The sequence below is a fragment of the Sphaerodactylus townsendi genome, linkage group LG06, assembly GCF_021028975.2.
Source record: "Sphaerodactylus townsendi isolate TG3544 linkage group LG06, MPM_Stown_v2.3, whole genome shotgun sequence".
In the NCBI taxonomy this organism is placed as follows: Eukaryota; Metazoa; Chordata; class Lepidosauria; order Squamata; family Sphaerodactylidae; genus Sphaerodactylus; species Sphaerodactylus townsendi.
The window spans coordinates 83546536-83690714 of NC_059430.1; the positions used below are offsets into that span (position 1 = coordinate 83546536).

Genomic DNA, 144179 nt, shown 5'->3' on the forward strand with positions numbered 1-144179 from the left:
TATGCATTAATGTTTTTGAAAGTACTGATGCATTAGTGTTTGGAAATACTTGTATGTTTTTGGAAGTTCTGGGCCTTATTTTTGAGACCCCTCTTCCAACCACCATCCTCTATTAGCTACCCTGGCACATAGAACACCAGAGACATGGGGAAAGTAATATACATGCCATTAGGGGCACAGTTTTACATCACAATGATCTCTCTACATCTTTGTATCCACAGACTATTCCATATAAGCATTTTGGACCCTTGCAAGATGGATGGGAGGGCAGGTGAAATGAAAAGCCCAGATGAACAAAGATGGCTGATGATCTTCATGTTTGTACATTAACAATATATTTCTGTGTAAGGTGGTTTTTTTCCCCACTGCTAACCTTCTGTGAAAAGACAGTGGAAACACTTTCCAGGGCAGCTGATAACCACAACTGTACTAAAGAATGTGATACTTCTTTATATTTTCCAAATGTGATACTGAAAATAATGCCACATCAAGATCAGCTTAGTTTCTAAATCTTAAAAATTAAATGTCAAGCTTCCTTGAAAGAGCTTGACAATTACTTCAGGGTATTTTGAGAGGAATATGGTGTCCTTATAATACTGACAGACTATCACCAGAGAATCTGTGCTTTCCTGGAAAGGAGCAGCAGGGCTACCAGAATACCTCAGAAACTAGAATAATTCTTCCCTGAAAAGAAGCTCATGAGATTAATCTCTGTAAGTGAGACACTGAAGTACTGTAGTAATACTTTTGGCATGTTATCATCATTAAAATGAGATCTCACCAGTAGGCAGAGGAGAGAAATGTCATTCATCATTATCTTTGAGAAATTTCTCTAAACTACAATCACAAAGAAAAATTGTTTGAAATACAAATATTTCAACAACAACAAAGGGACTGCTGGCTGCTGGCTGGGAACCCAGCTGGTGGGGGCAGCAAGGGGAGGGGTGGAGCCCCATCTCCAGGTGGGAGTCCAGCAAGGGGGCAGGGGCAGAAGAGACTGTCATCCCCAGTAGGAGGTGGGGCTTGGGGAGGCGTGGTCCCACCCCCCAGGAGCAGGTGGGGGTGACCCCCCCAACCCACCCCATAAAAAATCTATACCTATGTCATTGCTCACAAGGGGAGTGGCTCATGCTTGTCAATGCCACCTGGATTCCTATTGCTACCAGCAAGCTCAGAGATTACTCCCTGAGGCATTAGCATCAATGCTAGAGTTCAGTGTGAGTGTCACTACAGCATCACTCTTTGTGCCTTGCCAAATAACTTGAGCAACCCATGTGATCAGAGGTTGTAGACAAGCTCTTGGGGAGAAGAAGATCCATGCCCCTGGTGAGCCCCACACACTGCCAAATGTATCTGTCCAACATAGCTACCTCCTCCAGAGAGGCAAGAGCACATATGAAAATGTGCAATTTAAAAAATATAAGTAGACACTTGCTATTCAATCTTTCCTGCATTTTGAAGAACATTGCGGGCTCCGATCTAATGCTCTGGCAATGTCACCTGAGGAGAAAGACAGGGTGCAGATACCAGTGAACTCCATTTGCGGTGGCCAGAGCTTCAGACTCTTGATTAGGTCTCAAGACTCCCAGTTGATTCTCAGGGCAAAATAATCCAGTCAAAATCTTTATGCATTGACTTTTTAACTGGGTATTTTTGACTGTAAGGGAGCAGTTCAATGGACTGTTTGCCATGATTAAAGAAGTGCCATTGCTGCCATCCCTATCCTGACCTTCTTCCAAGGAACTCAGGGTGTAGTGCCTCATTCTCCCCTCCTCCATTTTCTCCTTACAATAAATATGAGGTAGACTAGACTGAGGTCATAAAAGCAGGCTAGGTCAACTTTTCCAGGTCAGCTGGCATCCTGGATCTATGACCATAAATATTGCCATCCCTTCACCTTTCAGAAGCAAATCTAATTGACTGTTGTTCATTATGCATGCTGCTCGCAGCATCCATACATATCTACCTAATGGCCTAAGAAAACCAAAAAGAAAACTATCTTGCACTGGCAAACATGTGGGCGAAGATGTCAAAAAACCTTGTGCAGAAATGCCTTGGCTTTGCAGATTTTATGCAAAGTTAGGGAGCTCATTTGCATTCTTATATCCGAGACTCAGACAACTTCATACCAGCTGTCATTTTCTTTACTTCCAATATTCAGTTGAACAGCAATCAAAGTGAAGATTATTCAGTTCAAACACTGCGCCTTTTAATTCACATTATATCTGATTGTTCTCCAGCACAGAATGCAAAATTAGTATGGGCTAGATAACTTTGTTCCCTCTTTTCAAGCTCTGTTTTAGATTTACATGGTACTTCAACAAACAATTTACTGGCAATAGATGCAGTCATTCACATTATCAATTAACATATAAATGAGATGGCTTAATTTGGCTTCAAAGAAAGGTTTCAACAAAGTTTTAGAAGATAAAATGCAAGCTTCTCATATGAAAATTTAAAGTGTAAATAAGAATTTACAACAGAATATTTTGTCCTAGTTACTTGGGGCTCCCAAAGGCGTGCTGATGTGAGAATATACATGGCTTTTCTTTTTGAAATTAATGTTTAGCAGTTTAATAGCCTAAAGAGTACAACACCCATTGACGAATCCATCAAAGGAAGGGCAGGAAACAGGTAGGCCTTCTGCCACCATGCTTAAGTCCAGCTCATCTAAGAACCTTTCCCTCAAGGTTTCAATCATCATTAAGAGACTGGGTTGTCAGCAGGTTGGGAGGAAAATGTCCTGTTCCTTTTAGTCGAAACTCAATATGTGGAAATGGGCAATTGAAGCTTTTCATGGCATGTTTCAAAGACATTTGCCTTCAGGCCAGTTGGCAACCATATCAGTTGAATCATCTGAGGGAGAGCATGAAACAGCTAGACACTCTTCAATCGTGTCTGGCTAGAAGCACTACTATGGCTGCCAACTGGCCAGGAGAAAAATGACCTATCCCTTTAATAGTGGTATTTACCTCCATGGCACAAAAGCTCTAGCTGTCCATTTCTATACATTAAGCCTCTATTCAAGGGACCCAGCATTTATCACTGGCCTGCTTTCTGTGCTACCTGAGTAATCAGAAACCCATCACTTGTTTGAGAGTGGCTTACTATATTACTGTCATTCACTCAAGCATCAAGCTAGTGTCCCATAGAAGAGAGAGGACTGACAAACCAAAGGGGAACTGAAAAAATTGTCTTCTGTTGGCTTTTGTGATCTGCAGGGTTGCTTGAAACACATCAGCTTATGGCAGTTTGTGGTTAGTACAGTGGGGTGTTTGTAGTATCCCTCTCCTGTTTGTGTTGGAATGTTTTGGGAGGATCTCCTTCTCCTTCTCCTTCTCCTTCTCCTTCTTTTCGTCGTCGTCGTCGTCATCGTCGTCGTCGTCCTCCTCCTCTCCTTCTCCTTCTCCTTCTCCTTCTCCTTCTCCTTCTCCTTCTCCTTCTCCTTCTCCTTCTCCTTCTCCTTCTCCTCCTCTTCTTCTTCTTCTTCTTCTTCTTCTTCTTCTTCTTCTTCTTCTTCTCCTCCTCCTCCTCCTCCTCCTCCTCTTCTTCTTCTTCTTCTTCTTCTCCTTCTCCTTCTCCTTCTCCTTCTCTTCTTCTTCTCCTTCTCCTTCTCCTTCTCCTTCTCCTTCTCCTTCTCCTTCTCCTTCTTTTCGTCGTCGTCGTCATCGTCGTCCTCCTCCTCCTCCTCTCCTCCTCCTCCTCCTCTCCTTCTCCTCCTCCTCCTCCTCTTCTTCTTCTTCTTCTTCTTCTTCTTCTTCTTCTTCTTCTTCTTCTTCTTCTTCTTCTTCTTCTTCTTCTATGCTAGTTTTATATTTCCCCCCACTTTTTATGTATAGGCACTTTTTATGTATAGCCTCCCACCCCCATTGTTTTCAAATGGTCTTCTACCTTTACAGACCCATGACTCACTAAGGATGGGAAAATCAAAAACATGACAGGAAGCAACATGACAGAAAAAAAAACAGCATTAGGATCTCACCAATATAAAGGACAGGATCATGGACAGTACACTAGACAATGTGGGGACAGGAAATACAAGCCAATCACCAGGAGATATCATGCACTGATATCATCCACAACTGTGTGACCTCTCCATCACCTTGCTGCCCTACTGCTCCTTTTAGCATACATGGCAAGATACAAGAGGTGTGATAACCTTGCTGTCTACAAAGCAGGCCTTTCCATAAGACAGGAAAAACAATGACTGCTGATTAGGAACTTCCAGCAATTCCTACAGCTACCCAACATCGCTTACAGGTTTTCCCCAGAAATGACATCATGGTGCAGATGATGACGGTCCTCTCTACTGCTACGCTGTGTTTTAATGGGGTTTAGTTTTAATATGAACAGAGTCATAATTTAATTATTCCTGGTTGTTTGTATACTCTGCTTGTATACTCTGTGTTCACCACCCTGAGCCCTTCGGGGGAGGGCGATATACAAACGTAAATGATGATGATGATGACGACGACGACGACGACTGTGCTGCCAGCAGGTAGGGTGTGGAATGCGGTGAGGGCATGGTCAGGTCCAACCCTGTAGGACAACACAGGCGGCAAACAAAAGCATAGTTAGAAGACATACCAAGGCGTCAAGGCAGGCTTCTGGCAAAGGTGTAGTCCAGAGTCAGCCCACAGGCATGGCACAGGAGATCCAGTAAGAAGGCTGGGAGTGGGCGGTCGACCAGGCACACGGAAGCAACAGGAAACATACTCAGTGCACCCAGGCAGAACCAAGCTCAAGGCAAGGCTTATATACAGAGTCTTGCTCATGGAGCTGGGATTCTGCAAGGAATCTCCAACAATACTCTGGCTTCACCATGTTGTCAGGTTCTGCATCAGAATCCTTTGTGTCCTGGTAAGTGCCCAGGGGCTGGCTCATGACACTAGCTGAAACCAGTTGAACTGAGGAACTAGGCTAAAGGGCAAGGCTTGCATCAGATTTTTCATACTGACCATGCTTAATGAGCTAATGCATATTAATTTATATAACCCATCTTGAATAAGGGGTGTCGATAATGAACATACAGGAAGAATATGGGAGGGGGTAACATATAAAGTAGTGAAATGTAAATTGGAGGACTGGAAAGTTTTGACTCTAAGTACCCTTAGCCAATGGGGTGTAGTAATGCACTGCTGACCCAGCAGCACCGTGGTAGAACGTTGGAACGCCAACGGACCTACGGCCTTCTGGTCGCACCGCACCCCCACTCCTCATCCCCCTATGAGTCACGGGTCATGAACTGTCTGGCTCAGTCACCGGGCGCAGGGACAATGGTCTTGCCCCCAGGTGAGGATTAGGCTCAGACGCTTATGCTCCTCTCCGCACGTAGCCAGGTGAGATCATGCATCACATGATGATCTCCCGACCTCCCGCCTCCCGCTCTCCCGGAACTCCCCCCGGTCCTCCCTCCTACACGCCCCCGATAGAATAACAATAAAAGGTGCCAGGAACCGGCACGCGGGAGACTCGCTAGGAACACGGACCTCCGGGCTCCCGCTGCTGGCGATCTCCACCAGATGTTATCTCCGCGTCTCGTCTCGTTCTTACGCTGACCACGTGGGTCGACTACAATGGGGAACAGAGAGGGTGTGACAAATTTGGAAGAAAAGAATACATATGCTGTGGATATACTGTTTTGGTGGAGTCTATCCAAGCAGAGTGTCTCCCCTTTCTTTGCAGATAAAGCTACTTAAAACTTTTCTGTTGCCTTGATATTTGGTAAAGAAATATTGGGTACTACAATCTCTTATAACATCTCCATAAACAAGAACCAGGAGGCTATTCTGGGAAGGCAAGGAGAAGGGAAACAGCTTCCAGATTCTGGATAGGCTAAACAAATTCTCAATTAAGCAGGATAGGCTAAATGGATTATATTGTCTGTTATTATAGAAGATAATACAATTAGCATTTTCTCTCCATTTGCTAGCCCCTTCTCGTACTGCATATATTTTGCACCAAATATCTGCTTGTGTCAATTGATTAGCACTCTAATGCTACAATGAGTGTTGGCTAATTAGCTCGACTGGTTTCAATTTAAGCACATTCATTCAAAAAGGTTTTGATTCCATTTTAGCTGTAATTCAGTTCTGATTATAACTGCTCTTCTTTTTATGGAAAGCCAAACAGCCTCTTTCTTCATTTACATCAAGATAAGGAAATGTTAGTCTATGCCACAATCTACCATGTCCCATGCATTACCCAGTTAAAACAATCCTGCATTTGTTCTTTAATTCATTAGAAAGGGGAAAAAGTAGTCTTTTCTATATTATCAATCCTTACAACCTTAAAATAAAGTAAAAACTAACTTTGTACCATCACAGAAAATTTTTTGCCCAGCAGTGGTTGCCTCAGTCTAATTACAAATGAGTTCTTCTGAGCTTTCAGATATCCACAAGGCAAGTTCTCTGTTACCATCAAATGCAATTAATAGTTCCTTCATAAAAGTTTCAACACTTTTGTGACAGAACAGAAACCACATGATCGCCATTTTGCAAAAGGCTTGGTTCTATCTATGATGTTTAACATCAAACAAGATTCTGATGTTCTTTTGAATAGACTGACAGTGATGATGTCTTTGAAGGATACATCTGAGTCAATTTTTATGGCGAAATGTTTTCAATATCTTTCATCTATCCAAATTGGTTTACTTCATTAGTCTGGAGAAGCAGAAAATGTGCCATGACAGCTCAGGTGACATAAGCCTATTCTAGAAGTATGGCAGTTTACACTGCTACAGCTATCTACATGTGCATACAAACACATAGGAGAGCCAGAGCCAAATTCTCACTGTGCCATTGAAGCTCCCTGGGTGTCCTTAGGCCAGTAACACCTGCCCTAACCTGCCTCACAAAAGAAGAGGAAACTATTGTAAGTACTTTGGGTTCTCATTGGGAAGAGGCGAGATAAAAACAAAGCAAATAAATATAACAAATACATCCCAATGCACAGAGTTTCCAACCAGGCCCACTCACAGACAAGATAAGAGAAGCTGTGGGCCAGGGGAACTTCCTGCATGTTCAGAACAAACTGAAAAGAATCTGGAACCCTTTAAACAGAAAGCTTCCTGCTGATGAATGAGAACACCTAGGCTGTTTTTGCACGATTATAATGGCCCAGGGATCTTACATGCCGTGGTGCTTTCTCCCCAGTTTTTGACCTCCCATGGCTCCCTGGTTCTTCCTGGGAGTCGAGGCAGGAGCGGTACGTCATGCCCCTGCTGTTTCCACACAACCCCAGGGCGTGAGGGAGGCCAGCTGCTGCTGCCGCCAGGGGGATGACACACAGGACAGACCCCGCTGCTGCTCCAAGTGCCGCAAGGCCACAACGTCTGCCTGGTTGGCAGCTACTTCTGGTTTAGCACTCCAGTCCAGTGCCCCGAATGGGAGGGGAGAGATTCTCTCAAACACTCATGGATTTTAAATGGGGGGGGGGGGTGTTGAAAGTGCCCCTAATGGGATGGGAGCAATTTTCACAAACACACATGGATTTTAGACAGGGGGCGTGGAGGATGCCAATTCTGTCAAACACCCATCACCTGTTGATTGGTGGGGCGGACCAGAGAGGTGGGGTGGGAAAAATGACCCCAGTTCTGCTGCTGTGGTGTTTTCACGGCAGCAGAAGCACACAGAGGCAAGCGGAGTCACACAGGGGCATTTCAGAAGAACCTGCAATTTGGTGGTTTTTGAAAGCCGCAGGGGAAAAGGGGAAATGGCGGTGCAATGCAGGGGCAGATGCAGTGCAGTTTCGAGGACCGTGAAGAATTCCAGTCTGCACTGGGATATTCCCTGTGCTAACATCGGTACAATTTTGCCGTTAAAAAAATGGCCTTAGAGTCCTGTAGAGGCTATGGAAGGTTGGGGGCATTTGAACATTGGTTAAAGAGGTCAAAAACAAAGGGAAAGGAAAACTTGTCTGCTCAGCTCCATAATAGCTTGTAAATTGCCTAGAGGGGAGATTTAGGTCAGGAAAAAGGATCTCCATTTTTTGTCCTCTCTCATCAATTCTTTTCAGGCTCCACTGCACCATCCAAAGCTTTAACATGTGCTGAGCTGTCTTTACAGCTGGCAGCTGCAGATAATAGGAGTTTGAGCCAACATTATTACAATGAGATCAGGTTTGTTAATAACTAGTGGCACCCTGTGGAGAGAAAAAACCTGTGGGCTGCCATACTAATAAAATTTTACAAAAGTTAGTTGATCTTTTTTTTAAAAAAATCCACAAATAAAAAATCCACAACATTGGTTTGGCTCAGACACCCTGTCAGTCTAGGGTTGCCAGCCTCCAGATGCGGTCTGAAGTTCTCCTGGGATTCCAACTGATCTCCAGACTAGAGACATCAGCTGCCTTGAAGGCAGCTTCTGAAGGCTTACCCAGTGACATCACATATCCCCTCAGCTCATTTCCCTTGCCAAAACCTGTCCTCCCCGGGCCAAATCTCCAGGAATTTCCCAAATTGGAGTTGCCAAATTTATACCACTCTATATCACATGAGGGGCAGCAGAAATGAACATGGTGCCCTGCCCTGTTCATGACTGCCCATATGCCTGCCTGTTCCTATGCATGTTCTCCAGAATGTAAATACAGTGTGTAGATCCATACATGTTGTATGAACGGAAAGTCTGTCAGAAGTTATGGGGTGGAGCATATGCACATAAAGGTTATATGCACCTTGATTATTGCAATTACTTCCTGCAGCTGTTTGACACACATAATCATATATCTATGTGTGGATTGATATACTTTTGAATTGCCTCACCATAGGGTTTTCAAGGTATTAGATGATCAGTAGTGGTTTATGATTGCCTTCTTCTGCACAGTGCTAACTGGGTTAGGTGAAGTATTGTTATGGTCTTTGACAGATCATCCACCAATGCCACTTTCCAATACTACTTCTACCCTTCCAATATTCCTCTGTCACCATCACCATTAGAATTCTTCTTTCTGTTCTGCTGATGTGGCAGAAGACAGCAGGAAAAGAGAAATATTCAACATAAGATGGATTGATAATAGAATCATAGAGTTGGAAGAGACCACAAGAGCCATCAAGTCCAATCCTCTGTCGTGCAGGAACATGCAATCAAAGCACTCCTGACATATGATAATGCAATCTCTGTTTAAAACCTCCAAAGAAGGAGAATCCACCACTCTCCAAGGCAGTGAATTTCTCTGTCAAATAGCCCTGACAGTCAGAAAGTTCTTCCTAATGTTTAGGTGGAATCTCTTTTCCTTCACTTTGAACCCATTACGCTGTATTCTCGTCTCTGAGGCAGCAGAAAACAAGCTTGCTCCCTAACCAACATGACATCCCTTCAAATATTTTAAAATAGCTATCATGTCCCCCCTAACCTTTGCTTCTTCAGACTAAACATTCCCAGCTCCCTAAGTCTCCCCTCATAGGGCATGGATTCCAGACATTTTACCATTTTGGTTGCCCTCCTCTGGACCCATTCCAGTTTGTCATTGAATTGTGGTGCCCAAACTGTACACAATTTTCCAGGTGAGGTCTAATCAATGTAGAATAGAGAGGTACAATTACATCCTTCAATCTGGACACTATACCCCAGGGACATAGGTATAGATTTTTAATGGGGGGGTTCGGGGTGGGGCCACACCCCCTCCCACCCCTAGAGCATGGTCACGCCTCCCCAAGCCCCGCCCCTGGCCTAGTGCTTATAAAAGCAGCTCTCCAAGGTCAGGGATGGCAGACTCCCCTGCCCTGCCCTCCCCTGCCCCTCCCCTCTGGGCAGAGGCATAGAAGGAAAATGGAGCCTGGTGCAAAATCTGAGTTTTGCGCCCACCCCCCCGGGGCAGCCACTGTGATGCTGCAATCCACCCCCAAACAGCATCACTTTCAATGGTGTTTAAACTAGAGAGCCCAAATTCTCCTTTTAAATCCACCTTAAAGGGAGAATCTGGGGTACCTAGTTAAACAACATTGAAAGTGATGCTGTTTTGGGGTGGATTATCCCCCACCCTGAAACAGCATCACTTTCAATGTGACGTAGTGGTTAAGAGCAGGTGCATTCTAATCTGGAGGAACCGGGTTTGATTCCCTGCTCTGCCACTTGAGCTGTGGAGGCTTATCTGGGGAATTCAGATTAGCCTGTGCACTCCCACACATGCCAACTGGGTGACCTTGGGCTAGTCTCAGCTATTTGGAGCTCTCTCAGCCCCACCCACCTCACTCACAGGGGTGTTGTTTGACATGAGGGAAACAAAGGGCAAGGAGATTATGAAAGCCCCTTTGAGTCTCACCACAGGAGAGAAAGGGGGGGACCATAAATCTAAGCTTCCTTTAAGCCTTGAGGACCTCAGATTCTCCCTTTAAATCCTACATGCCGAAGGGGGTGGATTTAAAGGGAGAATCTGAGGAAATTTGGGGGGTGCCTGCTGTCAGAGGTGCAATTGTTAAGCTAGAAGCACCTTAGGTAGGAGTCTCTCCTAATGATGCCTACCCACCACCGTTTTAGTGAAAGTTTGGTTCAGGAATCCCATGGTGTGGACCCTCAAACATGTAGCAACCTTCTAATAACATGGCCATTGAAAACAATGTGGAGAGAGATGGGGCACCTACCTGCCTTTGGAGTCTACTTAACTTTGGACCCCTATGGACCAAACTTCACTAAACCTTAATGGCATCAATAAGAGACTCTCCTGATGTCCCATCCCAGAGTTTGGTGAGAAGTTTTTGTTTTGGACCCCACCTCAAAGGGTGTAGCCCCATGCTTCCTGTATGTGTGTGTGTAGCTCCCATTGGAAACAATGGAGGATGGGGACACCCCCTTTGGGAGTCCATAACTTTGGACCCCCTGAACCAAACTTTACCAAACCCAGGTAGTATCATCAGGAGAGTTCCCCAAACAATCCCTGAAAGTTTGGCACTGCTATCCCAAACAATGCACCCCCTGCACGCCAAAAACTGAAAAAGCACTAAAATGTTTTAAAACCCACAAATGGAGGGGCGGAGCTTTGGACATGAATGAGGGGGGTGTTCAAACTTGAGAACCCCCCCCCCCTTACCTACGTCCATGCTATATCCCTATTAATACAGCCCAGAATCGCATTGGCTTTCATGGCCACTGCATCACACTGCTGACTCATGTTCAGTTTGTGGTCTACTAAGACTCCCAGATCCCTTTCTCATGTAGTGTTGTCACCCATCCTATATCTGTGCACTTCATTTTTTCTACCTAAGTGTAGTATCTTACATTTGCGCAGCCTTCAGTTTGCAAGATCTGACCAAGGCTGTTAACAATAGGATGTTCGGGAGATCGCCAGTTCATAGGGTTGTTACAAGTCAGAAGCTTCTTGATGGCACTTCACACTCACACACACTCACACACACACACACACCAAGAGGGTGCACCTTATTAGAGGGAGATGGAAGAAAATTGGGAGGTTTTCAGGAGGGTACATACAGCCTTAAATCAGAGGTCTCAAGATATCCAGGGGTTGATGCAGAGGAGCTCCGAGGAGCAGAGCAAGGAGCAGGCAAAGCAGGGAGGAAACGCCTGCAGAGTGCAGCAGGGGTTCTCAGAAGAAAGCCAGAGTTCTGTCCAGCAGAGGTCTAGACTGGAGATCTAAGGAACAGTTTCCTAGGGCTTTTATGGATAGAAGGTCCTGGGTCTTGGATTGGATCAAGATGGGAGGTTTTAATATTACTGGGAGGTTTAAAGTTAACTTTGGAGGGCCAAGGATGAGCAACCACCACCCAGCCTGTTGCACCCTTTGACACTCACAATGTCTCATTCCAGACTCTTACCACCAGCTAGCTAACACAGCCCAAAGGAGTCAGGAGAAAGGTAGTGATCACAATAATCTGACCTCCCATGGAATCACACACAGTCTAATTTATTCACAGGCTTGAATCCCCAGAGTGTTTCCAGAGATGGAAGAATTACCATTCACATAATGCAGCTTTGTTTCCTACCCTCTAGAACTGATTGTTGCCCAAATGCCCCTGAAATGCTGTTCCTATGGGTCCCCTATTTCCTAGGAGGAGAATTCAGGGGTGGGAAGTAATTGAAGCTGCAGGGGGATGGAGAGGCAAGAAAATCGCCCTCCATGGGCAGAATTTTTTCTTTCCACAAAAACTCTCAAGTGCATCCAAGCTACGATATCTCCCATCAACACAGCAAAAATCATGATTAATTCTTGGAAGAGAAAAAGTATTCTGATATTTTTTTATTTTACAAACAGAACAGACAGAAACTAACATGTCCCAACTCAAACAAAAGTAAATAAAAAGATCTTAGTATCTATGTTTACTTGGATTCACTAATCCATTCATATTGATTTAGTTAAATCCCTTTCTTTAACCCTCAAAGTGATCATATGACCCAGATTAAAATGTGCTTAACTAGGGGTAAAACAATATAGTTCTTCCTGTTTAATCCTAAAAGTCCAAATGTCTTCCTTTCTCCTCAGACTGCAGATTTCCTTTATGCTACTGAAATCATTAGATGTCAGAAATGAGTGAAATTTTATGAAGACTAAATGAAGCCTATAGACCATTATTTCATACGATTTGACATTACTTAGCAAACAAAGTAATCTGATTTTCTTTTCCTCTCATAAGATCAATCCCCGTAGGTTTTTTCCCTTTCTGGTTTCAGATGTGTTTGCTTTAGCTGCAGATACTTTAAGTGATAGAAGAGACACACAGAAACATAGCTGTGCCTGAGAACACGGCAGAAGAACTGGCTGAAGCACTGATTAAACCTGTCTTTTGATCAGTATCCAAGATGTGCTGTCACCACATTCAGGAGATGAAGCTGTCATTCTAGACCACATAACAATGAGGGTGGATTCCATTCCCCTCCACATGCGGCGACCCTATACACAAATATGTCTTCTGTACAAGAGGGCTTGCAAACTACAGTCCTCTTTAAATGTTATGCTCATATGTACCAGGAGCTTACCATGTGGACATAATCGAAGCCAGTGCTTCCTATGATCCTCCTGATATTTGACGAGGGGAGTTCTGACTCTCAAAAGCTTGTGTTCTGAAAATCTTGTTGGTCTTTAAAACGCTACTGTCCTCTTGATAGTCATCCTATTGTATGAACAATAGCAATGCCTGCATTTTCTATGCACATACAACCTCAGTATGTATGAACACGAATCCTGAAACATCACATGCAGGGAAGGGCTGGGGGTACAAAATTCTCAGGGTTCAAGTCAGCTAGATCACTATTTCAGGTTTTCTCCACCCCTACTTTTAGCGGAGTTCTGCACTGCAACCACTGGGGATACAAGAAAGGCACTGCAGAGCAAATAGAGGCTATGCCTAGTTGGTGCTGTTTGCCACCCTTTTTAGCAGCAATTTTAAAAGAAAGCTCTCCATGACTGCAAACCTCTTTAACTGTGAGGCTGAAGAAAACATTTTCCTATTCCTTAAGCTCATCATCATCAACCAGCCTGGTGTGCCTTCGTTTCTCTCTCCCCCTACCATCTAATTCTTCTGTATTTGTCCCTCCAACACCACTCTCCAGCCTCATTCCTTCTCATCTGGACCCTGGCTGGGGAGTTAAGCATACTTAATAGAAAATCTGTAAACCGCTGTGTCACGTTACTATTTCCCAAGCATCTATTGAAACAGTGGAACGGTCGTCTTTACCTTTTTACGCTTTACAAGCATTGCGATCTATATTAATCTGGGGGAGGGGGTTGGATTTATATCCTGCCCTATCCCTGAAGGCCTCTGGGAGGGTTAGAAATTTGAAATAATTGATGCCTTAGGTGTGTTAGCTTTGGTCTATATCACATGTTGAATTAATATATAATTAATTCATTGAATAAGTCACTAGGAGGTAACATCCACTGGTTTAGAAAGCTTTCAAAGGGGATTAAACAGATACATGAAGTTGGAAAGGACCATTAGTGGCCATTCAATGAGGCTTATTCCCAGGTAATAATTATTTTTTGTTTTGTTATGAAATGTTTTGTTTTGTTATGAAATGTCCTTTGCATCAGGATTACAGAAACCTAGATGAATTTTTGTTCAGGGGACCATGATGCCTTTCAGAAACCTTGTTCATGTGTACCAAAGTTGTACATATATGATAAAGACATGTGTTACCCCGTTCATGCAACATTGTGATTGCATATATTGGAAAGATCATAGGGAGTGTATGTGCTTCAGTTGCAAGCATTTGGAAGGGTCCCAGTATGAGTGACAGTACTTTCTGAAAGGTCTTAGAATCTGAGGAGCGATATCAGAGCTATTTGTTAAGCAGAATGCGGTTGAGGTGTAGCCGAAGGTTCACAGATTGAACCCCTCAGAATACATGAACAGATAAGCTGATATTTATGCAGGTTTGTAACTTTTTGCAAACTTCATTGCAAAGTTGAAGCAGTGGGAGGGGGGGATATTCTACAGAGAAAACCGAGGTACAAATGATGTTGAATCCAAAGCTGGAATTCCTTTAAATCCTCAACCAGTGATAGCCATATAGACTCTCTTTAGCATCTCATTCTGCCTCTTAGAGGCACTTAGAGCTTTGGAAAGGAAAAGGCTGTTGCCTAAATCTCTGGGGATCATGCTGGAGTGTGGTATTTGCATCCATGGGAAAGCAAATTATCTTCTGGACTGCTTCCCAGACCCTCCATGTCAATAATTTTCCCTCAATTGCCTTTCACTTAAAATAAGAATGGCATGACTAAGAGGCCTAGAAGCAAAGAATTGCTCCTGACAAGCCGTCCGGATTTGTTGGGGCTCTCACCCCTCCGTAGACTAGACGGTTTCCCATAATCGCTGTGTTATTTTAAAAGAAGCATAAAAAATGGCTCCAAAGAGCATTCAGTGAGCAATGTCATTCATCACTCAAAGGATGTCTCATGAGCGCCTCTGTTCAGTCTGCTGCACACTTCTCAATGGCAAGCAAATCTGAATGGCTTTCAGCATGCAAAGTCAAAAGGAATTCATCTCTCCATGTCTCCAGTAAGTTTGACCTGGATCAACTGTATCCCTTACATCTTTTTTCATCCTAGACTCATACAGCTGTTAGGCTAGAAAAATCTCACCAGTTATTGAACCCAGTAATTCTAAAACTATGTCCCAGGGCAAACTAGCATGCCATGAAAAAGTAATTTCCAAAAAGGCTTCTACGAATCCAAGACATTCATCCACAAAGGTGGCTGCCTACTGCTTGTGTGGAATGATTCACTGCCAACCCAAAAAATGAATTCCCAGGACAAGTCCTATCTTGCAGTGTTCTGTCCTTATTCTTCAAAACCTGCATCAGCTGGGAGTAGTTCATTCTGCTGCATCTTTGTGTGAAATGTGATTGGTGCATTGAAAAATACAACTATTTTTAGAGGAGGCTACCAGTGCAGTCATAACCAGAATTACTACTTTCTTTGTCTTCAGTGCATTTGGAAGGGTATGACTGTGCTTAGGAGTGCACTCTCCATCTCTGAATGGTTTACTCCTCTTTCCAATGAGGAAATGTGATGACTCACTCAAAAATCAACTTAACTGTCTTACCAGTACTGCCTTATTTGACAGACTTGAAGAAGAAAATGGAAGACACAACTTAAGCCAGCTTCTTATGAGTTTTCCATGCCTGCTTTCAACTTCCAGCCTTTCTAAACAGGCTCCTCTGAATGTAAGAGTGAAGGCTGCTTCAAATTCTGATTCAAAACCCACTATGAAACAGCCTATCTCATTTGGAATTCATTTGAATGTTTCTCTTTCTTTTTTCCCTTTGATAATGTGCTAGACAACTTTTGTTCCCATTTCAGGGCCCAAGAAAGGCCTGTAGTAAGCAAAGGGACTAACAACCTCCCAAAGTAAGGAATTCCACAGCTTTACAACAATCTAACCTCAGACACTGGCTCCTCTATACAGTTCTCAATTATTGGTCTCAGAGCCTGAACACATTGATATGGGAGACAGCAGTGCTTCATGGAAAAGGCTGTTGAGAACTTTAAAGGTTAAAAACTAGGACCTTGAATGGAGCTAGGATTGCCAACATCCAGCTGGGGTTGGGAAATCTCCCAGAATTACAACTGGACTCCAATTTCCATGAACAAAATAACTGTTTTGGAGAGTATACTCTATGGCATTATACTTAGCTGAGGTCCCTCCCCTTCCCCCATCCCCCATCCCCCATCCCCCATCCCCACGTCCCCAGACGATGAAGAAGAAGAGTTGGATTTATATCCCCCTTTCTCTCCTGTGAAGTAGGTGGGGCTGAGAGAGCTCAAAAGAACTGTGACTAGCCCAAGGTCACCCAGCTGGTGTGTGTTGGGGTGCACAGGCTAATCTGAATTCCCCAGAGAAGCCTCCACAGCTCAAGTGGCAGAGCAGAGAATCAAACACGGTTCCTCCAGATTAGAGTACACCTGCTCTTAACTACGCCACTGTTGCTCCACCCCAACTTGTTACCCACATTGCAGGCTTGCCGGAGGTAACAATAAACAAGTGATGATTCAATCAACAGCAACTTAATGAGAAGCAGGAAGCGGAAGAGTCTTCTGCAAAGCAAAAGGATTTTATTGCAGATGGTAGTCACTGGCGATCAAGGAGAGAATCGCAGCCCACTTACACAGCGCCAGTGCAAGAACTTTTATTCCCCAAACTTCTTCACGAAGGGGGCAAAGAGGAGGTGAAGTCCCTCACCCAAAACACCAATCATGAAACAAAACAGTTTACAAACCAGATACAGTTACACTTTTCTGAATGGGAAACCCAAATCTCACTGTCAGGCGTCTTCCCACGGGATCTTGCAATGGTCCTGAATGGAAAGCAGATAGCGTCTATTGTCCGTGAAATCCAAATGGGCTTACCGCCGCACCCAGCTATCTCCTATCAGGTGGCTGCACCTTTCAGTGATGCCCTAAGGCTCCCCACCTTGCTTTGCTGTAACAAAAGGAAAGTTCAAACTGTCCAATGGTGGTTCCTGCACGTCTTTCAACGGCTGGGTGACCCTTGGGTGCTGGCAGCAGATTCGATTTGTAAATCCAAAGAGGGTCGTTGTCCTTATCAAAGGCCGTTTCCGCACGGGCAGAAAATGGCAACAGAGACGGTAAAGTACCTCACCTCTCCAGGCCGCCATGTCGAGGCGCAGCGCTACCTGCAGCGCAGCCGCGCCGCCCTCACGCCGCCTGCCCGGCCTGGAGCCGGCGTTTCCCCAGAGCGCTTCCTAGCGCTCTTTTAGAAACGCCACGAAGTGAAAACACGCTGCCGAGCGAAGCGGCAGCGGCTTCACTCCACGACTCCCACACCTGGCACCGCCCGTATCCCTGGAGCCTCCGCCGCATCGCCATGACCTGGAGAGACACCCCCCTACCCTTCGAGCAGAAGCAGCGGCGCGCAGGACCAGGGGGAAATGTCCCCGGAAGCCTCAGCTGGTGACGGAGGCCCATGACGAAGCCGGGTCAGGCGGGCATGGCGCTCCGTGGCGCGAGCTGCCCGCCTCTTCCCGGGACCGTCCATTACCGCAGGCGGTCCCAGCGTCAGGTCGGCGCGAAAAGCGCTGACCCAGCCGTTTCCGCTGCCGTGATGAAGCGGCCAAATAATTAACTGAAGGCGTTGAATGCAGGCTTGCATTCCAAGAGCCAACTTCCTTGGCTCCTTAATATCAGATCTTAACCCAGCTGGCTGCGCAAAGCTTTTACTATCAGACACAAATTTCAAAAGAAATAACGTTTCTAACTGGCAAACGTTAGGGAAGCCTTAAAGGGGATAGCTCATGTACTTATATATTTATAGGCAAGAGACTTCTGGAAATGCTTATTGGCATGGCTTTCTTAAATCTAACAAGAACACAACCTTAAGCTAACTGAAGAACCTAACTAAACTAACATCCTAGGCTGCAGGCACATCCTAGATTCAGCTTAAAGGGGGCATTTATTACATCCTAAAATGACACAAACACAAGGGAAACCATATAGCATTGGCACAATCATACATATACATTCTTTGTGAACCTTATGAAGGCTTCTGAACCACATCCGGGCATGGAGCCAGTGTAGCCAGGCAACCTGACTTCAGGAAAATATTTTGTTTATTTTCCTGGCAGTGACAAACTCTCTAGAAGTTTTCCAACTTGTACTTGATAGGCCTAGAATGAATCTAAAGTAGTTATTCTCAAATGGTGTGTCAGGACACAAAAGTGGGTCATGAATTTTTCTACAGATGTGTCAGAAGGCTAGAACATGGACGTAGTTAAGGGGGGGGGTTCTCAGGTTTGAACCCCCCCCCCATTCATGTCCAAAGCTCCGCCCCTCCATTTGTGGGTTTTAAAAACATTTTAGTGCTTTTTCGGTTTTTGGCCTGCAGGGGGCGCATTGTTTGGGATAGCAGTACCAAACTTTCAGGAATTGTTTGGGGGACTCTCCTGATGATACTACCCGGGTTTGGTGAAGTTTGGTCCAGGGGGTCCAAAGCTATAGACTCCCAAAGGGAATGCCCCATCCTCCATTGTTTTCAATGGGAGCTAATAGAAGATGAAGGCTACATATTTGAGGGTCCATAACTTGGGACATCCTGAACCAAACTGCACCAAACCTGGAATGTACTATCAGAAGAGTCTCTTATTGATACCACCCAGGTTTTGTGAAGTTTGGTCTAGGGGGTCCAAAGCTATGGACTCCCAAAAAGGGTGCTCCCATCCCCCATTGTTTTCAATGGGAGCTAATAGGAGATGAGGGCTACCCCTTTGAGGGTCCATACCTTTGGAGGGGAAGGGCAGGTCAGGTCAGGTCAGGTCAGGTCAGGTCAGGTCAGGGCAGGGCAGGGCAGGGCAGGGCAGGGCAGGGCAGGGCAGGGCAGGGCAGGGCAGGACAGGGCAGGGGAGTCTGCCATCCCCGACCTCGGAGTGCTGCTTTAATAAGCGCTAGGCCAGGGGCGGGGCTTGGGGAGGCGTGACCATGCCCTAGGGATGGGAGGGGGGGTGGCCCCACTCCCGACCCCCCCCCCTAAAAAATCTATACCTACGTCCCTGGGTTAGAAAGTAGGAGATGAAACAGACTAGTCTAGTCAGGAAGAAACTGGATAGTAGCATAGCAAATTTGAGGTTGCCTCTGAGTAATGGATAGAAAACAGAGCATGTTACTCAGTAATGCTATGAAATACAAAAATAAAATGGAACAAAATAACATAAACTTGTTCAGTTGTGATAAATGTGAAATTCTTGCTTTTTATGTTTGTGGGGAGGGGGCAAGTAGTTGAGAATTACTTTGTAAATGGGGCCGCAACATTAAGTATGTTTAGCAGTGACCTCTACTTCGACAGGCCTAACAATGAAGTGGAAGCCAGTACAGCTGTAGAACAACTGCAATTATGTGTTTAGTTTGATGGGTTCTAGCAACACTACCTGCTGACTTTTGATGGTGGTTAGGTTAGTTTTCTGCAAGAAGCGCCTCAATTGCAGAGTAGGCTGCAACTGGCAAAAAAAATCACCCACCAACTACCTTATTTCATGGCCACAATAATTCCATAGGGGAGGAAAGAAGGGTTGTCCATGGTCACATGATGAACTTCATAGTTAACGAGGATTTGAATGGGGTGTTGTGTGGTTTCCGGGCTGTATGGCCGTGTTCTAGCAGCATTCTCTTGTGATGTTTCACCTGCATCTGTGGCTGGCATCTTCAGAGGATCTTCAGAGGATGCCAGCCACAGATTCAGGTGAAACTTCAGGAGAGAATGCTGCTAGAACACGGCCATACAGCCCGGAAACCACACAGCAACCCAGTGATTCCAGCCTTGAAAGCCTTTGACAATACAAGGATTTGAATGTCTTTCTTGTTCACAGTTTAAAAGAAACCCAGCATCCTCTGCATAATGTCCACTGGAAACTATTTGCCAAGTGTTTAAATTATACATGTTAAAAGCTCCATACAGGTATCCAAAGCAAGAATTGCAATATTGTTTCAAGCATTGTACAACCCAAACCACTCACCTACCTTTGCTTTTCAGAGCAAATTCATGATTTTTAGCTAGACCTCAGCTTGAACCATTGTTTAATTTGACAAAAGGTCACAAAAAGGCAGTCTTTTGACACAAACCACCTCTGTTCATTTCCTACCTTGAAAACCACATTGGCCTAGTGTAGTCATAAGTTACTTGCAACATGATAGCACATTATATTGTTACAACTATGATGATGATTCACTGTAATCAATGTGTGAGGCCGTAACAATATATTTGATAGATAATTTAACCTTTAAAGGCAGCATTTCTTGAACTTACACTTCTGAGCCCATACCAACAGCCATCCCTTTGTAAAGTGAATATGAAAGACTCTTGCACACAACTCCAAGTACTTCCCACACTGGCATTAAAGGAGGATATCTCATGATTCCTTCCTAAACCCAATGGGCCAGCCAGAAAAGGCAGCAAGGGATGAAGGAACTGTCAAGACCAGAAGGTCACATATACTTCCTTGCTCTCTGCAGCTTCCATAGTGAGCCCAGGCACACTAATAGTGCCATCTTGTTCAGAGTTAGTCCAGATGTATTGTTGAAGGCTTTCACGGCTAGAATCAATGGACTGTTGTGGGTTTTCTGGACTGTGTGGTGATATTCTTGTGGTTTTAACTTCTAATGTTTTGTCTGCATCTGTGGCTGGCACTTCAGAGATCTGACATGCCTCTGAAGAGGCCAGCTCTGACTCACAAAACCTGCAGAACTGAAGCAAGTCCCACAGGACATAGATCTCGCTTGAGAAAGCTTTCCAACAGGATGGGGCCAGAGCTGAAAAGTCTGTGACTTTAATTGAGGACAGTTGGACAGTTTCCAGGCCAGAAATCACCAGTAAGATGTTACTTGCCAAATACAATACTCTTTGGGGGTATATTGGGAGAAGTGGTCCCGCAGATAGGAAGGTTTCAGATCATTTGGGGCATTAAACGTCAATATTAGGACCTGTCCAGTATTCCATTTGGAAGCAATGCAGCTAATGGAGCAGTGGTTGAATATGTGCTTTCTACAGTGTCCCCATAAGGACCCACACAGCTACTGTTAGGACAAGCTGGATCTTCGAGAGCAGTTTCAAGGGTAGCCCTGTGCAGAGTGAGTGGCAATCATCTAGTCAGATGATGATTGTTGCATGGATCACTCTGGCTAGGTCGAGATGGGACAGGTAGGGAGGTCCCCATCGCCTGACCTGGCATAGATGGGAAAATGTTAGTTGGGCTACATTTGTGATCTGTGCCTCCATAGAGAGGAAGGCATTCAGGATCGCATGCAGACTCTTAATGGCCAACGTAGTTGTCAATCACACACCAATAAGAGCTGGAAGCTGGCATCCTATTCCAAACTCTCCCTAGCCCAGCCACAGGACCTCCATCTTTGATGGATTTAATTTCAGTCAACTCTGTTTCAGCAATTTCACCACAACTCCCAAGCAACTGGCCAATATATCCAGGGCAGCTTTTATTTACCAGACTGATTTGCTATGTGTTCCATTTCTTCTGTCATTTCCATTGTTTCTGCCTCTGCCCTGTGATTTTGGGGGAACACCTACATTATATATCCTACCAAACTGACATCACAAACTGAAATTATGACATTTTTTCACCTTAACTGGAACTATGTTCCTGTCTAACAGGAAATCTATGGAAACTATGAGAAAGCATATTAACTGGCGAACAGTACCTTAAGACTGGGAAAATCTGGCTATTGCAATATGTATGCTAAATAGCTGGCATAAAACACAGACACAAACTACACTAGCTATCCTGTGATTTAGCAAGGTCAGGCATTTTGGGAAATATATTTTTAGCATAAACTAAGGAGGAGTTCAGTGACACCTTAAAGACAACCACATTTTTAAATTCAGGCAGGAACTTTAGAGAGCCTATTGAACAGTGGCATGGCTTTGTCAGATTTTGGCAACAAGTTTGGTTTTCTACTCTTGTCTTCCCTGGCCCTCTGTTAGGTAGAGTGGCTGGTTTTATCCCCTGGAACAGAAAGATCTGCGAAGCTGAACCGCAGCCTGCTTAATGACGGCGAAAAAAGTTGGAAAAGCCCTAGCTTGCGAAGGATTCCACAAGACCAAAGCAAGAGGCGGGACAAACGTCTGGAATATAACAGGCTGCTCTGTTAAGGTAGAAAGTTGGATCAATGGCCAAAGCAGGCCAGAGGGCACTTTCACACATGCAGAATAATGCCCCTTCAATGCACTTTGCAACTGGATTTTACTGTGCGAAATAGCAAAATCCACTTTCAAACAATTGTGAAAGTGGATTGAAAGTGCATTATTCTGCATGGGTGAAAGTGCCCAGAGTCTTGTGGTACCTAGAAGACTAGACATTTTTATTCTAACAGAAACCTTTGTGGATTACACAGACCACTTAGAAACCATGAAAGGTTATGCCAATATAGAAGTTTGTCAGAGTTTACAAGATCATAAGACTCCTGTTTAATTTTTTAGGCTAACACAGCTACTTTTCTGGAATTTATTACCAATGACATGACAAATCATTGGCATATTTTCCTGGAAATCATTCCCACAGAATTCACTGAAGATGTGACTTGGGTACAAAAAGGGTAGCCAAGTTTGCTTGCTGTCGGTGCATCTGAAGAAGTGAGTTCTGATTCAAGAAATGCTATGATAAATCAGGCTCTTAAAGTGCCACACGAGACTTTTCTATTGTTTTAGTCGCAAACTGGTGTACACAAGACTTGCTGCTTTAATTATGGTTTATTAGGAGAAAAGAATGACCAGAGTTCTGCTGAGGATCTGCTTCAGACTAAAAACTCTGCAAGGTTTCCTGCAGCAGCTCAATGCATCGTTTCAGAACTGTCTTAGGAAGCAATTACAGACTTGACTCAAATGTAAACCACATTTTAATCTGGTTGGGATTGCCCAAGGGAAAGGGTTTTTTAAAAAAGATTTCAGTCTTAATGTTGCAGGCTCTCTAGTATGTTCTGTCCCTTTAAAGAAACAAAGGAAACCGCTTACATAGAAAAAGGGAGCTATCCAGCAGGAGAGAGAGGAACAGAAATATTTTTCTCTCCTCGGCAGCTATCTCTGGGAAGAAATGTGGCCCTGCCTGGCTCATTGTTGGCTTTTAAAAAGTCATTAATAGGATAACGCTCCAGCAAGACTGAGGATCTGTGTCCACTCCAGGAATATTATTACTATTAAAGTTATTGCAAGCTCTTCTGGGGAGATCCTCGTAAGACTAGGCCTGAATTTTTTTAAAAAAAGCCTTCTGCTTCTTTCTGCCCTGAGGTGATTTTATTTCCTTCCCTCCTGAAATACATTTCAGATCCTCCCTTCCCCGCGCAGATCTTGTACTTGCTGCGCTCCGTCCCTCCCTCCGTACCCCCGTCTGTCAGTCCCCGCCTGCGCTCCGTCCCTCCCTCCGCACCCGGCGACTTTTCCTTCCTTTCTTCTCCGCCAGCACAAGCGAGAGAAGAAGCAGTGAGGGCAACTAAGGGAAGGGCACCGGTGGCTTCGGCCAGGGCGTGCGTGCGTGCGCAAATCTGAGATGCGCATGCGCCTCAGAGTAGCAGATTCTGAAGGATAACCGATTCGCTGCCATCCCACGTAGAGGCGCGCTCGGCGGGCTCGATCCTCTGCTGCGGCTGGCCGCGGCCCCACCCCTTCCATCATCATGGCACCTTAGACAAGGAACCCGGGCACTGAAGGGCGATGGGGGAGCGGATCCGGCTCAGCTCCTCGCTGGTGCTGGATCAATGTGCCTGGCAGGTCACCTTAGACGGGGATGTCTTGGAATGGCACAAGCCCCAGCCACCCTCGTCCCGGGGGGAAGGTGAGTGGCTGCGGGGGTCGGGGGGCGGGGTGTGTGCGCAAGGAAGCAGAGCATGCCGCTTTTTATAGCCCGTAGGGGCTGAAGAAGAGGTGCGGAGAAGTTAAACTCTGAGCATGTCAAGAGCGCCTCTCGTTTCCTCTTTCCCGCTGCAGATAACCACCCATACGACTGGAGTTTTCACACAAGCAGACATAACTCTTAGCTATGCAATGGGCCCCTGTTGTCCATTCATGTCAAGGCCACAAGAATGCAAAGTCCTTGTGCGTTGTGTGGGAGGGGTTTCTGTAAGGGGATAATTGGGGATGGTTGGAAGCCGGGCAGCCAGGTTGCACCTTCTTTCTCCTACATAAAACTACGAGTCAGTGAGGATCTGCTCCATGCATCTACAGAAGAGTGCTCTGGTCCACAAAGACTAACCTTGGGATCAAATTGTGTCAGTCTTTGAAGGCTCCAGGAGGTTCTTGTTTGGTTTTGTGAAGACTAGTGTAGCTGCCCTCCTGAACTGAAAGACAAAAACAGTTGTATTCCATTATCAACTTTGAAATACTACTACGCTGCATCTGAAGAAGTGGGTCCCCCTCAGTGAATGTTTATGATGGGAATAAAATCATGTTAGGCTTTAAAGTGCCTCTCTAGAGAACCCTTTTGGTTGCTGTAGATCAGCATTGCTATCCCTCTGGAAGTATAGCGTGGGGGGAGGGGGGAGACTAAGGAGATGTCAGGCAGCTTTGGCCCAAATTACTTCTGAACTGCCTGATTCTTAAAATTGGTTGAATATTATTTTTTTCAAGAGTGCTTGAAAGGCAGGATGTAAATATTTCAAAATAAAAAAATGTGTTTGCTTTAAATCCAGAATGCAGGACATTGGAAACTTCCTCTGACTTTAGGAAGGGCCATCTGTTAAAACACTTTGCTTGCTGGTAGCGCTAAGATGGTGTTGGTGCTTTTGAGAACTTGTTGAGAAGTTCCTTAGCATAATGAAATTGTACCTTCCCAAAGGCAGAGTGTGCAGAACCTCCCTTTACATGGTGGTCTAGAGAGATCCCTCCGGATCTCTCCTGGGCTATGGTTTCCTTTCTCCCAGCATTTCCTTGTCAGGGGCAACAGTATTATAGCAACATTTTTCTTTTCGGAAAGTTTTTGTTCTTGTCAGTGTTCTGTTGTGATTTAAAAGACTATTGTGAAAAGTGGCCTAGAAGATTGTTTCTTTATAAGTTGATGAATGGGGACTTTGAACCCATTAGTTGGGTTTCAGTGGCTGACAGCAGCCCCAGAGCCTATCAGGAAAGCCACATTTATAATGTTTGTATGTTGAATATGTCTGTTCATTAACTATCTGAAGATCATTAATAGTATGAACATGTAATTACAGGTTTGGCTTGGATGTCCACTATTTAATATATTCACAGCCCATATTTTCAGTTCAGAGAGCTTTCAGGCTGCCACACTTGGAACAACCACCATAAAAGTTTGGTGACGCTTCTGCCTGGCTTCAGTTATGAATCATTCCCATTTAACAATCCACCTTGAGTCCCTGTGAGAAAGATGGACTATAAATAATGTAAATAGACTATGAACAATGTAAATAAATAAAACATACAGACAGTCAACAAATAAAGACCTTGCAGAAGGGGCACTTAAAGGGTGACAAAGCTTTAGGTTTTTTCCCACCTGCATGATATTGAGGACCTGGCCATTCACTGGATACATGCTCACATCATCCGGTTCACACAAAAAGTTTGCTAGTCATTTATTCCTTCAGCGGCTCCTGAGATCACTGGCACCATGACCACAGAAATTACTTGTGGGTGATTATGTCATAGGCCAGGTGGACATACTTACTTGTGCAGCACAGTCAATTGTGGACAACAGATAACCTTTGATCTGACAACCAAGGCACAAATATGCTCCCTTCTGACTTCAGACTGTGCTGTGGCACTATTCATGTGCTTGGAGATCAGACAGAGAATCATTGCTATAGATAACCAGGAATGCTTGTGTGACAAAGCTCATTTGATGTAGACCACTCATTTACATCCTCATAGAGGTAATCATATATCAGTTGTGACCAGAGAAATATATAAGAGGTATTAAGCCATTCTTATAATTTAGCACTCACAGTCACCTCTGGCAACAGTGACCAGATGTGTTGACCAAATATGACTTTGCTGTAGAAACAGTGCTACACACAGGTTGCCCTTGATGCCACCTTCCATTTTGATGAAATTGTAGTGAATATACCCTAAGTCTTTCTGTAACCACAGAAGTGTCTCAGGTCTTTCAGGAAAAGGAAGCTCAACAATATACAAAGCCCTCCTTCTTCATTCCCTTCTGTGCAACAGCCCCTACTCCACTTTCCACCCATGGGCCTCATTTGGTTTTATCTCCACTTCAGATTTCATAAGCCTCCACGTGGGTGGTCTCTCTCCTTATCCAACTTATGATGGCCCAGAAGTTACACATTTGTTTCATCTGTGGACCTGCAGCATTTTTTGTTTTGCCACAGGGAACTGTTGTCAATGAGCGTGTTGTTCTGCTGCTTGCGAGATCTGGGTCATTGTCCTGATTCTGCCTGATATCTTCAGATTTCATTGACCTCTCCTAGAATGTATAATTTTAATTGGCTAGCAAGTAACAGATTTCTGTATGGCACATCTTTCAGGAAAAGGAAGCTCAATAATATGTAAAGCCCTCCTTCATTCCCTCTGCCATGTGGTTCCCCATAATTCTGCTAGCCCCATCTGTTGTTTCTAATACCAAAGAGGATATAAGTAAGTCTAGGCTTCTTTAATAATAGTTGAAGAAGTTCTGCCAGGCAAGGAAAGGTATTAGAATGTCAAGTCATTTTCCAAAGGTCTCTGAAGCTAGGATCAGTGCAAAATCAGGTATTACCTATCTGCAGAACACCCTCTGCAATGGCCGTTCTTCCAAGTCTTATTTCTTTTAGTTTGAGAAATTTTCTGTTCTTCTACTATCTCTGTGCCACAAACACATGTGCACACCCTCACCCTTCCCCCAGCAAGACTTTGATCCCAGCCTTTTCTAAGCCTTGAGTTTAATATCAGAAGAAGAAGAGTTTGGATTCATACCTCCTTTTCTCTCCTGTAAGGAGACTTAAAGGGACTTACAACTTCTTTCCTTTCCTCTCCCCACAACTGTCGCCTTGTGAAGTAGGTAGGGCTGAGAGAGTTCCAAAGAACTGTTATCAACCCAGCAGGAATGTGTAGGAGTGGGGAAACAAATCTAGTTCACCAGATAAGACTCCTCTGCTCATGTGGAGGAGTGGGGAATCAAGCCCAGTTCTCCAGATTAGAGTCAACCTGCACTACACAGTGCAGGATCCTAAGTCTTAATTAGGATACTATGTCAAAGTTTAAAGACTGCAATTAATTCTTTACCCTGAAGTTCTTTACCCAGAGGCTGCACCTATCAAAACATCTCTTGAAAGAGTTTCTTATGTTGATAATGAGGTTTTAATAACAAGGAAGACTCACCTGGTTTCGTCTGCATTTTTTAAAAAAATTCCCATAATATTCTGTGCTACTTGTGCAAATTCTATCTGCTTCCATTGTACATTTTATGATGCTAATACTTTTTGATCTGGCCTATGCTTTGTATGTCAATAGGCTAGTTTTCAAATGTAGTGGTTAAGAGCGGTGGATTCTAATATGGAGAACTGGGTTTGGTTCCACACTCCTCTATATGAAGCCTGCTGGGTGACCTTGGGCCTGTCTTTGTTCTCTCAGCTCTCAACCCCTCCTTCCTCAAAAAGGTGTCTGTTACGGAGAGGGAAAGAGAAGGTGTTGGATAAAAACCAAATCTTCTACAGCCAGTATCAACTCAAGCTGAGGCTCTCAGCGATTGCCTGGGTTGTTGCACACTTTGAAAATATTAATATTCCTCCCATTTCTTAATCTGAATTTGCCATTACACGCAACAGTAGTTCCTTACAGCATAATCCCGGAAGACATATCAAAAGTAAAACGTTCAAAACGCTGTCCCATAAATATATGTAATCAAATATCTGGCTGCTATATGAGGACAAAGGCCTCGAGGGAAATGAAACGCACCGCAAGATTCGGAGTTGAAGACTAAACATTCTTTAACTAGGAAAAGTTGGTAGTCAAATGAAGTCATTAGCAAGGGGATGGGGCAGGTCTCCCTTGCAGGAAGTGATGTAAGAATGTAAAGTGTTTTAACCCTTTAAATACTTTAAGAACCATGCTTTTAACTCGTATCAAGCAGAAATGAATACTTATAACTTCTAGCAAGCTGTACATGAATTAGAAACTGTGCTCACTTTGTAATTAAAGAACATTGACTACAGTCCTGTTCTATGCATGTTGTTCTCCTGATTTTGCTGATTCGTATCCCAGCACAACTCCCTAACAGTTCTCTAGTAGTTTTCCATCATTCTGTCCAACCCCACCCCCCACCCCCGCTAAATTTCTGCCAGCCAGAGTTGTTAAAGGCATAAGAGGTTCTGTCAGAAAAACAGAAAAGAACATCTTGTTCCTTTAATGTCACTTTGAAGTCAACTCAAATAGAATTGCCCTGCACACAATGTCTAAATGTATTTTCCTGGAGAGCAAGCCTTACTGGTTTCTGCATCACTGACTTTTGAGCATTTGAGTATGGGTGTTAAGATCTAGGTAGGTATGTACAGGCAGGATAAAACATTCTGAGGCTCAAGTCTATGTAAAGTTTAAGAGACCCCATAACATTACATTTTCCAAAAATCATGTAGTCATTTTTTAGTATTTAGAGGCTGTTTTTAATCTGAGGCCCTAAGATATAGTTTTCTCAGTTTGTGTCTGGCTGTCCATGAGAGGTTCCACTTCAGAGGCCTGTGCATTCAGACCAGCTGTTTTTTTTCTGCGACAGAGGAAGACAGCAGTTCACCCCAAACTGAAACTGGAGTTGGTGAAGCAGGCTCTTCAAGGTTCTGCCCTAGAGACAATGGGTTGGATCCAGCCAGATTTTCCGTTTCAGCTCACCTGACATCCCTCCTTACTCTAGCCTAGGGCTTGACAAATCTCAGGCATTAGGCCATCATGGCACCTAGAAATTTCGCTGTGATGCCAAGCAGTAATTAGAAAGTATGATCACTCATCATGAAAGTTGAAATATGAGTCTAGGACTAATAAAAAGTCTTCAAAGTCTGCTACACCCCTCCCCCCTCCCCCATCTCACAAGGCTTTTTCCTATGCAGATTCTGTAATCTAGAGCTTAGCTTGGTAGTGGTCAAAAGGGATCAATCCTCTCTGTTTTGCCAGATAGGATCCAAAACGTCCGACAGCGATCCAAAGGAACATTGTCTCATTGCTTAGCATGCAAAATTACCACCAGAGTTTCCACATATGGATTCACTTTAGTGTATTTTTTTTAAAGGTAGTAATGTCTTGGCCACACAATATTAAATTTGCTTTGGGAATTTCAAGAAGATTAAGAATGTAATTACTAGAATTATGGACCCAGCAGGGGTGGAGCAGTAAAAGACAAAATAAAGTAGGAAAGGAAGGACAGACTTAGCACTTGGTGATTGTGGTTTCCCTTGTCTGTCCATTGTTCCCTGACCCTTGCCTTCATTGGTTCTATCAAGAGTCATCTTACAGAAGGCAAGATTTATTTATCGTTTTTACTATCTTGCTACATCTTAATAATATGTTTTTATTTTGCAGTATTGTAAGCTGCCTCATGAATGTTCAAAATCAAGATAGTAAGAGTCCCTGTCCCTGTTACAGTGGGCACTTTGGGGATACAGTAGTGGTAGGCTTGCCAGCTTTGGGCTACAAAATACCTGGAGATTTTGCAGGTGGAGCCTGAGTGGGGAGGGGGGGGGCAGAAGACTTCAATAGGACATAATGCCATAGTTCCACCTTCCAAGCGAGCCATTTTTTCCAGCTGAACCAATCTCTGTTCCCTGGAGATCAGTTATAATAGCAGGAGATCTCCAGCTGCCACTGGGATATTGGCAACCCTAAGTACTGGATGTCACCTCAAAATGGTTTTCATGAGGAATGGAGTCAGTCAGGAAATGTAAGGAGCTTCCAACTCAAGTATCCTCTGTGATGTAAGCAGGTGTTTTCTAATAGGGTCTTCTTATGGATACACAAAGCTCTTCTAAAATACCAACTCAAATAAATTGAAGGAATGCCTGTACTGGATCTTGGAGTATGGGGAAGAAGTAATTGTATCCCAGAAACCACCATGGTACCCACAGGGTTGCCAAATAGCCAGAGGGGAAAAAATCAAATTCTTTTAATAGAGGCTGAATAGGAAATTATTTGCCAGATGATTGTGTTGCCCAGTCATACTGGACCTGATCATAATTCCCCTCCTGACAGGAGGTGAGTATGGTAGTTTGTAATTCCCCACCCCCACCCCATGCCTGGAATGTAGTCCTGGGAATCCACAGCCTGTTGTTTTTAGTTAGACACCTGGGGTTATTTCCTAGGTTGGCTTGATTGGAGTAGAACGTGATAAGAGAGGCCAGCCGCATTCCTTTCCAACTGAGAAGGAAGAGTCGGGTTTCTCTTGGATAGGAAGTATAGCTTGGAGTGGGGCAGCGAATTCTCTTCCCTATATGAAAGGGGTTTTTGGCGGGGTTTTAATCCCAGTTCTGTCAATAAACATCTAATGCCATATATTTCCCTAAACTGCTGTTACTAAATAAAGACTTTTGCTCCCACGGAAGTGCTTTTCTTGAACAGACCAGGGGTGCTGACAATGATGTTATTTATTTCCAAGCCATGAAACACTTTAGCTGCTAATTTCTTCACATGGAGCTTCTGTTAAAGGGGCAGGACATTTTGCTTCAGGACAGATGGCAAACCCATTGACCACGGGCAGCACATTGAAGATTACTGGAGTAGATTATTTGTTTAGTTAGTGGTAGTAAGCATTGCTAACTCTGGGTTGAGAATTTTGGGGGGATTTGGAGGTTAGAGCTTAGGCCAGGAGAACAGTGTTTGGGGAAGGAGGAGACCTCAGCAGAGTATAATGCCATAGAGTTTACCCTGCAAAACAGCAATTTTATCCAGGGGAACTGACCTTTGTAGTCTGAAGATCAGTTGTAATTCTGGTATCTCCAGGCCCCACCTGGGGGTTGACAGCCTTAGTAAATTTTATCTCTTCTATCCAGAAAACTGGTAAAGACAGTGGTATAAAAATAGAGGGGTGTAAACAGGCAATATTCTGTCCCTTTAATAGAGACTTAATAGGGAGTTCTTTACCTGGTGACTATTTATCTCCATGCCAAAGATAGGTTCAGCCACCCGTTTCTCAAATATTAAGCCTCTGTTAAAGGGACAAGGGATTCTTTTTCATGCCAGTTGGCAATCCTACATAAAAATAATGTTTGTACAATGAAAATTAAAGTTAAAATAACACACCCCAATAAAGCTAACCCAGTCAAACTCGTAAGACCATTTTGTCTGTTAGCCAAAGTACCCACTATGCTGTGTCATACAAACAACATAAGAGCGACCCACAGCCATCGTAAAAGAAGAAAGAATGCCATCCACAACACTTCACCCTCTCCAGCACTGCCCACAAATCTCCTAGAATTTGTGCCAAAATCAGAGTTGGCAGCCCTATGATTATGGCAAGGTGGCTTCCCTTTGGCGAACTTTGTTGAGTGGCAGACAAGCCTGATAATTGGGAAACACCCTCCCCAACCAAGTTCCTACTAAATGATCTCTGCTTGACTCATTACTTTCAGCTTTGTGTCCTCTTTTCCTGGCTTTGTTTTACGCCCTTGTTGCCCTTTGGAGAACTTTAAGAACTCTTCCCTCCTTTCTTCATCTATTATGAGTCACCAACTTCTTTTTGTCATTGGTTAACCAAGCTTGCTATATTTTTAACTCTGTGCAACTTCCTCTTGCTCTTATGGTTTTTTTTTTAACATTTTATTTCTTCAGTTCTGTATAATTGATCTCTTTGTGACTTTGGGTGGGAAAATAAGCTGCTCTGTAAGGTAACTATTCTGGATCGTGTACTTAAGCAGAACTCATTGCCATGAATCAGGGTGCACGTCTCTTACTATGCTACAGCATTTGAAGCTCTAAAGAGCACTGTGGCTGAGAAATCCCAGCATTCGGAAAAGAACCATCAGATTGTTGCATTCCATTGGGTCGTTTATGTGCTCCCTTTGATGTTTGGGCTGCTCATGCATGGTTTGCATCATGATGCCGTACAGTCAACATAATCCAATGGGCTGTCATAATCTTTTATGGTCCACACTTCTTGCTTCCTAGCTGATGAACATGCAGGCCATACTTGACTGTTCACAGGCCTTCGAGTATCTGGACTATTCCCAAGAATCCAACCAGTCATCATGTTTATTTATTTACACCCCCACCTTTCTTCTCAGTGGGATCCCAAAAAAGTTTACATCCTTCTCCTCGCATCCATTTTATAATCTGTGCAGTAGGTTAGGCTGAGAGTGTGTGAGTAGCCCAAGGTCATCCAGCAGAGTGGGGATTTGAAACTGAGTGTCACCAATGCTAGTCCAGTGCTCTAACCACTACACCACACTAGCCAGTTTTTGTAAATATTGTGTCACTGTACAGTGTGATTTCTTTATTGTCATTGTTTTGTGAGACCTACTTTAATGCTAATTGATATGTCTGTTATCCTAGATCAGTCTTAGGAACATAATGCTGGCTAAGTCAGGTTCATTAAATATTTCTATTCTCTGAATTCCTGACAGACCAGGCTATAAATTGCTGCTTATGCTACAGAAAATAAATTGGTTCATACTGGAATATGGCACATTTTCTAAAGTGCAGATTGTATCTTAATACCCTTTTGCTTGTTGGCAGATATATTTGATCAACCTGTTCAGTTTGTTTGTTATAGCCTACTGTTTCTCATTTTTTTCTTTCCATCCTGCAAAGGGCACTGGGGTTTGGCAGGCTTCTAAGAGGAGTATTGAAAAACCTTGTGCTGCCGTTGTTGCAGTAGCAACATACACTGAACTGCTGATGTCATAAAATGCCCTTCACCCAATTGCTTCTGGTTGAACTTGCAAGTGATACTTTTAACAAGAGAACAGTGAAACCATCGGGTGTACACCAGAATCTGAATGCTGGGTTCAGCTGTCCAGTTCTTCCTACTTAGCAGAGGCACAGCAGAAAATCCCTGGATGATGGCATCAAGAAAATTAGGAAATATATCTCACAATAAAATGTAACAAGGAGGATGTTGTCAAAGAAATGTATTTAGTCAGTGGCAGGGGTGTACCGCCCAGGGGGACATGTGGGATCAAATATCCCCGGGCTGCAGCCATTTAGTCACGTGGAGGGCAGAAAATCGCACATTTTCAGTGGACCATTGCTGTGTTCAGATTTGTGAGTTGGTGCATGTTTTATAATGTGATAGTGACTTTGAGATGTCCTTGTACAAAAAAGCATTGTTTGGTCATGGTGAGGGAGGGGGTGACTCAGATTTTGCACCTGGCTACATTTTCCCTAGATACGCCTCTGGTCAGTAGTATGTGATATGCTTGAATAGAACCAAGTATCATGAAGAGAGGAGCCAGCCATACCTTCTGTGCTTATTGCATGCATCATTTTTGAAACTAGTTGTTTAAAATTCAAGTTTAAGGGACTTAAAAAAAATCTGTGTGCAGTCTCCAGCCCAGCCTGGCATGAAGCAGGGCAGGGCAGTGCAGCAGAATGGGTGGAAGAAGCGGTGGGATCCTAGGGATCCTAGAAGCGGTGGGATCCTACATTGCCCAAAAGCAATGTAGTGCTTCTTCCTGCCAAGCCCTGCTTGGACCTGGGAGGGGGGACTGACCCAATGTGCCCCCCAGAGTGGCACCTGCGTCATCTGCTCAATCTTGACCCTTTACGTTATGCCACTGGAAAATAGGTTTATGTCACCTGGAATGCCCCCCCTCCCGAAAATATATAGATCATCCCTACTTAAGAAGTCTTCTATTGAATAATTAGACTTTGCTAAAGCTAAAGCAAGATGCAGCTTGCTGAATACTGCCTTTCCTTGCACTTAATGTGAGGGTGGCATTGAATTTGATGGGACTTTTGTCTCAATAAATTATGCATATGATCAGGCTGCACTGTACCAGGTGTCCATTGTCAGCTCAGCTGTGTGGGAGGCAGGGAAATGTCTGGAAAAATCAGTAACACCAATGGCACAGAAATAATGTCATCACATAATATCATAGAAGTTTGGGAGAATCCTTGAGCATCACACCAACACAGTGACATCAGTCTGGTTATTTGCTAAAAGTGGCATCATGTCTACAGCTCACACACACAAATGCATCTCCAGCCTTTCCGTCTCTCACTGGTTGCCGTTGGTTGCACATTAACTTATTAATTCCTGGATGAAGATTTTATTTGTGTCCCAAGTCACATTCAGCAAGAATACAAGATATATGTGGAGTGGACTGGTTAAATCTTTCTAAGCTACATTTGTGCTGCATATGAACTATACGCTCCTGGACAGTTGCTTTTTTATCAGGCGGCATTTACTTGAGGCCTGGCAGTCCAATCCAGAGGACTCTGGTGGCCAATAACAGTGCTGCTGCCATGCCACAACACCTCCCCCAGAGGACGTCCAGGTGGCACAGGGAGCTAGCACAAGAAAAAACCCAGCTGCCTGAAAAGCCCTTCATAGAGCTGAACAGAGTTACGCCACCCTTTTGGGTGGTGTAAATCTGAGGCTGCAGTGTTTCTAACTCTAAAGCCCAGGTGGAAGGCTCACTAAAGTTGGCTCCAACCCGGAATGCCTTGGCCTGGCCGCCCCTCCTGTGCCGACGTCCACTTGGATGCCAATGTAGCTCTGTGGTAGTGCCCATTCCTGGGTTTGGCAGCTGCAGAACTGTGGGGTGCTCAGATGCTTGTGTCTTTGCCTTCTCTGCCGGTGTGACCTTGAGCCAGTCATTAACTCACAGCATAACCTTTCTTACTGAGTTAAAATGGAGGAGAGGAGAATGATGTAAGCCATTTTTAGTCTCCATTTGGAAGAAAGGCAGGGTATAAATGAAGTAACTAAATAAAAGCATTTTTTTTGCCTTCATTGATTGCCATGCCACGTATGTTCATACTGCATTCTACTGATAGGAGGAAGTAAATTCATATTCCAGGATTTACTTGCCAAGGCAGGAAAAGCAGGCCTTCAACAAATGTGTCAGCTGTTTGCAGCTAATTATGAGAAGCCAACTTTTGTTTTTTAAAATACGCAGACACAGCATTGTTTCCCGTTTCACTTCAATGGATTCTTCCCATTGGCACTGTTTCTAATTCATTAGGTCAGCCCTATCCAGTGTGAGTAAATATTTTATGTTGTTCCTCTCATCTTAGGCTCTGACACTCTTAGTGAGCTCAGCTTCTAATGAAGGACCAGGCTGTACTTCTCAAATAATAATAATTGTATGCAAAAGTTGTTTTGGTTGTTATTACCTTTATTATTTATGTAATTTATTCATGAAAATCAGAGAGAACACAGTGTTCCAAGGGACTCTGCCTTTAAGATATCAGTCCCATCAATTAGATAGCTGATGGTCCTTAGACATGTCGACATCATATTTTTTTATTGCTCTTCTGTTTTTTAAACAGGGCTGGGTGAGCCCAGCTCTGCACCGGGCTTTATCTGCATGCGGCAGCAGCAAGGAGGCTCCCTGGGATGCCGTTTCCCCCCTCACCTCCGTTGCGGTACCAACATCTTCCATGAGCTGCGGCTCCATCCTGGCCCCTTTCTGGGTGGTCGGCTGGCTGGGCAGGAGCCTTGAAACTGCTATATCATCCCAGCTGGTCCGACTCCAGGTGGGTGGTGCCCTCTGAGCAAGGACAGGGGTAGGGTGGTCAGCCCCAGCCCCGGACTTTAGGTGACCCAGCATTTTGCTTTTGTGACCCGGTGCCAGGTCACAACGCACCATTTGGGAAACGCTGCTGTACTGGATTAGATGGACCAATGTTCTGATTCAGACTGATGCAGGATCATATATCTACAATGAAACTAATGAGTGTTCAAGGATCTTCTTTTTTTTGCCTCAGTCCTATCGTGAGAGAATTCTGAATCTTTTTTTAATTTAAAAATATGTAAGGCAAGGCAGTTAATCAGTACCACAATAAAGCCACGCAAGTTCCAGTTACAATATTCGGGCAAATCTAGCTTTTCTCAGATATTGACTAACCATTGTCTAACTGATTTGCCTTTTATCAAGTATACCTTTCTGACATAGGCAATATATTTTTGCAGAGAGATTTTCAGTGCCCATCTCTGAGATTATTGCTGTGGAGGAAACGGAAACTGATAAGAAACAATCTAATAGTCGAAAATGGAGAAAAATGGCAAAGCAGCATGCATTCACAGGTAATGTGCCTTCTAGGGTTTAAAAAAAAAAGATCACTGAGATGATGCATGTGTTTTGTACGCTGAAGCACTATAGAAATGCCATGGATTTTTTAAACAGATTTAATTCTGTATGTTTTAATATCAGGCTGGGTGAGTAGTAATAAACTGAGAATCAATCCAGACAAGACCAAAGTACTGTTGGTTGGTAGTTTTGGTTAGTGGTTTACTGTCTATGAAAATGGTTTTCAGCCTTTTCTAGATGAGACTGTACTTTCCTTTAAGCATCTGTTTCACACCTTGGGAGACATTTTTAGCTCCAGTTTTGCTAACGTACATGCAAGGTATCCATAACTGTTAATACTTTCTACAAACTCCATGCCAGCTGTGCCCTTATCAGAAAGAGATGGTTGACCCATTCTTATTTAGCCTTTGTAGCATCTATCTTGGATTACCACAGCAAATTGTACATGGAGATGCCTTTGAAGGGTTACCAGTTCCTTCAGCTGGTGTTCTGGAGAGTCACTTGGAAGTCAGAGCAGTCACTATTGAGATAGTAGACATTGTATAAGGGAAATTTCATGTACACATTGAGCTGACTCAAAAACATAATTTGGAAAGCCAGATCTGTCTGAGATGAGACAGCAGTGTTATTTTCAGTACCTTGTGAATGAATGCAAGTTTTACCTTTTATTTTATATAAATACAAATATTATATACATATATAATTCATAACTTCTGAAGCCCTGCCTCAGTCCTTCATATTGAAAGTTTTCTCTGGTTGAGAAAGTCTAACGTATCTGTCTAAATTGAGAAAGACTGTCAGCCAGTTTTATAGAATGAATGTTTGTTGGAATATCCCCATAAATGTGATTTGTGCTTTACAGAGGTATTACAGCTTCATGGCTTCAATTTCAGTTGGTTTACATTGGATTGCACAGTCAGAGAGTGAATTTTGAAGTGCTTAGTTCACAACTTATATTACCATGGTGGTCTTAGATTCAGGTTGCCAGGTTGCCCTGGCCGTTGGCGGGGTAGGGGGAAGATCTTACCAGGCTTAAAATGAGACTTAGGCCTCAACAGCCCCTGCATGATGATTGCACGTGCAGAAATGATGCTATCATATCTATGACGATGAGGGCAACACTCTGGTATTTGGTCAAAAACTCTATGATAAAAGTTGTTTTTACCATAGAGTTTTAACCAAAAACCAGAGCGTCTTCCCTGTTGTAGCCTGTGTGACTTCTGGAAGTGGTATCATCATGCCATCAATGTCAAGGCTTAGATTTAAGATAAGTGATTATCTCAGCCTTGGTCCTTCATTTGCAAAATGGGGATAATTATACTGACCTACCTATTACTAAGATATAGGTCTGCCAAGAGCCTGGAGAAAACTGCCCTGTCCCTAAAGTTTGGAAATAGACAATGGAAGCAGGGTTGACTTCTGGATGGGAAAATTCCTAGAGATTTGGGGTTAGAACCTGAGGATAGTGAGATTTGGAAGCGGAAATACATCAGTGGGGTAGTCCACCCTCAAAAGTGGCCATTTTCTTCATGGCAGCTGACATCTGTAGTCTGGTGATCAGTTGTAATTCTGAGAGTTCTGAGAGTTCTCCATGCCCCACCTGGAGATTGGCAATCCTAAGCAAAAGCTTTTTATGGTGTAGAGATAAATAATTACACCCAGTAAATGACATCCCATTAAGCCTTTATTAAAGAGACCAGAAATTTTCTTCAGGCCTGGTAGTAAACTTACTGAAATAATAATGGAAGTTAGGCACTTTGAACACTGATTATGTGTATAAGTTTATATAGCTTTTATATTGCTTATATCCACTGGCTTGTGTATTTGAATGGCTTGTGTCTTATACTATGGGGGTTTTTAAATTCTAGGCCTCCTTGTGTGGGCCTCTGAAGCAGTAGCATAGAAATATTCCAAAATAATAAATATACATGCTAGCAGATATGATTATTGTATGCGGGCGTGTTCCCAACAAATTTGTGGGGAAATCCTTTATACCTATCTTTCTTCTTGGCAGTGTATTATGTGAAAAGGAAACGACCTCACCGCTGGCGGTGCAAGGAAGCCACCTTTTGGTGCACGGAGGAGCAGCTTTGTAATCAGTGGATACAAACATTAAAAGAACTACTTGACTTTCAGAGTAAGTTTTGGATGAGGGAAGTCATCCATGCTGTCTTGACGAGAATTAAATTTGACACTACTGTTGCCACCTGCATAAAAGTAGTGGCTGCTTAATGTTTGGAGGCACCTATGTTTCTTTTGCTTCCATTATATGTAACATTCAAGAATACTCATTGCCTCTTTCTGAATGTTACTCTTTGGCCTGTATTCTCCACTGAGCAAAGTTGGATTCTTTCCTCCAGACGAAGGAGTCTTCCTGCTGCTCAACGGTTCTTCGTCTGGAAGAAGAACCATTTAAGTTGGAGGAAGACTCTCTGGTATTGTTGCCAACTCCAAGTTGGGAAATTTTTTGGTGTGGAGCCTGAGGATGAGATGGAGCTCAGCTGGGGTGTAATACCAAAGAGTCTTCCCTTCAAAGCTGTCATTTTTTCCAATACAACTGATCTCTGAAATCAGCTGATCAGTTATAATTCTGGGCGTACACCACGTCCCACCTGGAATTTGACAGCCCAACTCCCTGGACTGGAGGAAAGCATCCCACTTTGCCAAGGGTATAACTAAGGTGAGGCAAGCCAGGGATCATGCCCTGGGTGCTGTTTGAAGGGGGGGTTGCTAGGCAGTCCAGAGCTCCATTACAAGTCCTGTCTGCCACTATTGAAACGTGCCAAAATCCATGTGGAGTTCAGAGGCAGGTGCACAGTCTAAGGCTTCACCTGAGTCAAGGTGCACCCCTTCCTGTGAACTCCCCATGGAGTTTGGGGGCAGGTGTGCTGTTCAAGGCTTGGCCCATATCCTTCTGTGCCCTAACTCCATGTGCAGTTCAAGGCTGCAGAGAAGTTGAGGACTTTTTCTTCTCTGTTCTAATAATGGCAGCATCTTATCCATTTTAACAGAAGCTTAAATGCTCTCCGTGTGTTTGCACTATCATTGCAGTGTTACAGCTCTGACATGTGTGAGAAGAATTGAAGATCAAATAATCCTATAACTTTAAACTCATCGGTGTCCTTTTCTTCCCCCCCCCCCCCCCCCCCCCAGCAGCCTCAAGACCAAAGCACTTGCTTGTTTATATCAATCCATTTAGTGGGAAAAAACAAGGGGAAAGGATATACAAACAAAAAGTCGCTCCACTATTTAGTCTGGCTTCCATCACTGCAGAAGTTGTCGGTGAGTCATGTGATGTGATGTGCTTCTGATTTTTTTCAAATATTAGATAGTGAGTTCCTTCAAGGCAGCATTATATTGTGCGCCATGCAGAAGTAACCTCCTTGTATAGAATTGGCATAGAGAAATATAACAGCAAATGATTTCTTGATATTGTAATTCTGTCTGAGTCAAAAGCATTGGTTTTCATGAGAATTTAGCTTGTGATTCCAGCCTTATAAGACCCAGTCCAATGCTGCCATAGTGTTTGAGATTTAAAGCTTAGAAGGGGATAGCCGCCAATCAGTTCTCTTGACAAATAAGCAATTTTTGACCAGTTTCCTGTTGTCTAGAAGGAAACTTGCTTCTAGCTCACTGCTGTTCAAACCATCCATCAAAAGACAAACTTCCTGGGCAGCTGAGTTATCCCATCCTGTTTCTACTCAGTAATGCTTAAAATTCTGCTTCCCATTTCCAAGCACACTTATATTTTGAAGTAGCTCTATAAAGTAACAAGTGAATGTTCCACCTATTTTTATTGATTTTATTGGTAGCTAACGCACAGAGCTTGAATAGCTCTGACTAAGCCTAAAATCATCAGAGCTTGGAAGCTAAGCAGAGTCAGCCATAATTAGTACTTGGGTAGGTGATCGCCAAAGAAGGCCAGATGAGAGTTGCTATGTAGAGGCAGGCAATGGCAAACCATCTCTGCCCATCTCTTGCCTTTAAATTCCATGAGGATTTATTTAATAGATTAAACCCTGGTTTGTAATTGGATGGGAGACCTCTGAGGAATGCCAGGGTTGTTGTGCAGAGGAAGGCAATGGCAGACCACCTCTGTTAGTCTCTTGCTTTGAAATCCCTATGATTGTTGTAAGTCGGTTGTGACTTGATAGCACTTTATATACACAGCTCAGAGATACACATCAAAGCTCTTCGATGCAGAGTTCTGTGCCATTATCACAGCCAGCACTAGCACTCCTGATGCCAATGGAAATGCTGCTAGTACACTGGGGTAACAAGATGCAATCTGAAGACACATGATCCAACCACCTTGCTAAAACTAAACAAATTGGGGGTCAAGTCAGTGCCTGAGTGGGAAATGCCCCAGGAATTCCAGGCATGGCACTTTAAATTCCAGGAAATGTAAAAAATAACTGTCCTGATTGTTGTATCCATGTACATTGTTGATTGCACATCTCCTCAGTATGCATCCATTTCATTGAACATACCCTTCAGATCCATTTGCCCACTAGCACATGCACATCTACAATGAAAGGAGTGAGTTTATTGTAGTGAAAATGGCACTTTGGTGAGAGATGGAGTTTGTTGCACAAAGTTTCCTCTTTTCTGGAGCAGGTCTTCCCCCATCTGATGCAATGTACCACAGACTGAATGTCATACCTGCTAGGTCTAAAAACAACTTGTGCCTCTATTAACTTTCAACAAAAAAGGGAACTGAATGGTCACATCAAGTTTCAAACTGAGCTGAATTAAGCACCACTTCAGTCTCAGTCTCTGTTGTGTACATGCACATGGACACACACACAGCCCGTGCTGATTGTCATCACTGTGCTGAGAAATTAGACAGCCTTCAGCCTAAGTTGCTAAAGGGCTTCTGACAGGTTATTTTTATATAAGAATACCTTATTTTTAGAAGACATCTGTGAAGGATTTTTCCTAGATGCATGGCATTTGGGCCTGTAAACATTTGCAAAATCAAAAGTGCCTTTTAGAGTCTCCTCTCCCCCACCCCTTTAAGTAGATTGGCTGTTATTTGGTAGCTGCCACCTTGGCTCACACAACTATTTAATATTAACTTTTCTAATCTGGAATCTTAATTTTCATTTTTGTCATGGAAAACTATGTGATAGTCCCTTGGAAAAAGCAGCTGCCAGTTAAAGCTTGGGGAAAAAATCTGTTTAGCCTGTAATAACAGCAGTGGGAGGAAATTTAGACAAAATGTGATAACACCGCTGCCAAGCAATAAAAGAAAAATCTAGCCTGTGCCAGAGATGGATATTTCATTCCAATATGCAAACCCCAAATGCACTGGAAGCAATTTGCTCTTCATTTGGAACCATAAAATAACTAATTTCACTTGTCCAAAAAGAGTTGCTGCCAACTACTCAGTGACCATTACACTGGATCGATTTTAGTTTTTTTTCTCTTTTTGTTCCTGTTACAACTCTTGTGGTATGTAATGTCACAAAAGCATGATATACACGTGGCTGCAATGCATTGTGGGTGTCGTTTCCACCAGAAGTGGGTATGTCTCCACATTCCACTGCAACCATCCATGCCTGTTTTTATGAATGAGCAATTGCATTATATGACAACACCATGCATCATGGTGCACCATATATTTAATAGCTATTATTGGCTCCTCCATTCAGTTCAAAAATACACAGCCAGGACTAAGATATAGATTTGTGCAGATTTATTTATTTATTTATTTATTTATTTATTTATTTATTTATTTATTTATTTATTTATTTATTTATTTATACCGCCTTATCCCCGAGGGGCTCCGGGGATAGGGATTTGGGATAATCCCCTGGTTTGTAGAAAAATATGAACAATTAGAATTAAATAAAATCAGCAAACTGGTTGTGGTGGGTTTTCCGGGCTGTGTGGCCATGGTCTGGTGAATCTTGTTCCTAACGTTTCGTCTGCATCTGTGGCTAGCATCTTCAGAGGTGTATCACAGAGTTGCCAGCCACAGATGCAGGCGAAACGTTAGGAACAAGATCCACCAGACCACGGCCACACAGCCCGGAAAACCCACCACAACCAGTTGAATCCAGCCGTGAAAGCCTTCGACAATACAAAATCAGCAAAGTCTCAAAATGCTGAGATTTTTCAAGATTACCTTGTGAGATCTTAATTGCCATTTTGGGCTAGCTAAGGCAACCTCAAATAACACTGCTGAGGAAGAGTGGGGAATTGGATTTCTCCTTCCTCTTACACATACACTGAGTAATGCACTTTCAATCCACATTCAATGCACTTTGCAACTGGACTTTACTGTGGTATCTTCCAGAAGGTAATTATTGCCTTTTTGCCTCATGGAACATTCCTTAGAGCACACTTGAGCACCATGCTGGGGCACCATTTTCAACTTTAGTGTGCAGTGCAGGTGGGCAGCCCAACATAGCAACAACAGAGCCGGTAGCCATATGAGCCCACTGTGAGACAGGCAAGCCAAGGTGCGAGAAGTGAGGGAGCTGGCAGCTTGATAAGCCTCAGGTGGATGGGATAGAAAGCCAAGACTGCAGCTCCAATCTCCTCTGACCAAAAGGGGTACCTGTGAGGTGTAAGGTGTTCCCTCTCCAACAAAGATCCTTTCTGTGAACAAAGTTGGTACACAGTAGTAATGAACAGAGCATAGACACAGCAAAGGAGTGGCCGCGACTTACCCGTGGTCGCCATTGCTGCTGGGGAAGGGACGGCCACGGCAGGCTTCTCCCTTTCCCCTGGGTCTCATGAGGCCTCGACGGCCTTGCGGAGCTTGCTGGGCCCGCCGTGCGGGTACGTTTGGCGAGCAGCGCAGCCCAGTGATGTCAGGAAAGTCACCCTGAAGTCACGAGGAAGGTGGGCTGGCAGCCTATTTAGGGCTCAGCCTGGCCTTGCTCGCTCCACTCCCTTCGAGGCCACCATGTTCCCACCCCCCTCTCCCTTAATTTTAGTGTTTGTTAATGCATGCGGCATGTATTTGTTTTGTTTTGTGAGTTACGCATGGGGGACTGATCTATAGGGGGGACGGCGGGTGATATATCCACTTTGATGGAACCTCCTTAAGAGGTTTGGGGTGTGGCAAGCCAAGGGGTTTGTGTGCCCAGACATGGGCTTGTATGGCTTGTGCCCCTGGCCGCAAAATGAGTCTTCGGGAAGTGGCTACCACCAATCTGGAATCTCTCATGGCTGCTCCAATGTGTGGCATTTTTCCTCAGTAGACGGGCTGGAGGAAAATTTAGGTTACTGGGGGACAGCAGTAGGGCTGCCCAGCAGAAAAGATCAGACCCCCATGCTGCACCTTACGCTTCTGTTTAACCTGGAATCAATATGTTAATAAAAGGCTATGGCCAATCTTTTTTACCATAACAAACTTGTTGTTGTATGTTATCAAAGGTTTGCGAGGAGGAAGGGGCCATTTGGGTACTTCCCTCAGACAGCAAAATTCTTTACTGATGAATATAAAAGGACCAGTGTGAGGGTTGTTTGATATAATATAATAATCAGCTATAATCATAACTATTCTGAATTCTTTAGCTACTGTCCATAGTTCAAAAGGGAAGAAAGGCAGCACAGCCAATCAAAACAACCAGTCTAACATAGGAGCGCAGCTAACCAATCAAAAGGACATGCAGGTAGGACATAGAATGATTTACCACTGGACTTTGGGGGCTGTAACTGCATAACCCAAATGAGGGTGTCAAATTGCCCCATCAGTACAAGTGCAAAACAACAGTACAAGTGCAAAACAAAAGTCTATACATGAAAGTACAACACATACACAGGGAGGTTCTACACAAAAACAGGCAGTGTGGAACACTCACCCCATTCACGCTGTGATCAAAGGCATCCTGGAGACAGGGACAAACCAAATATGGACTTCAGTCTGGAACATTCCTTTGTGAAATGGCAAAATCCACTTGTAAAAGATAACTAAAAGATAACTTGTAAAAGATCACTAAATGACACTGAAAGTGGAATGAAAGTGCATTATTCAGCACCTATGAAAGCATTCTTTTTTAGTCTATTATCTGTTGATCCTGTTGTCTTCTGTGGAGCTCAGGGCAGCCCACTTGGTTGTTCTTCCTCCTTCAAGTTTGATATAATTTATCTTTGATAGCCTCATTGTGCTCTGTTAAGGTTGCTAATTGCATATCTGGTGGGCAATCCCCCAACCCCCCAACACTCACTGTCCCACTACTGATTAATTCAACAGCTGGAGAAACAAATTTCAGAGGTCCTTTCCAAGCAAAAGCCTGAAAGTCATGTTACAGCTCTTCCACCCCCAATTCAATGTTCTAAAAATTCCATAGATCTCTCTGTGTGTTTTTTTTCCATAGAAATTTGTGGAATCTCGACAGCATCATATTCGGCTGCAACATTTCTGAGTTTTCTCTCAGAAATACATAATGACATTGGTATTTCCCCAAGGCTCTGCTCAAAAGAGCCTTCTGGGTTGGCAGCACTGACCTAGCAACTCTATGTTCTGGTCTGCCTCACACTTCTTGCAAGTGTTTTGTGCTGTTTACTGCATTGGGCAGTAAATGCAGGCTTGGGATCCTATACTTTCTTTTTCCACTTCTGTAGCACTGTCCTCCATTGGGAAGTGTGTTCCTTTGGATGGTGCTGCCCAAGCAGAAGTGGAAGGGCTGAGCCAAATTCTGCAACTGCTGGAGAAAAGCAATAAGAACCAAAACTTTTGTGAACATGAGAGCTCTTTTGGATCAGATCTGTGGTCCATCTAGTCCAGCTTCCTGTTTCACAGAGTGGTCATATTGTTGCCTTGGAGAGTCAGCAAACAGGCGACAAAGGCCAAGGCCCCCTGATGCTACCTCCTTCACTGACATTCAGAACTGTGCAGCATCTAAATAGGGGGGCTTCCTTTAGTCAACATGGCGAGTAGCCGTTGATGAGCCTCTCCTTGAAGGTATCTCATTCCCTTTTAAGGCCCCCTATGGTTAGGGCCTTCACTATATCCCACCAACAAAGCAAACAGTTCCATCTCTTGGACAAACACTGAACCTCGTGAATTTCTTGTTGAGTATTATGATTTAAACAGTTTATTCATTTCCCCCCATATAGTCACTGAACATGCTAATCATGCTAAGGATAATTTGTCTGAAGTTAATCTGGCAAAGTATGATGGGTAAGTTTTCTCTCCTATTCATTTCTCTTTGTATATTTGTAGTCTCCTCCTGCTATTCCCTCAGTAAGTCTGGTTGTTTCAGACTACTCTTTCAGAATCCCAAATAAACAGAAGACATTCACATGCAGGCATCCAGACAAAACAATTTCCATTCTGTCTTCCATGCCTGCATGTGTTGGGATGTTTCCAAACGTCAGCAGCCCACACAAAAAGGCTCTTTGCTGCCACCCACCCCCTTTTCTCCCCAGGCCTGGCATTCCCTGAAAAGTCAGAGGAGGCAACATAGAGGTCTGAGGTCAGAAAGGAAATTAGTGGAAATCACATATTACACACACACATACTCCTGGGTGAACTTTACTATAAAGAAAGAAAAAGACCAGATTGTTCCCCCACGTTTTTTCCAAGACTCCAGTTTCTAGGAACCCAAAGTACTACTAGGAAATACCATGCTCACTTGGCATGACCACCATACCAAATTATGCCTTGTGCATAATCATTTAATTAAACTGCCAGATACACTGCTAATCTAGGGACTCCTTACAAAATTACAATACTTTGTGCATCAATCTCTCCTTAATTACTACAACAGTGAGTCAAATAGTATTGAAATTCCAATTACACTGGGTATGGAGATGGTTGTAGCAGGAGACAGGCATCTTGAATCATTTGGGAAGCACCAAATATATGGATGTGGTAGTTGTTATAGACAGTTCAGTTGGCAGTTACAGGCCAATACATTACCAGTGTTCAATAGCAATCTAGTATCATTGCTAGGTGTGGTCCTCGTCCTTTGGGTTTCTCCATCTTAACAGAGAGCTCTGATAAAAGCTCATGGAGAAGTTACATCTGTACAGTGCATATTTGAGATGAAAGATGAGGAATCCTCTCCCTGGGTTGTAAAGGAGATGGGGATGGGGTAAGGGTAAGCTCAATTTATTGTTTCAAAGGCAACAAACATTTTGCAGCCCATGATGTGGCAGTGGGTATAAAGCCTAATGTAATGCATAGACCACTCCCTGAGTCTCATTACAACCTACCATGGCCACTTACTGAACTGCTAGGAAATTCAGCCCTCTTCAGTGAAAAAAAGCCAGCTTCTGTTTTATTTCTTTGTTGGGGAAAATACACACACACTCACACACATGCTGCTTTTGCAGCATGCATTTAAAGCAGCTTGATTTGAATACAAATCAAGATTTAGAAAGTAAAACAATCATGATATTATAGAGTAGAGTGGCTGTCTGTCCCCATTCATGAAAGCAGCAAAAGCAGTCCCCTACCCTGGCAAGGTCAGAGTCTACATATGCCAGGATGCCCTAGGATATGCAGAAATACAGGTATTACTTTGCCAGTGAAATAGAAGAAAAAGGAAAAAGGTATAATGCAAGCTGAGTATGCTCCAGGAGGCAGGGAATATTGAAGGCAGGTGAGAGATAGTTAAACAAAAAGAGGGGGAAGTAACATGCTCAGTACCCCAAGAGATTCTAGCAACCTGGTGGGGAGATTACGGTCAGCCCTCTAGCTGCACCCCAGAACCAGAGACCCAGTTAAATGCATTGTTTTCAAGTGCAGTCTAGAGGGAAAGTGGTAACCATTGTTTGTCAGTTTGGATGTCATGCCAATCTGAGTTAGTGTTAACTTCTGTATTGAAAAAAGGTCATGTGGGAAAAGGAAGGAGTGTTTTGTGAAAGCACAAAACCATAATTTGTAGGGAAGTTCAAGCAAAACCCAAGCACCTTAAATTTATGAACAGGATTTTCTTGTGGGAAAAACAAACACACAGTGAAATATTCATGAACTTATGCTTAAGGAGTAGTTCAGTTTCCCTCAACCTGCAAGAAAAATTTCCTGCATAAGCCATATTGAAACGAGGGGGCTAGCACAACTTGCTCTGCTCCTATCCATTTCAGTGCAACTCATAAAGGAGAATGTCCTAGTGCCTGGGATCCCATATACCATCTTTGTTATAGCTGCAGGCTTTCTTCACAGTGCTGAAAACTCCAGAGGAAGAAAATGTTATTTCAGTGTATGGCCTGGATCCACTTCCCATTTAAGTCCGTGGCAAAACAAAATGCCTTCCCTTATCCATATCAAAAGGAAATGGAGATACCATGTTGTAGTCACAAACAAATTGCTTTCTGCTGTTGAGATTAATTTTATTTTAAGCTACTGTAAGAGCCACTTTTCTGTGTTATCCAGGACATACGGGTGCACCTGAAAAACCTGAGCCTAAGCTCAAGAGAGTAGCCATCACCACCTTGACCAATCCTACCATGTGGAGAACTTTTTTTCACATTCCTTGTAACATTAACAGCAGTTCAGAGAATTTCATATAACAGGGCAAATCCATGTAGGCTTTTTCAGAAGTTTCAGCCCCCTTGTAGTGCTACACTGCATACAGCTCATACACTATATACTCAGCTGACACAGCATGTGAAACACTCCTGTGTAAGGATGAGTTCACACATTACATTAGTTAGGTGGTAACTGTTATTCTGATTGCATAATCTGAAATCACCACTATTAGGGAACTCTTAAATGCTTAACCAGAGACACATATTAGCTGCTTTTCCATTAACAGCTCTTCTGTGGATGGGAGAACATTTAAGTGAGCCAACCAATGTGGATGAGGGCCAGTGACATATGTCTTAACTCCAGATTCATCATTCAGCTGAGAAAGTATGTACATGTGTGGTCAGCCGCTATCCATGTAGTTGGGTCATTCAAATGTTTTCTCAGCCACATGGGAGTCAGTCAAATATCACATGTGGCTGGGAGACCAATAACAATCTCTGCCCATCACAGATACCTGTTCTCTGCTATGTCCAGAAAATCATCCACATTGACAGCTAAGTTTGAAGGTCATGATTTGTAGTGGCTTTGAATGGTAGCCACCCAATTGCGTGAAATCCCTTTCTCCCTGTGCTCCCTGCGTCAATGTCTGTCTCATGCTCATGATTTTGTTTCAGCTTATATTTGTACTGCTACTCACATAAGAACAAGAGAAACTGGGGATTTTGTTAAAAAATCAAACAAAAAGAAGCCAACACTTTCAATATCAGAAATTATATTTTGTATTCATCACTTCTAGTTACCTGTATCTGCAGAGTTTGATAGGAGGAGTGAATAATAATAATAATAAACATGTCTCTTATGTTGGGGCACTTGACACATTCATGTATTGACTTGTCTGCATGCATTTTCATTTGTGTGTTTTCTGGCAGTATTGTTTGTGTTGGTGGGGACGGAATGTTCAGTGAAGTGATGCATGGTTTGATTGGAAGAACACAGAAGGATTCTGGCATAGATCAAAATGATCCCACAGCACCATTAGTCCCATGCAAAACAAGGATTGGCATAATCCCCGCTGGTAAGAACTGCAGTGAGGTTAAATGTTCACCATGCATTCTCATTACATAACATATTGCCTTTCTCTTAGGCCCAAATGCACATTTAGGGAGGGAGAAGTACCATTTTGATACATTTATACGGCCATCCTAATATACTCATCTAAGCCTGTTGACTTCCATTGACGTGAAGATTGCAATTCCGCTGCTTAAAATAATTCTGTTAGGGGTGATGCTTAACAGTGCCATCCTATGCATGTTTACACAGAAGTCCATTGCTCTATATTCAATGAGGCTTACTCACAGGTAAGTGCATAGTGCTGTATCTCTCCTAAAAGCACAGGGCTGGAATCTATGAGCTTAAGTTCCTGTTGTGTCTCTACAAATGCTTTTCCTTCATATTCTTCGTAGTTCAATCAAGTTGCAAAAGGGTCTTATTCTGGATAGGAAGAATACCATATGCTGCATATTATGTGTAGTGAAATCAATGCACATAGAGGGGGAGCAATCATGAGCGCTCTCCAATTTGGCAACCACAGTAGAACAAAGCCTCCAAGTAGCCCATGTTTATCTCCTGACTTACAAATGAAGGAGAGCCCGTAGGGGCTGACTCTGGTAAGTGCATAGTGCTGTATCTCTCCTAAAAGCACAGGGCTGGAATCTATGAGCTTAAGTTCCTGTTGTGTCTCTACAAATGCTTTTCCTTCATATTCTTCGTAGTTCAATCAAGTTGCAAAAGGGTCTTATTCTGGATAGGAAGAATACCATATGCTGCATATTATGTGTAGTGAAATCAATGCACATAGAGGGGGAGCAATCATGAGCGCTCTCCAATTTGGCAACCACAGTAGAACAAAGCCTCCAAGTAGCCCATGTTTATCTCCTGACTTACAAATGAAGGAGAGCCCGTAGGGGCTGACATGCTTGCACAGCTCTGACTTGTAGCATGTTTATTTAATTCTTGTCCTTTTTCAAAAGAAAAAACTCCATGTGCCTATAATTGGTCTCAAAAGTACACAGCTGGTCTGTGTCGGCCCATTGGAAAGGCTTCACTGTCTCCCCTCCTGAGGGCAAGGAGGGGGGCTGCCAGTTAACACACAGTGGGCTGGCAGCTGTCCTGGCAGGCTAATGGACTCTACCTTGCTGCCTCTTCCTTTCAAAAGAAAGGGGGAATTGACCACCACAGACTGTGCAGAAAGGTCCCACTAGGATGATGGAATGAGGTTTGCTTGTCACTTTTGCTCCTTGAGACTTGCAGTTCCTGTGCTTGTGTTGCTTGGCTGGGACTCCCTCACTCCAAGGCATGTGCTTTCATAATATCCAGAGAGAAGCAGGAGGTTCCCCCAGCAGCTCTTCTTTACAGGCCTTGCCTCAGGAGCCTCACCCCCCATGAATAGTGATTTACCCATATGATCAAAAGTGCATGGTGATGAACGCACAAACATACACACTCACCAGAAAGTTCACAAGCTCTTGCAACAGATCTTCACTTTTAGCTTCAACAGGAATATGTCTTCCATCCTGAAATGTACCAGGAAAGTCTTTTTCTAAAATTGTTGGGGAAAGTGCCTCAGTGCATAAGTAGACTACTTTTGCCTCACATGTGAGTAACCCTTTTCTAGTCCTCAGACGTGACAGATAAAGAACCTAAGTAAAATTCTAACTTTTTTGAAAGATAGTGATAAAACTCCACACCATCAACTCAATCCCGGGCTCTCTGTTGGACTGCCAGGCTTTGCCCTGGTGTATCTCATTTGAGCCAGAAACATCCACTTGACTTTATCTTGATGTTAATTAACTTCCCGAAGATTCATCAGCACACAGTGCAACCTGCTATGTACAAAACAGCCTAAACTGCTAGAGCTCTAGTTTTCATTCAGCTTCATCCAGCCAGCCAGCCTGCTTGAACAAATCAAACCATTTGCTTAAACACACACTAAGCTTGATTCTTTTATCCCACTCTTGACAAACAGTCCCCAGCTTGACAAAAGAATCTCCACTGCCAGCTTTGTAACAATGCATCAATCTCCCTCTACACCCTTCTAGAAAATTGCATTGACCCCTCTGCCTCTGCAGGCTAAGGGAAAGCAAACACCAGCACTTTGCCTTGTCACACTGCATAAACTGGGGGGGGCGGGCGGCACGGGGAATCTATTTCCTGCTTTTTGGAGTGAAGAGAGGGGAAGTTTTCAATCTGGGTTGTCAAGGACTGTGTCTTGAATACCACATGCCCTGCCCAGAATTAATTTAGGGAACCACACCATTCCTAGTCCTCTGGTAACTCCTTGACTCCTTGAGCCCAGGCACATGTGGACACAACCAATCTGGAGAAGTCACTGTACCACTGACCTGGCAGATTTCATATATCCAGGTGTCTCAAGAATATGAGCCAATCCATGTGTAGGAAAGCGAACAGAAAGCATCATTAGTCAATGCAACTGAAGATTTTCATAAGCTCAGATATTTGTTTGTTACATTTATTCCCCTCCAAATCTCCCAGAGGACTCAAGGACTCAGTTGTTAAGGAAAGAAGAGAGCCCTGAAGTGGGTTGTCACACATCTGTAAAGAAATTACCCTTCTCTGTGTATTGCTACAACGCTGTCCAAGTATGCTAGTAAAATACTTCCTCTCCTAGGTTCAACAGACTGCATATGCTATGCAACAGTTGGCATCAATGATCCAGTAACATCAGCATTACATATAATTGTGGGTAAGTATCTGACACTGCAAATGGGTGACCAGTGGGTGCAGAACATATTCTAATGGTGATATTCTGATGCCACAACATCACTTCTGGCTGCATAACCAGTAGTGAAGTTACCACATTGCTGGACTCTGCAATTCACTCAGAACTCAGTGTTGTCCAAACTGTTTACATGGTGAGGTCACCTCCAGCTACTTAGCTGGAATTGGCATTGCAGTGATGCAAGACTTGTTTCACTCACCTGTTCCCCCATTAAGTGCAGGTGGGCTATGGAGGAGTGACTGTGGGGATTCCCCTGATGACAATGGGCAAATGACAACCTTACACTGCAATCATCAGCAAAGGTTCTCCAGTCTTAAGTATATTGATTTCATAGGAATGCAGTGAAAATTTAAAATTTCTTATGTTGCTAGGTCTTTGTTTGCCAAATCCTCAGTATGTTTCACTCAATCGTAGTCATCATTGATTTCATCTAGTTCACTGTTATAGTTACCTGGGATTTACTACAGCTCACACTGCAGTGGCAGAGACTTAATCAGCCACAAATAAACAAATAGACAAGACAGAGTGGTATACTTGGGGTGGGGGGGGGGGCGGGCAAGGACTTGCAGGGGACATCTTATTTTCCCCTCCATCATTTCATCCTTGTTTTCTTTCCTGTAAGCCCCCATAGCATCTCCCCATTTTCCTGCTCCCTTCTCTCATTTCCATACAGCAATCAACTTATTTTTATCTCTCCCTCACCCCACCCCCACACATCTTCAGCTTTCCTTCTTTCTCTTTTCCTGGCAGCCTGTCCCTAGGAAAAATATGGCCCAGTTATGTGATGCCAGCTGAGCTGGGCCCATTTCCACTGAGGCGAACCTGCATCTCTACTCCACACTATTTCATCTTTCCCTCAACCTAGCAACTCCCATATTCTCAATTTTCCCTGCTTCCTTCTCTCCTTTACATCCACCTACCAATCATCCTTTCATCTGCTCTACCTCATGTTATTTATTTACTTATTTTATGTCCTGCATTTCTCCTCAATGGACACCTAATACAGCTTATATCATTCTACACTCTTCCATTTTATCCTCAACCCTGTGAGGTAGGTGAGGCTAAGAATATGTAACTGGTCCAGTATTGAGCTAGAAGGACAAAGGACCTTCATTTGGTATAAAACAGCTTCATGATACCAAAACGCACCCGTAAAATTGCACAATTGTGAATGTAACTCACTGCTTTCAGCATCTGTACTGGATCCCCCCTTCCTTTAATTATTGTACTGGTTAGTCCTGAATCTATTCTCACCATTCTTAAGGATTAAAACAGCACAGTCTCTCTGTATTCTGAAATGTGTCTCATCCACAGGGGACAGTCAGCCTCTGGATGTCTCTTCAGTACATTGCAATAAGACATTTCTGAAGTACTTTGTATCACTTTTGGGTTATGGATTTTATGGAGATGTATTAAAAGACAGTGAAGACAAGCGCTGGATGGGATCTGTCAGATATGACTTTGCAGGTAAAAATTAAAGTGTTCATCCTACAGAAAACCACTCACTGATAAACACTTTTTAAAGCATTGTCGAAGGCTTTCACGGCTAGACTCAATTGGTTGTTGTGGGCTTTCCGGGCTGTGTGGCCGTGGTCTGGTAGATCTTGTTCCTAATGTTTCGCCTGCATCTGTGACTGACATCTTCAGAGGTGTATCACAGAGAGAAGTGTGTTGTTGTAACTTTTTAAAGCTTTTTTTTTTTTTGAGAGGGAGATATTTCAAGCATAATTAACCACAAATTAATTCAGGAGCTTTTATCAGTGTTTAAATAATGTTGATGATCCTGAAGTTGACTTTGGTATTCTGCACAGGCACTTGAAAAAATGAATTGATTTGACCTTCACATCTCTTTCCTAGAAAGCTACATCTTGGTAGGATCAGCACTGCAGGGAAAAAAACAGCTTAGGCCGCGGTGGCGAACCTTTGGCACTCCAGATGTTCTGGACTACAATTCCCATCAGCCCTTGCCAGCATGGCCAATTGGCCATGCTGGAAGGGGCTGATGGGAATTGTAGTCCATAACATCTGGAGTGCCAAAGGTTCACCACCACAGGCTTAGAGGAAGATTCTGTTTCCTCTGGTTAGGGCCTATTCCTATTTGCTTCTTCATGCCAGGTGTCAGATTGCTCATGGCAATCTCACATCTCTTCACTTTAACATCTGAAGTCACATTTCATGTACCTCTCCCTTTTACAAAGAGATTCTACTCATTAGACAGCTGTGCTGTAGAACACAGGGATGGCTTGCTTCCATTTTGTTTTCCTGACTTGCTGCTGTATCTTTAAAAGCTGCGTGGTCAAAGAAGCAGGGCATTCAGCCCACCCCTGCATACCAGAATTCAAGGGTGTCAAAGCATGGGAGATTCAGGAGAGACGAATGAAAAAACCTCTTTGCTTAACGTTAGTTAACTTGTGGAACTCATTACTACAGGATAGCCACTGACTTAGATGACTTTAAAAGACAATCAGATAAATTCATGGAAGATAGGTCTATTAGTGACTATTATTAAAGCAACGTTGATGTCTGTGGTAGCATGACTGTGAATGCTAGTTGCCAAGGGGCAATACCATTAGCCTCTGTGTTGTTTCTTGCACATCTACCAGGGCCTTTCTGGTAATTGGGATGCTGAACTGGTCTGATCAGCAAAGATCTTCTTATATTCTTAATCTTTCATATAACTCTGGGTGTAGTAAGGAAACTGTGTAACAGGAAGGAATCATGAGAATGGCCTGGATGTTGAGTCAGTGTCGTAGCGTCCATGGAGCAGCGTGGGGACAAATGCCCCAGGTGGGCCCTCGGAAAGTTGCCCCACACACCCCTCTCCCTTCCCCCTCCCTCGGCCGGCCCTGCCAGGCCGCTCTTTCGGAGTGGCCTAGCAGGGCCACTGCAGGGTGCCCCTTGGCCCCACCTCACCCCGCCAGACCTGGTGGAGGCCGCAGCCGGGCACCCCTCACCCCGTCTGGCCCTGCCAGGCTTCCTGGGACTGCTGCTGGCTCAGTTAGTGGGGTGCAGGGGGTGCTACTATGCCATGGGCACCATTTTTCTCCACTACGCCTCTGTGCTGAGTTAGGGTTGTCAGTTTCATGTTGGGAAATTTCTGGAGATTTGGGGGTAGAGCCAGAGGAAGGTGGAGTTTGGAGAAGGGATGAGGATCAACCTGAATGTCATGCCATAGAATCCACCCTCCAAAGCTGCCATTTTCTCCAGGGGAACTGATCTCTGTAATCTGCAGATCAGATACAACTGTGGGAAAACTCCAGGCCTCCCCTGAAATTTGGCAACTCCTACTCCCTGGGCTGGAGGAAGGCATGACACTTTACTGGACAGGGAGGTAGGATATTTGCCACTGGCTTTACAGCAGTTAAATATATCTTCTTCAAAGCTGCCCTTGCCTCCTGATCTCTGTAGTCTGGAGATATTTTGCAATTTTAGGACAATTCTGGGCCCCACCTAACTGGGGAGGTACAAAGTAATCTGAGAAAAATGCCACCTGTAGTAAATGACATAGCTAACGGAGCTGAAGCTTCTTCAGGCTTATTGAAAGAAAACATGTCTAGCTGTGCAATCCTAAAGTGAGTTACTATAGTCCAGTGGTGGCGAACCTTTGGCACTCCAGATGTTATAGACTACAATTCCCATCAGCCCCTGCCAGCATGGCCAATTGGCCATGCTGGCAGGGGCTGATGGGAATTGTAGTCCATAACATCTGGAGTGCCAAAGGTTCGCCACCACGGCTATAGTCTATGCCCAATCATTTCAATGTGCTTAGACTGGAGTAACTCTTCTTAGGGTTATGCTGTAAAGCATGTTATGTAGCAGTGCAGGCTCAGGCTCTTTCAGTGGCTGCTCCATGCTTGTGGAATAGCCTCCTGGAAGAGACTGGGGGGATTTCTGGTCTCTTGTCTTTCCAAAACAGTCATTCCAGACAGATCTTGTAGCAGCCACTGCCTGGGCAAAGCGGGAATATCCTGCTAATGCAACATAAGGTACTTATAGACTGGTGTTGTAATGTATTTTATATTTACTGTTTTGATGTTTCTTGTTTTATCCAGTAGCTTTTATATTGATATTACCTGACTTGGGTCCTGAGTTGCTTAGGAGAAAGGTGGACATATACATATTAAAAATAAGTAATATATCTGTGGGGAGGGTTTGCCATTCGGCAAGAAAACTGGCAGAAAAAAGCATTTCTGTGTTGCTTTATAACACTTCATTATTCTTAGTTCTTCTCTCTCCAAGGTTTCAAGAATTTCCTTTCTCATCACTACTACGAGGGCACAGTATCCTTTCTTCCAGCAACACATACAGTAGGATGTCCAAAAGATGGAAGAACCTGTAAAACCAAGTAGGCTAAATATATTAATTTTTCTTCCTACCCATGTCAGAAAATATTGGTTCCTGGTAGACAGCCCAAGACAAAGCTCTTGATTTCTAAACTTAAAGCCAAGGTTCCTTCTGTAGGCAAATTAAATACTACAATGAATTATGCTGTAAATATGGGAGGAGTAGAACTACCAAAGGTTTCCACCTTCTATTTCAGTGGTAGACATTGTCAGCTTCCCCACACTACACAGTGTACTACACATCACCACAAGAGCTACACAGTCTAGATTTCCACAGACTACCCACCCAGGGATGCCCCAAGTGGTGATGAAGGTGTCTTGCTCCTCTTGATGTGCCTCCACCATGCCTCAACCACAACAACCCAAGTAGCATCGCTGCAATTAACTCCAGTTGACTCCTTAACACCCCTATCTTCTTTGGCCTGGCAGGCAGCACCCTGCCCACTGACAGGTGAATCTTCAGCAGCCCTAAACCCTGTGTGATTGTCTTTATCTGCAGCAATGGCGAGGGGTGGAAAGGCTGAGGCACTTCTTCCAAGGCTGACAAAAAAGAAGTGGCAGGAGACTGCACCAAAATAGAGCAAAATGGCAGGACCACTCCTGATGAGCCCCACCTGGCATCAGGGGAACATTTTCCCCAGCTATAGGAAAGAAAGGCAGGAATACTATAGGAGAACCACCCCTGGGCATTGGGGGAATATGTTCCTCAGAGGAAGGTGGAAGCCAGCAACCCTAGGAGTGAGGGCAGACAACCAGGTACAACATAGCAAAAGATTGGATGAGGGGAATGGAAGGTCCTCCTTTGAGGAGAGGATTGTGGAAGAGGTAGGTCCATTGGTGAAGGAATAAAAGAGGTAGAGCAACCGCCCTTTAAATAAGGACAAGAGCCAAGGTGAAGGAGGAGATGGACTGGGCAGGCACCATGAGAACAGAGAACCTGCCAGCCAAGGGTTGAGAGTTGAGTGACTTTGCTACTCCCACCCATTCTGAGGTTGCTGTGCCCCATGACTGTTGCCCTGTGGGATGCCGCACTGTTCCATCTTATCCCTCGTGCTATTTAATATTTATATGAAACCACTGGGAGAAGTCATCAGGAGGTATGGGCTGTGGTATCACCAATATGTGGAAGATACCCAGCACTACCTTTCTTTACCATCTGATTCTGAGGATGCTGTTGATGTTAGTAATGGGTGTCAGTAATGGGCTGTATGAGTGTGAACAAACTGAAACAATCCAACAAGACAGAGGTGCTTTGGGTTAGCAGAGAGGCAGACCTGGGATTTGAGGTGTCTCCTGCCATGGATGGGGTTAGGCTCCCCTTGAAAAGCCTGTTGCAGTGTGGGAGTGCTGCTTCACACAGTGGTTGCTTTAAAAAACCAGATGGCTGCTGTAGCTTGGAATACATTTGCCAAGCTCTGGCTGGTGTCCATTCGTGGATCGGTTAGATCAAGCCACAGTGATCCATGCCTTAATTACAACCAGCTGAACTATTGCTAGGTGCTTTGCTTGGGACTACCCTTAAAGAATGTTCAGAAGTAGCAACTGGTTGCACATTGCTGAGGCTAGAGTGCTGGTTGGGACCAGCATATGTCCCTGATACTACAGCAATTCCACTAACTATCCATTCTCTCCTGAGTCCAATTCAGAGAGTTGACTTTGTCCTTTAAAATCCTGTATGGCTTGGGACTGGGGGATTAAATCCTGAATAGAAGTATTTTTTTTCTTTTACTGATCTTGATAGAAGCAGGATCCTAAGGCTTAGAGGGCCAAGCTTGGTGAAACTGGGTTTCTATTGGCTGAGGGGCAGACCTGAAGGAAGAGTGACCAACTAGAGACCAGGTCTCCTTCTCCTGGAATGGCCTGTCTGTATTTCACTACCATTTCTCCCTTCATCAGGTTAAGGGGAATGGCAGTTCCCCCCCCCACCCCCCCACCCCAATTCAAAATGACTTTAAGGACCAAAAACCTGCGGAGGCTGTGGGACTTGGCAGACTACCTCCAGTTCTATCATATTATCCAGCCTATCAGTTAAGATCCTTTCCCCAGGCCCTGTTGTATGCACTCCTACCTGCAGAGTTGAAGCAGGTGATGACCAGAGACCATGGTAGTGCCTCATCTTTGTAGTGCCATCCCAGTAACGGTCACTTCACATCTATTTTGCTGTTCTTTAGGCATCAGGTCAAAACTTTCATCTCTACCTAGGTTTGCTTGCTTTTATGACTCACTTCTACTGTGAGGCCTGTTTATAGTCATAATTGTAAATGATGTAATGTTTTGTGATTTGTTTTAATACTGATAATATTGCAGTGATTGTTGTTAAGATTTGTTGTTTTTTACCTTGGAATCTGCCTGAAGCGTTTCTTGTGAGAAGTGGCATATGCATTTTTTAAATACAGAGCATAATATAGGGAAAAAATCCCAATTCCAAATGTGGCAGCCAGTTACCTCCTGAGCACTGGCAAAGCCTCTTCATCAAGTGTTCCCAACAGAAATCAAAAGAGTTGGCATAATTAGTTGTGGCAGACCCTGATATCCCAAGCACATGATGGTGCAAGACATACAGAACCCTGTCCATAAATAATCCAGAATTATTAAAACGATCAAGTTTCTTTTGTGTCCAGTTCTCTTGAATCCATTGCCATTTTTGTTTACTCAAATATAATGTATTTTTGCAACTAACATTTGAAAAACAACCCATCATTTTTCATTTTTAAAAAGGGGGCCACATTCCTGTTAAATACAGTTGCAACTGCCTGAGACCCTGGAGCAGTGATTCCCAATGAGGCACTCATGTGTGCTTATGGTGCCTGCTGATATATTTGCTGCCACCCAATTGCTTCTTTCCCAAATCAAAGAGCCAGCCATTGACTCAGGACACCCCATTAGGCATCACCTGTGGGTGTTATTTCCATTCGGAAATAACAGTTCCCATGACAGGAGGCTGACTGGCTTGAAACCTTCAAACATTATTTGATTACCTCTTCCAGTGACAGCCATTTTGTGATTAGTTCCACCTCCCATGACTGCCATTGTGTGGTGGCACCAACTTCCTTTTCTGAAAACTCAAAAAGTGCCCACAGGATCAGCAAAGTTGGAGACCCTAGCCCTAGAAAGCTATAAACAGTGTGAATCTTAATGAGACAGAGGGCATATGTTTATTGATTGTAACAATGTATATGCTGTGCCCCACCAGTCAGGACCCTGAAACGGAAAGCAAAAAATGTAAAACCTAGAATATAATCATTTATAAAAATTTAGTAGCATGTCAGAACCAAAATAAAAAACAGAATTTGAACTTATAAATGCCTGGCAAATTGATACATTAAGCAAAGTCAACAGCTAAGTGACCAAGTTTAAAGAGATCTAAAATGTACTGGCTTGGCTGGAAATACCCTCTCCCCTAAAATCAGCCTTTAAAAACTTAAATTAATACTCTGTGTGTGTGTGGTGTATGTGTGTTTGTGGGTGTGGTTTCTTCCCTGTAATCAAAATTGAACTGACTTTTGTTTTCCAGGTGCCACATTTGCAAACAAAGCAAGCGACAGCTGGAACAGCAGCAGAAGTTTGAAAAAAACAGACATGGTAATTGTTTACAGCATGGAAGTTAGCCCTGGATTTTTATGCAGTTATCCTTGTGACTCTAGAAGTTTATTATAAGAATTAATATAAAGCTAAACCCAAATGTAGGTGAATAACAGCAGGAGTCAAGAATTCCAAAAGAGATTCAAATAGGAATCTGACCAAATAGGCTTTCTTAAAAGTTACATTTTTCTGTTGGTCAGTATTAATGTTCGTTTAGTGTTGATGGGTGTTGGTGCATGACAGAGTTACAGCACACATTGAAAAGTATCTGAATTGCATTTGCCAATGATTTTGTACATAAATGTACATTTATAAATGTACAAATCTATCCGTTATATGATGCAATGTATTCAGTATACAATATCCACTGCCAAAACTATGGCCGTAGATACACTGACAAGGACAAAATAAAACCCCAAGCATCCCAGTAAAACCCCAAGCGTCCCAGTCTCTGTTACTCTATGGCAAGGGTCTTCAAACTATGGCCCTCCAGATGTTCATGGACTACAATTCCCATCAGCCCCTGCCAGCATGGCTAAGTGGCAGGGCTGATGGGAATTGTAGTTCATGAACATCTGGGGGGGCATAGTTTGAAGACCCCTGCTCTATGGCAATGATGCCCAGTTTGGTACCCACGGGTGAATATGGTGTCCATCTGCATCCTACAATGGCAGTGGAATATCTTTTATCTAGATACTGTTTCCAAGCTCACCTCACCACTGGAATTCAAAGTAGGTATTGGAGCACTGAAAGCATAGCTCGGGTTTTGAATGTTCTGCTGTCCCTTAAGACATGCTAAAATATTTGATTTAAATATAAATAACAATATTAATCCTGACTGAGAAGAAACAGAACAAACCCAGACAGCAGCAGCAGTTCAGCATCTAAGTGAAAACAGCACTTCCACCAATGGATTGTGTTCAGATAAACAGCTGTTAAAGAACAGGTGGTGGAGCAGGACTGTGGTCCCATTTTGTTGCAGAACTAAGATGGTGTTTGCAGTCTCTACATTCACTTTGCTGGCTGTACTTATTAAACATAACTCTTTTTCATTTTATTTTGACCTGTATTCATTGTCAAGGTGCAATTCAGCACTTCTCAGTGTTCTAAAGGGCATTTTTAAAAATTTAACTACTTCAATAATCACATCATGATAAAGTGCTTCTATTTCTTCTAGATAGTGGGAAACATATACCAGTTGATGTACTATTGTTCGCTGTTAATACATTCAAGGGACAAAGACAGCTGTTTTCTATCAAGCTGTTCATCACACGCACACATACTCCTGGCACTTTGGAAGTATGGGAAAATATAATGGGCACCACTACTACAAAATGGTTTCCATGATAACATAGACAATCACTAAATAACTACCATTGGGAGGGAGGGGCCTCATCACTTTAATTTATCTATTTCCAAGCAAAGTGGGCAGCTTGTTGCCTGTACAGCCACTTGGAGAGATCCTAATCAATGCCTTTAAGATGCATTGTATCAAGGTATACTATATCAAGGTATACTTGAGAGAGGTTCTTCAACTGGGAGAAAATGACTTGGGGAAGGAGTTGGCAGAAGGGAAATTGCCACCCCCTCATCAGCTCCCTGGTTGGCCGACCAACCCAAATCCTTGCCTCTCCATTAAGGGGCAAGGTGTTCCAGCTCCTCTCCTCCCCCCCTCCCACCCCACAGCAACCCAAGCACAGGCTGGATAGTGGCAGAGGGCTTGTCCTTCAGCTTTGCCACTTGCCTTTTGGCTGTCCATCGCCACTTTCTGCTGACTTTCCCCACTCGGACTCCTGGCAGGGATTGAGCTGGCTGTGGTAGCATGCTCCAGTCCAGCATTGCTCTCCTCAGCCACCTTGCCACTGCCAGTAAATGGGATGAGGTCAGTGGCACAGCAGGCAGCTGGACTCTCTCAGGGTAGCTTAATGGGAGATGGGGAGAAGTCCAGGGCAGCAACAGACTAAGCCCAGAAAGTCAGTCACTGTGGCCAAGCTACGGGCACATCATTGTGACATGCCTGCCTGGCATGAATTCAGTATGTTGCTTGTCAGTCAGTTGGCATGATATATCCTGAGGTTTTCTGTCTATTTTCTACTCCAAGCAGGCATGGGTGGGAGATACAAAAAGCAGTCAAGAAATGGGCTGGGGGGGGGGGGGGAGCATGAATGAGGTGAGAGAGGAACCTAACTATATTCAGGCAGACCTCCTGAGTGAGAAGTTAGAAGAGGAAGGAGAGTGAGGAAGGGCAAGGCAGGACTTCCTCGCCACTGGCAGCCGTGGGGCACTGCTTGAATGGACTCCCACTAGTGGGGCAGATTGCCTGCCAGGGACCAGCTCACCCAGCCAGGATCCAACCCTGGGTCACGTAAGCTTTCCAGCTATGCCAGCCACTCCCCAACCAACAGGGATGAAGACAGACCGAAGACCGTCCGGGAAGGGGAAGGAGGGAAGGCATATCTGGCCAACCACAGCCAGGAGGATGGGGAGCTCCATAGATGTTTTCCCCAAGATTTAAGGCAGGATGGTATAGTCAGATCTCAACAGATCTTGGAAACTAAGCAGGGTCAGTAGTTGGAAAGAGGACCACCAGGAAGGCTCTGCAGAGGAAGGCAATGGCAAGCCCTCTGCTTCTCACTTCCTTGAAAGCCCCTTGCTGGGGTCAGTTGGAATTTGACAGCAGTTTACACACACACACACACAAACACATGATGGGGATCATGGCTATTGATCTAATAAGGAAAAGCACATCACACTGTCCTTGTAGACAAAAGTCTTATCTAAAAACCATAAAATCTTTTCAATTTTGATGTTTTAGTAATAACCCCCAAATTGTAACATATACCATTTCCATTGCACAAATAATGGTGTCAACAGTGCTTTAAAATCTGTTCAAAACCCAAAGTGTAGGAAGTAGAAGTCTTTTCTATTCCCTCTTATGAGTATACCTGTTTCTCCTTTAAGGGTATGACAGAAGAGATCAATGGAAGGTGATCAGAGGAAAGTTTTTAGCCATCAATGCAGTCAATATGAGCTGTGCCTGCCCACGGAGCCCAAAAGGCCTTTCACCGTCTTGTCATTTGGCAGACGGCTGTGCAGACCTCATTCTTGTTCACAAATGTTCCCGATTCAGTTTTCTGAGATATCTCATAAGGCATACTAACGAGGATGATCAGGTATGTATTCTTTCTGTAGGATTGTGATATTTTCAGACGCTCAGTTACGGCTGTCCATGTTCTTTTTTCTTCTTTTTTTAAGACAGGGTTTTTTTGTAACCTACTAGACATTCAATTATGTCACCAGCTTCTAAAAGCATCCAAAGTCAACTCCTTCATCCTTCCTAACAATGTCTTGCAAAAAGCAGGTCCTGCCCCGAAAAAGCTTATACAGATGTGTAGCCTCTTCTGGTAGGGATAGGGGGAGCAGGTGGCTAATACTACTCTGTAGAGTGCCAATTACCTTGACGGTGTTATACAAATGACAGTGATATACAAGCTAAAAGCTTGTGATGAATTTTGGAGAAATCACCCCACTCAAAAAACAAACTCCCCCACCAGGATTCTTTAATCTTCCATGGTTTAAGAAAACTAATTTTCGTTAACCTCCTTTTCCTTTAACCCTCTGATGCACTTAGCATTCTCTGCTTGTGGAGTTTATTTAGATCTCATCCATGGGTTGGTGTTGGGTTTCCCCCTCTTGTTTAATTTACAATATCATACTTTTCAGCATACCTAGGGGGGGCTTCTTGGTATGTGGAACCCTGCATTTTGTTTATAGGTAGCCTGTTGTGCTGGTTTCATGATCATAACAGTGATTAAGTCACCTCGTGTCATGTCTCTGCAGTTTAACTTCACCTTCATAGAGGTTTATCGAATCAGGAAGTTTCATTTTACATCACAGCATTTGGAGGACAGCGAAGACATCAAAGAAATGCAAAAGAAGCACTTTAGGCGGTTCTGCAGAGACCATCCTGCTTGCTGCTGCACCTTTTCTAGCAGCATCTGGAACTGTGACGGGGAGACTTTGGAAAGTCCAGTAATCAAAGTCGAGTGAGCAACTTCCTTTCTCAAATGGATCGATGCGTGGAGCAAAAGTGCTGTTGGGGTGGGGGGATACCTCAAATGGTCATTTGTTCTGTTGTTGCCAGGGATATCAAACTTATTACAGGATTACCAGAACAAATGAAATACTGGATTTTGGTTCATACATGTAGCTGAAAACAAAAGATGGGCAGTAGCATTTTTGTAAGATCAACCAAAACGTGAAAGCAATGTGCAAGCTTTCAAGGCTTCCAGAGCCCTTTATCAAGATTGGCGAAAAGAAGGGAAGGGAAGATACAGAAAAAAGATGTCTGAAGCCATGTTCATGAGGCATTTTGTTCACATCACTGTAACAGCAACTTACAAATGATAATGTGAAAAAAGTAGTGGTTAACCAAATGCATTACTAACACATGAGTCCTTATGCTTGTTGAACCAGTGGGAACTTTTGGAATGTTGAGGGTGGTATGTGGGGGGCACTGCTGGGGGGACCAATCTCAGAATAGCTGCTATGAGACGCTGGGGTCAGTAACAAAATCTTAGGAGACTGCAAGATGGAGGGTAAGTTTCTGGTACAACAGTCAATATTTCAGACTCTAGAGAAGTTTAGTAGTCTTTATTGTGCTGTCTTAGTGACCATTACTGCAGAAAGCCAGGTCTGGGGACTGTGGTTTCTGCAGAAACATTTGCTGTCTGAGGAAAGTAGCTAAGAACCCTCCTAAACTTACAATAAATTGAGTGCAACATGTTTTCTTGTGTGGTAAAAAGTTGGCCATAGCCATTTTATTTAACAAAATTGGATCAAGGCAAACAAAGCATATGGCACAGCATGGGGGTCTGATCTGTGTGCTGTGCAGCCCGAGTGCTGTCCCCCAGACACCTAAATTTTTCTACAGCACGCCTGCTGATGAAAAATTAACGCACGCGCTCCAGCAAATGGGAGGAGGCGAAGCCGGGCCTAGCCTTAAATAGGCTGCCCGGCCCTCCTCCCAGATGACGTCAGGGCGCCCAGCGTCACTGCCGGGCGCCCTAGAAGACCCAAAGCCTCGCGAGCAGAGGGAACTCGCGAGGCAGCCGGGAAGGGGGCCGCCCATGGGAGGCTGTCCCTTCCCCAGCAGCAATGGCGACCATGGTAAGTCACGGCCGCTTTTTTATTCCACACATTTCCTCCTCAATCTCTCCACCCCACTCCATTCTTCCCACAGATTAATAGAACAACAGAATAACGAGGTGATAAAAGCTTTGTTATTTGTTCTAAGTATCTCAAGGACATGCAACAGTCTTTGTTTCAGGACCCGGAAGGGGGGTTGGAGTGAGGAGGCCTGCTTCACTATGTTGCAAAGCACAGCGATTAAGACAGAAAGGCCCATTAACATAAGGCAGATAACCACAGGCCCAGGTGTGACCTTGGCTCTGCCCACCTGATGCCAGGCAAGGCAAGAGCCGTGCCTGACATGGAGGCAGCTATTTCTGAATAGGTACTCCCTGAAGACCCCAAGGTGATGCCTTGTATTGTCTTCTGAAGCATCTCCAACTTCAAGGAGGTGCATGGAAACCATGCTGGTGCTTGGGAAGAAGGAAGTGGGTGCTAGGAAACACATCAGTGGCCACCATGATGACCATGGACATCACACTGGAGCACACTGAGTACAGATCTCTTAAAAGCACACAGGTCCCTAAAAGGCTATGAAGCAGAAGATAAACAAGGTAGTTCTTCTATTAATGTGACATTGTTGTTGATAAAGTTGATTAAATGTCAATGGTTTGGGTAATATCTAGGTTTTTGTTGCAAGGGGTGGCAATTTCCCTTTCCCGTCCCCAAGTCATTTTCTCCCAGCTGAAGAACCTCTCTTCCAATATACCTTGATACAGAAAACGACTCTTGCATAATAGGTGAAACATCTTGGCCCCAACAATTTTCAGGCCACTTCGTATTATCTCAGAGGCAATGCTTAATGATAGGATCAATTCACACATTCAGCTATGAATGACTGAATGCTGTGTCATTTTAGAAAATAAAAGCACAGGCTGATGCACAGAACCAAATGTGACATTGCCTGGATTGGGCACTTGTCAAAATAGAATCTAAATATACAATGGAGTGACCCTGATTTTCTGGCAGTAGCCCCCACCCGCGCAAAGTTTGATTGCTACTGTTGCGGAGTAGCAGTTGATCATTATTAATGTGGCTATAATCTTGTCAAGACTCTTCGTTGTCTTTCTCTTGCAGGGTTCACTGTCAGTTGATCAACCTCTTTGCAAGAGGAATAGAGGCCCCTTCAAAGTATGAAGACCCACCCTCCACGTTACAAGCTCCATCTTTTGTGGGACATCTGACCTCTCTGTAAAAGATAAGCAACAGGAAGACAACTGCCTGGAGAAATAAGCATTTTGGGCAGGAAAATAAACACTTAAAAACTGGATACTTTTTTGTGGTTAAATTTTAATCTTGGTAAATACTCATTTTAAATGGGTACCTTTGAAAGAATTTTGTGTGTGAATTATGCTATTTTAGAATAATTTAACATGAGTGATACGGTTGGAAGAGGAATTGGCGTATTTTTCAGAACTGACAGTGCATTTTTGAAGAGCTAATTCCATAGCTGGATTGCAGTAACCAGGGTACAAACCGAGTGGCAATACGTTCCGTCGGAATTTTGCCACTGAATTTGAGTTTATACCCTAGATGTCATATTTATTTATACCCTCGATGTCATTGTGTGAATTGTTTTCTTTGCCCTATCATCTTAGGAGGTGGTTACAGTCAGATTTTTAAAGGCTGTGTTATATTAGCCATTTGTGATTACAGTACCGAAAAGTAGCAAGTTCCTATATCCTCTTTGGCTCCAATGTCTCCTTAAACTACAGCAAAACTATTCAGTGTGACAGTATTTTGCAACTTATCAATGCAGTTTAGACACACATTCCTGGCTTTAAATAATAACCCAGAGTTTATATATATTCATATATATTTTAGTAAATTCAAGAGGCACGACTTCATATGAAAGCCACATTATTGCTCTGAAACTCCTCTGTTCTTTGTAATTCTTTAAAAACAACTATAAAAGATTACCTGAATTTGTTTGTATGACTAAGCAAGCACAAATCTATGCAGACTGTTCAAGATGGCTGTTATGTAATATTTAAGAAGGGAAAATGAAAGACATTCTAAGAAGAAGAAGAAGTGGGAGTGCACAGGCTAATCTGAATTCCCCACCGGCAGATCTTTGAGATGTTATTTTCAATTCACCTGAAATGTTTCTTATAGCCAGTTTATACAATCAGCAGGACTGGCTAAATTTTTCCTGGCCTTTTCCAGTTTAGTTTGTAAAGAAGCAGTCAAATATTGGAATGCTTTCCCCCACAAAACACTTTATAGGTTAGAGTTCTCCCTGATATGCTAGGTTTCAATGAGCGGGAAGTTGTTTTCAAGAGGGTTCATTTAGTTGCTCAGCCTGCAGCCTGAATTGAGGCAGTTCTAAGAATGTTGATATTATCAGTTGACCTCATCCTTCTAAGAGATTCCTCAGCCTCAGAAATAATCTCTTGATAGGAACATAATTGTAGAATCTGGAGACTGTCAGCAATGTGGCCGGCAGACATTGTTTTGCATTTAACTACTGAAATCAAGTTGAAAAGTGGGTATTTATTTTGATGTGTGGACATTGTAGGACAAAACTGACATTGGATAAATCACAACTTTGCTTTGCATGTTATTTGCTGATTCAGCAAAAGAAAAAAAGGCTTGCAATGATATTGGAAATGTGTGTGTATGTTTTTGTATATAATTTGTGCTGAGGGAGGGTGAGATTTTGTAGAAACTGGACCAAGCTCTGCTGTGCCATTATGGTTTTTAACTTGCCTAGAAGAAAAGCCGACTTTGTACAATTTGTCCATTTCTCCCCTTTTATGTTTTTCTTAAGAATATTCCATTTTCCAGACACTTGAAGTGGCAACCTTATGTTCATTACTAGGAACTATATTATATTGAACTCAACAAGATGTAAAATTTGGGAATAAATGCCTAAGACTGCATACTTCGATCATCCTGGGCTTGCTTGGACTTCGTGCATGTTATTTTCAGTTTCTACATGCTGAAAATCATGAGAATGGTTTTTCTTTTGGAGATCTTTGGAGATAACAAACTGAGTTCCAGAGAAGATCTTTCTCTAAAGTTCAGCAGAATCCCTCCTACTCAAACAGTTACAGTACATTTAGATAAAAGCAGTGAATTGGCATAGCAATTTCAGTGCACATTTTTTTTAATGGACAGTGCCCACTGGCTGTTTCTCACCAACCCAATGCATGGCAATTGGCTGTGTAGGGATCAGAAGAATTTAAACTTTGATCAAGTGAATGGAGAATTAATTATAGGCATCTGTGAATCTGTGCAATGAATACAAGTATGCCTAGTTGGCCAGCAACTAAGAAGCACATGATGTCTCTGATAGAGTGGCCACTTCGGTTCCCTTGCAGTTCAGACAAGGAAGCAATTCTGCTTTGTGTGCTTGGGACTCTGAAGTGAATGCTTGGTTGCTCAGACACTGTTCTCAGAGTCTTCCTCCTGCAGTAATCCTGCATACTTGAGTTCCAGCCCGCACTTCTCTTTTGAGCATCTCACCTTTTCCCCCCATTATTCATCTTGTCCTGCCTCCTGAGGCCCAGTCCCATTGCTAATTCCCCTGAACTATGGCAACTGAAAATCAGTCCCCAGCAGCCAGTCTCTCCTGACAGCTGCTTTCAGTGCTTCCACGGAAGGATCAGGACTCTTCCATAAAAGCTCCCATTGGCCACTGTTCACCACTAGATGAATGTCCTGCCAGCATTCACTCTCAGTGATACCTTGTAAAAGGTATAACTGTATATCATTTTTTTAAAAAAAAAATTACATTTAACTAGCTTGTTCAATCTACTTGCATGTAACAGAATGATCTTGATATCTAAGCAGCAGCTAAGAGCTTGCACAGGAATAGCTGGAGTATCCATTGAAGGAAATTTCTCCTTGTCCATCCCCTTTTTTAAATTCAAATGGCTAGATTCAAGTTCAGTATCACCTTACAGACCAACAAGATTTTCAGCATATGAGCTTTCAAGAGCTTCTTGAGGTATCTGATGAAAAGAATTGTGACTCAAAAGTTCATGCTCCAAATCTAAGCTAGCTCATATCTAGTTTGTCTACTGAAGCTAGCAACTATTCTAAAACTATTTTTACTGGAATACCAACCCCACATGAAGGTCCTTAGAGCAAACTAAATAAAGGATCACCTAGTAACTTAAAAGATTCACATCACTGTGGAAAAAACTGCATTTATAATACTGGAGTGTCTATGGAATGGAATGATATAGTGGAAGACTGTCACAAACAGCTTTTGAAAAGCAAATCCTTGGCAAGAACAGAGAGCATAATTTCCACTGGGTATGTGGAGCTGGCAGTTCTTTGAGGTTACCAGTCAGAATTTAGAGGAACATACATTTTTGATTTGCTGGAATTATTCCCATTTAGACACAGCAAATTTAATTTGTAGGGCAAATCTCCAATTTACTGTGTGGACTGACTAATGCATAATATGAGGGGAGGGCCTGTGGCTCAGAGGTAGAAGCATCTGCTTTGTATGCAAAAAGTCCTAAATTCAACCCCCAGCATCTCCATTTAAATGCTCAGGTAGTAGGTGGTGGCAAAAACCTATGCTTTAGACCCACTTGAAGCATGGACCATGATAGGCTAATGGGCTTTGTGGGCTAATACATAGTTTAGATGAGAAATCCAAAAAGATACATTAATGTAAGAGATCACTCTGCTTGCAAACTGTGTCCACACTCTGTTCAGAGTATTGTCACTTTAAGCTGCATCTATTTTGGGTTAAATTAGGATTGCCAGCTCTGAAATGGGAGATTTGGGGGTAGAACAGGAAGAGGGCAGGGTTTGGGAAGGAAAAAGCAATCAACAGGATATAATGCCATACAGTCCACCCTCCAAAGTAGTCATTTCATCCAGATCACTGCAGTTGGGGATCAATTGTAATTTTGAGAGATTTCCAGGCCCCATCAGGAAGTTGGTAATTGTAAGGAAGATGGCTGCGCATTATGAGGACACAGTTATAATAACCAAGTTGTAGCTAAGGAGACAGAGGCACTTAGAGGTTCCTCATGGTGGATATGATCCATGTCAGTTGCTGGATACATCAGGTAGATCACCTCATCATGTGGAATGAGTCCAGGATATACTTTCTCCCATACTAACCCATCTATATTTATCATCATCACATTTGGTGTTATTCCAGCAGCTAGTGTGTGATGTCAGATTGTATGACAAAACCTCCAGGAATTTCTTAGTATGGACTCCTAAATATGGAATGCCTTAAGAGAAGCCCAGGAAGCTGAGAAGCCATTGTTGTTCCTTAACTACAGTGGTTCTCAACGTGGGGGTCAAACGACCCTTTCACAGGGGTCGCCTAAGACCATAGGAAAACAGTTTTTTTATATTTTATATATACCAATTTTATGATTGGGGGTCACCACAACATGAGGAACTGTATTAAAAGGTTGCAGCATTACGAAGGTTGAGAACCACTGCTTAACTAGAAACAATTACCAATAAAACAGTAGTATTGCACAAGCTAGTCTTGCCAGGCCCAGCAGGAGAAGGGGGAGGGGAGTGAAGGGCTTTGCTAGGCCTAGCAGGAGAAGGGGGGGGGGGGACTATAGGGCCTATGGTGCAACATCACTCCCATGGAAAACCACAGGCAAAATTAGTCTTCTTTAGGAATGACCAGGGAGACTATGGTTTTACCATAGAATTTCCAGCAATTCCTAGAGAGATTATGTGTCAGTTCTGGGTTTTTCCTGGAAGTGACATCATACCACAGGCTCACTGGCCCTATTCTACACCCCCAGTGGAGAATGGCAACACTAGCACAAGACCTTTTGAGTCATCATAACAAAGAAATGACTCAAATTATTTGGTACTTTTGGTGGAAAATCCTTGTGGTAATAAAATTATTAAATCTATCTATTAAGACAAGTATGAAGAATTGTATGTCACCTTTAAGAATTAATCCATTTGTTCTAGGATAAAGCTTTCATAAGCATGTGCTTGTTTCATCAGATATAGACACAACCTTGGACCTGTCTGTCTAGAAATTTTACAAGCAAGCCTGTATAGAATTAATCGAGTACAGTCCAAATTCATAGCAATGCAATGCTAATGTATTGCTATGTTGGATCATATCTTTGTTTCGTTGTTTTAAAAGCACAGCATAAAGCTGGAGGGATGGGGGGAATGACAGTCTTTCTACAGACCTCTACCCCATCTCACTTCTGCAAATGCACCTTTTGAATAAGAAACTGATTATATTTTCCACATCCCAAATACACACACAAAAAAAATAATATGAAACTATGATACAATTTTTTTAAATTACCAGAAGACTTCTGAGCATGTTCGTTTGTCTCAGCCCACTACTTCTGAAACTTAGCCAGCCCTTCGGCTTGCAAGTCAGAGTTATAACACAAAATAGCATGCAGGCTTTCAAGTTCTCCATAACTGTCAGGCTGAGTGCGTTTTGGTTTGGTTTGGGGTTTTTCTTTTTTTAAATGCTTCTGTATGTTAAAAATTTCCCTTAAAACTTATTCTACTTCTGCAGAAGAAGAGGTGGCTAGAAACATTCTTCATGGTAAGTTTTTTGCTTACACAAAGTGTTTTATTCCACTACCTCATTCAGCTGCATATGTTGACTCAGCCTCATTTTCAGAACCCTACAACTTCAAACCCTGATATAATCACCAGGTACAAGCTGTGTTGTCTTTTTCCATTCAAACTGTCACTTTTACCTTGGATCCATAATAGCGATTAAATTATCTCAGTTTATCTAAATGAATTGCCCACTTTGCTAGAATGTAGGCTGGGTGCCGAAGCAAAGGTGCTCAGAAGAGCCTCATGTGGTGTATCAAAGAGCTACATGAGGTTTCCAAGTCACTGAGTATCATTGGTTTAGATATAAACTAACCCAGGGTAAATGTTACAAAATCTACCAAAGTGTGATTTTGTCCAATAGCTCCCACTACTGAAAATCCCCATTAAGATAAATGCATTTCTTTAAATTTCTATTTTCTACAGCCCATAAAAAAGCTGAAATTTCCCAGAATATGAAACAGTTTTCTCTTTTTTCCCCGAATTTCAGCCCATTTTTGGACATTAATTTTCCTCCCCAGTTTGGCATGCCTATTTCAAACCAGTACTGTCCTTGCCTATTTTATGCCAGTCCTTGATGACTTCTTCCAAATTATTCTCATTTGTATATCCATTCAAACTCTCTTTTGGCCAGAAAATGCCCTGAAGTCCTGTAACACCTCCTAAACTAATCAGGGCTGGCCTTCTGAACTTTCAGCACAATCCACAGGTCAAGAACCACACAAAGACTTTTCCCTATGGCCCTGTGGAAGGATAGCTATGGCTCTCCGTTGGAACATGACTCAAGTCATCTTCTAAAGGGATGAGCTATAACAGGGGTTCCCAATTTTTTTGAGCTTGTGGGCTCCTTTGGAATTTTGACATAGGCTGGTGGACGCTACCACAGTATTGTCCCTGTGAGTGATGGAGTTAACCCCAAAATGGCAACTGTGGGAGACGAAGGCACACACACAGAGAGAAAGCACAAGTACTGAGGACATGAGGAGTAAAAAGATTAGTGTGAAAAAAATAAAATCACCCCCGGTGGCAGCTTTTGCTGAAACAATGTTATTTTAATCTGCCTTCCCACTAGATCTCCACAGTCAGTAGCACTGCTGGGCAGGACCCCCATTTTCTAAAAACACTTAGCAGTTGCCAGGAAAGTTGTTGGTGGATGTGATGGGGCTCTCTGGGACTACATTGGGGACCTCAATATATAATGTACTACAGATACACTGTCCAGGTCTGAATCCACATAAAGGTGTTTTCCCCTCCCACCTGCCCCCACCTTCTTGAAAAGATGGCATAATATGTTTTTTTCATTAAAAACCAATTGATAGGAACACAGGGTTGTCTTCTATGCATTGGGAAGTACCTAAAGGTTTGGGGGGTGGAATTTAAGGAGGACACAGTTTGGGAAAGTGGGGGGACTTCAATGGAGTATAATGTCATGCAGTGTAATGCCTTCCAAAGCAGCCATTTCCTTCAGGTGAAATTACCTCTGTAATTTGGCTGGAGATCAGTTGTAATCCCAGGAGACCTCCAGCCACCACCTGGTGGTTGGCAGCCCTATAGAACATCTTCCAAGATGGCAGCCAGCAGATGGTCACTGGTTCAGCCTAGTCTTGGAGCATCCTATCTTGGGCAGCCTTCTGTCCAGCAAGTCTGCCCAACTCACATATTTGCTGTGCTAGGGATATTTCCGTTTGTCTCCCCCATGGCCTTTGGGAGTAGCTTGCAAGGGCACAGGAGACAGAAGGTGTTGGCATCATAATGTCACTTCCTTTCTCACCATTCTACCTCCTGCTGCTCCACTGAGCAAAGTAGGTTGATAGGAAATTTTGCTGGGAGATTCCCAGCATTGCCTGGTAACTGGCAACCCTAGCTGAATCCAATCATAAAATATTGGGAGGCTCCAAACCAAATATTCTCCTATGATGGCGACACCTTGATGTCCCCTGGGCTCTTCTGAAGCCTCTCCTGCTCCAGTGTAGTTGACAAAAAGCAGGATTTGTTATTTGCTTTGGGGAAGAAGATAGTGTGAAGCAGGAATCACATCAGGAGTCACCACATTGGAAAGCTACAATTTGTAGCATAAGCACTATAGACCAATTACATCCACCAACAATCAGAAATTTAACTCCTAAAGATACTGCAAAAGAAGCAGATCCCACAACAAGTAGCCAAATTGTAATAATAATTTTATACAGCCTCCACAAAGGGTTAACACAGAGCAAACTGTTTACCAGAAATGATTGACTGTCCCATATAATTACAACTGGAATATGTGTCATAAGAGATAATAAAAACCATGGGTTTCTTGTTTGCTGTGTATTTTAGACAGAAAACAAGAAACACAGTTTTTAAAAAACTGCCGAACAGCCCCATTTTTCATATTTTATATTCCTATATATGGCCTGACAGGAGCATTAACTACAGAAATGTATGGATGCAGAGGTGGTAAGGTTGCCTGTGAAATAAGACATACCAATGGTTACCAAGAGAATATTTACATTTCTTAATCTCACACTGATCCCACTGACATCTTTGATGCCATCTTTGTTGTGAGCAGCCATTGGTGTGTTCCTACACCCCTTGCAATTTTTTAAAGACAAAAGTAAATCTGACTGATGAGCAATAACTCTCCTCTGTAAAAAAAAAGAAATAATAATCTGGGACCACCAAGGAAACAAGAAATATTTCATCTCCCAACACTGTTTAATCACCCCATATCCATTCTCTGTTACAAGGTTTTAAAAATCTCTAATCTCAAGCCATGTTGACGCATAGGGACAATAGAAACATCAGTGTTGTGATGCTGTGGTGTTGCATGAAGCCAGTTTTGCAGAAAATAGGATTGGATTATTATGATGTAAAATGTCCAGGATTTGCATTGTCATGAGGTGGCTTGATAATAGTGAGATTCATATGCCATGCAATATTTGTTTAAAGAGATTCCTAATGTTTGCAAGTGAATTTCACGGGCCACTCTGAACTGTAAATGGGAAAATGGATGATCTCTTAGCAGAAAGCTGCTGTGAGGAGCACAATTGTTAAACACACACACACACACACACACACACAAAACCCTAATATTACTAAGATCAGCAGCGCTTGGAGTAGAAATGAGCTGGAACAGAAAGGTGTGACAAGGTATCTTTTCATTATTGCCCTTGGGGATAGCAACAGATAGAGATACTCAGAAAAAAAAGTTGTCTGTCAAAACGAAAACCTCTCGAAGTGTACTCAGCTTTGCTTTGAAGGCAATGGCCAGTGGCATGTTGATTATAAAATCCAAGCCGACTCTCCTTTGAAGCCTAGATGTGTGACCACTCAGTTACATGAATGCTTTGAAGTTCAACGGAGTCTTAACAGAGCCTTTACAGTTAAGAAAAATGCCAACACGGAAAGCAACCTCGGTTTTTATTCTTCTTTCTGTAGCTATACAAAGGATAAAATCCAGTTAACATTAAGGACTAAGCTGCTGAAAATGCACAGCTTTTCTCATTTCAGCAGAACTTTGTCAACTGAAAATATCCAGAGTACTACAGGGGATAGTCTTTCTGAATACAGAGATAGTCTTTCTGCATCAATAAGAGTATGTTGTCTAGATTGAGAGAAGTAATTGTACCACTCTACTCTGCATTGGTCAGACCTCACCTAGAGTACTGTGTTCAGTTTTTGGGCACTGCAGTTTAAGAAGGATATTGACAAACTGGAACATGTAGAGGAGGGCAACAAAAATGGTAAAAGGTCTGGAATCCATGCCATACAAAGAAAGACTTAGGGAGCTGGGGATGTTTAGTCTGGAGAATCAAAGATTAAGGGGGGACGTGATATCTATGTTTAAATATTTTAAGGGACGTCATGTCGAAGAGAGAGGAAGCTTGTTTTCTGCTGCCTCAGAGATTAGGACACGGAGTAATGGATTCAAGGGGCAGGAAAAGAGATTCCACCTAAGCATTAGGAAGAACACTCTGGTTACAAAGAATCCTACTTTTCATATACAACAACCTTTGTATTCTTTTACTAACTGCAATTCAGTCTTTGTTATTTACAGGTTATTTGGTATAACTTGTACCTATAAAACAATAGTTTATACACTCTGGCTTTAAACGATCGTCCAGAATGAAGCCTTCACATGCTCTGTGTTATATAAGCTGGAAGAATCTATATTTAAGAATATTACTTCACACAGATGACTATTACAGATGGGATTTAAATATGAATGCAATCAATGGAACCTGGTACTCTTAATTCGGTTTTTGACTTGTCAAGTTACCTTTAAATGTTTTAATTGGATTATAAGGGCTACATAGCTTAGCTGGATCTCGTCAATGGGCTACAATATTTGTAACATTGGAAAAAGAAATTTACTTGAAAAGACATAGGTCCTCCTATACACTCTGCTGGAAAAGGATTGCAGCACTGTCATAGGTAATTATTTTATTAATGTTATATTGTTACATTGTTATCATGTATAATAATAGTAAAATTAGTCTCACTGCCAATTTTATTTTGTAAAATCAAAATATCTGAGGACTGTACACGGGATTACTATTGAGATAGGGATTCACCCAGGTTCCTGGAAAGAATATTTATACATTGAAAGAGATTGTACCTACCTTATTTTAGAATGAGGGTTACTTAGTTAAACTTAGTATGTTCCTGTCTTTATATTGTACAGAAAAAGATTGAAGTGATTTTCTGATGAAGAAGTGGTTGAAAATAAGCTGAACCTAGGCATCTGTTAAATGCTTGACCTGTTGAATTACATTGTAGAATGGATAAGGTACAATATTGTAACAAGTGTGACAAACTCTTGAACAGATGCATTACATGTATATATGTTAAAACTTTGTATAACTAATGCTTGACTAATGCTTGACCTTTTGAATTAGTACACAAAAACTTTGTAGGACTAATACTAAGTTGTTTATTTTGTATGATTAAGGTTGGTTTGAGATTTTTTTTAAAAAAACAGACAAATTCATTTTAGCCTATTTCTTTATTGGCTATATTTTTGGTACATATAACTTTCAGGTGAGTTTAATATATAGTGTACCAATCACCCACCCCACCCACACCCCCATTCCCACCATTTCACTGGTATTTCTGGCCAGATGAGTCATGTTTGGTTTTAATTTATAATTTAATCAACTAAAATATTATCCTTTTGTCTCTTATCTGACAAAGTGGCCAAACTGATTCATGACGCAGAAAGATCTGACCTAATTTGGCTAGTTCCTGCTCTAAAGCTTACCTACATTGTCGTTAAATGCCTAATGCTTAGTATATGCTTAGCATATACTTTTAAAAATCACTGAACTTTACATTCTCAGAGTAAAAATCTTATAATGAAATCCTCAACACAGTTACACCCTTCTACAGCCACTGACTTCAGCAAGCTTAACAAGGTATAATTCTGCAGAGGGTTGCACCCAGAGTCCCTTGAAGGATGAAAACGTTTGTTTAATCTTTTTTGCAGCGGCAAAGCCAGCTTTTTTCCAATGACTTCACACACAGATCTAAGCAGAAGAAAGAAGAAACTGCCACGCAGACATGACATGAAAGAGACACATCCTTTTTAAAAGGTTCTGTTTGCCTAGAAAAGTATGTGCAGCCGCCTGTTTCATTAATTGTCTAGAACAGACAAAGACAAACTCCCCATCCTTGAGCGATGTGTTTCCCAGTAGCACAATTAAGCCCGTGTGTTTAATGTAGCAAGGATACAAAACAAAGCTGGGATCATTAAATAAAAAAGCCAGAGAAAAACAAGTGGGTAAAGCACAGAAATGTGACTGAGATTGGCTTGCTGCTATTAGGAAAGCCCATTTTCCATGTTGTCAAGTTTTTAACACCCACATATATATCATCTGTGCACTAGGGAAATGGCCTGCTAGCAACGTTGGTGTAGTCATCACTACAGTGGTGACCACAAAGAGTGACGGTGCTATTCACTGCTACCTGGGAAGGGTTTTCATGGCTCTGTAATGAGCAGATGTTCTTGTTTACAACATCCAGTCTGTCCTCCCAGTGCTCCATCACACATTCCTTCCCAAATTGCTACAAGCAGCGGGAGGTACAGTCAAATGTTAAATGCCCTCCACCCCAGCAACTGAAGAGGTTTGTACTCAACAATAGGTGCACTCCAATCTGCAACACACAGACACACAGAGAGACAGAGACTTTAAGCAACAAAGGAAAGGAAAGGATGAAGACCACGTACCACATCACAGAGTGGGCAAAGGGGCTAGATGGCGCTTCTGCTGCAAAAAGTTGCCATAACAACCTGTGCCCGCTGCTTTTGTTATATCAACAGGGACTACAGCATTCCTCACTACACTGTTACTGTAGCTGGCTGATGCCACAGAGTGCTTGTTTGGCTGCAACAACAAAAATATTTATTTCATTTCAATCCCACCTGTCTCCCCAGTGGGGTGCTGAAGTGGATCCATTTATGCACACAACCATCCTATGAAGTATCTTAGGCTGAGAATGTGTGATGGACCCAAGGACATCCAGTAAGCTTCCATTGTCGAGTGAGGATTCAAACTTGGGTCACCCAAATCCTAATCCAGAATCCTAACCACTACACCATACTGGCTCCTCTTGGGCCAAATACTCCCTTCAATCTGCTGTGTAACTCTGTCAGGTGCTGTTCCTGCACTTAGCAGTATTCTTCTCTGGACATCTCTCATTTTTATCAGAAATGGGTAGGTATCCAACAAAGTTCATCAAGAGAACCTCAGCCCCCTGGCTGAGGAACTGTCAAAATGCAAGCCTCTAAGCCCATTCAGTAGATGGCTGGGGAAGGCAATGGCAAACCATCCCATAAACAAATGTTATGAGGTGACACCACTCCATGGGTCAGTAATGACCCGGTGATTGCCCAAAAGGCTACCTGTACTTTTAAGCTCATCAAGTAACTCTGTCTAATTTTCTTGAGATGCAAAACTCCTCCCTATGCCCATTCTGCCACACTGCCTGCCATTTTGGGATGTCAAATATCTCCTTCTGCAATACTGCTTGCCTTCTGGAGATGTCAAATGTCTGCCAAAGCTGCAAATGAGCACACTTGATTGTCTCAAAAAATGGGACCCTTTCTCCTATCTTCCCAAAATTTAGCAGGGACGCTACCCCTTCCTGAAAACATTATCCAAGCTGAATGAATGTCAAAAAAGTTACAGGCTGTTTGTGTCTCCTGTTAAACATATTTCCCATTTTAAAAACATGGAATAATGAACAAAAAAATTGAGTACAGCAAAAAATAAAGTGGAAGCAAATATTGTTTTAAAATAGGGATAAATTGCACACACCTTTTCTGAAGGGCCTTTTTTTTAATTACTAGAAAATCCAGCATCAAAGTCACACCTTCTGGCAATACTCAGAGCAAAAATGGGATCCTAACCTTCAGTGTGTACCTGCAAAAAGAGCCCATCTTGATTTAAAAGACTGATTTATATATACTGTTGACGGGATCAGTCCTTCAGCACAGTGGACAATGTTGAAAATTTATGGCCTTTTGTTTAAAATTGCCACAGATATAGTTGGATATCCAGGAATTATGATAACAACAGTACAGGGGCTGAGGACATCTTGATTCCATAGCAGTTTAGAAGGATGAGTGATACTTTGAGACAGATCGCTGAGTGATTTGCTATCTTTTGAAACATCAACCATCTACCCTAGGTCAAACAGAACTTGCATCACAAGTGAATGTTCTTGCACAGTTGAATGACTGCAGCTTCATGAAGGACTTGGTGTTTTACAAAAGCTTTTGATTGCTCCAAAATACACCCACATTATTCAACAAGGATGATCTTTCCCAACCTGTGGGTCAGGACCCAAAAGTGAGTCATAAAGCCACTGAAAGTGGATCACAGGCCAGCCTTCCCTAATGGGAACTCCTGCCCTTTGCATCCTTTTCTTCCTTTCCTCCTCACCAATGTCTCACAAGCTCATCTCTCCATCCCTCTTTGAGACACCAATGAGGGAGGGAAGCCCTCCAACACCTAGCAACTTCACAGTAATAGCTGAAAAAAGGGGAGGAAGAGTTTGAAAATATGTGAGCTGTTCAGAGGAGGATAGAAATAAATGTTTGTGTGCATGAGCCATGTCTTGGTGCAGCGTCTTCAGCTGCCCAACCTCCTGTTCAGCCCTCTGAATTGCTGCAGTGCCCTCTACCTCTGTGGGAGATGTACTGCACAAAGTTCCATTCTGCCATCTTCATGTATTTCCTCAACCCAGCATCCCCAAGCACACTTTCTCTGACTGCAGCCCAGGTGGCTAAGAAGGAAGAGTTGCATTTCCACTTGTTTGGGGTTCATAGTGGGTGTAATGGCACCTTTTGCGTGATGTTCATTGATTTCTCAAAAACATGTGGTCGGTCACTGTAGTAAATGTAATGCTGAAATAGATGAGTGCCAAGGTCATAGTTTGCCTCTTTTTTTGCTGTCAAGTCACAGTTGGTTTACAGAGACCCCCAGGTGGGTTTTATGAGGCAAGATATTCAGCAGTGGTTTGCCATTGCCTGCTTCTAGGTTATGATCCCAGTATTCCTTGGAGGACAACCATTCAAATACATGCCAGAGTCGACCCTGCTTAGCTTCTCAGATCTGGCAAGGTAAGGCTAGCCTGGGCTATTCAGGTCAGGGCACCAAAAATCCTTGGGACAAACCCGGATAGGTCACTGAAAAAGTAAATTTGGATTTGTGGGTCACCATACCAAAAAGTTTAACATGAAGACACTTTCCTGTTAAAGTTTTCTGCACTCTCATCTTTCTAGCCACTCCAGGGGCTGAATAGCGTTGATGCCACTAGAACCAGTTCAGGTTGTTCAGTTGTTAGGAAAAACTGGAGCTGGTCTTCTGTTGCGTCTTCTGTTGTTGGAGGTACAACTGTCGAATAGCTTTTTCTGATGGTGGCTCCTCAGACTACAGTATCAATTTCCTGATCTGATTCACCAGAGCACAGACTTAAATGACATCCATTTATTCCTCTAGCTCTTTGGTGTTTCAGGTGCTTTGTTGATGTGTTCTTAAGCTTCTCCAGATATTTATGTATTTATTTTATTTATAAAATTTGTCCCTCATTTTTCAGCTCCATCAGGACCTCCAAGGTGGCTAAAATTAAAACAAACATTATAAAAACACATCATAAACACATTTTTTTAAAAAAAATCCAAAACTAAAACATGGATCTAAAAGCATAGACAAACAATACTTAAAACATAAGTCAGATTCTTTGAGGGAATGCCAGACAAAACAACAAAATCTTTACCTCCTGGTGGAAAACAGTGACAGATGAATGTCCCTGTGTATCAATGCTTATTATTATGGCTTTATTGAAATATATTAAGGGAACTTGGTTTGTGTAGGGGTGAGCCCACGAACCCAGCAGAACCGTAGAAGGAGCGCCAGGCATGCCCGGGTGTCCGGGTCACGGGCCTTCCTGGGCTGCACATCAGCTCCCCAACCCCGGTGCCTCCCGTGGAGTCACACGTCATGACATGCCTGACTCACCGTCACCAGATGTCCCGGACAAAGCGACAGAGGGGCTTCTGCCCTCAGCTGTGGATTAGGGACCCAGACGCCCAGATGCTTCCCTCCTCCCACGTGGTAGTCCCGGAATGAGATCATGCATCACATGATGATCTCCCCGCTCTCTCCGCATCTCCTGCCTCCCCGGGTCCCGCCCACATTGCCCCCCCTCTTGCTTAAACCCTAATAAAAGGAGAGGCCAGAGCCTAGCACACGGGTGAGAGCTGCCAGGATCCAACGGGATCCCTCAAGCGCTTCCCTAGCTGCTGGCTACGCCTCTCCACCAGATGGAGATCTCCACGCTCTTGTATCTCTTCCCTTTGGGGCCCCTCGTGGGCAAGACTCACAAGCTGGTGCGCCGAAACCCGGGAATCCTTGAACCTCCTCGCCCGTGACTTATCGTCAGCCTCGGGAAAAGGGCTTCTCGGTACCCGCATCAGAATCCACTGGATCGGGCGCGATCCAGAGGACTCCACCCTCGGTACCCGACCATCCAGCTGGATCGCGGCACATCCAGGGGATTCGCGTTCTAGGACACTGCTCTCGCCTGGACGTAACCACCCGGTAAGCATGGGTGCTTTGCAAAAGCACGGCTTTTTGACAAGCACGTTAGCTGGAAGCTGAAAAGCGCTTAAGCTTAAAACGGCGGCAGGGTCTCCTATAAAGAGAGGGGAGCTGCGCCGAATTGGGTTGAGGAGGATTGATAGGCAATGTCCAAGTGGTACCCAGAAAGGGGACATTCAATCTTAAGGATTGGGAAAACATCGGGCGCACTCTGCACAGAGTCTTCAGCTCCTTCGCTACCGCCGATGTCGCTGCTACTGGACGGTGGAGAGACAGTAAGTTAAGTATGGCCTTCGCCATCAGCCTGCAGGTCCATGGTGTCTTTGCCATGGATCTCCCTCGCTTTTGATCTTTCACCACTACAGTTTCCCAAGCCCGGAACTTTCTCTATCCACTAAGCAGGGACGCCTGTCCCACTGCTCCCGCTTCAAACTCTCCCGCTCGTGCTCTCAGCGGCCCTGCCACCTCCCTCCTTTTGCTCCTCCTTTCTTGCTCCGCTTCCCCTCCCATTTCTCCGAAACCACCCACACCTCCATCAATGCCACATAATGGCGCTGAAGTTTCAAAACTCTAGCAGAAGCTGTATTTACCACGAAGGAAACCGGCCTGATCGAAGACGGTTTAAGCCGACCTCCCCACCGGCCATGTGCCCCGGCCCACTTCACCCGACCATGTGGGGAAGGAGGGCGTCACCCAGCGAAGTTGTCGAAGCATGCGCCCCATAGGTTACAACGTTCTCACCGAACTCCGCCCAAAGGCAAAGCGCATAGCCGCACTCGGATTTGCGAAGCGGAAAGAAATGCCGGGCGTAGGAAGAAAATGCCAACATTCTGGCACCATGCCCAGTCCATCTCGCTAACCAAGAGAACTGTGATCTTGAGACCTCCGCAAAATGCCCCGTAGCCAATCTACAGGGCAGGGAGGCCTGGGAGGGGGAAGATACTTGCGTAATGGCCTTAAGCCTAGAGTCCTTCATAAAGAAGAAGCCCCCTTAGCCCCCTCCAGCAGTAAGGTTCAAGCCAGATCTCACAGCCTCTGAGCATGTGCAGAGCCCTAAGCTCAAAGCACCCAGCAGCGACAAAATCGTCAGTACCCCAGGAAGAGCAGCATCACAGCCTGCAAAGGAACCGCCCCCCGAGATCCAGAGGGTAAGCCTCCCGAATCCAGCTGTAGCCATCTTCGTAATGATCCAACATGTGCTTGCCTCTAAAGTCCAGTTTGAGCTGGATTGGAACCAGGCTTACAGAGAACAAAGGCCTGCGGAATTCCCCCGATGCCCCCCCTTTCCCTCTTCTTCCACAGCAAAAGAAGAGCCGCTGGCCACGCCCCCCAAGGAAAGGGGGGGAAGGGGAAGCCCGGATGTTTTCAGCTCATGCTATTTCCTCCTAGATATGTCTCCAGTTGTATGTTCAATAAAAATGATCCAGCTTGGAAACACCTCCTACAGGATTAGGACAGAAGACTAACCCCAATTCCTTTTCAGCCCTGCTTATATTGACTGAATTGCCTTGTTTTATATATGCTTATGTATGCTTGTGTATATTCTGTGTGTCTTGCCCCCTCTAAAGAGACCCCTAAAGTTTTCCCTTCATGAGAGGGGCTCTTCCTATTGGCTTCTCTAAGCTGTATTCTTGTGCTTGAATCTAAAGTTTTCCTCCTTTTGGTTATGTGTGCCATTGCCTTGAAAGGTTTCACCCATTACAGCATCAGCCTTTAAAAGGAACACACAGTCCGTTAGTAATTCCTAGGGATGCCAGTGGGGAATCTGCTTCCAAGCTGCCTCCATCTTCAGTTTAAAACCACTCTGAATTCTTTTTTCTTCAAACCTTTCCTTGAGGGAACCTTTTCCTTCGTCTCATCTGAGCCTACACTGCCACATCATGGCGCATTAGAAACAAGTTTATATATGAAGCCAGAATTATTTCGATGTTCTCACATTTTCTGCTTTAGAGTGCCCCCCTGGCTAGTCACAGTGCCAGAGGGGTCTCTCAGCCCCCACTCTATCTCACACAGTCTCCACTGTTCAGGAGGATAGGAAGCGAATTGCAAACCAGCTAGGATCTTCCTTACAGGAGTGGCAAGGCAAGGTTAACTTCCCAAGCCCTCCCCCCTCCCTTTTCTTTTTCATTGCCTTTTGCATTCTCTCAAATGGGCTACCACGCCCCACCTCTAGATCTAGGATTTGATAAAAGGGGTTTTTTTTTTGCAAAACCCTCTCAAAGTTAAGCTCTGTAAAAAAGCAAAACCTGCAAGCCCAAGAACTGGTCTCCCTGCACTCTTTCTTTCCATATCCTCTCTATGTGATGCCTCTATTAAGATATGTTCATAATTGTGAATTGTTTAAGTTGCTTTTCAAAAAACCCACACTTTAGACGGTGATTGGGATTGATTTGCAAACAAGCACCCGACCTGGGTGTGACCTTTACTCTGTGTCATGTGTTCCTAATGCCTTGAATGTTGCAAGCCGATCACTGGAATGGGCCAACAGCATCTTTAAGGAGATCTTGGCCAAACAAACAAAGAAAGGGGAGTAGCCCCCCCCCCCACTCAGGGCTCATGTTTTCCATTGTCATCTATGAGAAATAACTCAGCAAAAACTAACTCAGCCAGCGCACAAACCCCCTGGGGGAAAAGCATTGCTTGTTTTTCTCTTCCAACACAGGTTTCCAGCCTCACGATGGGGCCAACTCAATCCCAGGTGATTCTAGGGAAAGTCGGCCCTATTGAGAGGGCACGACATTGCCGGTGCCCCAGCCTGGGCCGTAGGACGGGAGGGGATCTCTCTGGAGCCAGCACACCTATTCTTCCATCGGGAGATCGCAGCTCCCTCGCTGGAGCCCCCCCCCCCAGGGGGAATGGCAGCCTGAGCCAGCTATGGCTCAAGGAGGTTGATGCTGTATGTCACTGCCCCTCGCCTACAAGTAGCGCCATTCTCTCTCCCTCTCTGTCACTTCCTGGCTGAAGTTTGAAGTTGCAGCCAAAGGAACATTCCTGATAAGGTTAACCTTTTGGAACTCTCCGGCTGTTTCCAGCCACCCACCTGATTGTTATCCGGAACATTGCCTTCTCTCGCAGCCTTGCCTCCGTGGAGAGTCACTGGAACTTGCAATGCTAAGAGACTATCAGTAGCTCTCTCTCTACGTTCTTGAGAGAAATCCATGGACTCCTACCTCCACCATCAGCTCTAAAGTTGCCTTTGGGTGGCCAAACAATGCAAGAGCCGCATTGATTAACAATTATGCAGCTCACAGGCTGCCCCCCCTTCCTTTCATCACCTAGCTTTCTTTGTATTGTTTTAGCCATGTTTATTGTTTCCATTTGTATGATGCCTTTTGGAGCCGACCTCCAAAGGGAATTATCGAGTAATACTGTAACCCAACTGATCAAGCAGTTGAAGTTATTGCATGCCTTGATTTTAGGAAATTATGTTATTTGTTGTTGTTTCCATCCCCGCCATTTTTATCTTCTGCTGCTGGGACTCTTCTGCTGTCTCCAGCCGCCTTTACCATCGCTTCTCGCCTCAGGCTCCTCGGGGCCTCATGGGAACCCGAAGGCGTTGGCCACCGGGCTCTGCCCCTTCCCAAGGCAGAGTATGTTTCCCTCGTGACCTTCCCCTGTGGGAGTCCTCTCCCGGACTTGTTTTCCCTGTAACGCCAAGACTGTTCGGGCCGCTCTGGCTCCATAGCGCCCTTGCGAAGTCCATCATTTCCACCTCGACTGCTCTGGATGCCCTGGCCTCACTGGCAGCAAGAGCTTCGTCTGAAATGCGACCTTAGATAATCATGCTGCTATTGATTGGGCTTATTGTTGCTAGTTCATATGAAGGTGCGTGGAGTTGCAAGATGCCATATACCTTTCTTTGTTCAATTCTGCATTGGTTTGATTGTATGCCTTGTTGCTGGAAGCCTCTTTTCTATGTAATGTATTCCCAGCCTTGCTTATAATGTGTGTAAGAGACCCTTTGACTTTCCCCTACCGGCCGCAATCCAGGTCCTCCCTCATGCTGCACAAACAGCCGAAGCTTGAGCGAAGTTCCTGGAGAGGCAAGCATCCCCTAAATTGCCCCCCTAACTGAGTCTAGACTTCGCTTCCTAAAAATATAAGAAACGGGGAGATGTAGGGGTGAGCCCACAACCCAGTATAGAACCAACAGTAGAAAGGGAGCTGTCAGGCATGCCGGGGTGCCGCCACGGCCTTCTGGAAGCGCATCACGCCTCTAACCCTCGTTCCCTCAAGGGAGTCAGCAGGTCATGAGCATGTCCTGACTCACGGGCACCAGATGTCCCGGACAAAGGGACAGAGGGGCTTCTGCCCTCAGGTGTGGATTAGACCCAGACGCAGATGCTCTCCCTCCTCCACGTAGTAGCCCGATGAGATCATGCATCACATGATGATCTCCCGCTCTCCTGCTCTCCTGCCTCCCGGTCCGCCCACATTGCCCCCCTCACTTGTAAACCTCCTAATAAAGAAAGGGAGAGGTGCAGAGCCCACAGCACCACGGGCAGAGTTGTCAGGATCACGGGATCCCGCGCTTCCTGCTGCTGGCGCTCTCCACCAGATGGAATCTCCACGTCTTGTCTCTTCCTTGGGGCCTCGTGGGCAAGACTACAATTTGAAAGAACAACCCAATTAAAAGTAAATATAAAAGGCCCTAAATACACAAATACAAAAAAAAAATAAGAGTGCATTTTCTGTCTCTTATGCATACAAAAAGATTGTTAATTTTAAGGCTGATTATACACTGCTGCTCTGACCCATAGAGAGAGAATGTTTCCTTTGGGGCAGAGATTTCTGTACTGGTGTTCTCTGTGGTGCACTGCGGCAGATCCCCAAAGCCCCACAATTAGTGACAGCTGGAAAACCCCAATGTTTTCCTTCACTTTGGGCTTTCTGCTCCTTCCAGTCTTTTCTCCTCCTTGAACATTTCTGGGGGATCAATGGCTGGCTTTTGCAAACAGCACAAAACACTGAAATAACACAGAAATAGTGGTATAACACAAAAAGAATGAAATAGTATAGAAATATCAATGTACACATTTTAAGGGTTTTAAAAACAAAGCCAACAATCTTGTGAAGACTGGGAGCGATCCAGAAGTGGGGTCAGGCAAGGCAAGCTGAGCAGCAAGCAGTGGGGCATTTTCTCACAAGAAAACAGAGAAACATGAAGATTCCTCACTCTGACCCCACTGTGGAGTGAAGAGCCCTGAGGAAAATACTCCATGCATAATGGACATATGACTCCTCATGGAATATTGTGAATAGTATTTCTTGCTCATCAGCATAGCTACTGGATTACTAAAATTAAAGTCCTAAAGTCATTTTCCTGGGAGTAAACCCCATTGAACGATGTGGGACTTACTTCTGAGCAGGCATGTTTAGGATTACTCCCCAAAGGCACAGTTATAGGCCATTTCTGCACAGACAATTACACTGTTATGCTGTCGGTGTAATTGGCAGTGTTGAAACCCAGAGCGTTCACATGGATGAGCACTGCATGGACAGGTAGCGCATCAGCTGAACCACAGCTCTTTGCATGACTGCGCTTTGCAAACACATTCTTTTTTCCCAGGGTAGAGGTCATGGGATTTCGGTGCCAGGATTGCCCGCCATTGTGGGGGAGGGCTCTGCGACACCAATTCCTGGTGGGCGCTTCACACAATGCCAGCTGCGGAGTACCATTGTTGAAAATACATGCTCGTTGAACAATTTTCGAATAAATCATTGTGGGTCTGCTAGAGTGTTGCTGCATTGATGCAGCGGCATTTCTGCAGCAGTGGCCATGCAAACTCTCTGCCCATAACACTGTTTCTACCTTCCTTTTACCAGCTTTTTTGGCCCATGTGAAAACGGCCATCGTTTCTGAATCTAGCCCAAGAAGAACTAGTTATGCTCACATTGCCATGTAGCAAAAACAGATTCAAATCTATGAGACCCAGGTTTAAATCCCTACTCTGCCATGCAAGTTTGCTAGGTAACTGTGGGCCAGCCGCACACTCTCAAACTAACCTACCTCCCAGGGTAGTTGTGATAAAATGGAAGAGAAGAGACAGTTCTAAGGTACTTTGGGAGAATAGGGAGAATGGGGGGGGGGTCTAAATGAAGAAAATGAATCAATAAAAATAACCTCTTTCCACATTCTGCATAGTAATAATCTTTTGAAATGGATCAGAATTTCAAAAGCAGTTGGCTCACAGGATCTGCCAATCAAAGGAAAAGAGTAACAGTCTAATGACCTCATTGTAGGTCACTAGGTTGTTTATCTTTATGTTCAGTGGCTCACTGTGTATAATGTATATAGTGGTTCAATGGCTCCTGGCAGATTTTAGTTGGTGCAGCCAGCAAAAATCAGAGCTAAAGCGTGATTATATAGAAGGCAGCAAACAGTGAGAAAATATGCCGGTGTTTTTAACGTGTTTCCATTTATTACCAGCATGAATCAGACTCACATTGACTAGAGAACCCAGTGAGAGAAGGACTAAAAACACAGCTTATAACAACAAAAATTAATGTCTGGAGACTAATCTATAATTCATACTTAGCAGAGGTTCTCTCAACAACCAAATTATTGCCTTGTTGAAGAATAACCTCCCTTCCCACCTTGTGTGTTAAAAAAGCAAATAATGCACAAGGCATCTATTGCCTCAGCGTCGCAGAATCAAATATGTTATTCATAGCTAGTCCAAGCCAGTATGTAACTGAGTGTGCTAAAAAAGGCATAAAAGAAAAAAGCAATATTTCATGGTGCATTATTATTATTATAAATGCTAGAAATTGAGGTTGTCAACATGCACCTTGATCAAGCTAGGAAGATGGAGAAGGGCAGCTGCTCAGATGTGAATCCATACTGTGATGATCATCAAAGCACCGTTGAACTTGATGAGTGCATCTGTTGATGCAGATGGAGGTGCATATCCCATCTAAAAGCAATCGCCAAGCATCACTAGAGTTGGATCAGGAAAACTGTTGTTTCGGAGGACGTTGACTATGATCACTGGAAAGGGCATCAGCGTTTTCAGTAAATGTTGAAAACCTCCAACAATATTCATCCACAGAATAATTCACATAAAAACTTCACGGTTAGTCCCAAGGACTAATGATAGTCCCAAAGACTCTAAGCATTCTATTTCAAGACTGAGCTAGGTATATAGAGCCAAGAATGTGGCAGTTTCAGTAAAAGAGACACAGCAAGACTCAGCTTATCTAGAAATAAGTGCTGATGCATATAAGGTCACTCCTGAATCAGAATTATAGTATCATTGAATCTTGATTCCTGAATGGACATATACAGCATAGAGCTCCAGTTCACTCCGACCTTGCTTACTGAGATATTTGGACCAAGTGTAACAATAATATGATAAAATGATTTTTCAAGGGCCTAATCTATTCCAATAATGAAGGGGGATCTTCTACTTAATGTACTGACCTGAGTTTTGTCTCTGTGTTTTAAAGATTGCTCAGAAATGCTGATCTATGTATTTTAAATAACTTTACAGAGTGTATTGTAATAATTTGTACCACTGAGGAAGGCCTGTTGGCTGAAATGAGTTTGATTTTAGTGGTTTTCTTTTACTATTTGTAACATAGCAAAGTTTTGACCTAGTTCTCTGGAATATAGAAGTAGATGGAATGCAAAAAAATTTCAACAAACCTGTGATTTTCCTGGCTAGTCAGAAACAGTTTGTGATTCAAGCTAGAATATCTTGTCCATGTTGACAAAGCTTTTTGTGTCAGTCTTGAGTTTGCTGTAGCTGAATCCTCAGTTCCTATAAACTTGTATTATAGCAACAGAAGTAAATTTTCACACCAATGTGAGTTTCACATTCATTATGTGTGAAGATATTCAGTTTATGTGTTTAAATGGATATGAATGTCCTACCTTTAAACATTTAAGATGATAATTCATATACTCAAGAAATCCTGAACTACAAAACCAGAAGCAGTCTTTTTGAGCTTTAGTGCTGGTTCTTGGCTACAAGTCTTTTTTCCTTTTTTCAGCTGTTTTTCTCACAGTGCACAATACAAACTGCAGCCGATGCTAACCTAAAATGGTTGTATGCTTTTAGATCCCATTGGAAAGGGGCAGCAACCTTTCTTTTCTCTATTGCACTCAAGACAACCTCACTGCAGGCCAGAATGTTAATTAAAAATGCAGCAAGGCAGATACCTGCTGGGAAATTTCAGTTCTTAAAGTTCCATTCAGAACAGCAAAATGGCTAGATAAATTTAGCTGCCAATTAGCCATAGTGTTAGTCTCCATGAATAAGCCTTTTGCACAGGAAGAGTTCTCCTCAGGCAGTTTAATCTGTACATTCCATCTTGCCACTGAATGCCCAGGCACTTAGTGTGGTCAATCAAAAGCTTACATTAGCTTGTTACTATGTGCCCACGAAGAAAGGGGGAAAGTGGAAATAGAGGGGCTGAGGGACTGTCCTCTCCAGGACTGTCAGTCTTCATTTTAATCCACTTCATGCAACTAATCTTGCCATTTCCCCCTTCCCCCTTCTCGGAAAGCATTTCAATTAGCCTTTTAGTAAGACTGGTGCTGAAAAGGTTTGCAACAGACTTCAAATCTACCCTCTATATTTATTTGGTAGATTTTTATCCTGGGCCTCCTCCAAGAAGAATGCATATATTGTTCTCCCCTTTTTCCACGTTATCCTCAGAACAAACCTTATGAGATAGGTTAGACTAAGAGTGAGGTACTGGTCCAAAGATATCCAGGAAGCTGCATGGCTGAACAGTGATTTGAACCTGAATCTCCCAAGTTCCAGTCCAATTTTTTAACTCAGGGATCTGCCATTTATAATTTTATAATTTAACTTGTAACTAAAGAACCAAATGATGTCAACATTCAAAGCTAGAGATCAACAGCCAGAGTAAGAAAGCCAGTTTGCATATCTGAACCTATATGGTTTAAAATTACTGATAATGGAGACCTGGCAACCCTATGACTTCCTCCTATCTTAGGGGTAATATTTTCTAATTGGCATCTAGTGTCCACAGTGCTGTCCTTTGGTCTTCCCAATTACAATGCTTACTACTTTTAATTATTGTTTCAGCCCAATGCACTTACTATTTCACTCTGGAGTCCTTTATGAATGCACTGCTTACCCCCCAGCCATCAGCTTCCCAGTGGCTCCCGCTTTTTGAATTAAATGGGATCCTCCTGCAGCCGACCCCCAGTTGATCCATCCACCATTTTACCCACCTGCTCTCTTCATACAATTTCTAGCTGGATTATTTTGCCAGCTGGGGAGGGTACTCTCTGCTGCCTTTGTGTATGTGTGTGTATCACTTGAGTCTAGCAGACCATTGTCAGGCCTGCACCATCCTTGGCCTGGCAAATGGCACGTACACAGCTCTGCTGCAGATGGCCCAGCCTTTTCCACCGCCCAAGGCCATGAGGTGTCTTTCCTTTGTTTGCATGTAACTAGTTCAATAGCACTTAACGGTTTCTCCTTATCAGTCTTTCAAAGGGAGTAACCTGCCTGTCCCAAAACAATGTCTCTTTCTCACTGTCCTTTCACATGCTGATATTATGGGAATGCAAGGGTGGGGGGATTATAGGTTGAACCAAACTGTAACCTTTAGGTATATGCTGGGGCCAAAGAGCCAAACCCCTAGTTTCGGCTATCTGGCTATTGGGCTGACACAGTCCTGAATAAAGCTCTTGAACCTACCATGAGTCTTATTACTGACTGGAGTACCAGACCCTTACAACCATGTAAATTGCAGGTAGATTTCACTGGTCTGTGACTCCATCAATAGACTGGCAGTGTTAAAAAAATATTCTTCAAATTGCTCTGAATTGCTGCCCTAAAGAGTGGGAGAAACTGCTGTTGGGTGAGCAGGGGAAAGTGGGGAGGCCCAAGAAAACCTGATGCAAACCTTTGAATGTGGTCTTCCTTTGCTTTCCCAGCAAAGCTAGAGGAAAACTTGCATTTTCAGAGGTTTCAGAAACCTGATTCTCTGATCTGAGGCACAGTGAGTTTGGGAGAGGGGAAAATATGCGTGTTACACAGAATCCAACCTGAAGGAAATGTATTCTCAATGTGAATCAGACCGCAAGAGCATAAATGGACCAGGACTGAAAAGTGGGGGGGAAAGTGTGGAGGGTTTTTCTTAGATATCTAAGTGAACATTTTCCCACTTGCACTGAAAGAAAAAGGCCTCTTTCCAACACTGTCTTTACTACTATTTTATAAACATTGTTTTAGGTACTACCATGTTTCTGGGAAATGTTTTATTTCAGAGTTCTCAGGAGGCAAAAATTTCAAACTGTTCATTAAGACCTGGTTATCCTAAAGGGTAATTAGGAGAGTGATTCTAGGTGGCAAGATATTTAAAAATGTAATTAACCACAGTTTCCATTCTGTTTTTTTTAACAAGAACTAGATGCTTTGTACCCAAGCCAAACAGTTCTGCTTTGGAGCCAAAATCCTCTTCATGCATCTGTTGGCCACCTACAAAATAGTTTTTAAAAGAAAAACCTTCTGCCTTCTGTACCTTCTGTGGTGTTTTTATTACGTCTAACATTCCTGCCTCATTTATTAATTTAATCATTTACATTTCTTTTCATGATTTTGTCATTCTCCCCTCTTTGTTCTCTACATTTTATATTTTGAACATTCTCGTCAAACTTGCCTTGACAACTTCGTATTCCTACCTTATTTATGATCGCTACAGCGTACAACTTTTGAGCAAATATAAATTTAAACGTACCTTGTATGCGTCACAAGCTTTTCACTCAACTTCCCCAGCAAACATTGAGCACAGGAAATGAAAATGTATCATTTCTGCTAAAAAGGTCAAGTCCAAACAGAGCCAAGCTAGAATATAATTGGATGAAACAGGTTCTTGCCAGAATATCATGCCAAACACCCTCATTCATGAATAAAATGCCGCACAAACTTTAAGCAGGTCAATGTTGCCATTTAAAGCCTTGTAATGTATAGCAATAAGATTTCCTTACTTTTAAAAGCCTTCAGATCTTCGGATCATCTGCCGGAAAGTATTAACCTAGCTAGAGCTTTTAATATAGGTGTTATCAAGGATGTTCTTTATATGGATATCTAGAAAATATGCATTGTCACTGACCCTCTCCCTGCCAATATTGTCCAAAAATGCTTCTCAAAATACAGCTTTTTAAATAGCAAAGATCAACATTCTCACTTTTGTGCCTGGAGTAGCAGGTAGTGTTTTGGGTGAAAGTAGAGAGGGGCACACCTGTGGATCTAGCCTACTTGAGATAGTAGATATGCTTTAGTTATGTCTCATATGCAACTTTCTGGGGAATCCTTGGATATCTGAACACAGACATAAAATAGCTTTTAGGAGCATATGAGAGATGTGTAGCATATTTTCTTTAAGCCTTTCATTTAGATATATACTAATGTGACAGGATACCAATAGTGTGGGGTCCATTTTCAAGGAAGGTAAATTTTCCTCTCCCACAGCAGTTCATCTTGTATGTCATGTCTGTTCTATGCTATAATACTACTGAATATAATATTTGATACTTATAACTCCAACATGGATATCATCTAAAATCTGGATTTTAAAAACCACCAGCAGAGTGCAGCAAGTTAGATTCCAGCCTTCCCCTTCCTAATGCAGCCCACTGACCTCCCCCCACAAAAAAATCTGTTTCTGGGTATCAATGGAAGAAATCAGTGGAAACTGCCCTCCTCTCTCCTACCTGTGGTAGTGCCAATCTGCTAGCAATGGCAGCTCTGGAGCCAATCATAAGAACATAAGAACATAAGAACAAGCCAGCTGGATCAGACCAGAGTCCATCTAGTCCAGCTCTCTGCTACTCACAGTGACCCACCAGGTGCCATTGGGAGCTCACATGCAGGATGTGAAAGCAATGGCCTTCTGCGGCTGTTGCTCCCGAGCACCTGGACTGTTAAGGCATTTGCAATCTCAGATCAAAGAGAATCAAGATTGATAGCCATAAATTGACTTCTCCTCCATAAATCTGCCCAAGCCCCTTTTAAAGCTATCCAGGTTAGTGGCCATCACCACCTCCTGTGGCAGCATATTCCAAACACCAATCACACGTTGCCTGAAGAAGTGTTTCCTTTTATTAGTCCTAATTCTTCCCCCCCCCCCCAGCATTTTCAATGAATGCCCCCTGGTTCTAGTATTGTGAGAAAGAGAGAAAAATTTCTCTCTGTCAACATTTTCTACCCCATGCATAATTTTATAGACTTCAATCATATCCCCCCTCAGACGTCTCCTCTCCAAACTAAAGAGTCCCAAACGCTGCAGCCTCTCCTCATAAGGAAGGTGCTCCAGTCCCTCAATCATCCTCGTTGCCCTTCTCTGTACTTTTTCTATCTCTTCAATATCCTTTTTGAGATGTGGCGACCAGAACTGGACACAGTACTCCAAGTGCGGTCGCACCACTGCTTTAAATAAGGGCATGACAATCCTTGCAGTTTTATTCTCGATTCCTTTCCTAATTATCCCCAGCATAGAGTTTGCCTTTTTCACAGCTATTAAATAAATATGTAATAAATGGCCACCATTCCAGTATCAGGGATGGAAGATAGCATGGTATTTGTTTTAATTTTATTGTATTTACACTCCATCCTTTCCCAACCAGAACCAATGTCAGGGTGGCTCAGTCATTGCTACATCTTGTTACATCAGTCTTGTTACATCTCAGAAGCCAAGCATAGTCAGTGCTTGGATGTGAGACCACTTAGGAAGACTGTGAAGAGGAAGGTGATGGCAAACCACCTCTGCTTCTCCCTTGTCTTTTTTGCTCAGTTTCATGCAACCTCTCTCCTTACTGTGCTCCTACCCCACATGGCTTTTGTTCAGGAAGATCCCAGATGCTCAGCATGACCCTCCTGCTGGTCAGAGGACTCCTTCTTGCCTTTATCACCAGTTGAAAACCTGGTCAGACCAAACCTCTTCCTTGAAGGGGCCAAAATAGCCATGATTGTTGTTGCCATTTAGGCCCCATCTATATTTATAATAGAGGTGGGAGGGGATATTGTTTACAGTAAAATAGTATAAGGCAAACCCAGAACTTTTTAGAAGATTTAAGCAGTTAATCTGATTTTTTTTCTTCCTCTTATGCATCCACTAATTAATTTCTTAGGGTATAAATGACTAGACTAACTATTAACATATTTTGCAATGAGCTTGCATATGGGTTTACCGACTGACTTTGACTCTTGCCAGATGAGATCTGAGAAACCTATTTAGCAAACGGCTGGCAGCGGTGACAACTGGCAACTCTAATTGCATTTGACAGGATACAGAATGCAAGACCTTTTTTTTTCCAATGGCCTCACTCACCCACTTCTTCTTTGGCAGATGCTTCCACAGCTCCAGGCACTTGCCTGCTAATTCTTGCCCTCGATAGAACTTATTAAGACATGCACCTGTCAGTGGGGACACAGCAAATCTGTGGCAAGGCATGTAAAGCATGACAACACACAGCAAAAATGCCACAACAAGAAATCTCTGCCTGTCACTGCAGTCTACCTTCAAAAGTGAAAAATTACCCAAGGTAGGTGCTTGTCACTGAGGCAACGTGATGGGTTTCCACAGCTGTAGCTGCCAAGGTGGGGTCACGTTGAAAAGAGGTATGAGGGTGAATCACTGTCCAATTGTTTTAGTGCTGATGTGCTCCTTTAATCCTCACACCACCCACTAACATTTCTCAGCTGCCCTGGGGGTTTCATAAACTCACGCTTGATTAAGTAGGTAAGGCAGACAAGGCGGGCTGATGATCAGATACAGAGGCAGCGTACCTTGAAGATGTTCCCTTCCCAAATAACTCACAGCGTAAGTGTCTGTCAAAATGCAAGGAATCATTTTTCATATTTGGGAGCATTTTTAATTGTTATTTCACATTAGCATGTCCTCAAGTTACAGATAGAGTTGACCTACTGTATATTTTTCAGCAATGAGCAAGGAAAGTTTCTTCTTCCACTTAGAGTATCATAGTGGCAAGAACCTATGTCTCAGATACTTAACTACTGACAAAACAGATGGTTTCTTAAGCATATTCTGTAAGGGTTAAGAGTTGTAGGCCATTTTGGTTCCATTGTTAACTGATATTGCACCTCTGACATTGCAAATTCTTAAAAGCTCATCAGAAGTTGCTGGCAAAATGGATTTAACCCAGTGGCGTAACTAGGCAAACTGGAGCCCTGGGCAAAGTCTGAGTTTGATACCCCCCCCCCCCCGGCGCATGCCAGGTGCCTGTAGCTACGCCCAGTGGCATATCTAGGCAAACTGGAGTTTGGCGGGGGGGGGGGGGCGGGCAGCTGCCCTCCCCTACCATGACCAAGCAATGATTTTTTACACCAGGTCGTTTCAAAGTCACCATCACATTATAGAACATGCCCCAACTCACAAATCTGAACACAGCAATAGGCCATGCCAGACAGCAGAAATAATTTTTTTGAAAACATTTTCAAAATGCTTTCAAAATGTTTTATTACTGCCATGAAAACATTTTATGGTGTTGTATCCAGTCCCTCCAATTGGGGAAAACAGCATCACTTTCAATGTTATTTAAACTGGGACCCCAGATTCTCCCTTTAAGGTGGATTTAAAAGGAGAATCTGGGCTCCCTAGTTTAAACAAGTGATGCTGGAATCCACCCCCAAACAGCATAATTTTCAATGGTGTTTAAACTAGGGAGTCCAGATTCTCCTTTTAAATCCACCTTAAAGGGAGAATCTGGGATTCCCAGTTTAAACAACATTGAAAGTGATGCTATTTGGGGGTTGATTATCCCCCACCCTGAAACAGCATCACTTTCAATGTTTAAACTGGGGATCTCAGTTTCTCCCTTTAAATCAATGCCAAAGGGGGGGATTTAAAAGGGAAATCTGGGGAAATTTGGGGGGTGCCTGCTGTCAGGGGTGCAATTGTTAAGCTAGCAGCATCACACTTTCAGGGTATCTTTAGGAGACTCTCCTATTGATACCACCCAGGTATGGTGAAGTTTGGTTCAGGGGGTCCAAAGTTATGGACCCTCAAAGGTGTAGCCCCCATCTTCTATTACCTCCCATTGAAAACAATGGGTGATGGGTCACCACTTTTGGGAGTCCATAGCTTTGGAACCCCTGGGCCAAACTTCACAAAACCTGGGTGGTATCACTAAGAGAGTCTCCTGATGATACCTCCCAGGTTTGGTGAAGTTTGGTTCAGGGGGCTCAAAGTTATCAACCCTCAAAGGTGTAGCCCCATCTCCTATTAGCTCCCATTGGAAACAATGGGGGACAGGGTACCCCTTTTGTGAGTTCATAACTTTGGACTCCCTGAACCAAACTCCACCAAACCTGGGTGATAGCATCAGGAGAGTCTCCCAAAACATCCTTGAAAGTTTGGTACTGCTAGCCTAAAAACTGCACCCCCTGCAAGCCAAAAACGGAAAACCCACTAAAATACCAAAAACACACACAAACGAACCCTGCATTTTTGGTGCCCGCCACAAGGGGGCACCCTTGGCCACTGCCCACTTCGCCCAATGGCATTACACCCCTGATTTAACCTCACATCAATGACGGGATGTTTTGAAGGACATTAATTCATAGGTTTATCCAAGGTTGGAAGTGACCTGATAGAAACCAGAACGCATACAGACTGAAGTGATGGCTTTTAGAATGAGGACAGAATGTGTAGCTAGGCAGTGCAATACTAAGCAGAATTACACACTTTTAAGTCCATTAACTTATGAGTGCTTAGGACTTCCCTGTTTGACTCTGATGCCTCAATCACCCAAATTAGTTAGATTTGAGCTCCTTAGAGACCATCAAGAGTTTCTTGGTGTAAACTTTTGATTATTATTAGAAATAATACATACAAAAAGGCTGTTGAGACCATCTCATCCGAATATATAAAACTGGTGGCAGAAGAAAGGGCCATCAAGTTGCAGCCAAATACAGTTTTCAAGGCAAGAGACATTCATGGGTGATTTGCCATTGCCTGCCTTTGCAGAGTGACCCTGAAACTCTCTGGTTTCCCATTTCTAATATAGAACTGTCTTACTATAAAAATAATTTGTGCAACTACTGACAAACTAATTTATTCATTTCAGATTTTCATGTATTACCTGTGTGCATCTGTGTTAAACTTTCTCAACCCCACCTACTTCACAAGGTGTGTGTTTTAAGGAGGAAAAGGGAAGGTGATTGGAAGCCACTTTGAGACTCCTTAAAGATAAAAAAAATCCTGAGGTATTCAGTACAACCCTCCTCCTCCTCCTCCTCCTCCTCCTCCTCCTTCTTCTTCTTCTTCTTCTTCTTCTTCAATTCCCAAAAGCGCAAGCCTTATGCCACAAACATAACATTTTTGGGCCAATATGGTTTAGCAGTTAGTTACTATTCATATGTAAAGTGTTGTGCCTGTGCAAACTTGGACCCTGACGCTTGATGCTTTACTGGGAAATTTAAGGGATGTGTACTGAGTAAGACTTTGGGATTTGATACTTAAAAGGGAGGGCCAACTTTATGAGGAAGGAAAGTGAGTCCATTTCCTTCAGATGGAGGAGACACTGTTGTTGTACATCCTCTCCTTATAGCTATGTAACTTAAAATTGTCAAGAATAAGTAAAGTCATTTCAGCAAATTTTACGAAATAGTCTGTTTTAATATACAGAGTTGCAGTGTTTCAGTTTGGTCACCTGCTCCAAGGGTCCAGGTTGGGACAGGCAAAAATATCTACTGATGAACACATTTTATAATTAGCTGCCCTCAAGAGGAAAGCTAATGTTTGATTTCCATACCTTGAAAAAAAACATCATTTTTGCTCCCTCTCCTCACACTGTCCTATCTCTTTCTACTCTTTCTACTCTGGTATAAACAAAGTTACCAAACTCAATGTGGATCCTAGTGTTCTCCCAGAATAAAACTGATTTCCAGGCTTCAGAGATCAGTTCCTCTGGAAGAAATGGCAATGTCAGTAGGTTGACTTTATGACATCACATCCTCACTGAGCTCCCACCCCTCTGCCTCCTCAGGTGCTGCCCCCAATCAATAAATACTAGAGACTCTTGTTCATCTGTTTTGAGCCTCAACCAAATGGACAATCTTTCTTCCTAAAGAATCTGTGAGTCAAAACACTATGTTGTAGTAACAGCTTTTTAATTGGCAGTATTTGAGCTGATTCTTCACACAGTTCAGTCTCTCTGTTACTTGCCTAATAAAATGTACTCATGACAGTGTTGTTACTAGCAGGAATGTTTTTAATGCCACATTTTTTCAGTGCAGCATAAATGTTTCTTCCTATACATGTTTCAAGCTTTCTAAAATGTAATATGATCATGGTGATAGATGTTATGAAAACAAACAACTGAAAGCTTCCTAACACTAAACAGAACTTTCTAACCATCTCCAAAAGTACCAAAAGGGTGGTTGTAGTAGCAGCTCTTTTTGATGTATGCAATCCTTTCTGGAAAGCACATTGCCCCTGTCACTTTAGATATCTATGAAGACACTCTGCATCACACAACCGATGACTGAAGGGAATTGCCTGTTAAGGCCATGATACCAGAGTGCTCTCGATTTCTGTTGTGTGACACAGTTTCACAGGGGCACAGTCAACTCTATGCAATAATCCACCACACACTCCCTGCTCAAGTTATAAGATTTAGTACCTGAACTTCCTCCTTTCTGTTCCTTTCTCCTTTTGTGTTGTGGATATTATATTGTACATGTTATTTACAATTGTAAACCATCTTGAAAGCAATGGGAGAAAGGTAGCAGGAAAATGCATCAAATAACTAAACAAATATGTTGGGTGCTGTGTGGTTTCCGGGCTGTATGGCCGTGTTCTAGCAGCATTCTCTCCTGACGTTTCGCCTGCGTCTGTGGCTGGCATCTTCAGAGGATCGCAGGCGAAACGTCAGGAGAGAATGCTGCTAGAACACGGCCATACAGCCCGGAAACCACACAGCACCCAAGTGATTCCGGCCGTGAAAGCCTTCGACAATACATTAAACAAATATGTTTTGGTTTCATTAAAAGCAACCCAAAAATGTATAGATGCACAGCTCTGCACAGGACACTTAAAGAGCTTAGAATCCTCCTGAACAGCAAACCAGGTGACACCGGAGGGCCAGTTCTGTGCCATGAGCTGAAATAAAGCTCACAACTCTTCTATCCTTTCCACACTCTTGGCTGCTTGCCACTGCAAGATGTCACCATTTTAACCCTCTCCACTGCTGTACTAAATTTGGCTTCTACTTTATTTCTTCCTGCTCTGACTGCCATCCATCTGTCTGCCCTAAGGGACTGATTTACAGTTGGAACTGAATGCCTGACATATACAAACTGGATCCAAGGGATGACACCAAAAGCAGAGAAGTACTAATACTAAGGACACTTGATAAAGCACTTGATGTTGGCTGCTTATGACAACTCAGTTGAACAAACAGTAAAAGAAAGAAAAATAAGACAGTGACAATTCTGGCTTTTGGATAAATATGCCCATACGATGTGTGCATTTCCAAACAAGTTTTTATGCGCCATATTTTAACCGGGACATCTAAAACAAAACAGCACAAAGAAGTGCACAAAGCAACAAATGTTTGGAGAGGTGTTCAAGTCTGACTTTGACCCAATGGCTTAGATCCATTAATGTACACACGGAAACATAAATGGAGCTAGACTAGTTCTGTTTGCAAAAAAAACTTGTGCAATACCTAGTGCTTTCTTCTCAATATTTTATAGTGCCCAGAAGTTGTGCATGATCTTGCACAAGCAGAGCAACAAGTGTAAATGCCATAAGCAGGGCTGGATCTAGGGGGTGAAAGGGCAGGTGCCTTTTGGACTGTGGGCCTAGAGGAGGAGATGGCAGGAACGGGGAAGACTCAATTGCCTGGAAGAGATGGCTTGTTCTTCAGTGCACATGCCCTGTTCCCCCAGTTAGAATGCTGCTAGGAGGTGGAGCAAAGGGAGGGGGTGACCCCAGGCCTCAGGGGGGAGTTGCAGTCCTTGGTAAGGCAGAAGCTACAGCTATTAATAAAGTTGTTCAAAGATGTTAAATGCTAAGCAGTTGAAGACATGATAGACCCCCAGGTAACCTTCCTTGACCTTGCTAATCTCTTTCCTTCCCCAGCGGAGGAACCCTCTGCTGTTCCACCAGCAGGCCTTTCCAATTTCTTGTCATTGTCCCCCCACCACCACCTTTTCAAGGACTACACATTGACAAAGGCTGTGGGAAGTTTTGGGCATGCAAGACTTCTTGGAGGTGGGGGGCTTAGGATGCATTCTAACAACTCACACAGGGAGAATAGTTTTGAGGACTGTTGACTGTTAATGGTTTAGAATGCCTGATGAACCCTTATTTCCCACCCCCTTGCCTTTTCATCTACTGAGGCACAGAAAGCTCTGGAGCAGCCTGGGACAGGATGGAGGTAAGACAACAGATTCTTCTTTTGCTCCCCCCCCCCCCCGCCGCCCCACACACACATACTTTTAAACTGGGAGCTGTGTTAGGCTTGGCTTTGCCAAAGGCCACAAGTAGACCTGACCACAAGGTTTTCCATGGTAGCAACCCCCAGGAACTTTCCTGGTTAGTTGAAAGGCCAATCTATCAGGGACTAGACCCATCCCCAAGTTCCACTCTTGCAGAAATAGAATAGTGGTAGACCAAGCTATACCATTAACCTTATTTTCTCTCTAAGCAAAGTTTCTCATCTGGACCAGCAGTCTCCTTTTGGACTACAAGATGGGTGCAAAGAGAGAACCACATTTACCACTGTGAAATAATGTAGGAGAAAATTGTTATGAACAACCAGTTTAATGAAAAGGCAGTAAAATAGGACCAGTATCATAAACAGATGGACTGGCATAAGTTGTTGTTGAATTTTCATTGGTTTAATAGCAATGGAAAATGAGTAAAATCATGTCATAAAACTTTCTAGTTTTTATTAGTTCATTCTTCAGTACTGCCAATGTAGTTTTTTAAAAGTCCACATAATTATAAGATCCTCTGTAATTTGCTTTTTGACAGGTCTGCATTGGCTATACGTACCAGAAAGGATTCTTGTAATGAATTATGATGCCTTACATCTTAGACATGGATTTTCAGTGCTATAGTTAATTTATCAAAGAGTGTCCCATTATGTTATTGATCACTTTCGATGATAGCCTAAGAATCTCCCTGCATTTTCATCCTGCAGAAGATATCAATTTGTATTGAAGAACTGAAGTCTGAAAAACCTCTTTTTGTGTTATTTTTTACCCTTCCCCAATGAAATTTATCTTCAGCTGTAGTTTTGCAACATAAAATAATGACATTGTCTTCTATTTGGAATTGCTGCAATTGATTATTCACTCTTTCTCCCTTAAATGAAGACATTGCCCTCTTTCCAGAAATTGGATCCAAACAGTTGGTTATAGACAGTACAGCTCTTAGGTTTGCTAAAAGCTCCCCCCACCCACTCCAGCTTAACACTGAACTCAAACCTGCATTTTGAAACAATTTAATCATCGCTAAGGAATGTGTATCTATAGTGTTCACAAGTTATGCCAACTTTTAATTTTCACCATTTCAGCTAATGTGAAAGAAGACATTCCCCTACCTGGCCATCCCAAATACTAGCATAGCGATCCCCAATGGATACTTGGCCACCACAGTGTCTTATGCACTCCCCCAAAGCAAAGGGCCAACTTTGGCTTTCCACCACTTCATTGTATCAGAACATGCTTCAGAAAATCCAAAGGGGGATTGTATTTGGATCTGCAGGATGCACCCATTCAAAAGGCCATCCCCATCAGAGCGGGATCACTGTCTCGGAATCTCCCAACATACTGTGATTGATTCCTATGGTGGCCGTTTTGTGGTGGTGCCCACTCAACTTTCTCAGTGATTGCAGGATCAAAGAGGCATGGAACTAATTTCTTAGCTTATATTGCCAAGATGAAATTCACAGGTATCCTTTTAGCCGCTTCCATTTGTCTTCCATGGTAGCCCTCTGCTGTGAAACTGACAAGGGCCGTTTCCCCACTCGCCTTTTGTTGCGCGCTACTTGCTCCAAGTAACTCGGGGTCCAGCAGCACTCCCCACTACTGGAGTGGCGACAACGTAGCCGCCCTGATTCTGCTGCCCTTGCAACCCCTCAGCGCGCGTCATTTCTGCCCCTGTTCAGAATGGCACCCTTTGCAAAACCCCGCGCAGAGCACAGGCAGTGGGGAGCATGACTGCCCGCTCAGAAACACCCGTGGTTAACGAAGCCCAGTAAGCCTCGCTTTTCTTTTCAAAGTGGGGAAACGACCAAGGTTAGGAGAAAGGACTGTCTATCTCAGCTTCCCCAAAAAGCTAAAGAAATGGTAATTGATGACAAACTTCCAGAATTGAGAAGTTATCATTTTAAAGTAATGTTCAAATGCAAGTCATCTATTAACATGTGGCTCCCACTAACCCAAAAAAACTCAGATGCACGAAGTTGAAATGCTAGAAGAAGAAGAAGAAGAAGAAGAAGAAGAAGAAGAAGAAGAAGAAGAAGAAGAAGAAGAAGAAGAAGAAGAAGAAGAAGAAGAAGAAGAAGACGAAGAAGAAGAAGAAGAGGAGGAGTTTGGATTTCTATCCCCCCCTTTCTCTCCTGCAGGAGACTCAAAGGGGCTTACAATCTCCTTGCCCTTCCCCCCTCACAACAAACACCCTGTGAGGTGGGTGGGGCTGAGAGAGCTCTGAGAAGCTGTGACTAGCCCAAGGTCACCCAGCTGGCATGTGTGGGAGTGCACAGGCTAATCTGAATTCCCCAGAAGCCTCCACAGCTCAGGCGGCAGAGCTGGGAATTAAACCCGATTCCTCCAGATTAGATATACGAGCTCTTAACCTCCTACGCCACTGCTGCCGCATAGAGCAGATCTTCTTTCCTGTGTCATAGGACCTAATGAGAGTGCATTTAAAACTGCATTTTTTCTTTCATGCATGCATAAAAAGAGCAAGAGAGAGGCTTTTCAAAGTGCCTTGGAGGGTTCCCCCCCCCCCTTCCTCTGGCATTCCCTCAGGAATTCTTCCTTCTGGCTCTATGTTTTATTTGTACTTTTTAATGATCTATATTTTAGCTCTGGTTTTAAATATATGTTTTTGTTTGATTTTAGTAACATAATTATGCATGTTTTATAACGGCAGAAATTTTGCAAATAAAAGCCTCCGTCAATTTCTACCCCCATATCACACAAGGTTCAGATGACAGCACAACAGTGACTCCGAACTATCAGTACGGACTTCTACAGAGTACCCACTTGTTTGACCCACTGAGGCAAAGAGCAGCTCTGTGGGGCTGCTTCGGGTTGGAAAAAAGTGTAGGAAAGGGGTTAAATCTCAATTGCCCCTCAGTCTGGTCTGAATCAACTCTCCACACAGCTGCTTTTAGTAAAGAAAAAAAGCCAACCCCGAATATCAATGGTCTAACATCCATTTAATCCTCAGGAGCAGCCAGGACAAGGTTATCTACATGAGGCTAGATCTCTAACCTGCTCCTGCAAACTGAAGCTTTCTCAAATATTATGCCAATTTCCCCCTTTACCCAGAAATAGCGTTCATAATCTCCATAAGGGCTGACTGACACACACACACACACACACACACACACACACACACACAGACACCCCGCCCCAGTTATTAGAGGCCACTGGGAGAGACTGTAAATCGCACCTGTAAACTCTGAGTGGCAGTGACTGAAGTTATTTCTTTTTAAGTTACACAAATCTGCAATGAAATGAAAAAAAATCTAGACAATTTCTTCTGCTCCCTTAATGTTATGTTCTGAAGCACTTTTCTAGCCTGTGTTTAAATCATTCAGAAGACACAGAGCTTCCACCACTTCTTTGTGAAGCCATTTCACAGTCTATTAGATCTCACTGTTAGAAACTTTGTCTGAAGAGTCAACCATAATCTTCTTTTGCTCAATTTCACCCCATTATTCCTAATTATACCTCTCCAAACCACTCTAAACAGTTCCCTGCCTTCCTGGGAGTTTATATCTTTCATACGCTCCATTATAACTCCTTGGCTATCTGGGGAAACTCAAAGTATTCTTCCCCCTTTTAAAAAATAAAACATTGTTTTGACAGACACTCTCTTTGACCCTTTGCAGTGTTTTCATTTCTATTCTAGAAATGTCTACTCAATTATTTTCATCCTGTCACTGGTATGTAGATTCTTGGAAGGATGCATAATCTTTAACATGTATAATTTGCATTCACAATTAGTTTGTCAAAGTCATATATTCTGTGCCTGACTTTTGTATACAGCTAGAGCACTGCATGATAGTGTTATCTTTGTCTAGAACCAAACTAGATTACATCCACATATCTTTGGATGGTGTGCTTTTTTTCATTATAGCAATCATTGTTAACTGGAATAATTGCTATTTCCGACTGGAAACTTCAGTTGAAAACAAAGTGCAACAGTAGCACAATGTCTAACAATGTGCAGATGCAGTCTAAGAAGAGTTTCAGCCACGGGGATCAATATCACCGGGGGAGTTAGACAGTTCCACCCTAGACCATCCACCCTAGTTCTACCCTAGACCATATAATGAGACATTATATCTCAGCCACATGCAGCTTATGCTGAAAAATGATGGAAACTGTAGGGAGGCACTAAATTCAAGCCCAGCAGCACCTTAAAAACTGACAGTTTTTCAGAGTGCTGTCAGATGTAGTATTTGACAAAGTGAGTTTTGGCTTACAAATGTGTATAGTCTGGAAAATTGTGTTGGTCTGTATGGTGCTACAAGCCTAGACTTTTTTCTGCTTTCTACAGACCCACATGGCTACACTCTTCAAACTATAGAGGGCCTATATTCTCCCCTCTTTTACAATGCAGAATCAGTTCGGTGCCCAAGCCATCCAACTAGCCACTGAGAAGGGTTCCAGAGCACCACTGGGGCATGGCTTGTTCCTGACATCTAGTGGAGCACAGACTGTAGCCCAAGTTCACTGTCACTTCTTGAATCCACTCTACTGCTAACTGGGCTTCAAAGACTGTGCTGGGACTTGGCTTGCTCTGCAACCATGCTACAGGCATCATCTGTGCTCAATGAATGGATCGGATCAAAAAATTTTAAGTCTCCTTGCTGATTTTCCTTCCTGGAAGCAGAAATATTTATCTCCCCATCACACTCACCAATGCAACATTTTGCTCCTAATGAGTCTGGTTTCTTCTCACAGAAACATGAAATGAGATCTCAGATCCTCACAGAATAAAGACAGGCCTGTTTGTTTCTAAGGAAAAACAACAACAACAAAAAAGCCAAATTGTCAACCCACTTCCTGAAATAAAGCTGCATTCACAATTTTGTAACACCGGGCACAGATTGTGTGTGACAACATGTCAGTCAGATGTCACACACAGAATGCTAGCTGCTAATGTTCATGGCATAAAGTGTCACCGCTGCATAGTAGGAAGGTTTCCTGTGTGACAGGAGGTGAGACAGAATCAGAGATGCCACTAGACACATTTTCTACAGCCATTTCTTTCTAGCAAGCAATAAAATGGTGCCAGAAGCCAGGAAGTACAAATTCCAGAGAAGTGGCCACATTTATCTGCTGCAGCAAAGGCAGGGGGTGGGGCATTTTGCAGCTCTTTAAACACTAACAGATTTGCTGCAATATTTATGGATGAGAACCCACCTCATCAGGCATCTGCCATTATCCACAAATGATCCACAAAAATATAAACAATTCTCAGAATCTCTTTTGTGAATTTCTTTGCCAAACTATGACCCTTACATCTGGCCTTAATAAGCTGACATTCATAGACATTTGTGCACCTTTTAAAAATAGAAGTTGCTTCCATAGAAATGTATTAGGGTGGAAACCCAGTTTCAAATACTAACAGTGTAGTTCTAAGCAAAGTTAACCTCTTCCAAGTTCAATGGACTTCCTGTGCTTACAACGGCACTGTCTGATGCATAACCTGGGCTCAGTGTTATATGAGTCATCTCTAGTTCACAATTCTTCCACGAGTATTACGATCATCATTTTCTCTTTTGATGAGTAGTGTGCTTCAACTGGCTTTGTGCACCATCAGCCCTAAACAGTTCTTCTTCTGTCCCCCGTCTCCTGTTTTGAAGCTCAAGTACAAAAGAAAATGTTTGAATGACTTACCCAGTATCTTGCAGATCGTTTTTATGAACAACATGACAGAATGAAACTTATCTTGTTTTGCTTTCCAGTAGAATCTGAGAATGTTTGTACCTCTGACCTTTCCGACAGATTTTTTCTTTGAGACCTTTCAATGTTCATTTTTAGACATGTGGGTTCTTCTGGCTCTGCTGCTGCTAGTGATTGACATCTGAAAGCATAAAACTCCTTTTTGAACCTTCCAGGCCTTCCTAAAATCATGAGCTCTGTCTTAATTTAGTTCACCTTCTCCTGTTTTTCCCAAAGGACACTTTCATCCAAATAGGGCAAGTTCAAAGGGACACCAGTTACAATGGACCATGTATTCAGCACCCTCTGCTCTGTAAATTAACTGCATGCTACACGATGGGAGCAGACCACAACCTGCATTGTGATTTATCACCAGCCTAGTCAAGGCACTAAGGTAAAAGCTATTCTTATAAGAAGATGAATAAAGACTGTGATTCCTGGAGACAATCTTATTAGAGCTAGGATGAGTTTTTCACCTACATTCCAAAGGTTTCCTTTGGCCTATCTGACAGCTGTGAAACAAGTGCCAGAGATCCCCTTAAGAACAGCAGGTCAAAAATATTCTATTCCTCCACCCCCTCCTCGAATAGAGGACTCAGATATGGTAAAGCCAGTGTGGTATAGTGGTTAAGAGCAGGTGGATTCTAATCGGGAGAACCAGATTTGATTCTCTATTCCTCCACCTGAGTGGCAGAGGCTTATCTGGTGAACCAGACGTGTTTCCGCACTCCTACATTCCTGCTGGGTGACCTTGGGCTAGTCATAATTCTTCACAACTCTCTCAGTCCCACTCACCTCACAAGGTGTATATTGTGGGGAGAGAAGGGAAAGGAGCTTGTAAGCCACCTTGAATCTCCTTACAGGAGAGAAAGGTGGGATATAAATCAAAACTCTTCTCTTCTTCTTCTTCTAAAGTCAAGATTCTAGAGAGTCCTGATATATACATCTACCAGTTTTCACATTATTTTCAATATGTAGCAAGCAAACACATGAATTGTACCATTGTTCTGTTTAAATAAGTCTTGTCCATTCTGACTGGGAGCAGCTCTCTAACTGGCAGAGGTCTTTCACATTATCTCCTAACTGGAGTTGTCAGGAATTGAACCTGGGATCTTCCGCATGCAAAGAACTTGCTCTATTATAGCCCATCATAGCCCTGTTACTATGCTTTGCTGAGAATATTTTCAGTCTGGGATGGTTTGAGCACACTTTCCCATGAGTTGAAATTCTTTATGCTAACAAAAGATTGAGGGGATGCAGCTCTTACTGAACTTCCCGGATGGGTTGAAGGAGGCAGTGGTCCACCCACTCTTAAAAAGACCATCGTTAGATCTGAGGGATCTGGCCAATTACCGCCCCGTTTCGAATCTTTCGTTCCTGGGGAAGGTAATTGAGAGAGTGGTGCTGGAGCAGCTTCAAGGTTTTCTGGATGACGCATCGGCTTTTGACCCCTTCCAGTCCGGCTTCCGAGCTGGGCATGGGACGGAGACTGTTCTCGTCGCCGTCACAGACACACTCCGTATTCAGCCTGACCGAGGCAGATCGGTGCTGCTGGTGTTGCTAGATCTCACCACAGCGTTTGATGTGGTCGATCATGACCTTTTGACCCACCGCCTGGCCGCCTCCGGAGTACGAGGCACTGTCCTCCAATGGATAACCTCGTTTCTCCGGGGCCGGAGTCAGCAAGTGAGGTGCGGGGATCAGGCCTCCCGGAAGTGCCCGCTTCAATGCGGTGTACCCCAGGGGGCCTTACTATCCCCGTTGTTATTTAACATCTACATGCGACCCCTTGCTCAGCTGGTATGGAGTTTTGGGCTGCATTGTCATCAATACGCCGATGACACGCAGCTCATTCTGTTGATGGAGAGGGGAGCAGCCGCCGCCCCTACAGCTCTACAGCACTGTTTGGAGGCGGTCGCTGGTTGGTTGCGACAGAGCAGGTTAAAACTGAATCCATCAAAGACGGAGATCCTCTGGCTTGGCCGCGAGGGGGGGGCGGGACCTTCCAGCTGCCGGTGTGGGAGGGGGTCACATTGGCGCCGACCCCCTCCGTTCGCAGCCTGGGGGTCCACCTGGATTTGTCTCTCTCAATGGAGATCCAGGTGGCCCATACAACCTGGGCTGCCTTTTTTCATCTACGTCAGGCCCAGCGGCTGGCCCCCTTCCTCTCCCAAGCGGACCTGGCCACTGTGATCCATGCAACGGTCATCTCCAGATTGGACTATTGTAACTCGCTCTACGCGGGCCTTCCCTTGCGTCTGATCCGGAGATTAAAACTGGTCCAGCATGCAGCGGCGCGTTTACTAACAGGCAGCGCCACCTGGGAACATATCCAACCTGTCCTGCGTCAGCTGCACTGGCTCCCAGTAGAGTTCCGGATCACCTTCAAGGGGTTGGTGTTGACCTTTAAGGCCTTACGCGGCCTGGGACCATCGTATCTTCGAGACCGCATCACCCCATATGTCCCTACACGGCCTCTCTGGTCGATGGAGGCCAACTTACTGGTGGTCCGTGGCCCCTCAGCGATGCGGTTGGCCTCCATGCGGGCCAGGGCCTTTACAGCCCTGGCCCCGGCCTGGTGGAACGCTCTCCCTCCAGCAATCCGGGCCCTGCGGGACCTTGGTGAGTTCCGCAGGGCCTGTAAGACGGAGCTGTTCTGCCAGGCCTTTGGAGGAACCGACCGCTAATGGTGCCCCCCCCTCTCCTTTTGTGGCCAGTCATCTAGGCCACTTACCATCTATTGAGACTCACCTTGCCTCCCTTTTTCGGGGGAGGGGGAATTTTAATCTGGAATATTGGACACCAACTATGCCATTTATTATGATGTATTGCATAATTTAGATTTTTAGCTTTTATCACTGCTTTAAATGTCTGATTGTTTTATACTGTTATTTTATATGCTGTACACCGCCCAGAGCCCTTCGGGGATGGGGCGGTATAAAAGCATAAATAAATAAATAAATAAATAAATAAATAAATAAATAAATAAATAAATAAATAAAACTGTATCATTACACACTACGCAATTATCACTATGCATGAAAAACTAGCAAGGACACAGCTAGGCTAAAACCTTTCCCTGTAACATATTTTCTTATGTGCAAAGGGTTGTTTTGTATGCATAAGGGAGCCATCATTCTAGTGGAGGTGCTTTCCTCCAGTGGAATTTTTCCTCTGCTGTAAAAGTCTGTCTTGCAACAGGAGAAACCTCCTTTCACAGGAGGGAAATACCCCCACTAGCAGCATGGATCCGAGAGATCCAATCGAAGATCTTTGTATTTATGTCCCCAGCAGTTCAGAGAACTGTATGTCCCGTGACACAGAGGGCTGCTGCCACAGATGCCAAGACTCCCATCTGTTCACCAGCATTAAGGGTGAAATTGGTAGATCTGTCATCTTTTTAAATTTTAAGCCCACTCAAACAATCCCAGTAGCAAATCTTCTCTTTTAAAAGAAAAACATACCATCCCTGACTCAACACTCTATTAGATGGGCACACATTTCTAGAAATACAGAAAGGATCTAAAACAGTCTTTTGTAAATCAAATTTTGGCTTGGCTTCCATGACATCACCTATGGCTTTGGCTTAGTGGCTATTTCACCCACATATTTGCTCTCTCTGCAAGGTAACTTTGATTCCATTGCTGCCACAGGTATATTTAAGAGGTTTATCCTCTGTGACTTCTGACATACGCTGCTGGGAAGGATAATTATTGTTCCTTACAAGGCTCTTACAAGGCATTGGCTCTGATGCAGGGCAAAATAAAACAGAAACTTGCATTATTGTCATAAATAGAGGTCACAGGAAAGGTCCAAACAATTGTGTATCATATACTTTAGAGCCCTGAAGGATTCAGGCACTGCTAAAATAATCTAAAAACTGGAACAAGTTTCCAGGCAGGAAACCACAGAAACCCAGATTAATGGATGCCAGAAGCAGAGTTTTATTGCAAGGTAGCTGCTCGAAACCAACTCTGCTACAACTTACCATCTCACAGGTTATTTTTGATTAAATTCAAAAGGTGCAAAATTTAATGCAATATTCATGCCTGGCATCATATTGACACTGGGGAAGAGAACTAGAGATGTTGAACAGCCACCAGTTTGGCTCGCGTTCCATTCACAAGCATAGAGATTATTTTTTCAATGGACTGTTTGTAACCAGGCATGTTGATGATGAACACACTGATCAGTTAACCATCAATTAGATCTGAGACCATGTTTCTTGCTTTTAAGTATTAATGTTTGAATGTGTTCTTAGCAAAGAACGGCATTTATATAAAAAGTTAAAAGAAAGCAATATACAGATTAAATAAGACAAGTTGTCCTGCTCTAATTATGACTTGCGACCCTTGCTTTGCTAGCAGATTAAATTCCCTACAGATGGTTAGGTAGCTAGTCATTCATCATTTTTCTTGTCCATAGTGCTCCACAGAGAGCACTGTCTATTACAGTTGCCATCACCCATGTAGGCTTGAAGATCTCCTGGAATTACAGCTGATCTCCATACTCCAGAGAACAGTTCCACTGGGCCTAGAGCAAATGGATGCTTTGAAGGATAGACTCTATGCATCATCCACCCCTGAGGTCCCTGCCTTCCCTAAATCCCATCCTCCCCAAGCTCCACCCAAAACTCTCCAGGAATGTCCCAATCCTACTGTCTATATCTCATAGTGACAGGATCAAGACTGGGCCAAGTGGTCCCACCCTCTCAGCACATCTGACTCCATCCACTGGAGAACACATCTTCACACACATGTATACGTTGTGCCTAAGGAGGTGATGAGATAGTTATGAGCCCTGCTACCACTGGGCACACATTGTCAATACAGGGATTTTCATGACAACTACCCTAAAATGTGGCTTGATCCTTTATTTGAACCACCATACTTAACCTCAAGTTCCTATGCACAGCCCTTCACAAAAGCACCGAAAGCTCTGACACGGCTACTCGTATACTAGACAGAAATGGCACTTAGAGCCAATTAAAATGACAGGAAAGCAAAGTGAAATAATTAGGGGAATGTTAGAAATGCAATACAAAGAGGATTCTGTGCTGGATATAACAGACATATATAGAGGTCCCAGGAAAGGTCCAGATAATTGCATATTGTATACTTTAGAGCCCTGAAAGATCCAGGCACTAGTACCACAAGGCCCCATAAAAGCAGACAATTTAGGGTTGTTGTTTTTTTCCTAAAGAGAGTAGGGAATATTCCTGAGCAGTTTCATAATGGCAAAAAAATAAAAGATTCAAACCCTCCCTTGCTATGCAGTGAAGTATGGAAATGCTTTGACAAATGGCCAAAATGCTTCTTGCTCCCAGATCTCAAAAGGCTGACTTCAAACAGACCTAGATACAAATTTATAGAATGCCTTTCAATATTTATCATCATCTTGCTCATTAGAAACATCATTCTCCCACCCCCCCTCTGTCTCACTGCATTTACACAGAGCTTCTGTTTCTTTGATGTTACCATTCCCAAAGTATTCTGGCGGCAGCAAAGTTGGAGAATGCTCTGACATAGCAATAGAAACAGCAGCAATTACCGGGTTTGTCACTTTCTCTGGTTAGGAAGAAATGACTCAAGATAACAAAAGGACAACATTGTTATTTCAGCTTCATAGCTTATTCAGAAGTATGAATAACCCAGAGGTATTGCACATTATGGTGAATGAGGACAATTGCTGGCAACTTCCATGGTTCAGAAATCAGAAAGATTTCTCTCCCTTTAATTAGGCCTCTTATTCTCAAGGTGTCCTATGTAATGCGGTCTGAGCAGTGGCTATGAATGATACAGCAACTGAGCCAAATTTCAAAGAAGTGTTTGCTGATATAGGAGCAGCTCACTCACTTCATGGGCCATCAGGGACGTCTTAGTGAGGTCTGCATTTGTTCAGTATGTGGTAAAATAGCCAAGGGGTCACAAAGAATAATAGCTCTTCCAACCTCCTTGCCTCCTGATCTAGCCACATGTTAATCATTTTCTCTTACTGTATTAATCAACTTGAAAATAGGAAGAACATTTTCAGCTGTTGATGATATGCCATCCAAGGTGTTGGTGAACCTAGGCATAACATCAGTAGTGCATGACAGTGTATTTGCACTGCCAAAATAACTGCATGCATCAAATATAGCTGGTCTCATTCACCACAATGTGTCATGCTTTTGCTCTTGGCAAGAAGGCTGGCTCTACCCAGCAGGATGATCAATTGATCTCCAAATCAAGCAGGAAACCATGCTAATCTCTCTCTCTCTCTGTGCGAATTTTGACTTTCTGTGTCCAAGCATCACCTCAAACCTTAAATCTAGATGAATTAATGGGTGCTGCTGGGTTTTTAAATTTTTCTACCACAACTGCTTGGGCAACATAATCTAACCCTGCTCCAGAAAGGTGGCTGGCAAGTCTACTGCTGAGGAATCACCTCCCTAAAGAGCCCAGAAATGGGATTCCTAGTATCAATTATTTAAAATGTCTCTAACATGCTTATTCAAAGTACACTGAAAGTGGGTCACTGCTACACATTTGAAGGACCATATCTCCCAATATAACAATTGTGTCTCGTCCCCCTGCCTAGGATTGCTAGCTGGGCTCTTCACTTTCATGAGAGCAACAATGGGACAAGAGTAACCTTATGACACTCTTGGAATTCCCCAATCTTGATGGCAAGAAACGTAGAGATTTGGAGAATTCCTCGAGCACCATGACAGCACTTCCTCCTTTCCATTTTTGCTCCTAATGGACTAAAAAGTGGTTGTGTGGGTTGAGAATGGGACAGCAGTCTGGTAAGCCAGCTCCCCATTGTCATGGAATCACTTCCTGGCAGGGGTGAATCAGGCACTTGACATTAGAGCTTTATGGAGTACCTGTGGTAGTGTAATGTGCTGTCAAGTCACAGCTGACTTATGGTGACCCTGTAGGGTTTTCAAGGCAAGAGATATCAAGAGGTGGTTTGTCATTGCCTGTCTCTGTGTAATGATGACCTTGAACTTCTGTGGTGGTCTCCCATGCAAACACTCTCAGTTGTTTCTGACGTCTATTAAGCTAGCTTGGGGCATGCAGTTCCAGATGGATTTGAATACTACATTATTTTAAGAATTTATGGAGAAGCTTGGGCAGGTTGTTTTGATTTAGGTATTTTATTGATATCAGATTACATTAATTGATTTCTCAGTGTTTTTGTTGTTGTTCCTCATCTTGGATACTAATGGTGCGTTTTTAAAGTTTAAAAAGCAAATGCAGGTGGCCCTGATCTTGAATCCAGCATTGTGGAAAAGAAGGGCTAACCTGTCTTTTCTCAACACAATTAGTCAATATTTTCCCAACAGAGATGGCTCCCTTTTTTTGCTATTAGACCACCACAGAGAGGAAGACAGATGCACTATAGGTGCCTGTCTTTTATTTTACCTCCAGAACTAAGGGTGGTTTCCAATCCTAATAGCTACTATAGAGGGGGTGGGCAATTTAATAGCTGCTCCATAGAGTGCCAAGGCACAGCTCCCTTGGGAGCTTTTAAACTGGACCATTACATCATAAGATCCATTCCCAGGTCTTTTGCTTAACAGGAAGTCAGCTATGACCATCCATCTAAGTGACCAGTTCTCGTCTAGGCATCTCCTAGGGGAAAGGCCAGTCATTTGATCCGCACAAGATAAACATATAAAAGCACATTTTAAAAAATGCAGTGTGTTTTCTTAGAAACAATATCTTTTCAAAACATGTGCTAAAGTTTTTATTTCCCCTCCAGCACTGAAAAGGGACAGCCTTTCAGGATTCTGAATAACTGGTACATATTGATCATCAACACAGTATTATGAGAATGAAAAACAACACAAAAAGACCAAAAATTAATAGGATGCTCAAAAAAACAGAGTACATCCAATTTCATGTTATTTTATTTGACTTACAAACTTACAGTCAGATGGGCTCAGAGCAATGAACATCAATACATTATACAATCAAAAACAATATATAGTTGTTAATTAGTTACAGTCTTTTCAAACTGATTTCCACAAAATTATTGGCTAAAATGTTGTACAATTTTTTCTCTAATCATCATTGTATTTCCTGGTCTCTTCTACATATGTGGTTCCCAACAGAGCATCTTTAGACTAAAAAGAAATGAGAGAAACAAAAAGTATAGATGTTGACAGCTTCTTTTAATATTTTGTTCTCCCTGCTTCCCTGTTTAATTTTTTTTAGGTGCAATCTCTTTGCAAACCTAAAGGGAATGCTGCTTTTAAGGGTGACAAATAAAGCTGGTAACGAAACACTAGCTTCATTCAAATGTGAAAATGAGGTTGGTAGGTTTGCAAATGAGAAATTATGCAAACTCTTCTGTCTACCTGTGTGCTCAAATTACCTAGAGGCTAGTCTAAAAATCACATCAGCAGTAAACAGTGTCTATCGGCTTCTTCTGCTTAAATGGCATTGCAAAGGAAGCATACGCAAATGCTTGTGTCATTAAAATGCTACTCATGTTTTGATGTGGCTCTTTCATGGAGTAACAACCAGCAGGGCTGGCAGAATCAAACTGTTTTGACTGCTTTGTTGATATTTATTGGGTTATATCTTCTTGCTGAGATAGATGGGACAGACACTCACAGAAATGAAAAGCATTTAACAAAAGCTGATGATCAAAATGTGTATAGTTTAAGAGACAACATATAGGCCCAGATTCCATCCATATCATGCCGTGTTGAGAATACTGCACAAAGCTGTGACTTTGGTACCTAGTGCAGAGTTCAAAAATCTGTGCCTGTTCGACTACAGTACAATTTGCATGTTGGACTGATGTTGCTATTCCTAAACCAATTTCCGTTTCTGCAAGACATAGGAGTCCCGACTATATGGTTGTCAACAGATAGTATTTACTGCATTTCCGTGGTGGGAAGCAATTTAGAGGCTGATTTCTCCTTGTTGAGTCGATCTAAAAGACACACCTTTTGTTGGGAATTTGGATGTTGCTGTACACATACCAGAGCTCAGCCAAGAGTACATTAAATAAAGAAGGCTCAGCAAACTCATCCCATCTTAGTGCTTCATCCATTCTATACAAAATTCCCAGCAGAATGACCTACTGCCCTTAAAACAGGCAGCATACACTCACTTTAAGGGCTGCTTGATTGGTAGAAGTAAACTCTGGAGCATTACTCAACATCCAGAGCAACACAATCACCAGAATATCAGGCTACAGTTTAAAAGGCATCGCTAACACAGGACAGTTAAAAAGTTGGCACTCCTTACATTTTAGAAACTTGTGGATATTTTCAGTAGGCTGAAATCAACTTTGCAATACACACACACACACACACACACACACACTGTGGAGTTTGTTATAAGAGTAGCACAATAGAGGTGCACAACCTGGTTAAAGTGTAGATAAGGCTGAGTTCAGGAACTAACATACTCGATAGTGAGGAGGAGAGAGGTAGTGTCCTAACTACATCAATAGCTGAGAGAGAGAGAGAGAACAAGAGTGGAACTTCCGGGACTACAGTCCAAAGGGGAGGGGGCTGAAGCCACATTGGAAGCAGCAGGACGGTTGTGCCGGTGCCTGTACCACCAGCACCATGCAACGTGGCATGGACACTGGTGCAGAGGGACTTATCTCGGCAGCCAGGCACCATGCTGCTCCACAACACAACATGCCATCTATAAGGCTGTGCTGGCATGGAGGGGGGCATTCTCAGGGGTGGAGCCAACTTTAATCAGCATTCAGCTTGGGAACATTGCCCTTCGGTGGCACAGACTTACTTTACCAAAAAGAGTGGTGTAACTCTTGTGCACCTTTGGGCTTTCCCAGGGGAGAAAGGAGTTTTTCCCTCCTTCCTTGGTGTCTGTGTTGCCGACTGCATCGTTGGAGGCAACTTGGTGGCAGAATCCCAGGCTGCTAACTATGAGCAGGGGGAAGAAGCAATTTCACATACTGTGCATTAGTTGGTTGGTAGAAGAAATCAAACTCCATCACCACAGTTATTGCACAGTGGCTTGAATCCAACCAATTGTTCAGCTGGGGAAAATGGGGCAGGGTGGCTGCTGACCACCAAAAGAGCTATGCTGGGGATCACAGGACCTCAAGGACAAAAGCTTTGTGCGACAGCAGCTACAGGAAGAAGAATTGGGCAAGATCAAGTGAAAGGGCTTGCTGGATCCAGCCCAGTTGTCCAGCTGCCACTTGGGCTGGACAGCAGCAAGGCAATCCAAGGCTCAGCTCATGTCCGACCAGCTGAAAATTAGAAATTGCTGCACCTCGGAGACTCAGGGAACAAGGAAAATTCTGCCTTACCTCAAGTGCTGGGACTCAACTACATGCTGCACTATTGCACTAACAGCTATGTCTGTGTCCAGAGTAACCTCTGGGAATGAGCAGAAAAATGACACAATGTTTTAAATCAAACTTTTGAAAAATTGGAAGGAAGGAAGTGAAGAGGCAGTTGCTTTTTTATATCAAATTGCAGCTGGATTCAGTCACCAGGTCACCAAAGCCTAGGGCACACATTCCAATCTTTCATATCTGAAATGCAGCTAGCATGAAGAGTTCTCATCTAGGAAGCTTTGATGCTTGGCACCATTAACCTTCAAAGGACATATTGTTGCTGCAAACAAACCTTAATTTTTGCATTCACATAAATTTGACAGGATACATTTTGAAATGAAGTTGTACCTTTCAGCACTTACATCTGTCAGCCACATGTTGCTAAATGCTTCCTGATCCAAGAAATTTGCAAACTGCCTTCCTCTGCTAAGTTATTCAAATTCCAGCAGTCACAGCAAAAAAAAAGTGCAGTTTGCCAAGTTATGCAGAGATTCTTTTTACAATCAGCAAAAAGCGTCTAAACAAGCATTGGTTTTCATCACCATGTGGCGCTTATTTAAAGTCTCACTTCAGGTGAGAATTCACAGCCCTCGCTCATTACCAGCTTCAGATGCACATCCTCATGGTGGATTCACATTCACCAATCAAGACCAAATACAATGCAGGTGGCCTCACTGTAATTAAATCATACTCCAGGGTAGAAATAATAGCAAATTACAAAATGGCAAGAGAAGGTGACAATCATTACTCTTTGGGGGTCCTTTCTTTCTAGAGCCTACATACTTTTATGACTGCACAGAAGATTCTCTATTTAAGGTAACTGTGAAAGATCACAGCAAAGATGGGATCAGAGTCAGAGGGCGCTGCTCTCAGTTAGGCTTATCAGCATTACCTCTCTTTGTCAGAGTTTCTACTCTGACACTCTGTTTTTGACAGAAAAACATTAGTTTTAAACCCATGTCATGTGTTTACAAACATTGCATTTGCATTTATAATTAATTGGTGGTTGGTATATGTGATGCCAAACCAGACAGCTTAATGCAGAGCTTGCAGTCACAACACCAATTCTATTGGAAGAAGACTGACAAAAACAGGAAGTGAAGCCATCAGGAAGGCACTAACATCATCAATCTAAGTTCAGGGAAACATATAAAGGATCACCTCAGCCTCACTGTAGCCTACTGGCCCTCAACCTGGCCCTATCCCCAATGTCCATACTGGGCTGCTGTTAGTCCTGAAAGCACCAACTCTTCACTTGCCTTCTAGGGCACATAGGTCAGGGGATATCAGTTCTCCTGGCAATGCTCCCCATTCCCTGGCCTTACTCAGTATGGGGAGGGGAATACAGCATCAATTATTACCTGTTTCAAAACAAAAGGTGATGTTATGATGCTTTAGGGATTTGAAAATTTCTAGAGCACTGTGAACACTTACTGTTGGAACACTGTTCCAAAACACAAATTGAGGTCCCAGAAAGCTCCACCTTAGGGGGAGAGCTAAATGTCCTTTCTTCCAATATCAGTGTACCATTCCAAACTGGGGAGTGCTGAGGTTTCTATTTTCCTTTTTTAAATGATGGGGAAATTAATTTAAGCCCCACCCACTTCAACAAAATTAAGTCTTAGTAAACCTCTTCTGAACTGTGCTCATGCTGTTTAATCAACAGATAATCTGAGCCCCTTGGGGGAGGGTGGTATAAAAATGTAATGAAATGAATAAATAAAATAAATCCTCCAAAGAAGGAAGGCTATTACAGATTATTTGCTTCCAGACTGATGCATCAATATAGTTCAGCAGAATTTCTTTACTTGTAGCCATCTCAGTTCCAAAAAAAACTTTACAAGCCATTTCAGATTCAATCATTTCATTGCAAGAAATTAAGCCTACTTAATATTCTTTCATAAAAGAAAGCAGTGAACAAAAGTTCCACAAAAGTGAAATTTTAGAGAAGCTAAACACAAGACAAAAAGAAATTTCTGTGCTATGCTGCTTTGAAAGTATGAGAAAAAAAATCAGTTCTCATCCCAAGCAGACTCTTCTCCAGAGACAAGCTTTTTGTAAATTACACTGTCCTGATGATATAAAAGTATTTTGTTTAGCCATAAACTGGCAGGCATGCAAGAGCTGCTTTATTAATAATGCATGTTGCAAGGATAAATTAAGAGGCAAGTGTCCTGTTGTGTAGGTTTTACTCAGTGTCATTTGTATTGCCTGTGACAACTACCAAACTACAATGAAACCCTAATAAAAAGCCAAAACCTGTGTATATAATATTATGGAATATTAACAAGCAGCATTCTATTCACCAAATGCTTCCACATTCAAGAGCATCTAGACTCAGTAGCACCTTAAAGACCAACAAAATATCCAGGGTTTGGTTGAAGAGACATGGAAAGGGCGTCTTGGAGCGATAGCCTCGATGACTTCAGAGAGCCTGGAATCCCAGCCCTCTACCAGCTCATCAAGGATGTTGCCAGTGGGTGGGGTCTCCCACAGAGCATCCTGGAACCACTCTGGGTTCATTAGTCTCTATGGGCAGGCCAAAATATGCCCATCACCTAGACAGGGGGGCACAGCAGCATCAATCCGAGCCTTTATTATTATTACTATTATTATTAGTTTAATTTATTATAACTGTCCACCCCCAGAGGCCTCTGGGTGGTGCACAATCCAAAACATCAGATAAAATACATCAGAAACACAAGATTTAAAAAATACAGCAGTCTAAAATCATTAAAATCACTATCAGATGGCAACCAATAATCAGTAGAGCAATCAACTGCCACCACCAGAGAGGTCCCCATGACCCCTGGGACTAAGAGGCAAAGGCGGCCAGGTTTTGAGGTTCAAAAACGGCACAGCGGCTTGCACTGAGAGGCTGCTGCCACCGATCCTCCTCTGTGCTCATCAAGCTTCATCAAGCTGCACGGTCCTGGTTTTGTATGTCCCGGAGTTGTCAACTGCCTCGCTCCGCTGCCCCGCTGCCTCACTTCTCGCAGATCCACATTCATTCCCACTGCAAGGTAGGAACGGGCAGCAACCTCGGTGTTCTTGGTGGCATGCTTGTTGACTGTCCCCGGGAGAGCAAGGATGGGGCAGCAGGGAGTTTCTCTGTTGCATAACCGGCTCCCCAACAGCAAAACATCAAACTAGGAAACAAGAAACAAGACCCCAAAAGGAACATCTGTTCATTCCCACTCCCTCCCAGCCTCTGAATATTTGCCAACTCTAGACCTACAGTCCTCCTCCTGAGGGTTCCTGGGTCCTAAAGGCTTGCCTGGTTTCTTCTGACACCCAGCTTCACTAGGGAGTTGCTCCTCTGCCATTGCCAGCTGCCATATCACCACTTTCCTCCTTACTGCATGGACCACCACCCTCAAAGTGCTTGCAGGCACCGCCTCGGCTTCTGCCTCTCTGCCCCTTCCCCCATGCCAAATTCTGCTGCTCTCTTTAAAGAGCTTGACCATCCAGCTGAATCCCCCCTACCATCAGTGATGGGTGCTCCTAGTCTAGATGTATTTACTCCCATCTGTGTCATGGGAGAGCCCCAGTCACCGACTGGGCTTGCCGGGATCCTCCAATCAACCATAGGAAATGTTGTCCTATTACCGTTCTTTAACAGTCACCGGATTCTGATAGATGGGGAGCCCAGGTCCAACTTACCCTTGGCCATTTCAACACTTACATGGTACCTGCTGATATATTTTTTAAAATACCTATGGGGAAATTTCTATCACATGGTTGAATTTCGAGAAAGGCTAGCTAAGTGCCAGCTTTTGGCCTCACTGTGGGAGGACTGGAAAGTCCAGTTGGTATAGAATGCTGCATCTCAGTTATTATTAGGATTTAGGTGGAGTTTGCATATTATACCTATTCACAATCATGCTATTAGCTCCCTATCAGCTCTAGGTTCAATTCAGATCACAGAAGCTGAGCTTGACGGCAACAATATTACATTGTTGATTGTCTCATGCTATTTGATTGCTTTGTTTTAAACTGTGTCATTCACCTTAAGTCTAAGGGAGAAAGATGGCCTACAAAGAATGAACATCACTTATGTATGGATGCAAAAATAAAGTTTTCATATTCTGTGAGAAAGTAGCATTATTCTTTATCCTATAGGACAACTAATGATAGTGTTTAGAGTTTTTCATGGCATAATCTGATCCTGTTATGTAGAAAAGGTGGTGTATCACGTTCCCTAAATATCACCATCACCAACCATTGCAAGAAAGTACTGCACCAGTGATGCTTATCTGTAATGTCAAAGTGACTCTGAGATGCACTTTACAGTGCAATCCTAAACAGAAACACACTATTAAGCCCAATAGATTTACAAAGGTATATCTCCACTGTTAACCACTTGATCCCTCCATTTCACTTGTTTCTGGCCTCTGTATTTTCTACACTTCCCACTTTGAAATGTACTAGCTATGAGAAAGTGCACTTCTCCCTGGTGGACACAGATATGTTTTTCTTACCCATCACTCTTTTGCTCCAATTCAGCAGGATTGACTGTGCACATATTCCCAACATGCCATAGTTGCAGTGAAGCAATTTATCAAAACCACAGATTTCTCAACTGCAAAATCCTGCATTTCATAGTTATCTGTGGGGTCAGAAACTGCTAATGGCCCATCAAATTTAGCAACTTCTCCATGAGCTGGTGGTTAATGAAAAATCAGTTAAATTGTTCACAGATCACTTGCAGCGATACCCTTTTGACTGGCAAAGGTTACATTAACTGTGAAAAAGCAAAGAATATAGACAGTGGACCAAGCTGGGAGGGGTGTTCTTTGGCCTCTAGGGATTCTGGACATATTCTAGAAGCATTCTAGATCTCTTAAATACTGAAGGCACCAATGCATTTGCACATTACAATTTGTAGTGCAACAGTATTTTCTAAAATATCTGTAAAATAAAGAATGTGTGTGGGATGTAAACATGAATGGGGGTGATGGGAAGACACCACTCTTACCTCCTGCCCTTTATGTTTTCACAAGAAGTGGTACATTTTGCTGGGTCCCTGATAGTGTATATGATGCCTGTGTGCCTATAGCTCATATGTGCATAAGCTCTGTTTGCAGCTTCAGGTAACTGTGCATATGCCGATGGGTGAGACTTCCTTCCCTGTCTGGGGGTGTGTACACCCCTAAACTGAGAACAACAAAAAACCTGCCCTTCCCTAAAATATTAGAAGTGTCATTACTACTTTGGGAGTCCATTTTGAGTAGGGTTTTTTTTTCAGATTCTGAAATCTGAGGATTATTATTTTTGCCATTTCTCCCACCAAAGGCAACAGCAATAGGGAGAGTGAGTGTACTCGTATTAAATATGTAAGTGTATTACAAAGCCTTTTTTTAAAAAATGAGAAGACCTGGGGTTTGAACTACAGGGGCCAGGTCAACTTCCAAGGAAAACAGTGACCATTTAAAATTTAAAAGAGTACATGTACCACCTGTCACATCCCAACTTGGATCTGCATGTTTTCACATGCATGTTGCATGCGTGCTTGCATGCATGTATAAGCAAGTTTCTTCTTTGCTCCTACCACCCTAAGATACAAAACCCTGCCTTTACAGTAACCTGTGTTTTGGGGTAACATAGTAAGGCTGCCTCTCAGGGCAGAGCTTCCAATTAGTTTAGCTTCCCCCTGTGTGCACATGTTTTTAGCATGTAAGACTGGCCTTCAGCATCAGGGTAGGATTTAAGACACATTCTACTTTTTCAAATAGGAAAGAAGCTTTACTACTAAAAATTAAATGGAGGCATGATGTACATGAAAAATGGAGGCATGTACATGGAAAATGTACATCCCCTTTCCACTGAAAGTTCTTGTCCTATGCCACTTTTCAGCTGGCATCAAGGAGTGTTAAAGGCGAGAGGAAATTGCAGCAGCCATGATGGGAAAAGTCAGGCTTCAGTTTCCTTCTGCAAAGCCAGGCCAGTAGCTATAGAGAAAAGGTAACAGGTTCATGAGCTTGTAGCTGAGCTCCAACTGTCCTCATGAGTGACAAAGTTTGCTTGAAATGACCTTGCACAATAACAGCTCTGACCCAGCAGAAAGGAAGGCAGGTAAGTGGAAGTAAATATAGAAAGAGATGAGGAAAAGAGAAGAATGGAGGATTTCTGCAACATCTAGAATGTTTTTACAAGTACCACATAAAATTCATTGAACACAGGTTTATATATACCCACCTTTCACTGAATCCCCTATATAAAAGACGGCAATTCTTCAACGACTTGCAGATGGCAACCAACAAAAATTACAGCAATTGAACTGATATTAGTAAGCTCAAATCGTTACCTTTCATCCCTTTGTCTTCCATTCCCCACCTCCTGATTATTGCATTTAATTGAAACTTTATGTTATAAATAAAAATGGAAGCAGAAACAGTGAAAAATTCAGCCTGCTCCCACACACAGATGTAAGATTTATTATTTAAATTAGAGATTTCCCCACAAACAATATGAAGCAGACTGGAGCCATGAACCTTTTAAAGCCAGACAGTAGGAACAAATAGGAGACAGCATCATTCTTATGCTTCTAGAGGTCTTCAATTCATCACCACTACCAACAAAATGTTGTATTGAGTGGAAGCAGTTTACCCCTAATTGCAAACAGAGAATAAAAAAGGTATAGATAGGGTCTGACAACAGAACACTGAGTCTCTCCAGTAACCAAAATGCCTCTATTTAGCAGAAGGCAAATATGCAATGTAGAGTTTCCCTAAATAAACCTATAAAGTTCAAAATCCAAGCATCAGAATCCCCAGAGAGCATTCAATTCAAATAATTCCTTTCCAAACACTCACTTTTCACACAAACTCCCCCAGATTCCCTCTGGGTCCTCCCAGATTTATTCCCATGAAATAATTCATTTCCCATCCCAGATTCCATTCGTTAAGCTTACTGTGTGTTTGTTATTATGCAACAGGCTCTCCAAGCAGTGAATTTTATGGCTGTGTAGCATTTGAACCTAGGCATTTCAGACTCTGCTCCAATACTGAACCACTGCACACTCTCTAAGTTTGCACATTGACCTCAAAGCTTCAGAAATGCTATCTTGAAGGCACCCCCACCCATAAAATGGATGCTTTTCATTGTGTGGGATTTCTTGCTTACTTTCAAGGGTACAATTTAGAATGCTACATACTGTGAAAAGCCTCATCAAGCGAAGAATGTGTCAGAGACACATTAGATTGTGTTTGTCTCTCCCTCACATGGATGTGCTCAGCCAGACCTAAGGTTGCCAACAGGCCAATAAAAGAAAATGTCCCATCACTTTAATAGAGGTTTAGTATGCAGAAATCTGCAGTTGAAGTTTTCAAGCTAAACAGCATCATATAACGATCGTTGCAGATCAAGCTGATATTACAGGTACCCACTTCAAACCTGGAAGCTCTAGCCTGGCCAGCTTCAAAGCAGTAAAACAAAACTCAGAATTGTGGTAATAAAGGTAATGTCTTTCAAGGCTCACAGTAGGAACAGACCACTCTCAGAGACTCCTGCATCAATGTGTTCAACAAAAGAACAGTTACCAGATAAATCGAAGACATTATGGGGAATAAAACTTCCTACCTAAAGGAGCCCCAGATTTCAGGACCGGTAAACCATTCATCCCATTGACCCGGGCCGAATGTTACAGCCTGTGTTACAATGCAGCAGACAGCAGAGTTCACAGCTATATAAAAATAGATCTCCATTTATTTCCTTAGAAAGTGAATGTTTAAGATGAGTGACAGGAGGGACAAGACCCTTCTCCCTTTAACAGTGCAACCCTAAGCAGAGTTACACCCTGCTAGATCAAGTGAAGTCAAAAGGATTAGAAAGGGCATAACTCTGTTGAGAATTACACTCACAAGTGGTATAGGAAAAGCAATCTTTGAGGGGGCTTTGTGCTTCAGGGAAGACAAATGCTTCCCAAAATAAAATCTCCTTTCAGCACAAAAGGCACTTTTTTCTTTGGGGCTGGGGGGAGGATCTCATTTCCCACATGTAAAAAAGGAAGGACATTTGTGCTTCAATTTACAGTGCCTGGATGTAAAGCCATTGTAGGGTGAGGGGGGGGGGGAATGTTGGGCCTGCACTAGGCAATAGGGGAATCTGGCTTCTAATCCCTGCCCACTGCATCATGACGGTTGGGTCACTTACCAGTTACTGAATGAAATGGGAGAAGCCACATTGATCTTCATGTAGAGGCAGATCTTTCTATTCTGGAGGGTCTCCTCATTCATGGGGCATAAAGAGAAAGGTGAAAAGCCCCTGAGTGCATGGGAGAATTTTGTGCAGTCATGCAAAATAAATATCCAAAAGTGCAGAGATCTATTTAGCAGTTCTTTGTAGGTTGCAAATTACAACTGCATGTAAGAAAACCCTAACTGCCTTTTTCTCCACTTTACAACCGTGTCAGGAAGAAATTAATTGGAGCAGAGAAGCAGAATAAAGTGTGTGTTTTAGCTGCTGGAGTGTCAGACTAGGATATGGAAGACAGAGGTACAAATCCCCATTCTGTCATAGAAGCTCGGTGAACTTGGACCAGACCAATCTATCCTACCCTCATAGGGGGGTTGTGATTATAAAAAGGGAGAATAATGCTGTAATCCACATTAGGTTCCCAGTGAGGTAGAAAAGTAAGGTATAAAAATCTAAACAAATAATAGTGAACCTTCTCTGTCACTGTTTCCCCCTTCTGAACCTCCCTATCCTTACCTTTTCTAGCTATGTATTTATGAGGTGAATACATGCGGGGACAAGGGGGAAGAATTTCAGGAGAAAGATATCAGGGTGTTGTCCTTCACCACCACCAATCTTCCTTGTTCCTCACAACACTGTTCTGAAGCAAAGATAACTGTCAGGGTTTTCTTCCACAGGTTTATGCATAAACTGTACCCAAGTCCTCAAGATTTGTGGTTGGGCAAAATTACAGATAAGTAGAAAGGTCTTTTCAGAATTTTCAAGAGCACAATTTTTACCTTTTGGGAGAAAAAGAAAGCTCTTTCACATGAGAATCTCTAACACCATAGTTTTTGTGAAAGAGTTCAAAACTGGACATCTAGCACCACTTGCTGGCCAAGCGATGAAAAGAGATGTTTTTAACAGACCATTTAACAGTGAACTGAGTCTAAGGATCAGAAGAAATTCATTTCTTCAATTAAGATACTCTACAGACTTATTAGTGCCAGATTCAGAAACCACAAATAAATCCTCTGTAACTTATACTGACTGGGTGGAAACAGTCTGGCTCCTAATTCTCTCTGCGGGGGGAGCCTGAACATACATCTACTGCAGTGTAACTCTATACCAATAGTATTACTGCTGGCATTCAAACCACTGTGGGTGGATTGTCACCAGTACAGTGGGCTAAAAAATGAGTGATGAGGAGAATGGTGAAGGAGGAACACAACCTAATCAGAATCCAACTTCCTCACTCTCACAGCTTCCTCTCCTGGCTCGGTGTTATCTGCAAAAAGCAGTGGCAGAAATCAAAACAGGGAAGTTGAGTCCAGACAACCTCAGCACATTCCACTCCAACACACTATATTGCAAAACACTGATGTAACCCTTAAAAACAAATACACAGAGCATGCTGAATGAATGTTGATTTCACAGCTTTGGAAAGATTCTAGCAGCCAAGCTAGTTGCAGTAGGAGCAAGTGTATTTGTTGTTCACATAAAAAGTCACCTAAAAATTAGCAATATTAAAATAAACCATAAAAAAATTAGAACCCAGTAGGGGCAGAGTAACACCACAAAACATGAAAATAATGTCCCTGAAAAGCCTTCTAGCAAGAAGTAGAGTACAAAAGCTACTTTATAAAATGGAACTCTGTTAAAAAGCTTAGATAAACAGAGATATTTTTATCTGTCATCTAAAGGGCCAGGTAAGCCTCAATGGGAGGGAATTCCAAATATGAGATGCTACCACTAGGCTTGTTGAGCTCAAGATGGGACCTGGAGTTCTCCTGGAATTATAGCTGATATCTAGACCATAAAGGTCTGTCAGCCTGGAGAAAAATGGCAGCTTTGGTAAGCTCCCTGGCATCATTGAGCTCCCACATCTCCCCAAGCCCCATTCTCTCCAGGGTCCACCCCCAAATCTTCAGAAATTTCCCAAACTGGAGTTGGTAACCTTAGCTACCACTAGGGCACAAGTGTCAACCTCGTGGCCCTCCAGATGTTATGGACTACAGTTCCCACCATCCCTCGCAGCATGATGCTGGCAGGGGATGATGGGAACTGTAGTCCATAACATCTGGAGGGCCGCGAATTTGACACCTATGCACTAGGGGGGGAAACATTCTCTAGTCTCTACTTGCCTCAACTTTGGAAGTACAAACAGAGTGAGCAGCGCTTCATGAAGAGAATCTTAACTGGTAAGATAAACAGTAAAGGAGGAGGCAGTTCTTAAAGTACCCTAACCCCATAAACTGTTTGCAGCATTAAAGGTTTGGGGCTTTAATGTGCCTGGAAACAAATGTGCAGCCAGTGCAGGTTTTTCAGTACAAGGACATGATGTTATGCCTCTCTAGGAATTATGGCAGGGGTCTCCAATATGGTAGTTTTGTACACCATAGCACCTGATACCTTTCCAAGTGCTTGTCAAGTGTTTTTAGAAAGCAGGTGGGTCTCCTGCTCAGCAGGGTTTCTGACTGACTATTGGAAATTTGATTAGCTGTGCAAAATTAGGGACGTAGGTATAGAATTTTTATGGAGGGGTTCGGAGGCAGGGCCACACCCCCACCCGCCCCCAGGGGCATGGCCATGCCTCCCCAAGCTCCGCCCCTGGCCTCAGTGCTCATAAAAGCAGCTCTCTGAGGCCGGGGATGGCAGACTCCCCTGCCCCGCCCTCCCCCCTCCCCCACCCCCCACCGGCTGGGCTCCCAGCTGGCAGCCAACAGTCCCTTCTGCCCTCCCCTCCAGACAGAGGCGTAGCTAGGGAAAATGGAGCCCGGTGCAAAACCTGAGGTTTGTACCCCCTTCCCCCATAGGTGGCCACTGTGATGCTGGAATCCACCCCCAAACAGCATCACTTTCAATGGTGTTTAAACTAGGGAGTCCAGATTCTCCTTTTAAATTCACCTTAAAGGGAGAATCTGGGGTCCCCAGTTAAAACAACATTGAAAGTGATGCTGTTTTGGGGTGGATTATCCCCCAATCTGAAACAGCATCACTTTCAATGTTTAAACTGGGGACCTTAGATTCTCCCTTTAAATCCATGCTGAGGGGGGTGGATTTAAAAGGAGAATCTGGGGAAATTTGGGGGTTGCCTGCTGTCAGGGGTGCAATTGTTAAGCTAGCAGCACCAACCTTTCAGGGTATCTTTAGGAGACTCTCTTGATGATACCACCTAGGTTTGGTGAAATTTGGTTCATGGGGTCCAAAGTTATGGACCCTCAAAGGTGTAGCCCCCATCTTCTATTAGCTCCCATTGGAAACAATGGGGGATGGGGCACCCCCTTTGGGAGTTCATAACTTTGGACTCCCTGAACCAAACCTCACCAAACCTGGGGGGAATAATCAGGAGAGTCTCCCAATAAATCCCTGAAATTTTAGTGCTTCTAGCCTAGAAACTGTGCCCTCTGCAGTCCAAAAACCAAAACAATTAAAAAACACAAAAAGACCACAAACGGGGTGCGGAGCTTCGGACCTTTAATGGGGGGGGGGGTTGAACCTGAGGAACCCCCCCCTTACCTATGTCCTTGAGCAAAATAAAATAAGATTGTTTTGGCAGCAGTTACTCGTGAATTTGTAAAAATTACACCTCTTGATCTTGCACTTAGGCTTCCTTTGTGTGGTTAGCCTGCTCAGTCACCCATGATGGCCATACTGTGACCCACCTCTCACAGCAGCCATTTTATGGTTGCTCCTACTGTCCTGTGTCAAAATTCCAAAAGTGTCCTCAAGCTCAAAAAGGTTGGGGACTCTGCTGTATGATTTTACCATAACAGCTTCCAGTGATTCCTATGGAGGCTTGACATCACTTCTGAGTTTTCCCAGGAAGGCACAACACCAGTGCATCAACAGCCATATTTTATTTAATTTTTCTGGGGAGCTGGCTAAAAGACACCTCCCATCCCCAGCAGATACCTTAAACCACCATCACACCATAATTTCTTGCTAGAAGCAGTGTTAATCAGGTTCTAATTCAGATTTTAAAGACGATTGTAAATGAGAGCAAATAAAAAGTCCCATATTTTTTGCATGCCAGCTTTTCAGAACAGTTACTGTCAGAAAACTTCATGAAGTTTGGCCACAGGGAACCTTTTGACAGTTTGCTGTCAAAGACATATCCCCCACCAGGACAATTTTCCAGCTACAGCTAAGTTGAGAATGTGATGCTGGAATTAGAGGAAGCAAAAGCAAATACAAGCCTTATAAAAAGGAAATAGAAGGTTCATATCACAAATATGAGTCCCAAGGCTTCAATGGTAAGCATTTGATAAGGTGGATACTAATGAAATTAGGAGGGCTCCCAGTGTCTTGATGGAGATTTTCTATATAAAACTATCAAGAACTGTAGTGGTAATAAAGCATTTATTCTCTACAAAATGTTTCCTTCTGTTGTTGGAACAGGAATCAAAGCACCTGCTCCCCTCCTTCTCCTGCATGTGCTACTGCCAGATGCAGAAATCCCTCCAGCCAGACCCATCCCTCTCTCCCCCAGACACGTACACTTAAGGGTACCGCATCACCAGGCCCTGGATTGGTTGGTGTCCTGTTTTTTTGTTAGAAGTTTATTCTTATCTTATTGCAGCATAAACTTTCATAAGTCATGGCTCACTTCAACACCTGGATCTATTAATATTTATGATTGCTTATAACTTTAGTAGTCTTGAATGTGCCCCATTAATTCAGTTTAATTTTCTGCAATAGGCCAACACAGTTACCTCTCCAGATGTCTCAATACAACATTTTGTAAAACATCGTAAACATCCCTCCCACCTCCAAACTGGGCTATAAGGATTCAGGGATCTCCATTTCTACTTGTAACTGATGAAGGGAGCTCTGACCTTCAAAAGCTTATCCCCCCCCCCCATCTTGTTGGTCTCTAAGGTACCACTGGACTCTAATCTAGCTGTTCTTCTGCAAATCAACATATCAACTCTCTTCAACCATGTACTCTTGACTGGACACTTATTTACCAAGCTTTTGTATCATCCCTAAAAGATGGAAACCGACATTTTAAATACAGGTAATTGGAGAAATCCAACAAGTGTCATGGTCCCCACATACCATTTTTAGCCCCAGTGGAAACTGCAAAGTGACTGGATATTTACATGAGTGAAACAAACACACTGGGGGGGGGGGGATACTGTATGGCAAAGCTCTTTATTAAATTCAGTGGTTACTTCCAACTGACAAATGTTTGGTTTCCATTCCAATTTTTTTGCTTATGTCCCTGTTTATGTCTCTAAGTTCTTTCTTCAGAGTTCTGGAGTGTTTATGAAAAGGAGTCACAGTAGCAACTGCTGAAAGCAATGTTTATTTTGCTGAAATCCAGACATGAACTAATTATTGGAAGAGAAGGGCATGAATTGGATCACAGTCTTTCATTCTATGAGTACATGCATAGCAGAACAACCCCAAGAAGCCACATCATTAACATTTCATCCCAGAAAGCCTGTCATTATTAAATGATCATCTTGCACAAAATTTCAACTAATGAGCCCTTTTGGAATGACAAATACCAGTGTCATACTAAACTGAAGAGAATAGATTGTTAATCGCTAGCCAGAGAATCACAACTGCTGTTTTATACAGTGACACCAGGGCTGCCAATTTTAAGGAAGTGGTTTGAATAGGCTGTATCTAAATCAAGCCAGATCTCTTGATGGTTAGTTTGGTTGTGAAGTTCAGGTTTCCAATCAATGTTCACATTGCACTGAGAACAAGGATGGCTAAGATGCTGGGAATAGGCAATCACAAAGTCCACATGGTGGTCCTGAACGGGTCACTCTTTCAACCCAACCTATCTTATGGGATTGTTGAGAAGAAAAAGAAGGTATGTTTAGGGAGGCTGCAAACTTTGTGGTGAACATGTTCAGTGTGTTAACACACTGCTTACATCAGCTGTGATCGCTTATGACCCAAGTCTCAGAACTCCACACTTTGCCGCCAGACTTGAACATCTTTTCTGTGGGGATGTGGTGTCATGCTGACAATCTTGTCTTGAAAGAGACAAGTATTATGATCACATTTCTCCAGTTTCAGCGTTTGTTATTCTCATTGATATTCTCCCTTTCCTGCAAGGAGATGAGGTCAGCAGTGTGTACTTACCTAAAGTCAAGGACAGCCACTTAACATGCAGAATCCCAAGGGCCATAAATACAGTCTCTGAGGTCATACATATTTTGATTGTAGCAGCAATAAGTCTGCCCTGCTTAATTCTGGTACTCACCTCCTCCCTATGACTGAATAATGGTATCAGAAACTATTTTATGTAATAGGCAAACAGTCTCTCTGCATTTGCAAAACTTCAGTTGACTTAGTCACTTCTTTTTCTCTAAAGCATATATTTCACTGGGTAGCTTCACTCCCATTCCAAGTTGCAACCAGAACATGACTGTAATCAGAAAGATGTAGGCAAATGTAGGAAACAACATAAACACATGCAAACCACTGCAAATAACTTCCCCAAAAGATCCCCTCTCCCATGAAGAATTCAAGGTTGGTCTAAAGCAAAAGACAAGAACCAATGCCAGCCAAGATAACACATTAGGAAAGCTTTCAAGTTCTCTGGAAGTCAACATCAAGTTGGATGTTAAGAACAAATAAAGGGGAGGGAGGGAGGGAGGTGAGAGATGTGTTCGACACCAGTCTTAAACCCTCTACTTTGCATCCTTTGTAGAATGCCTAGAAGGTTTGAATAAAGCTGTGCTAGATGGAACTGGAGCCTCCCAGGTAGAAGAAGCAACAGCAACTCCCAACTGATTTTTTAAAGTGGCTAATCCAATCCAATCCAATCCAAAAACCTTTATTAGGCATAAAAAGTGGCAAATCAAAGGTATCTCTAAGATTTCCAGCTCTGAGTTGGGAAATTCCTGGAGATTATAGACAGTGCCTGGAGAGAGTGGAGTGCAAGGAGGAGGGGATTCAGTAGGATGTGATGCCAAATAGCCCTCTCTCCAATGCTTCCACTTCCTCCAAGAAAAATGATCAGTAGTCTGTCAATCCACTGAAATTCTGGGAGAATTCCAGAGCCCCAACTGTACATTGGCAACCTAGTGTGTCAGACTCCAAGTAGAATGTATAGGTCACTTGAAAGATGGAGAGAATAAGGAAAATGTGGTTACTGTTATATTAACAATAGTTAAGTTTAATTCAGAGTTGGATTCAGGGGAGGGGGGAGCTGAAAAGACAATGCCCAGGGGACCCCCATCTTCCCACCCTAGGGTCCCTTCATGCCCTCCTTTCCATCACCACACCTGTACACCTCCCACCTGTTCATGCATCTTTCTTCAGTTTCCAAGCCCTTCCACCATCCATGCTTAGTTACCTGCACTGCTTGCGCAGCCTTTTGCTAATAGCCCTGACCAGTGTATGCAGTTGAGAGTGCTGAGTGAAACACCAGGAAGGGCCACAACTGTGCATCACCCACATGACATTCCTCAATGACTCTGGGCAGTTGGTAGCACACCTTCAGCCAGATGTCAGAGGATGTGTGTGGGTGACATCAGCAGCATTTGACCTCACCTGAAGTCTTGACACATAACAGCTGCCTCAGTTTCAAGGTATGCTAATGCTTTACATGGGAGGATACACTAGGTAGAAAAGTCAGTAGAAGCTAAATTGGGTAATATTACCCTCTAGGCAGGGACAAAATGGTCATGAGCAATTAATGATAATGCAGTAGTTTCTAATTGTAATGGAGACACACTTAGGATTACCAGGCCTGCTGAGAGTTATGGTGGGGAAAAGTGGGAGTGGAAAAGACAATAGAGATTTGTGCAGATTCCTGGAGCATTGCCAATCACTTCAGTGTTCAGATTTAACTCTCCCACCACAACAGTCAGCATTAATGGGCAAGTAAATGTATTGCAGGCAAATGCCTTCTGGGCAGAAAGATGGGAACCCTAAATCACACAGAATTTTTGTTTGTTTGTTTTAATATAGGGCTACAAGTTCCTTGGAAAGCTGCTACCATTCAACAGAACACACCCCGTATGTACAATGAATGTGGAGCTGCCAGCTACTTTTCATCTTCCCTTCTTATCTAGGAATTAAAGTGTAGAGTTGTGACACAGAACTATCTGAAAAACCAACCATTCATTTCAAATGCAGAATTTAATCTCTTCCGTTGTTATCATAGCACAGAAAAAGGGTACCATGTTTTATCACATCACTCCCCAAATTCCACCCTTCCCAGAGTCCACCCACAAAAATCCAGGATTTTTCCAACCCAGAGTTGACCATCCTGTATTTGCATTAAAAAAAACCCTTGAAATGTCTCCTTTCAATGTGTCTCTTAAAATTTTCCCCACCAAATTCTGCCCAAGAAAAGGAGACAGTCAATCACAATGTCTGATACACACCTTCAAATAAACCAAATGTCATGTTTTCCCCAGAATTCTCTAGCCAAAAATAAGGTAAGTCCCACCTAAAAAAACTTCAAGGGCTGGCAATATGCAGTCCCAAATTTTATGCCTTGATAGCTGGCTTCCTGGTTTTTCATTTTCTCTTTTCATCATCCCTTGGCTGAAACACACATTTTCTTTAGCAGGATGGGAGAGGAAAGATTTAAGTATGGGTGAAGGTGATGGCCCACCTCCCTCTGCATTGCCCTCTCCAAATACCTCCCTTCCCTCCAGTAAAACGCTAGATGCCATCCAAGGACATAAGTTACAGCTGCCCTCGTAATCCTGTGATTTTGTACAAATTTTAACAGCCTCATTTCAGCTACCAGAATGAAAAGAGAGTAAGAGGGAAATTGTTTTTATGCCTTATGGGTGTGCAGATACCTCAGTCCCACTGTAAATCACACTGGGGGAAAGGTGGTGAAGAAGAAATGTCAGAGACAGAAGTAGAATGGAAGAACGGTGACAGAAATCCAGAAGCATAATAGAGGGTACAATGGGAGGAAGGATTTTTTGGTCTGCCTCCAACTGAGAGAGCATTGGGGTACCTTTTACAATCAATGTGGGCAGATTAAATAGCATGAAGAGCCTATAGAAATCAGAATTTGCACAGAAACACCAGCCAGGGTTTCTGATGCACAAACCTTGTTGTTTCCTTTACTAATATTCAGAAGTTGGTTTCAAGATAGGGCTGCCAAACTGAAGTTCTCCTAGAACTATAACTTTTCTCCAGACTATAGAGACCAATTATCTGGAGGAAATGACAGTCTTAAGGCAAAGAATCTATGACGTGCCATCTTGATGAGCTTCCTTCCACTCCAAACTCTATTCTCCCCAGGTACCACCCCCAAACCTCCAGGAATTTCCCAAGACAGACATGATAAGCCTATTACAAGGGGTTGTTTATACAGTCAGTTGGGGATGTTAAAGCAACTCTAGAGAAAACTGAGCCAGCTGGCCAGTGGTGGGATCCAAAAATTTTAGTAATAGGTTCCCATGGTGGTGGGATTCAAACTGTGGGGTAGCACCAGTGGGGCTGGGCGGGGCACAACGGGGGCATGGCCAGGCATTCTGGGGGCGGGGCATTCCTGGGTGAGGCTGTGGCAAGGACACAGCCGCTGCACCGGTCCTTGGGCAGGACACGAATGCAAGCAGGCAAAGGCTGCCACGCACGCCAGTGCACCCCTTGCTAGACTGCTTCAAGTTCTGTGTGCTACTGCTGAGAGGAAGGTGGTAACTAAGGCAAAAATCACGTGGCAAAATCACCAATTAGTAACCCCCTCTCGGCACACACAAATAATTAGTAACCTACTCTCGGGAACCTGTGAGAACCTGCTGGATCCCACCTCTGCAGCTGGCCCCTGAGAGTACTGGCAGAGTGGCTGTGAACACTTGGATTGAGCCTGGGCTATGACAACAATGTGTGTACATTCACCCACCATTCTGCTCAGTTTGCTCCTAACTACAATTAGCCCTCCAGGATGGTGGCTCATCAGAAACTTTCCTAGTGAAAGATTAGTCTGCAAACAAAATTCAAGGGTTGGTTCCTAGGACCAAATCACATGTGCACTTTCATTCTTCAATTAATGCAACATCAGTATGAGTGAATGGGTCAAACAAGACATCATAGTGCTTAAGATTCTTTATCCTGTCACATAAGGTCAAATGCAGTGCTTTCAGTTGGGCTCAGCTCACATATTCACAGAGTTTCCAGCTCCAGATTGGGAAATATCTAGAGATTTTGGTGTAGCCTGAGGAGGGTGGGGTTTGGGGATAGGAGGGACTTCAATGGGACTTCCAAAGCATCCATTTTGTCCAGGTGAACTGATCTCTGTCTTCGGGAGATCAGTTGTAATAACAGGAGGCCTCCAGTCACTATATGGAGGTTGGCAACCCTACATTCACTATTGGCCATTATGTACTCTTGGAAGGTAGAAATCTCGAAAGGATCAGTCCCCACCTTGTGGAGGATCAGTGTAGTCCATGTTTATAGCTGAGGAATGAAGTGGAGAGCCAAGGGCAGAGGAAACAAAAAACACATTAATCTAAGGGACAGAACACTTTGTCTCTTTCCTCCCTCCCTCCCTCTTTGGCTGAGGAGATACTAGGAGGCAAAGGGAAGCAGACAAGGCAGACAGAGGCAAATGCACTGTGTAGAAAAGCTGCTTTAGAGACACACACACACAGCCTGGGCTGAACATGAAAGTTAAAATTGGCTGCAAGTTTAATTCTGCAATGGTCTTAAAAGTACAGCACAGCAAATACCTTTGCTCTAAAAAGTACTAAACAGTTAAAAACTGGCTTTCCTCCCTATTCCCTCCCTTTTGTGACAAAAAACCACATTTATAAGACAATGAGCCAGAAAAGGGGAGGAACAGTCACAATACTGGGAAACTGTGAGTATAGTAATCAAGTGCAGGGAAATCAAATGACACGTGTGAACCCTCCCTGGAATCCCATCTGCCCCAGGACCCCAAGGCTTTGGGGACTCTCCTATATTTGCTTTAGTAGATTGGAACTATTTCCGAGAAATAGTCTGGGAAATATATGAAGTAGGGATTGTTTTTGTTGTTGCTGGTTTTGGTAAAAAAGATCTCTCACAAAAATGTCTGAGCTTTCTAGATCAATTATCAAACAGAACTGCTGCACATGAACAAGGGGGGGGGGCAACTGAGTGAGCTCAGAAAACAGCACTGAGGAAGTTTCTTTAGGGAGAAGTGTGGAAAATGTGCTAAAGAGATTGCCCAGCTACTGAAAACATTTTCAAAACATTTCAGCCAGAGAATCATTTTAAAACGGGATTCATTTAAAGTGTTTTGAGGCTGCAAATAAAAGGTTGGGGGTAAAAACAACGTGGAACTCCATGGAGGAAACATTTTATTTCCTGCCTCAAAATGTTTTAAAAGGTTTGTGTGGAAAGGGCCTATGTTTAATATTTAGAAATAATGAATATATAGCCAGTTGCCTCCAAAAGGAAAAATTCTAGGCTTCCAAAACAAAATGTGGGAGAACAGTAATTATGTTGCCTTTCTATAATTTCATCATCATAATTACCGTGCTTTATTTGGGATCAGCTGTCACTTCATACAGATCTCAATCAGGTGTTTTCATGGAAATGGTTTACATGAGATCTGTCAAAACATACAACCAGACACAAAATGAGCAGTGCTAGAGGGAAAAGATGGCTTTCCAAAAGAACATTTGTGCAATTCAAAACTTCGTCATGAAAAATGGTTATTCTGTTAGCTTGATTATAACATGTTTCTGCATGAGTGCTGTCAAATTCTCAGCTCAGAGAATTTTCTGCCACACTCTGTGATCTTACAATCATGGAATGTGACGCAGTGCAGCAAAACTCATGCACAAAGAAAATGAATGCATGCGTTATAGCAGCATACATGTTCACACTATAATCACATACCATTGTTTGGTGCAAAAAAATTCCTTTCCAAAAGTTGTGGAATCTATCCATAACTTTGGCTGATTCCGCATGGGCCAAAAACAGCAGTTGAAAACGGTGTGAAAATGGTGTAAAAGGGTTTAAAATGGTGTAAAAGGGTTTATACTGTTTTCACACCGTTTTCACACTGCTGTTTTTGGCCCATGCGGAATCAGCCTTAGTCTCTGAGGTTAAGAAACCTTAAGGGAGACCTTAGAATCTTTTATAAAACACATTTTTGTATCTGCTGAACAATATGGGTCTATGCAGCAAAAAGGCCTGGCAACTGAGGCCCGAGATCGCCAACAACCATAGTGGGAGATCTCCAACAACTATCTATCTGGCGCTTGACAACCCTACTGAGTGATGAAATTTTTAAATTCTAGACGTAAAGGTCCATGTCATCAGATGATTCTCACTGTTCACTTTTCAATTCCAGTCCAGCACATGCTATAAGCAACTGAAGCAAAATATGTATCTGAGCAGTGAAAAAGAAACTCCTCAATGCCTCCCAACCCCAGGATTTATTTTCTACATTTCTAGCCAACAGAATAATCAAGTGAGCTAAAGCTCTACTTGAGGCTCAGTATCAGCGCTGCACTAATCTGATTGTGGAAATAATTCTTTGCCAGTAGAATGTAATGTGCTGACTGGGATATAAAAACAGCACATAGCAAAGCCGAAATGTGGCCAGTCAAGGCTTTGGTCTGCAATGCAGGATTAATGGTACAAACGGTGCTGCATAATGCCAGCAGAATAGCTGAGAAAGTAAGCAAACCTTGCTTGGTGAGCCTGGTACAAACTGCAGAACTAGGATTAATAGCTATGAAAACTCAGCTGCAGTCACTGGTGCCTAGAAGCTGGATAGAGATCCAGGTCTGATATAATTTAAAAATATCTGGATATGCCTTGTTTATATGGAAAGCCAAAGAAAAGGTGCTGTTTCAGAGAAAAGGTGCTGAATCCTGACCCTCCCCTTAACCTGCAGTTTACATCTCCAAACTGATGATGATTTCCACATCCTCCCCTACAGTTTCTCTTTTACCAGTTAAGCTGGTACAAACTTTGGCGCTTGTGGAGCAGGACATGAAAGCTCATCAAGGAATTTTTGGAATATCATAAAATGTTGCAGTGGTACAGATCTAGGCAGGCCCAGTTCTAAGTGTTTGTAGGCCCTGAGCCTACAAGAGAATATAATCTGGCCCACTTTCTCACTGAGGCTGATTCTGCATGGGCCAAAAACAGCGGTGTGAAAATGGTGTGAAAACAATATAAACCCTTTTACACCATTTTAAACCCTTTTACACCATTTTCACACTGCTGTTTTTGGCCCATGCAGAATCAGCCTCTGTTGGGAAGAAAGACAGGATTCAAATGAAGTAGATAAACAAATATCTCAAAAGAACCCTGAGAGGTAGGGAAAAAAGTAGAAATAGAAATAGAAAAAGCTAGGGACTCGGTCAGGATTACACAATGTGCCTAGATTAAGGCTGGGTGATAGAATTGCCAGCTCTGGGTTGGAAAATAGCTGGGTATTCTGGGGACTGAGCCTCAGGAGGGGAGGGTTTGGCAACTAGAGGAGATGGACTTCAATGGGGCATAATTCCATTGAGTACACCTTCCAAAGTGGCCATTTTCTCCAGGCAAACTGATGTCTGGAGATCAGTTGTAATAGTGGGAGATCTCCAACAACCATCTGGTGCTTGAAAACCCTACTGAGCAGTGAAATTTTTAAATTCTAGACATAAAGGTCCATGTTATCAGATGATTCTCACGAATCACTTTTCTATTTCAATACAACACATGCTGTAAGTAAACCAATGCAAAGGTTAATAATTATACGACAGTGGTTTGTTACAACATGGAAAAGCATGGGATTGTGTGGTGCTTTGTTCATACTTAGAACTTCAAAATTATATCTCATAGGTCTTGCTTGTTCATTAAAAAGAATTAAACAGAAGTTATAGAAAAATCCCTACTTATTAGGACTAAAAGTCATAACACCCCTACCTGGATGACCCAAGCGAGCCTGATCTTATCAGATCTCAGAAGCTACACAGGGTTGGCCCTTGTTAGCTCTTTGATTGGAGACCACCAAGGAATATTAGGGTACTTATGTAGAGAAAGGCAACAGCAAGCCACTTATTTTAGTCTCTTGTCTTGAAAACCCTACTCAGTTCCCATAAGTTAGCTGCAACTGGATGGCACTTTAAACGCACAAAAGTTACATCAAGATGCTGAATTTCCTTTTAAAAATTCATTTCCTCTTGGAAATTGCAAATCGGGGAGCTTTACCAAGTACCACTGAGCCATCTAAGCTTTGTGTCAGCTGTTCACTATCAACAGTATAGGCATCTGAATTCCTGGTCTTTACTAGCACACATTGACCATGTTAGGTTCTTGATTGGCATGGAAGCCTCAGAGAGTAGCAGAAGTTTTTGGAGACAGAACTGATAGGTCCCAGAATGGAGTTACAGCCCCAGGAGTAGAAGTATACTGGGACTTGAATAATAGGGCCGAAAGTAGAATGACTGCACCTGTGATTGAAATCAGTGCTCTACACGTGTAATAACAAATCTTAGGGAGGAATGAAATGTCCCAGAGTTCAATTACAGGGGCTGTCATTCCACTCTGGTGGCTGTCATTCCAGTCCCTGAACACTTATGCTACTCCCAGGGCCATCATTCTACTCTGTGGGTTATTATTCCAGTCTCAATCTGGGCTCACAGACCAATTCTGCATTTTTATTGCAACTTTTTTTTGTGTTGTAATGTACCTCAGTGGAGCCCATGCAAGCCAGAATGCATTTCTGGCTCCCATCATATCCAATGAGCCTTCAAGCCTCTCCCATTGTTCACAACACTCAATTCTGTCCAGTTTAATACATCCTGCACAGATCCTTCGAAGTCCATGCAAGGAAATGCTGTGAACAGACAGTAGACTGTGAGGAGAAAACTGGGGAGAGGGGAGCATAGAAGGAAGCAGACAGGGGTGAAGGAAAGATGAGAAGGATATGACCTTGCTCTCCCCCATCTTCAGCTGATTCCTCCAGATTCCCTCCTTCACTAGCAAGAAGCTGTCACTATGAATGAGCCCTCTGGTACCTCTTATTGGCTGGCAAGTCACCACATTCTGTACAGCACTAATAAGAACCCCCTCATCCAGTACCCAGTGTTCAGTATCTCTGGACACCTCTCTGTCTCTGGAAATTGTCTCCAATATGTTGTTTTTTCTACCAGAGCTAGCATGGGTCTCTTGGGTCTGTTCATTGGACCATTCCACTATAGAGTGACTATAACCCAAATCCCCAATCCCTCCACTATTCCTAACATATTCCCTCAACACTGCTTATATCCTATGATAATGTGTGTTCTGCTGTTTTTATTATTATGTGCTTGTGCAGTTTATTATTTTTCCCTTAATAAAATTGTTAAACTTTCTTTCACTCTCCTGTGGATTTCTTGCAAAAACAACTTTCTGTATACCAAAGATTCTGAGCTTGCCTGACCCCTCATTAAGCCAAAAGTCTACTCTCACTAATTCCCCAACTTGAAAATGGACAGATTCCCACCACTTCAGGTAAAGGGGGAGGAATGGAAATCTCACATAATTGTAACTGACCTGAGACCTACAGAGATAAGTTCCCCTGGATAAAATAGTTGATTTGGAGGGTGGACTGTATCTCATTGAAGTGTCTCCTTTCCCCAAACTTGATCCACCCCAGAATCCCCTGGGAGTACCCCTTTGCCTCATCCTGTATATTTGAAATTAAAGCAAAGACACCATAAAGCTCCAGTGCGTTCTCTCTCTCTCTCTCTCTCTGCTCCCTGCCTTTTGCCCTGTTATTCTTGTTTCATACCCAGGAGTCAGCCTACTCAGAATATCTGAGTCACGGCACACAATCAAAGGAAAGGGAATTCATTTTCTTTCTAGTAATCTCTGCCATAGGAAGTCTCAGCACAATTGCAGATCTCCATAGAAAGGGAGGTCTGGCAAGGATTTCAGCACAAACTTTCTTTCAGAAGAGACTGCTATTCATCTCTTTCTCTCCTAAAATATGGAGCTCACAGTAATCTTCTTGCACAACGATGTTGCTTAAGTGAGGGATTATCCATCTGAGCAAAGTCCTGCCATATAAATCCATCTGCTGCTCTAGTTAACCCAATTCTACCTGGCAAGAAAATTGCTAACAACAGTGGAATAACTAGATTTGAATGAGTGAATGGAGTGGAAGAAAGACTTTTTCAAAATATTCCACACAAAGCTTAGAGCAGGGAGGTGTTGGTTTATTTTTATATTCCTACCTCCTTTCTCACCCAAACTGGATCCTAATATTATCTTACAATAAATATAATAACTCTGTAACTCTACATAATGTTTGGTCTCATGGTTCATTTTTTGGTCATCTAGACTGCCAGCACACCTTTAGGATAAGTAAAACAAAATTTTTTGTGGGGTGGGAAATACTGTCCCTGGAATTTACAAAAATGTGGGGGCCCTATCAGTGGTGGGATTCAAATAATTTAACAACTGGTTGTTTACAAGCACCATTTTAACAACAGGTTCTGCTGAAGTGGTGCGAACCTGCTGAATCCCACCACTGGGCCCTATATATTGGTTCATATTGCTTAAGGTCAGCAGATAAAGTTGGGCTAACCAACCTTTAACTTCTGGTCTTTGAAGAACATGGCTTATGAAGTCTAATAGGAAGCCTATATGCCTGCTGAGAGACTTGGCATACTTTTCTTGAGGGACTGACTACTCATAGGCAGTATTTGTATTAATAAAAAGGATGTCTGCATTTTCAGGGTATCTTGTATTCTTGGCCATGATATGCAAATGGGAACATCCCACAGATCTGTCCAGAGTGTGCTATTGAGCCATTTGTCAATTGAGCCAGATTGCTGTGGTGACATGTGGAATGTGTGTTCATTGTTGCTGTAACACACTCCATTTTGGAAGAACACAGTATCATCATGCGTTAATAAGGAAATATTGCTATATCAATGTATGGGATCCGTAAGCCTCTCTAGGCCTGCAGGCCACCCATTAAAACGTTACAAAATAAAATAGATGGAAAACATTAAGCCTAATTGCTATGCAATAAATGAACCATACATTTTCATTAAACACATAACAGCTTGAAGAGTGCCACTCGAGAGCCACAGACAGTAAACAAGATCAAAAAGGTGATCATTTTCCAAACAAGATCCAATTCAAGGTCAAGTTGCTGGAAATGCTGACACCAAAAAGAACCCTCTCGAATTATTTTTTTGTTGTTTGAGGAAGAACCAAATGGCAACAGAGCATGACAGATGAACAGGGCTGATGCCTTTTTCTGCCCTGAGTGATGAATGTTTTCCTGTGCTGTATATTCTCACCTAGTGGGACAGAGGATATCAAAGTTTCCACAAGTCATTCAACCTGAAGGCACAATATCATACAGAACAACATCCTAATTCAGAATGGATGGGTGAAACTCCAGCAATGCTGAAGGACAAGTTCCATTTAATACCTTCCCATCAGCATGACTGTGCTCATCTAATACAACAAAAAATAGGAGGGGAGTGAGAGAGCGGCCAACTTCATACTAAAACATTAAGTTACCTGCCAGGACCTTCACCCTTCTCTAACTGGCCTGCCAAATCACTGTGAGGGACATCGTCCTTCAACACTCACTTTGTGGATGCATCTTAGAACTTTCACCTGAAAATGGGATTACAAATGCAGTTATTAGTCCAGATTCCCCCAAGAAGCTTTCACAGTATTACAATTAGATTGCCCCATTCTAGCAGCATCTAAATCAATATGATATGATTAGTTACTCTCACGGATTACATGCTGCTGTACAAAAACCTTCACACACCAAAATCTGAGTAATTCAATCAGGCAGTAATGGATTCTGGGAATGCTTCCACTGTCTAGAAACTTAAAGTGATTCTATCTCTGTAATAACTTGCTATTATGCACCTGAAGCTAAATTGCCTGACAGGCCCCGGTGGTGGACAGCGGTGATTAAAAGAGGTCACTGCTCATCATTGAAAGTGGAAACTACTGTTGAATTCACTTTAGGAAGCAGATTCCAAAAGAGAAGAAAAACAACAGCTCTAATTGCCATCTCTAAAAATGGCTGTTAAATTTGCATCTTTCTCTTTAGAATTTACAAGGTGTGTGTGTGTCTCTCTGTGTGTGTGTGTATGTGTGTAAGGAATTCCATAGACGCAGAAATAAAAGGCTTTGGTAGTAAAAGTCCATTTATTAAGACATCTTAGAAAGCTCAAGTACACGCAGTGGCAGGAATGACACTTCCCGCCAGAAGCACAGGTTATAATACCAGGCACCCCACCCCCCCTTCCTGCTTCCCATGGGAACAGAGGCTTCATCCTCACAAGAAAGATAAAAGTCTTCACCGATGCATCCTGGCCCACGCCTGGCTGTGGAATGCACTCAAGGTTACTTCACCATCAACACCATTGAATCCTTTACACTCTGCCTCCCCTAAAGAAAACCCCTTCCCCCCAGGTTTGTGCGGAAAGGCGCGGTGGAAAGCAGCAATAAGGGTGGGGGCTTCAATGTTTTCGAATAAACCCATTGATTATACCCAGAGGAATATCCCACCCAAAGAAACTTAAATATTGCAAGCGGTTCGCGATTAAAGCGCAGAGTCCAAGGATAAGCGCCAATTTCAGAAGTGCTTGGTGGCCATCAATAATAGTCGGAGGGGCCTCTCCGGCGATAGGTCGTAAGCAGGCATCGGGAAGCGGGAGCCCTTGCCAGGCAAGCTGGGCCATGAAGACAGGATGGATGTTACTTTCAGAGAGTTAGGGCGAAATCTAGCCGGGCAGTGACATCATTAATCACCAGTAATCTGAAAAGGTCCGCAAATCTCTTGCCAAGTTTGGAAAATTTATGCACCGCGATCTCTGAGATTTTTTGGTAGATAAAATACACTCAGGAGCCCACACGCGAGGGGAAATCTGAGCCGGTGTTTATCCGCTTGCAGTTTTGGGAGTCCTTTGCTTACTGTGGCATGGTCTGGACCGACTTCCATCCCTCGACTGAGGGATGAAATCCATTGTTGAAATTCTGGGGGGGGTCCAAAGCTCTGCTATGGTAGTTGTGGCAACCTTGGCTGGAAGGAGCGACCAGACACAATTTCAAATGGGTTTTCTACTTTGTGCCTACTATGAACCGCATTGTTGTATGCATTCGCAGTCATTAAACCAAAGCTCGGCACTAATTGTCTTGGTGGTAGTTGGTGTAACAACGTAAATACTGCTCTAGGGTTCTGTTCGTTCTCTCCAAGCCTACGCCGTCCACTTTGAACATTAATTGCAGTAGGGCGGCGACAGTCGGGCGGCTCCCAACAACCCCAAAAAAAAACGCTTTCTATGAACTTCTGAAGGATGAATTGGGGTCATGGGTCGGAGACCACCTTAACGGGGCGAGGAATGGAGACGGTAAACATGTTGGAATAAACAGCCGCGGCTAACTTAGAGGATGCCCGAGGAGGATGGAAGCACATGGAATAAAATGGGCTTGCTTAGAGAATAAGTCTACCACCACCCATAAAACCCGTGTTGCCATGACTTTCGGCAAATCTGTAATGGAAATCCATGGTATTACTTCCCTAAGGCGCGGAAGCTA

At 43.2% G+C, this 144179-nt stretch overlaps 1 protein-coding gene across 2 annotated transcripts; it reads left to right on the top strand.

Annotated features, from left to right (window-relative positions):
• Nucleotides 1–23377: 23377 nt before the first annotated feature.
• Nucleotides 23378–67322, top strand: CERK (ceramide kinase). Of its 2 annotated transcripts, none has more exons than XM_048500669.1 (13): nt 23378–23735; nt 35964–36077; nt 38096–38218; nt 39235–39363; nt 45157–45220; nt 48445–48590; nt 51204–51278; nt 52629–52781; nt 55554–55659; nt 59172–59239; nt 62201–62412; nt 63080–63285; nt 65507–67322. In XM_048500669.1, the coding sequence occupies exons 1-13, from the start codon at nt 23615–23617 to the stop codon at nt 65622–65624; spliced, it is 1635 nt and encodes a 544-aa protein (XP_048356626.1). In that variant the 5' UTR covers nt 23378–23614; the 3' UTR covers nt 65625–67322. The 2 variants fall into 2 exon arrangements, with proteins under 2 accessions (XP_048356626.1, XP_048356627.1); XM_048500670.1 differs by having other exon boundaries at nt 23379–23735; nt 39238–39363.
• Nucleotides 67323–144179: the final 76857 nt, after the last annotated feature.

Bases quoted from the DNA above. Each gene is read 5' to 3' on its own strand.
- CERK (XM_048500669.1), top strand. From the start codon at position 23,615: ATGGGGGAGCGGATCCGGCTCAGCTCCTCGCTGGTGCTGGATCAATGT. The intron at 48,591-51,203 runs GTAAGAACTGCA...TTCCTCTCCTAG, and splicing joins GATTGGCATAATCCCCGCTG to GTTCAACAGACTGCATATGC. The intron at 51,279-52,628 runs GTAAGTATCTGA...TCTCATCCACAG, and splicing joins AGCATTACATATAATTGTGG to GGGACAGTCAGCCTCTGGAT.